Raw genomic sequence first — 144,179 nt, 5'->3', positions numbered from 1 at the left:
TGTATTGAGGAAATAGCATAATACAATACCGGAACCAGAAACAAATCTTAAATGTGCGTGTGTTAGAATACATGTTTTAAAAGAAATAGTGTGAGTTCAAATTAATGATCTTGTTTATATACAGAATAGGCTCTTAGAATCTGAACAGTAAAGCAAGAAGGGACCTTGGTGATCACCTTCACCAACCACTTCATTTTACAGATGAGGAAACTAATTTCTACAATTTCGATTCCCTGCTGCTAGTCCCTACTAAGTTGCAACATTATCTTCACACTATTATTCACAAAAAATGATACCATATTATTTACTTAAGCGATATAAAATGTATTACTGAATTTGTATTCCTGCCACCACCACCAGCGCCCAATTCAGAAATTCGGATCCTAAAAGCTCCACCTACAAACTACCCAACATAGTGCCAAGTTCATTGCTTGGAAGAACTTCTGAGAGCCAGAAATGGGTTAAGGTAAGGAGTGATGCTAGTGATATAAAATTGGAGCCTCCCCCCTCCCCCAGCATTCCTTTGTTGCCTCCCCAAAAGTGCAAATGTGCTTGCCACTATTTAATCTAGAGAAACAGCTGATAACAAGCTCTTTGTTATTGCTTGGAGGGTTCAGAGACCTCCAAAATACATAATACCTAGGTTGTCTCAGTATTTAAATTGTGGGTATTTTTCACACCTGGTTTCATCTGCCAGCTCTGCTGTGTTGAGATCAGGCTCTGAAGTTCAGAGAACTTTCCAACTACACTGGCTACTTTTAGACAGCTTCCTCCCCCTGCCTTCTGCCATATTGCTTGTTTCAGTAAAAGTGTTGATTCAAAGTTTCCTATGAGCTGCTGGCTGTGTTTGGGGTTTCTCTTCTTCTCTTTTCTCTTCTCTTCTCTTCTCTTCCTTTTTTTTTTTCTTTGCACATCTAGATCCTTCCTGTTTTAAAAGTCCCAGACCACATCTTGATCACACCTCCATCACTTATGGATACAGACTTTCTGTAAGCTCAGGGTTTGTTGTTGTTTTTTAAATTTTTATCTCACTTAATTTCACATGATCATAACTTGTTACTTAACTGCTTCTTGAGAATATTCTGCTTAAATTAGGTTTATAAGCTTCTAATGGACAAAAACCTATAAGTCTTTTATATTTCCTGAGTGTCTACCAGTATCCTAAGGACATTTTTGCTCTCAATAAGTAAATTCTGATGCTAAACCATGCATTTTGTTTATAGTGCTTAGCTAAAGTCTGTCTATATAGTGATATGTTCGTATATCAATATTCCAACATTTCAGAATGGTATAAAAATGAATATTGGTGATCATTTTGATTACAAAGTTTCTTATTATTTTTAGTAATTTTTCTATGTACAGAGTTAAAGCTACAAATTTACAGTGTTTGACAACCACTCAAAAAGAGCTGCCCTAAAAATACATGAAAAGAAACTTTTTCTTTTTAAAAAAAAAAATCCACAAACATTTCATGAATGAAGTAAGAATGATTTTCTTTCTTCTTAAAGCTTTTTTAATGTTTATTTATAGATTTTGAAAGACAGAGAGAGAGCACAAGCAGGGGAGGGGCAGAGAGAGAGGTGAGAGAGAGAATCCCAAGCAGACTCTGTGCCATGAGCAGAGCCCAACATGGGGCTTGACCCCACAAACCATGAGATGGTGACCGCCAAAATCAAGAGTTGGACGCTTAACCAACTGAGCCACCAGGCACCCCAGAACCATTTTCTTAATTATTCCAATGAGCCTGAAGAGAGGCACTAAAGCGCAATGTCATTAACTGGGGTTTTGAATTTAGATGGACAATGGGCATGATGGCAGCTCACTCATTTATCAGTTGTGTGACGTTGTGAATTTTACCTGGCTCTATCTGAGTCCTTATGTGTAAAATAGGAAGAATAAGATTCACCTAATCGGCTTTAAGAAACTTAAATAAAATGAGAAATGTAAATTACTTATCTGTTGAGCCAAAACAGATCGGTAGTAGTTTGTAACACCTGGTGGTTTGTAACAGCACTACCTCAATGACGTCTGCATTGAAAACACACTTTCACTGATGATCTCTTACATATATTGATGTGCATGGGGAAAGAGAACTTGTGGAGAGAAAGGTTGGTTTAGTGCCTCCACTGGAGGTGAGAGGAGGGAAAGGGTGGTGAAGTCAGCCTGGTGTCTATTTATTACAGTAGTAGTCTCTGTATATGGTTGCTAACCATTCTTCCCCTTCTGAATGCATATGACACTCATCATGTTGAAGAAGGGGGGTGTCTTTTCCCCATCTTTTGAAACCGGGCTGATCTTGTGACCTTCTCTGACCAAGACTGAGGTAGAAGATATATTCTGGGACTTCTAAGTTGAACCTTGAGAGGTATGTCAGCTTCTGCACTCTCCTTGAAAACCTCTGTCTTGGAGACCAGCCACCATGTTGTGTAAATAACTGTTTACACAATCTCTTAGAGTAAATAAGTAGAGGCCCCTCGGTATGAGGCCTGGAGAATAAAAAGGCCATCTTCAGCGTTCCACTCTCATCGGAACGGATTCACATAAGCCGTCCCAGCCAACATCATATGGAACAACAACAAAAAACCCTGTCCATTAAAGCATCTGTCCTGCCTTAATTCCTGACCCACAGAATCTTAAGAAATGATAGTTAAGTCGTTAAGTTTATACATGATTTGTTTCATGACAACTGGTACTCACAAAAACTATCCACATTTAGGAATTACATCCAAACTCTATGGAAGAGGGATATTTCCCCAATCTATTCAGAACTAAGAATTCATTTGGGCCAGTGAGGCCTCGAGGGCATGCAGCATGTGGTACAACACGCGATATAAAGCCTTGAAGACCGTAGGGCAATGTGCCCTAAAAGTAGCAGCAGCAAATCTAGATGCAAGGGTAGCAGTGGTCTCTCCAGGGTGACCTTCCAGACACCAGCTCCAACAATGGAGAGCTGAGCACTCATAAGCCTCTTCCTTGGAAGCTGCCGTAAACAGTGGAGAGGAGTCCAGGGGCAGAGAGGTCTTGTGGGCTGGCCAACCAGCAGTTCTTTTGAATATGAGCTTACAATGAGTAGACTTACAAAAGTCAAAAGCCAAGTTCCAAGGAAGGGGTTCTCCTTGGTTCAGTTAGAATAGATCCTCCCTCACCTTTAGACCAACACACTTGGGGGCAGGGAGTGGCTGGTGACTGTACTGTGTGAATGTGGCTACTGGAAGCTAGGCTACAGTCCTGTGTGGACAGCAAGAGTGGAGGGAGGACACAGCTCAGCTAATGCTAGTTCCATTGTTTGTTTCCATCTGTTAGAGTTTATTTTCTGCACTGCAATTATTTACAATTGATTAACTTGCCTCTTACTGAAGACTCTTATTAGGCCTCCCTCTACACCTTCAGAATACGGAAAGCCCTCGGTAGGAGACACTCAGTAAGTATTAGTCGTCTTTCTCCTGTACCTATTGGCACATTCTATACCTGTTACTGCTCTCGTTCCTAGACACATGGATATGTAATATGGGTTATTAATGATAATAAGTAAGGTGGGTTTGGCACTTGACCATTTTTAAAAGTACTTTGACATAGTTATAGAATTTATCTCTACACGGTGATGGAGATGTTATGATTTTAACTGCTCAGCAGAAAAGGAAGACTCAAAGAGATTATATATCTTGTGTGTGGGTTTTCTAAGGGTCAGAGGGAGCCAGATAAAGTGTAACAGTCTGGTCCAATGTTACAGGGATACCAGCTAAGGTATGATCCAATATAGAATCACACGTATAGGGAAACTGACTTGAAACTGAGATGTTACTAAGGTGAGGAAGGAGGTGAATAGGTAGTAGATTCGGTGATTCTGAGAAATGGGTCACGTGCACCATGCTGGCTTCTTTGAGCGGATACAGGATTTTGTCATTAGCAGGGCTGCCTGTTTAAATGGGTCCCAGAGCTGTAAAGGCAGAAAAGGCAAAAATGTATGGCAGCTTGAAGAAGTCTGACAGTGTGGAAGGGGCTGGCATGGGAGCTTGAGACTCAGGAGGCCTTCATACCCACGGAAGTCCTCCAAATCCTTGTGACCTGTCAACTTGCTACAGCCACAGATGAGCTTGGCCTCAGAATCCCAGACCGCCCCCTTGTTAACTGGGAAACCTTGGGCCACTTTCTTAACCCCTCCAATGCCCAGCTACTTTTGTTGTAAAATGGGATCATGCTATGTGTCTCATGTGGGGAAGAGTGAATAAGGACATTTCAAGCACTGATCCTAATGCCTGGTGGGAAAAGGTCTTCCTACACTGTAGCTCGCCTGATCCCTCCAATGGGAGCGGGAAAAGGCTTTTGATTCCCCTTAATCCTGTTGCATTATTAATAACGGAAAACTTTAAAGTAGAAAATGGATTTTCCCCCTCAAATTTACACACAGCCCTGAAGATTCCGGGCCTCTTAGAGCAGTGACTCCTACAATGAAGCTATTGCAGCAAGACATTGCACACACCACAGCTTAACTTACAAAGTTGCTAACCTTATTTCAGCCACAGTTTCTTTATCTTTAAAATGGGTATGAGAGGGGCGCCTGGGTGGCTCAGTCGGTTAAGCATCTGACTTCAGCTCAGGTCATGATCTCACGGTCCGTGAGTTCGAGCCCCGCGTCGGGCTCTGGGCTGATGGCTCAGAGCCTGGAGCCTGTTTCGGATTCCGTGTCTCCCTTTCTCTCTGCCCTCCCCTGCTCATGCTCTGTCTCTCTCTATCTCAAAAATAAATAAAAACATTAAAACAATTTTTTAAAAATGGGTATGAGAATAACAGCTCTTTCCTGGATTTGTAAGGATTCGGTGTGCACTTAGCATAGCACTCATCACAGCATAAATGCTCAGTGATTGTTGGCTAGTGTTATGATTATTTTGCCTCAGTTTACCGACCTGCAGATTGGGCATAATACTGTCTACTTTGAAAAATTAAAACGGAGATTGTTTACACAGATATATGTAGATTAAGAACTGGCACGTAGTGAGCACCACACAGCAAATGCTGCTTCATTCCTGCTCCTTATAAATCATTGCTAGTTAATTTCGATGCCCAAACAAATGCTAATGTTCATAACTACTTGGTATTCATATCCAATGGAAGACATTCCTAATATCTAGAAATTAGGAGACGTGGATCTCTGGCTATTGGGAGAGATATGGGTGCAGATGATTTAAGAAAAGGTAAGGGGATTTAATATGCAAGGTTGTATTCTCAGCTGCAAAAATAAGGTTAAAATCACTAACAGCCAGTAAATATGAAGTGGGATTTAAGGTGACACTGATACACAGCTGCCGTAGACTGTGGTCATATGGAGCAGCCAGACGTGTGTGAGTGCACACCAACAAAGCCAACTCACACCACGTTTTCCACACCCCAAAGAAGATGGTGGAGATTCTGTCTTAATCCCTGACATCTTTGGGAACAAAGGAATTGTTAAATGTCGTTCACTATCTAATACTTCACTGTACGTAAGCTAAGCTGTACAATAAATCTGGTGTGAGTTCGAAGATTGATGAAAATAATATTCCAAGTTAGCTTAAGGTGCCTTCGATTGGTTTTTCCAGCAAATCGGTAACGTAGGAACTATATGAGAGAATAACGGAAATCAATCAGAAGACATACTTCCTGGTTCTCTCCAGGAGTTAGATGGTCAGCCTTGAGGTCGGGGCACTGAGTTCCCTTCAGTCAGCTAGAGCACAGGTTTATCAATATTCAAGGGTCTTGCTTTATCATATATGCTTCATCTCACTGTGACAAATTGCACACGACTGTGTTCCTATCATACCACCTATATGGCAAAGAGACTGGGCCGTGCATGGTCTGCCAAAATGTGTCACCATCCACTTTGTAGCACAATAGCGTATATTAGACTTTGATCATCAGCTTGTAATCATTTTTGAATAGTTATTCACCTTTATAGAAAGAATTGCAGAATAAGCATCGCTCTTGTTGCGGAGCTTCTATGCAGAAAGTACCGAGAGGTAAAATATTGGCATTTAAAATTAAAGGAATAAAAGATGTATAAGCTGTTTAATGTATAGATAAAAGAAGAATTCAGAGGGTTTTTTTTTAAAATAAGGAATTCATTTTCTAAGAAACAGCTTCAATTAAAAATATCTGACAAATAAAAAAGAGAATTTTAAAGCATTTTGACAAAAGATTTAATAATTTAACGTTTTTCTTCTTTTCCTTTGAAAGAATGTAAAAATGTAAATTTCATTTACTTAGATGTGATGATGTAGCCCCATAGAATTGTTTTCAAAATGAGTAAGTCTCCTGAAGTTATTTTATCGAAAGACTAGAGACTTTAAATATAACAAAGAAAAATAAAATCTAAAGAATTGTGGAATGAAGTCAGGTGTGTGACTGACAGATAACTGTGTAAGAAGATATCTTAATGCTAATGAAGAAGAATTCAGAAAAAAAAGAATACTTCTATAAGCCGAGAAATTGTATAATTTTTGTGGAAATTTAGAGAAATACTAAAAATGTCAAGCTTTAACCAAGAGGCAAAGATTTAGACAAACTGAAAACAATTCAAAGACATTTTTAAGGGGCGCCTGGGTGGCTCAGTTAGTTAAGTGTCCGACTTCGGCTCAGGCTGTGATCTCTCGGCTCTTGAGTTTGAGCCCCACATGGGACTCTGTGCTGACAGTTCAGAGCCTGGAGCCTGCTTCAGATTCGGTGTCTCCCTTTCTCTCTCTGCCCCTCCCCTGCTTGCACTCTGTCTCTCTGTCTCTCTGTCTGTCTCGCTCAAAAATAAATAAACATTTTAAAAAGACATTTTAAAAAAACATGACTAATTTGAAAGAAACATCTTCCGTGACGCTGACATCTTGATAGACGGTAAAGTTGTTCAAATGTGGTTATACATTCCATTCGAGCCATTCTAACTCCACAGGTAAACGGATCAGGTTCACGTTGGTATCATCTATGATGGAAGGGAAGTTTGCAGTCACTATGCACCAGTGTGTAACATACCACATGCTCTCATCTGTACTTGGAAAGAGGGAATGAGAAGAGGAAAAACTTTGGCTCTTTCTTTTCCTGTTGCCAGGACTTCTCTTGCTGTCTCTGATTGTGTCTTACACAGAGGAAGTGCTCCAGTCGATCAGAAAAGAGGATGGAGTAACATGTGAGTACTTGAAATGGCTATGAATAAACATCTACCAGCATATTTGTCATGTACCTTGATCTGTTAAGATCAAGGGATTTCCAAGAGACAGTTCTGGTTTCCCAGCGCTGCTTAATTATAGTACAGGTGCTTTCCTCAGCCGCGAGAATGAGTGTGAATAATGATAATAATAACAAGAAGAAGAACAATAATAACAATCACAATAAGCAATAGCTAATAACCAAAAATTTGTTTCATAAACGGATATTTACTTCTCAACCCTTGCATCAAGAGTCTGAGTTTCTACTGTAATCTCATTTACTGTGGTCAAAAATTATCCCAAACTAATGAAACATAAATTATATCAAATGATTATTTATTGGGAAACCCTTGCAAATTTAGGACAAAACCACTTTATCATTAGGTTTATGCATATAAATACATACAAATACATATAAATACATATAAATTACATATAAATTAAATACATATAAATGCATATAAATACATATGCATATACATAAATTTACATATATATGCTTACATATATATGTAGAAGTTTATATGTATAAAACAGAATATATATGTTTATATATTTTTTCTCTTCTGATTTTATCATTCTTGTTCATTCCGTACATGTAGAATAACTCTTCGAAATTGAACAAGTGGTACCTTAGTTGTATAGACAAAATCCTATTCCTAGATTGACCTCAAAATAGCCATGACAATTGCACCAAGTTTCTTGGACATTCTCAGCTCAGAGGATATCCTATTCATACATGAAAGACCCCAAATCAGTTCAGTCAGCAGTGGCTCCTACCAAAAAAGGAATACAAATTCAAAAGTGGTATACCACATGGTCTTTAAATACTATTTCCCTACAAATCAAAACCACACTGAGATATTACCTCACGCCAGTCAGAGTGGCCAAAATGAACACATCAGGAGACTATAGATGCTGGCAAGGATGTGGAGAAACGGGAACCATCTTGCACTGTTGGTGGGAATGCAAACTGGTGCAGCCGCTCTGGAAAACAGTGTGGAGGTTCCTGAAAAAATTAAAAATAGATCTACCCTATGACCCAGCAATAGCACTGCTAGGAATTTACCCAAGGGATACAGGAGTGCTGATGCATAGGGGCACTGGCACCCCAATGTTTATAGCAGCACTCTCAACAATAGCCAAATTATGGAAAGAGCCTAAATGTCCATCAACTGACGAATGGATAAAGAAATTGTGGTTTATATACACAAAGGAATACTACATGGCAATGAGAAAGAATGAAATATGGCCTTTTGTAACAACGTGGATGGAACCGGAGAGTGTTACGCTAAGTGAAGTAAGTCATACAGAGAAAGACAGATACCATATGTTTTCACTCTTTTGTGGATCCTGAGAAACATAACAGAAGACCATGGGGGAGGGGAAGGAAAAAAAAGTTAGAAAGGGAGGGAGCCAAACCATAAAAGACTCTTAAAAACTGAGAATAAACTGAGGGTTGATGGGGGGTGGGAGGGAGGGGAAAGTGGGTGATGGGCATTGAGGGCACCTGTTGGGATGAGCACTGGGTGTTGTATGGAAACCAATTTGACAATAAATTTCGTATTAAAAAAATACTATTTCCCATAAAAATGTTGAAAGATTCTAGGAGAAATTGCTGATTCCAGGTTTCGGAAAGGAAAGATACAAGGTGCATCTGGAATATTTTGTTATGTCAGAAAGGGAGGAAGATATCATGCTACTGGGGACATGTCAAAGAGAGAGGGAAACCTCTCTCTCTACAATTTGATAATTGTAATATCAAATAAAATAATGACTGCAGTGGGTTAAAATATGTCAAGTATTTTAAAAGTCCAAGTCTGTAGTTAACTAAAACAATTTTTTTTTTAAATTTTTTTTTCAACGTTTTTTATTTATTTTTGGGACAGAGAGAGACAGAGCATGAACGGGGAAGGGGCAGAGAGAGAGGGAGACACAGAATCGGAAACAGGCTCCAGGCTCCGAGCCATCAGCCCAGAGCCCGACGCGGGGCTCAAACTCACGGACCGCGAGATCGTGACCTGGCTGAAGTCGGACGCTTAACCGACTGCGCCACCCAGGCGCCCCTAACTAAAACAATTTTTAACTTTATTTATTTATTATTATTACTTTATAAATTAAAAAAATGTTTTAAATCCTTATTGATCACCACTAGAGGTTGCTAGGGTACCAACTCCTTATTCTAAAAAATATTTCAACAAAAGAAGTTGGAGTTGGAGGAAGAACCGAGTGTTTATACCAACTCTCCTGCATAAACTATGTTTTATGATAAACAAACAGCTGATGAAAGAAAATTCTTCTATACTGAAGAATTCTAGTTCATAAAAAACAGAACGAATGATAGATCAGACCCTTGTCATTTTGCAACTTCCAGTTGAAATAATGTATGAAGTCAATAATAATCAATGACTGCTTGACTGCTACCCTTATTTGAAAGTCTAATAAGGAGACTTGAAATGGGCAGACAAGGCTGACAATATCCAGCCCAATTTTAACAGTACTATAAGTGGGACAGCCATGCATTATGTGTTGTCCTGATATGATGTAAAGGAAATACACAGCACCTTTTTTTTTTTTTTGAATTTTTTTAAAGAGAGAGCGCAAGTTGGGGAGAGGAGCAGAGAGAGAGAGAGAGAGAGATAGAGAGCGAGTCTTAAGCAGGTTCCATGCTGGGCATGGAATTCCACCACCCTGGGATCATGACCTGAGCAGAAATCAAGAGTCTGATGGCCAACCTACTGAGACACCCAGGTGCCCCAACACGGCACCATTTATGAAGCTTTCTTGCCGAAAATCTAACCTAAATCTCATCTACCCCCTAAATCTAAAACCAGTTAACACAAAAATTCCAGGCTAGAGGAACATGGCACAGAGGTTCATGACGATGCCATCAGCAAATTCCCAATGTGGGTAACTACATAAGACAAAGACCTGATACTGTGACGAATCGATAGCATGAAGAAATGGAGACAGGAAGAACAGGACGAGTTAAGAACCTTCTATCACAATGCCAAACAAATACAAACTTTGCGTGCATCCCAATTTGAACAAAATAAAGTCACTTACAAAAAAAAGCATCTTTGAGAAAATTGAACACGAGCTGAGCATTAAATAATTTTTTTAAAATGTTGTTGATTTTGTTAGATGTGACAATGGTGCTGAGTTATAGATTTTTTAAAACCTCTTTAGATTTTAGCAGTGAAGTGTTTATGAATAAAATGGGGGATCTGGATTAAACTACCTTTTCGTTGACTGTTTTCCACCACCAAGTCATCAGTACTTTCTCTTCTGGAGCAATTTTCTAGCTACTAAAGAGATTTATTGGAAGAAGAAGCAGCACAGATAAGTAAAAGGACAGGGGTTTTAAAATTTTTGCCTAAATCTTCGATGTCACTCTGTTACTCCCTGCTCAGCGAGGCTTATAATTACAAGCTGACCTATTTTTCTGGACTGTCCTTGTAAAGGAAACCATTCATTTCCCGCAGTAGAGAGTGTCACTGCCTTCTGAGTAACATTTTCACCAGGTGCTGGATGACCTAATTGGGAGAAATCACAGGGAATTTGGACCTGAGGGCTGGTCTCTCCTGCACACTGTCCCTATCAAGGGCAGAAAGTGAGAATAAGGAAATGGAGCGAAAGAGAAACACCATGTTTAAAATAGAGGCCAGGAATCTGAATAAGCTCCCTCCATAACCAAATCCACATAATCCCCCATAATCAAAATGAAACAACCATCTGAATTAAGGTAAAAAAATAAGGAGGTATTTTCTCCTCTTTGGTTCTATACTTAGTGGTGAAATGGAGATGTCATAATTATCTGGTAAATTGGTTCTCTCTATTCCAGCAAATTGAACCATTCAGGGATAGGATGGCTTCTGAATTATCTGGACTGCTTACCCATACTAATCATGAATATTTATGAAATCTGAGCCTCACTTTGTGCTCTGTAAACACAGCCTGAATTATTCAGATTGTTTGTCTATACTGTAATAAATGGAAAATTCTCCTTGTACCTTATTTTTAGTATTTAAAAATGGGCACTATAATGTTTTGGGTATAAGGACAAAATAAGACAAAGACATTTCCCTCTCCTGATGATAGCACCCCATCGGCCACGTTTGTATCTGTGAGACGATTTGCTTATGTTAAACATATAGTTTGCGTTTGATAGTTCAACAGTGTTTAACCTATGGTTATGCTTCGAATTAGTTAAGCCTTTAAAACATTTCAGGGATTGTGTAATTCAGTCAGAGAGCCTGGCAGGAGATTAATTGGAAACATATGTGACACAGTGGCATCGTAAGCCTTTGCCGCGCAAGGGGCAGGGATTTGTTCTGTGCTGTTCCAACGCGGCAGGGCAGTGGTCAGCTCCTGTAATGCAGCTAACACAGTGCCAAAGGCAGGAACCCCAGAGATATGCTTCAAATGAACACTTAAAAAATGGGGCGTAGCGACACATTATTTTATAATTAAACCAGCAGGAAGATAAAACTAAGTGACCTTTGTTATTTTCTTCCAGATCGTATGTATGTTTGTGTAAGTGTGTATATGTGTGAATTTGCCTCATATACACAACTTATATATACACTATATTTATATACATATATATTTGTTGGTTTGTTTTCTTCAGCTAGTACCTGCAAGATGGCTTTAGCACACCAGTAAGGAAAAACCTGTTTTATTCTGTATGTTTTGTACCCTTCTGCGGGCGGTTGAATGGCGGTCCATCTGGTGTGAATCGTTTTATTTCAGGTTTTATCGTGCAGGGAGATGAACTGTTTTGATGATATACGTAGACAGCATGCCTGCTTCTTCAGTTGCTGATGGACTATATTGCATTGTAAGTCTAAGCTAGGAGTAGAGCAAGTGGACTCTTTGGGTTCTTAACAGTAACAATACTACTCTGGGACTTGAGTTTTAAACACAAAGAGAGTAGAGCTGGGTCTGTTCAAAGGAGATGGCATATTCAATTCAAAAGTTATGTGCTCCAGACCTTTTGCTACCCTGTCTTTTGTGGTGTTTAGTGAGGGGATCTGTGTTATAAAATAATTATTTATAGGGGCGCCTGGTGGCTCAGGCGGTTAAGCGTAGGACTTCGGCTCAGGTCATGATCTCACGGTTTGTGAGTTCGAGCCCCGCTTCCGGCTCTGTGCTGACAGCTTGGAGCCTGGAGCCTGCTTGGGATTCTGTGTCTCCCGCTCTCTCTGCCCCTCCCCTGCTCACGCTCTCTTTCTGCCTCAAAAATAAATAAAACGTCAAAAAAAATTAAAATAACTATTTATATTATTTATACAAAATGGGGCTTATGGGCAGAAAAACTTCTTTCATGTAATTTGGCCCACAACTTCTACAGATGGCTATCACCGTGCGGCATATCTCTGTTAGTCCTAGATGACCTAGGCTGGAAATGGGGAACCCTAACTGGCTATGCCAGTCACCTGATGGCAGAACTGGGAGACAGCATCTGGGGCAGATCTAACTCTACCCCCTCCCTGTAAACTCCAATAAATGACATGACTATCACAGTAATGAATGAGAATCTCCTTCAGAAAAAAGAAAAATGCCTTGCAAATGTAGGGAAAAAATGCACCCATGTTCATTTTTAAATCATTTATTTATTTTTGTTTGTTTACTTATTTATTTCACCCAGGTTATTTTGAGTTGGAAATAAATTGTCTAAGGTATCCATCCCCTCCCCCCAAAGCATGAAAATGTTCAATAGAGTAAAAAAACACAGGATAATATTCTCTCTTCTTCTTGGTTTAGTCCTCAGCTGAAGTGGTACCTTTATTGGAATGCCTAGTTCTGATGGCATGTGCACCATCAAATCCGGAACAAGGGGAATTCAACAGAGGTACAATTCGGGGTTTGGTCTGCATTTGTTGAAGGAACTGCTATGCCCGGCTGCCTTGGGAGAAAGCTCATTACATTTGTCAGGAGCACATTCCCTGCACTGAGGGTGAGGCAAACTCCCTCAGCCAGAGCTGCCAAAAAATACCAGAGACCCAGTGGTGTATTTCTTACAGTTCTGGAGGCTGCCCGTGTGAGATTGGCGTGCCAGCTGGGTCAGGTTCTGTTGAGAGCTGCTCTATGGTTTACAGATGGTTTCTTTCTCTGTGTTCTCCTATGGTGGAGAAAGAGCAAACTCTGGTTTCCTCCTCTTCTTCTAGAGACACGAATCCAACATGAGACCCTCACTCTCACGACCTAATTTAAACCTAAGTACTTCTCAAAGACCATCACACCTCATAGACCATCACACTGGGGCAAGAGCTTCAACATAAGAATTTGAAGAGCACACAAATATTCAGTCCATCACACTCATCTGAACAGCCCGGCTGAAGAAAGCCGTAGGACAAGGTATGTGGGAAGGTCTTGAAGCTTCCACACCCTCTCCAATGATGGCTCTCTGACCAAAATCTCCATATGTTCACCAACCCGGCAACTCTCTAAACTCCATCCTTTTGGGTTTTTGTGGAGACTTCAGTTATAGGCATGATTGAGAATATCATTGGTCACTGGCAAGTGATTCAACTTCCAGGTTCTCTCCCCTCTCCGGAGGTCAGGGGGTGGGACTGAAAGTCACTGTCTCCAAGCAATCTGCCCTGAAGGCTCCCAGAGTCACTTGTTAACATAACAGAGAAATTCGAGGACTTTTAGAAGCTCTGTGCAAGAAATAAGGACAAAGACCAAATATATATTTCTGTTTTTAAGTTTTTTTAGTGACTATTTATTTTTGAGGTGGGTAGGGGCAGTAAAAGGGAGACAGAGGATCTAAAGCAGGCTCTTCCCAGAGGCTGAGGTGGGGCTCAAACTCCAAAACTCAGGCGGTTAAGCGTAGGACTTTGGCTCAGGTCATGATATCATGACCTGAGCTGAAATCAAGAGTTGGCCACTTAACCAACTGAGCCACCCAGGTGCTCCAATATTTCTTATTGTAAATCACAACATCACAGTGGGGGAGAGATGGCTGGGGTGCAAGTCCTGAGGCACAGCAGGACATTCTGTGTTTTTTTTAATTTATTTATTTTTGAGACAGAGAGAGACAGAGCATGAGCCGGGAAGGGGCAGAGAGAACGGGAGGCACAGAATCCGAAGCAGGCTCCAGGCTCTGAGCTGTCAGCACAGAGCCCGACGCGGGGCTCAAACCCACGAACTATGAGATCATGACCTGAGCCGAAGTCAGAGGCTTAACTGACTGGGCCACCCAGGCACCCCCAGGGCATTGTCTTAAGCCCTGGGCCCACATGGCTCTCCATGAAACCGTGCAGGACATCAGTTTTGTAAGAGGCCGGTTTCTTCCTCTTTGGAAGTACAATCTGAGGAGATCAGTTTTAGAAAAGTTCACTTATACCTCTCCCAAACTTGTTCATGATTTATGAGATTTTTAAATTTATTCCTAGACTCAAGTTGTTTATATTTGAAGAATTGTACATGCAAATTATTAAATGTGATAACCATGTACATTCCTCCCCCCCCCCCATATTGTTCTTGTCAGGTTTCAGTGTGAGGACCTTGATATAAGTTGTAGTTTTAACCCCACCCCTTACTGGAAGTTTCATTTAGCAGCAGTCAACCACCCTCCAGAAGCAGATGATCCTCCTTCTGATGTATCATCAGGTCAACAATAGCCTAACGCTACGATGTCACAGTGCCTGTCCCATTCACTTCCCTTCATCCTTTCATCATCTCACGTCGTCATCATCACAGGAAGAAGGATCAGCCAGTACAAGATACTTTGAGAGTACATGGTTATAGTTCTATTTTATTAATTGTTACTGTTGTTAATTTCTTACTGTGCCTAACTTAATAAATTAAACTTTATCATAAGTATGTATGTGTAGAAAAAAGACATAGTATGGCCTGATTGGCCTACATCCAAAAAGAATTCCCAGTTAGATAACAAAAAATAAACATATTTTTGATATATTTAAAAAAAATCACAACGACAGTCTGTTGCACACTTTTCTATTGCCAAAGCAATTTTGACTATCTTCCTCAATACGGAAATCAGTCTATAACCTTGTTTTTGTGTTAAAAACGATTATATTTATTATAGGGATATTATGAAATACGATTTATTTATTATATGGATAAATATATAGATATCTATATCTAATCCATATCTATCTATATCTATATCTATATCTATCTATATATTGGCAAAAAGTCTTTAGTTTCAAGTGTAGGGGAAACAGAATGGCTAATCTTTATGATGAAACTTCAAACTCATAATTCACTTCTCACTTCAGATAGGTAGAAGCTACATTTATTTTATCATATGGTATGTTGTAACTACCCCCATCCCCCTTTTTAAATCAGATACAATTTCTTATAGACTGTTTAAATGTGTAGATATTTCAACTTGTAACCTTAAGATATAAGGTCATTTTAAATCAACTTAAATGATTTCTTAAAGTTATTTTAAACCAAATCTTTAAAATCTGAACTTAAAAATCACGACAAAATAAAACTCTTAACATATTACCTATTCCACTAGTTTTAAAATCATGGAGTGACTTATCCGAAGAACGAGGGTTTCTTATTTAAAATGTAGCCTTAAAAATAGCAAGCCGTTTTTATCGTTCTCTTTAAAGGCAGCTTTATCAAAGACACGTCCTATTCTCCAGTTCTTTGTGGTGGGCGGAAGCCAGAAATATATTTGAAAATAAATAATTGGATCAGGCAGGCATTGATTACATAGGTCACCAATCGGGGTGTAAATTAAATAGGAAGCATATAGAAAACGTCACCACATCTTAAATAACCCTTCGGAGAAGTCTTTTGGATTTGAGCTCTTGGACTGGCCTAGGGTGGAGTAGGAGGAACCCCCGTGGCGCATGCTCAGGGACAGACATTCTTGTAGAAGAGATCTCCTTGGGACTCAGTGTATGTAGACGCAGGCAAAGACCTCCTCATCATTACAGACCTTCCACTCTCTGCATGGACTTCCTGCGGAGACCACGAACACACTTCTGACAAATTCCCAACAGTTTATTTGTCAGATATTTTATTCAAATTGCTTCCTTCTCCTTGCAGAGTACGCAAAAGAACAGCAATATCCCGTCCCCTCTGTACCTCCTAACTGCTGTTTCAAGGGATAACGAGCAAATTTAGATCTTCATTACAATGTTAGTTTGTACAGCAGACCCTATTTATTTTCTCCACCTTGCTATTGTAATCACCAGAACAAGAAGACTGACTCTGGATGAAAGTATTTATTTGGGGCTGGTGTTGCAAAAATATTCATATGTTGAAATGGTAGGAAATACCTCGCACTGTTCAGGAGGGAGAGGACTGAAAAGCTCATTATGTCTCAGCCACACAGAGCATCTGTGATTATCCATGCTCGGATGGCATCTGAAAGAAGGCTAACTTTAATTATATTTTTTCTCCTTCAATGTTTTCCAACAAGCAACAATTATCTCAAATATTTTCCTCTCTTTTTGGAGCTGGAATTTCAGTTTCAAATATCCCCTTCCTCTGACCTCAGTATAAATCTTACTGATACAGTATGTAGTAAATATTTAAGATACAACCTAACAGAAATCATAAGGTAAGAGGAAGTCAGGAGAAAACAGGACCTGAAATACTTGTGGTTTAATTTTAATCTCATCAAGAAATGTTGGTTCTGAGGATCTAATGTATAGCATGGTTACCATAGTTAATAACACAGTATTGTATACTTGAAAGTTGCTAGGAGTAGACCTTAAGCATTCTTACCACACAGACACACACACACACACACACACACACACACACACACACACACAAAGAGTTAACTATGTGAAGTAATAGATGTATCCATTACCTTGATCTTGCTAATCATTCCATCATGTAAATGTGTATCAAATCACCATGTTGTACGCTTTAAATGTTTGTTTATGTATTTATGTATGTATGTATGTATGTATGTATTTATTTATTTATTTATCTAGAGAATCCCAAGCAGGCTCCACACTGTCAGTGCACAGTCCGAAGCAGGGCTCGAACTCAGGTAAGATCATTCCCTGAGCCAAAACCAACAGTCAGCCGCTCAATCCACTGAGCTACCCAGGCTCCCCATACTTTAGATATATAAAATTATATTTGTCAATTAGCAGTGACTCTAAATTTCTAAGGGAATATACTTTTGATCCAAGGCAGAAAAATGACTCCTAAAGACGTTCATAACCTAATTCCCCAAACCTGTGAAAATGTTATCTTATATGGCAAAAAAGACTTTGCAGATGTGATTCAGTTTTTTGACCTTGAGTTGGTGAGATTATCCTGGAATATCCACATGGGCTTTACTTTTTCAGGAGGACCTTTTCTGGTTAAGTCATAGAGAGACAAGACAATAGGAGAAGGGTCCGAGAGGTGTGATGTGAGTATTGCTGGCTTTGAAGATGGTGGCAGGGGGCTAACAGCCAAGGAAGGCAGCGATCTGTAGAAACCAGGAACAGCCCTCAGTTTAAAACCAGCAAGAACATGGGGACCTCAATCCTATAAGCACTAGGAACTGAATCCTGCCAACAACCTGAATGAGCAGTAAATGGATTCTTTCGCAGAACCTCCAGAAAGGAGCTCAGCCCTGCTGACACCTTATTTATTTATTTCAATGTTTATTTATTACTGAGAGACAGACACAGAGTGTGAGCAGGGGAGGGACAAGGAGAGGGGGAGATACAGAATTTGAAGCAGGCTCCAGGATCTGAGCTGTCAGGACAGAGTGCGACATGGGGCTCGAACCCACAAACCGCCAGATCATGACCTGAGATGGAGTCTGATGCTCAACCAACTGAGCCATCCAGGCACCCCAAAGACTTGGCACCTTGATTTTAGTCCAATGGGACCTGTATGGACCTCTGACCTATGGAACTGTAAGATAAATCGTTTGTGTCATTTTAGACCAAGTTTGCTCATTTGCTACAGTTACAAATGAGTACAAAAGTTTATGCCCAGAGTGTCAGTCAGTGTGAAGTAAAGTGTTTTCAAGTATATACAGAATTAAGATATTTACTTCCTAATTACTGTTTCTGAAATATTCACTCGATAGATACTTCAGAAAAAAAAATACAAAAAGACAAATCACAAGATTTGAAAACCAGTTGGTGGAATCAACTCAGCAGATATAAAAAATAAAATCCCAGGATGACATCTGTGTATCAAGCTTGGAAAGCCTTTATCAGTCCACATGAAAATATTGGCAATGATTTCCAAGAAAATGTTAAGGCAAATAGGGTGCATTTCTTACAAGAAACAATGAAGAACAATGGAAAGATTCTAGCAGAAGTGTGAAGAAATTATATGGTTTTTCCCCCACACACAAAAATATGAGAGGTGATTAGAAACTACAAGAAGGAAACACTCCATAGGAGATGCCATAGTCTATATTAGAAGTGAATTCAAATGTGGCACCATGTTGAGCAATTTATAGTGTGTAAGAAAATCCACTTACCTGTCTTGATGGCGTCCTTTACTTTAGAAAGTGCGAGGGATGCTGATGGTGAATTGTAGAGAGATCCTTCCCACCACTTGGCTTTCAAGTGAATGCCATTTAATATAATCTTGATAATATAAATATCTATAATTGGCTTTCAGCTTTCAGAATCACCTATAGACCAGGTAGACTTAATTGTGACCCCAGAAGAGCATTTAAACGTTATCCATCTTGACAATATAAAGCAAATATATACCTGACAAAACTAAGACGTAAGAATGTAGGTGGGGAAAGAAGAGGGAGGAAGGGGGGTGGTTGGTGATGTCCCTCATCCTACATATTGGGCAGGGTATGATCAATAAATATGAATGAATGCATAAATGTAATAGAATATGGCAAGAGAGAAATAAAGACAGAAATGAAGTTATATCTGCAAAATGGGGCCAAAATAGGGGAAAGTGAACAGCAATTTTTTGTTGTTGACAACTTCAGCATCGTTTAATTTATTATTATTAGTTATTATGTATTATTATTTTGTTTTGTGTGTATACCACCTGCCCATGTTTTAAACCCGTTTCATCACTGAGGACTCGGCTTAAGGTCATCTCCTGCGTGAAGCCTCTCTTACCTGCCAGAGAAAATATCCTCACTTCTCTACTCCCTTTGCACTGATGCTATTTTAATCGGGTTTACCACCTTCTGAAACTTGTTTACGTAAATCTTCCCTATAAACTCTAAGTTACCGGAAGGTGCTTTTTTTTTTTTTTTACTCCAATATTTAGCCCATACCCTGGCACATAAGAGTCCTCCTTCCTTCCTTTCCTCTCTTCTTCCTTTTTCTTTCTTCCTTTCCTTCTGTCTCTCTTTTTCTTTCAAATAAATAAATATCATTGAATGAATAGATGCTACCCGAAGCCCCGATGTTTCTATCATCTGCACGACTGGATTCCCTGAAACATATCCAATAGGTGACATAGTAAATTCAGGGATAGTTTTGAAAAAAATTCGGGTATTGCTTTATATTTAGTAGTTTTATATTTCATCTTAAAATCTTCACCTGAGAAGGTGCTTTCCTCAAGTCAGGTCACCTGACTCATATTTTCTTTCCACATTTCAGAGTCTCATTCACAGGCAGATCTACACACCTCATTTTCAAATGACCCTAAATATCCATAACTAAAACCGTTGTGTTTTATATTGACTAAAAAGCCATCTTAACAAAGCAAACCCAGTTACGGTCCTAGAACACTTACTGGGAGTATGTTGACCTGAAAGAAGGTTATTTGGATTTGAACTTGCCCTTAACTACATTTCGTTTGTGCCTCAGTGTACAAACAGTAAATTATAAAATGGCTGAAAAAATTGGGAGTTCACCCAACACACTGGAACATACTAGGTGCTTTCTACTTTCTGGAAAGTTAATCGACAAAGTCTTTAAGCAAAGTATCAAATCTAATCGCAATGAGTCACCACACGCACCATGATGCTCTCAGGTACCTTTGCTGTATGTCGAACACAAGATAACAGTCGAGAGAAGTATTTCCTTTCTAGGTCCAACAGATCAAGAGTTCTCGAGACCACATGGGGGACTGGTAACCCAATAGAAGTTGTACTTCTGAGGTTTCCATCTGACCAATTATCATTCAGAGACTAAAATATAATCCCTCAGAGAAGACGCCGACATGACATCGCGTGATGTGCCGCTTCTCATGAAGATCGTCTCTGAATAGAAGAGGTGCCAGGGTATAATCTGCCTCTTGGCATCTGGCTGAGACTTTTTGCTTATTGGATTTTTCTTTTACGCCATCTGATATTGGAGGCAAACTGTCTATTTGACTGGAAATAACTCTTTTTTGGAGAACATCATTGACTTAATGGAGACACACTTGAAGTGTTCTACAGCACAGCTGAAATTTCACTTACCTTTTAGCTTCAGGCCATTGGTGTAAGTCCAAGTTGACAATTTCAGCCTGTTAAGTCCCTGGTGGACAGCCGCCCGCAACATAAACCCATTGTACATAATCTTGTGATTTTGGCAGTCCGTGCATTTGGAGGGGCCTGAAAAGGATACTAACACAGAATACATTACTCTGAACAAAAGGCACATGGGTGAATGGGAAGGATGTAAAACTCCTAAGAGAAGAACAAAAAAACCACAATAGATCCGGTCTCTCTTTCTCACATTTACAATACTTTCCTTTCAAGATTGACATCTTTTCGATTAGAAGAAAGAAGAAAACTACTTTCATTCCAGTTTTGCACCACACATATTTACCAAAAAATGGTTGTGAGAGAATGACTACAAAGAGCCTACATATCGAGTCTGTTCTTTATTGTAAGTCCACTGATGGAAAATTCTGTATACATAAAAAAAAGTATGCTTTTTATATTAATAAAATGTATCAACAAAATATCAAAAACTCACATAAAACCATATAAGCAAACTAAATTACAGATAGGAATTATAAATTTAACTACAAATGCAATTGTAAAATCAACAAAATGCTTAAAGTAGAACAGTAAGTTTCTTTTGAATAAATTTATCACAGATTTATGAATAAATACGTCCTACAGTTTTCACAATTAAAGAGACTAATAAATGTTCAATTTTGAAAACTAGAAATCTCATTAAAATATAGAACTGAGAATTATTTTTATTCTTTAGCAAAATATGGCTTTTAAAAAATTTTAATGTTTATTTATTTTTGAGAGAGAGAGAGAGAGAGAGAGAGAGAGAGAGACAGCATGAGTAGGGAAGGGACAGAGAGAGAAAGGGAGACACAGAATCCGAAGCAGGCTCCAGGCTCTGAGCTGTCAGTACAGAACCCACAATGGGGCTTGAATTCACAAACCATGAGATCATGACCTGAGATGAAGTCGGACGCTTAACCGACTGAGCCACCCAGGTGTCCCTCTTTAGCAAAATATTTAATGGAGAGCCTACTAACATTTTTGATAAATTTGATATATTTGTTATTTTAAAAATCTAGAAATCTCATTAAAGTAGAAAATGAAATTAATGATTTTTATTCTTTAGCAAAATATTTAATAGAGAGCAAACCAACATCCCATCTCAATAATTATTAAGTCTAGGTCAGTCCTTTCATACAGGACACTTACTGGCTTTGATGACAAGAAATAGCTATTACTAATTGTCAGAGAAATTGCTCACACATAACTTCATTTCACACCCTGCACTGAGATTTGACGGAGAAATAAAATGAAAACAATAGTGAGTGAACCAACCTGCCTCCAAGCACAAGCTCTCTGACATGTGAGTTGAAACAAATCACTGAGTTCCAACTGAGTCTCACTCTCTTTATCAATAATCTGCAAGTTTCATACAATGTAATGAAAATGAAAAGAGCTGGAGTAGGCTCCCTATCCTACAAATTGTAGAAGAGTCCACTGGGGCTCATGCTCTCCTGCATCCAGTAGGAATATACTCTTTCCTAGATGTTTTCTCCTTCCTTCTTCTGCTTTCCTCTCAGATTATTCTCTGTCACTCTGCTCCAGGCATACAGCTTTACTTGCAGAATAATCTAACAGGAGAACCCAAGAATGGAAGACCATGCTCTCTTATCACCGTGCAGATCTAGGAGCCTAAGAAACAACTACAATCTCTTCAATATTGTAGACCTAATTCCCTTTATATCAATATTTTTCCAACCATTTCTCATTCTCCTTGATAGAGGAGATAAAACAAGAAATAGGACAAGCTAATAATGAATTTACTGCTCTTGTTTTCAGGATATGCCTTTTCCAGGGTCACTATTATGAAGTATACGATCTTCTCCTTTAAGCCTGGTTCGTCATTCTCCATTTGGCAAGGGGTCCTCGCCTTCCAACCGTCTATCCCCTATGAATAATATATCCTTTATTTTAGTTTCTTCAAAACCTGAAGAGATTGGTACCAAGAAGAGATCTCAAAGCATGTTTTTGAAAGTAATACTGAATAATGAACATTTCATATGGATTCTTTGAATCAATGAATGCTTGACACTCAATGCAGCTTGCCTTTAGGAAGCAAAATAATAATTTTTTCTTTGTGGCTTATAACTAGTAACTGAGAAAACACTAACTGAAGACATTTACATAAACTGTCTCTATGACTCAGTACACTACAAGGTTTAACTAAATACATACATAGACCGGGAAAAATGATCAACCTAACTAATTTAGCCTTAAGCCCTAAAGGCGCTAAAGTTTCTTTACTAAGAGAGAAAGGTACTGTGATGGTCATTGTGGCATGTCATCTTGGCTAGGCTATCTATCGGTAACCAACCGTTCAGTCAAATCTTAATCCCAGCGTTATGCTGAAAGTGTATGTAAATGTGATTAGCATCTGCAATGGAAGTTGACTTCGGATGAAGAGATTATCTTTAAAAATCTAGGCAGGACTGATCCAATCAGTGGGAAGGCCTTAAAAACAGAACTGAGATTTTAGCTCCTGCCTGAGAGTTTCCAGTCTGCCCTTCCAGATAGCCTAATCTATGGATTTCAGCCTTGCCTACTCACAACTCTGGAAGCCAATTCTTTGCAATAAATCTCTTTACACATATATCCAAACTGGTTTTGTTTGTCTTGTGGAAACTTCATGGGTACAGATGCTTTGTCTATTGATTTTGACAGATTTTGTTATATCAGAATATCAATCACTAATTTCTCAGAGTCTTTCCATTTTTAAATGAAATCTTTGCTTTTTCCTTTCCTTCTTCTCATCCCATGGAGGAAGCTTCTTAATGAATCTTCCAGTTAATAGAACACTTAGAAGTCTTTTACAAAAACCGTTTGCTGGCCTGTGGATGTGTTCCTATGTGTAAATATATTCCCTCTTTCTCTTCCTTGTTGAATAGAAGAGAGTAATGATAACCTTAATAGTTCCTATCCACACAATTTTTACTAAAGAATTAAGTAACTTAAATATTTTCAGAAGGCATCACATTTGATGAGTAAGCTCCTGTTATAGTATTCTCTTAATTTTTACAGCCTCTTGTGCAACTGCTATGAAGAAGCTTTGATTTTTATCATTTACTCATATTTGTTGTATCTTCGGTAGATTTCGGAGAACTTACTTTTTATGGCCGAGTTATTACCCTAGCGTTATGTTGACACTGCTGAATGGGCATTTAAGTGATGGTTGTGGTTTTAGGCATTTTCAGGAGAGGAATTCTTAATGCCTCTCAATCTGACTATAAAACCCCAAGAGGAGCTAAGTATCAAGGTGAGCCAGGCTCAGAAACCCCCTTTCCTAGGAGACAGCTCTTTCTTCTATAGAATTCAGAGATTTTCTTTTAAAATCACACTTAGGTACAACTACCAGACATGAGTAAGCATTCAAACCAGTAACAATAACAAACACATCAAAACGTGGTTTAATTTATTTTAATTCATCACTACATAGAGCCTGAAGACTTATTTACTCCATTGTTACCTTCACTGATGAGAAGTTATGATTATTTACACTACTGTTTTGCTTATTTTCCTTTGCTTTCTAAATATGTTTTGTTTTTCTATAGGAGGTCATTCAATATTTATTAAGTATGTTAAAATTTGAAGCAACTCATCACTTTATAAATTCTGGTGGGAGAATATTGTCAAACTTATTGAACATTACAATGATTTATCATATTTGATAAGTGCCTGAAAACGATACAATCTAGTAATCCAATTGTTGAAATGGTGAACACCATGGAGAACAACCCATTAAGCACAAATTGGACAGATTGTACTTTCCAATCCCTGCTTGGACAGGGGTTATTTGAATTTATGCAACTTTCATATTTATCTCTCTAAAAGAGAAATTCCAGTGTACCACTTTCTTGTTTAAGACTTTATTGTTATTTTCTGCAGAAATACCCAAATTTTATTCTGAGGAATATTCCACATCAGACTGGATGACACCAAGGATGTTAGGCCAAACTAAGGGTTTTGAGATTTAAAATGATGAGAAAAAGAAAAGAAAAGAAAAAGCATTGAGCATGGTCAGATGGATTTTTAATAGCAGATCTCCTCAGGGTCTTTAACATGTAAATCTCCAGGATGGGGCTTGGGTTAGCAGGTTTCTTCCAACTATTTAACACAGATTTTTATTCCTAACAGAGTTTGGTGCACAGAGGAGCATTTCGAGAGATGCTGGTCTGTAGGAATCAAATCCATAGTTTCTTATCGGCATTCAAAATCTGTTACTTTTGCTTCAAAATTAACTGCAGTTACTTCCTTATGGATTCACTATGGGAGCAGATTGGCCAACTCATGGCTCCTCAAACTCAGCTCATGGACTGCCAAATCCTGGTCTTTGAAAAGGTTTATCCATAGCATACAAGGCTTCTTTTTTCTCTACTTACCAAATTCTAACCAGCTTTCAAAACCAACCGCCTTCTTACTTCCTCCAGTGATTGTGATATTTATGACTTTTAGATTTCAGTCATATCTTGCTTTCTTTATTTTTTAACTTGAGTGTGTGTGACCATTTTTCTGGTAAGATGGCATATTCTTTTATGTGAAAGAACACATGCTTTAGACTTTCTTTGATGTGCTACCTAAATTTGATGCACCATTTTGTGAATATAGCCATCATTTAGTTTGTTCATAAATGACTAGATGATTATTTGGGTATCTTCAATACTCCTCACAGCTAGGAAGACATAAACCCATTCTTTAGAGATGTGAGATATATCTGAGAGTCCCAGACATGTTCTTAGTTTGAATAAAAACTTTAGATTTCCTTTCTACTCAAAAGGTATCTGACTTTCCTCACTACATTGTTTAGACTATTTTCTATTTGTGAGAGAATTGAAAATAGGGTAACAAAGGTGAGTTTGAAGACACCGAGGAAGAAATAAGTGTAAAACCATAAATTTCAACATGAAAGAAAAGAAAAACATATTTATCCTTTCATATACAATCATTCACACTGGTTTTCAAATGGTTTTCATTCCTCTTTACTCTCATAAAATATTCCTCCAAAATAGGAAATCTATCAGTACAATGGAATTGACATGGACTTCGGAAGCATTTGTTAATTCTTTCCATATGATTGAAAGTAGCAACTGAAGTAATAGAACAAAATCCATCTTGGCTAAAAGATCACATGGCAAGTAAATTTGTAAAAATAAATAACAATATAGATTGGTGTAAAAGGAAACATTGAACTAATGTCAATTAATGAGCTCAATGTTATAAAAACATCTCCTTATCTAACTCAGTGACCTCTGGCAAGCATGAAGTCCATTGAAGGCCATTGAAGGGTCCTTTATGAGCCCCCCAATTTTTTTTTTCTGGTGCTAAAACTCTATGATTTAATACTTAAAAGGATTTCTTGCTTCTATTTAGCACAGGGTACACTCATTTACATGTTCAAAAATGATTATGTTGTCATTAAAAGACAAGAAAATAATCTTTTCAGTCTGATTATAGCATGTGGCCTCTAGTGGATAAAATGGGCACATGGTATGGCAAATCACTCTTTTTACCACCCCCCCCCCCCACCATACTTACGTGTGGTGACCCAGTGGTAGGCTTTTGCACATCTGGCCAAATAGATGCAGAAAAGGAGAACGGCGTTATATTTCACAAAATATCCGCATGAATTTGAGGAGTTTGAGTATCACTAGCTACGTTCCTAGCTCCATTTATAAAGTAATCCTAATTAGTGCGGTTTTGAATTTCACCATTCTTAAGCATTTTATATTGATACAAATGAATCGTGGCTTTTTTTTTAATTTTAAAATAAAACTTTCATATATGTTTTTTAAAAATCAGCCTGTAGTGTGATCTTAAAGATCAAGGCAAAACCCCACACTCCCCCCTAGTGATCAAAGTTTGATGACCTCCAAATAACAGAAAACACAATAAGTGGACTTTAGATCACAAGAACAAAAAAATGCCCAGAAGCTACACAAGTCACTGCTGGTGTTCTTTACTTAGGATCCTTTTTATGATAGAAGAAAAAAGCACAGGCTGTCAAGAGGCAGCAACTTCCAATTCCTTGGTCTGAAGCCTCAGTCTGAGTAACCAAACAAATAGGTTATATTTATACTCATGAGAAAAGGTATAAAACCACAGAGGGTGGGGCAAGCCTCAAGGAATAAGATTTGAAGAAGAAAATAAAACAACAGGTCACAAGCAGAAATTCAAACTTGAAATTAATAATCATGCAGCTCGCACAATTCAGCTATACTAAAGAACTTCCAGTCCATGCTAAAGAATTTCTTTAACAATTGCTTCAATGGTACAGACAGGATATTTTTATATGTAATATGACTGATGAAGAGGTGAAGAGACGCCCTTTGTTTTCATCCCTGAAGGAATTATTATGTCACTTCCAAAATAACATGATCACTACGGATCAAGACAGAATTCACTGAGGTCCTTCGTGCATTCACAAATATATTTAAATCTTCTGCAAAGTTTTTTAAAAATTCGTTAATTTATGATCCACTATTCAGAATTATTGATTTCTTAATACTTTTGGACTTCAATGTATCTCTGTCTGACATCAGTAATGCAAACAGTGGAATCCTTATTTTACTGAAGAAAGCAATGTTTTGAAAAGCACTTCATTTTTTTCAACATTTTTCCAAGTCTATTTATTTTGAAGGAGAGAGAGAAAGGGAGAGAGAAAGAGAAAAGGCAGAGAGTGGGGGAGAGAGAGAATCCCAAGCAGGCTCTGTGCTATCAGCACAGATCCTGACTCGAGACTCCATCTCACGAACATGAGATCATGACCTCAGCCGAGATCAAGAGTCAGACGGTTAACTGACTGAGCCACCCAGGCACCCCTGGAAAGCACCTTAAACTTCCTATCAGCAAACACATGAACTACGTCATCATAATTCTTTTATGAAAGTATGTGTGTCTGACAAAATCTTCTCCCTACGTGTCTTAAATGTGGTTTCAGTTACAGGCTTCTTGCCACTGCCATCATCACCAAGGGTATAAAGACTGAAAGATTTCAGGGGCGGCTGGGTGGCTCTGTCGGCTGAGCGTCAGACTTCGGCTCAGGTCATGGTCTCACCGCTTGGCTTGTGGGTTCAAGCCCCGTGTGGGGCTCTGTGCTGATAGCCCGGAGTCTGCTTCCTATTCTGTGTCTCCCTCTCTCTCTGCTCCTCCCCCACTCACACTCTGTCTCTCTCTCAAAAATAAATAGACATTAGAAAAAAATTTTTTAAAGATTGAAAGATTTCAGAATGTTTAAGCCTCCTCCCTGAAACATGGAGGGGTCATCTACAACCCAAACATGGTTTTCCCACTCTGGCCCATCTTACACCATTCTGACCTTGTCCTGTCCCTCAAGGGCAGCTCATATGACGTCATGTTCCAATTCATAAGCATTCCTCATTGTATACGGAATAAATTACAAAAGCTTATTATGGCAGTTGACATATTCCTCCCTCAACTCTTCTTTTTTTTAAAAAAAAAATTTTTTTTTTCAACGTTTATTTATTTTTGGGACAGAGAGAGACAGAGCATGAACAGGGGAGGGGCAGAGAGAGAGGGAGACAAGATTGGAAACAGGCTCCAGGCTCTGAGCCATCAGCCCAGAGCCCGACGCGGGGCTCAAACTCACGGACCGTGAGATCGTGACCTGGCTGAAGTCGGACGCTTAACCGACTGCGCCACCCAGGCGCCCCATCCCTCAACTCTTCTCACACACCCTAAAAGCAAGAAAATCTGCTCATTATTTTCCAATTCGTCTGTACTCTCTCTATACTCTTTCTTAGACTCTTTATCTGCAATGCTGAACTTCTGAATTCTTGCTCATCTGTTAAAGCTTATACGTCACCTTTTCCAGGAAGCTCTTCCTTGCCTCCTCCACCACCACCCTTTTTGCCCCCCCCCCCCACCTCATCTTCCCGCTTTGCTTTCTCATCATGTTGTGTTTGTACTTCCCCAAGAGCACTTTCCACAGCTGGCTTGTGCATGAGCTACCTGGTGGCTGGCGAATGTCTTACGGAGAAGGTTCCATGTTCTGCTCATTTCAGGATTCCTCAGAGAGCTGGCACGTATTTTAGTCACTGAGAACTCCAACACATGTTTATCACATGTAACTAAATGGAAAAATTAAAAAAAAAATTTTAACGCTTCTTTATGGTTGAGAGACAGAGAGAGACAGAGCACCCGGGAAGAGGCAGAGAGGGAGGGAGACACAGAATCCAAACAGGCTCCAGGCTCTGAGCTGTCAGCACAGAGCCGGATGCGTGGGTTGAACCCACAGACCGTGAGATTGTGACCTGAGCTGAAGTCAGACACTTAACCGACTGAGCCACCCAGGCGCCCCTAAGTGGAAAATTTTAAAACAGTAGCATTAACTTGATGTACAAAAACCCCAAAACCACACAAAACTCTGTTTTAGGCTCCAGTAATCGAATAGAAAGAAAAACAAATAAATAAACCACATATTCATCCCACTTTAGAAAAAAACATATTTAAAGGAGAAATGAATCCTTCCAGTGAAAGAAACAACATGATTGCAAATTATTAGTGTCTCATGTTTCCCTATTTTCAAAACTAAAAAAGGAGGTAGAAAAGGAGCTCAGATAAGAATCTAGCCTAATCCTGCTTCGGAAGCAGTTTAAGAGTTTTCAGGATAAGACTCTATATAAATCTGACATTATTATTGTTATTTTATCCCCTTATGAACTTCCTTGTGCTCACATTGAAATATTCAAGATGCTAATGGCGTGCCACTAAAATGAAAAAGTATCTGGGGACCAACTTCTCATTCTGTGCTTCTCTCACAGAAAACTCCTCTCTTCTCACTGAAATATGGGTACCTTGAGTGTGGAGGTATAATATCAGCTAACACTTACAACTTGGCAACAGGATTATAATGTGAGGTGATGTGCAACCAGAAGTGAGAGCTGCACACATTTTCCGCCTCTGCTCTAAAGTGTTATTTACAAAAGTCTCATGGGAATAATGAGACTTACGTGCATAACCCCCCCCCCAATACAAATTAATAATTAGTGCTGAATTGTGAAAATAGCACCCATCAATAAGCACATACAGAAACCAAACTGCTTATAAAGGTGAAGGGATAATTCTTCTTTTCAAATAAATCCTTTGCTTGCATTCAGACAAATGGGAATTGCTTTATTTATATATATTATATTCATGGCTGATAATTTTCTCTCTGACTCCTGGAATCAGGTGCATGTGGAAATTTGGAAAATAAAAATTTATATATATATCTTTATACTCATTTTAAATCAGCATATTTTATTGATGGCAAATTTTTCTTTGCTTGGTTTTTATTTAAGATGCTAGTTATCATTTAATGTAAAGAAACAAATGTTATTTTAATGTCTATAGCAAGTTTAAGGTAAATTTCTAAGTATTCCTTTCCTCCAGTAAATATTCATTGAAATTGCTGATTGAATCCCATATTTTTTAAACATGTGGAGATTTTTGATTAAAACAATTGAATCCCATTGAAAATATGAATTCGTCATAAATAACTTTACTTTTTACCTCTATCACCTGGAGGAGAAAACCCTATGCCCTGTATAAAACCATGGGGCTCATCCAGTAAAGATGTTATAAATGTACACAGTTTTTCCAAAGGAGCATTGCGTTTGAATATGCTAGTGTTGTTCGTGTTCTCGTTAGTGCTGTTATTTACTCCACAATAACTGTACTTTACATTTATGTGGTACTTCGTGATTTTTAAAAATTCATACACAATCTTTCATGTTTTCTTTACAAGTTCACTTTCAAATAGATAGCACAAAAAATTGTCTTACAGGTAAGGAAAGCAAGATTACAAGAGGCGTGAGACTTGCTCAAGTTTGGTTCGAGAGTAGCGGAAGTGGGATTCCCATTCAGTCCTCTAATTTGTCATTTTGGTCTTTACTCAGACTTGCCTCCTTCTCCATGCATGGAGACACCGAAAACCTCTCTTTCTAATGGGGAGGGTCCCAACAACAGTACATTATTCTTTCAGGAGTAGATTTCTCAGGGTCTTCTTCCCAGAGTGAATATTTTCTCACTTCTTCCCAGAGTGAATATTTATGCCAACAGCATATTATGACTAAATAAGTGTGGTTTAGACCCTGTAGCCTGCTAAGAATCAGGACTGCTTTCGTGGACATGAGACTGGTGTGGTGCACAATGTCCTGCCCTTGTTCTAATGCCCTGTTGTTACAGTTTTGATTCTTGGTAGTGTTTGAACAGCCGCACTTGCATTTCACTCCTGGACTCCCGAAATAATGTAGCCTGTCCTGCCGAGAAGCAGTCATCCGTTTTCCTGAAACCAAAAGTAAAATGAAACTGAACACAATCAAATGACCTAAAACTATGTCACGTTACTCTTCTGATTAATCTGCCAAATGATTTTGGTAGACTGCTTGTATGAAGAGTGTCAGTTGTGGCTTTCCTGTGACAAAAGTCCACTGAAGAGCAGCTAAAGTCAAAAGCCAGTTAGTAGGCAACTGGCATTGCTCATGTCAAGATGGTGGATGTGGAACTGTATCGAAACCCTCCTAGAGATTAAGAGAAAACTTATTGTCAGCCAAATGACCTTAAAATTTATGGATTATTCTATGTTTATTTTCTATCACCAAATCAGTAGTCAGAATAAAAGAAGAGTTATAAATATTATATAGGTTTGACATCTAGTTCGAGGAACACAGGAAAACCAGAGGAGCAAGAGTTTTGTTTCCTCTCACTTCATAATGGAGGTCTTAAATGTCCTTGGCTCTTCATGGCCAAGTTAAGACCATCAGGAAAATTGGACATCACCATAACCTTATAAACCTATGATATGATCTTAATTTTGATGTTTTTGTGATACTACTTTTTATGTATCTTCTACCTTTTAGGAAAGGATTATTTGTTTTAGGTCGATTTTTAATGCTATACAATGTTATTTGTTGTGTCCTTTGAATATCATATTTTGATTCAGGTAAAAAAAATTGGCTGTTATCATGTCTGGACAACTCAAAATAGAAAATTATATTTCTGTAAAATGATGGATTCTTCCTGTATCGTTTCTATTTATCCAATCATAGTTTTAATTCATGAGCTCTTTTTCTCTTCATCTGTGGCTTCACAATTATCTCCAGATGCATGTAAAATTTTAAATGACATTTGTTTTCTATAGAGGCCTTATTTAATGACTTTCAGGTCTTTGAATTACATGCCCCTTCCCTTCTGCCTGGATCACCTTTCACTGTCCTGAGCCATGACCCCTCATCTTATCCCCACTCACTTCCAAATTTTCCTCAGATGTAGGCTCCACTCTAGACATCATCACCCCCAAAAGACCATCCTTGACATCAAAGACCAGTTTAGGTGTCCCCAAGCATTCTGAGCTTTCTCTTATCATTACGTTTATCACACTACATCGAATTGTTTAATTATCTCCCTTACTACTTACACTCATTCACCTCTGCATTTTTAAAAGCCAACAATGTTACCTTGTTTAATGGTAAGTACATTTCAGAACACATTTGTTGAATAGATGAGTGAACAATGAGGTAATGAGTAAATAAATCTTTCACATATTTCCCAAGGAGCTAGTCCATTGCTTAACAGGTGATGCCATCTAATCAGGAAAAAAAAAATCAGCTCTAGTCCTCATACAACTGGTTTTGACCCAATTCTCAACTCAGTTACTAATTTATCCAAAATACATTAATTAAGCACTTATTATGTACTGGGCATGTTGTTAAATGGTGAATTAATGAGACTGATCATTACTCTAGGACACTTAGATTAAATTGCATAACTCTTTCTAAGTACTTTACAGATCATGACCCAGCCACTTGGTGAGTAGACCAAGATAAATGATTGAGAAGTTTTTATTCTTTTACCTTTGGTTAGGTTATGTAGTTCAATATCATGTCTATCCACCCAAGTCACTTTTTATTTCACAAACCACTGAGAAGAATGTACCACACTTTCAGCACCTTGACTTTAACTCTCCAGACAAATACACTGAAATTTCCTACCCAGAAAATGTTACCATAAGAAACACCGGCTTTGCCGTAAAGATAGGGTAAAAAAAAAATGAAAAGTTCCTTACTTAGGACAAATAAATAAAATTAGAACTTTTCTTAAAGTGCAGCTTTAAGAACTTCTAAGTAGTATTAATTAAAACTTTGTTAGGGGCTTTCCTAGATATCAAGAAATTTCATTACTAGTCGAGTCATTTCTCAGAGATTGGAAAAGCAAATAGAATCAAGTCAGAGCCTTGGAATGTGGGCAACCCGTTCCGTAAAGGCAGTCACAGTACCATACAGTCGCCACTTTGGTCTGTAAATTCCTATTCCAATGTTTGTGTCCATGCTCATTCTGCTCCTTAGGTGGCTGGTTTTCCTAAATTCTGCATTGTGAACTGAACAAAACAAATTATTTTATTATTTATCTTAATTTATTTGTTTATTATTTATTTTATTTTTATATTCTTAGCATTTTCCTTGGAATGGCTGGGCAACCTATGTGGTAGACAGAGAGTAAGTAGCTAAGGAGCCTCCACACAAAGTAGCAAGTTAAGTTTTTATTCACTTCCTTACAGTCAATTATTATGATGTAGCTACTCTATTAACGATGCATAAAAATCTTATGCCTCAGACGTGGAAAAAACATGTATTCATCTACTAACAATAACTGGAGTGTGTTATAGTCACAAAATAATGGGATTTGTAATAAAAAAACATAAATGTAATTTTGAGTTTCACTCCATTAGGTAGTACTTTTGGTTGTAATGAATGAATGTGAAAAATAAACTCTAAAGCCCTATAGAGAATTTGCTTATTACTGTGGACCAGCGCCGTTACGGTTCTCACCTTCCATGAATACTTTAGCCAATACTCAATTTGTCAATAGCCTTCCAGATTTACTTTTCATCTTGCTTAATTTATCTATTATTTATTAATAGGAGCCTGTTGTCGATAATGCCACTCATTTTGTCTGAAAGAAATCCTATGGAGCATTTTCTGTGAAAAAGTAACCGAAGTAATAACAGAAATGTATTTACTCCTAGGTAGAATCATAGAGGTATTCAAGAGCATCAGCAACTTGCTACCCCAAATTTAGACCAATAAATGAAGAATACCAAATTAAAATGAGTCGAAAAAGAATATTGGAAGGAAGAATACAATTACCCAAATTTGGAAGCTGATAAGACACCATTACTCCTTGCAAATATGTCAAGATATCTTTAACAATTAAAATCTCAGTTTGTTTGAACATTTCACCCCAATCTAGCACATCCAACAGGGAAACCCATCCTGAGGGAATGCTCCCACTTGGCGCCCATGTCAGGGGAAGAGCGCCACCTGCTGCCTCTTTGTCAAAGTCCTCTCTACACTGCGTGAGCTTTCCTTTGGGGGATGTGCTGACCAATTGTGTGATTGCCTAAGTACCTTTCTTTTCTATTTTAGTTCCATCATCTGATGAGTTCTGCGAACACAGTATAGCTCCAACGAACGAGTCATAGTCACAAGTAAACAGCCAATACGAATTTAATAAAATCAGATCAGTTAACACGTTTAAGCTTTACAACATAATAACGTTGAAAAAAATTGTTTTTGTTGAATGCTTTTTTTCTCTCTGGAGTTGTAGCTTTGTCGTCCTATATCTCCAACGGACATGACTTTATTTCTCTATGTCATTTGCATTACTTCATCGTGTGATTTTCTTCTTCTTCCCATCACAGTAGAAGCGGCTCTTCCTTGAGCTGTCTTCATCTTTAGATGTTGGGAACAAAGGTTTTACATTTGGAGGATTGGAGTCTAGTGAATCTTAAAACGATACTTTCTCACTAAATCAATAGAAGACATTGTAAAGTGAACTCACATCACCTCCTCTGCTTCTGCTTTTTCCACTTGGAGCCGAACACAGAAAATATCCTGCCTGACAGCCCGAAGGAGATTCTCTCTCTTTCGGAAGAGTTGCAGATGAAGAGAGAGGTTAATTGGATATTAGCAGATACCTCACAATGATGTTTCTACTTGAATTTGGGCCTCCAAAGGGTATAGAGGGAAGGATCCAAGTGTCGATTTCTTTTTGTGAAGGACTGATGCTTGGGATAGAAAACATAGCCTGTCAGAGGTATCTCCCAACGCATAACGCTTTAAAAACAAAATTACCCAGAAAAGTTCAGTGGTGCCTGAGCTCTAGTTAGGGCAATTTTATGTCAGTGTCACCGTGATTGGAAAATGGGGAAAAACGAGCGCAGAGAAAATATAAAGTTTAGCTTTAATTTACACCCCAAGGATTATATTCTTTAAGAATGTTGATACTTCTGATTGAAAGTGAAAATTAACCATTACCAACCAACATGTGAACGGATTCACAGAAAGCCTTTTTGATGAGCCCTGCTCAAGTCCTGACTTCAGAATCGACTCCTGTTTTGCCTCTTGATTTGGGGGACAAAAACCTGAAAATATGAAATTTGGTGACACCGTTCCCATTATGCTGCTAAGAGTTACACAAAATATCTTTGTTTAGGGACCTAATAAAATTGGTCATATAAAGAGGAAATGAGATTTTTAATGCAAAATGAAGCTGACAGTGCTCTTCTATTACCAGGGTCTTATTAGGGAAAAATTCTCTGACATCTGTTTATCCCCTGCAGCCAACCTTGTATTCAGAATACAGTAATTGATTCACAGCATCCACTGGGGATCTAACTGGCTCACTTTTCCACACCGCACTACACAGGTATCTCTGCAGCTAATTCTGAATGTACATCTACATCGTTATCTCCTGGTGAACTGTGACCCTAAACACTTTGGAGGCCCAGATGAAAGTGCTTCCTCCACCCTCCAGTGCTAGGGTGTAGCGGATTCTGCAGCATGGCAATTCACACAGGACATCCAATCAGAACCATCCCCTTTGAAGCCCTTCTCAGCTGGGAGACCATGAATGATTCATAGCTTCTCTACACAGACTAAAGAGGAAGAGCAAAGCTAGTGTGTATTATTCAGGACTGCATCCTCAATAAGTCTCCATGTTCAGCAAATTGCTACAATGTTTTTTTGCTTAGTCTTTACTTCCATACAACGTCTCTTTTGTGTACAAGTTTTAACAAAGAAAGGTCGGGTGTTTAAGCAAACTTGTTGATTGGGTTATTTCCTTCCCCTTTAATGAATGTTAGTTGTAGTCACAGACCAAATGGGAAGAAAAGTGCCTGGCAGGGACCCGGTTTCTAAGGAGGATCCCAAGATCCCAACTTCACGATTAACTCAGAAACGGAATTTGGTGCCAGTTGCCCACTTTTTTTCGCGATTAGGGTCAAAATATTAATTTCGCAGTGTGCCCATGTGCAAAAGCGAGCTTCATAATGCCACGTGTAAAACTAAATGAAATATTTTACTCATTGAAAAATACTTCCTGCCAGCCAGGACTGCTGTGCTGTCTCACATGCCTAATGCGAGCCCTCTCTTTCAGCAGCCATACCGAGCGATCATCATGATAGCGATTACTAAGCATCTTCTCCGTCCCAGGATTCTGCAGACACAATAACTGGATATTACCCCCCAAAGAAACATCAGTTCTGGAAGCTTCATTATTAAGCAAGCAGGATTTTCCTTGTGTCATCATTCACAGAGGGTTTATTTTCCAAGCTGAAATATAAGCACCAGGAGAAAACCGCAGAAATTATACCTGAAAGGGATAATGTCACTCAACATCCTGGAGGTTTTGTTCTAGAAATGCCAGTTTCCTTTCACTTGTGACCCAATCTATGGATGTGATGTTAGTACTCATAATTATAGCCTTGGTATTTCCAAGCATCTTTTAGCAACCCTGAGTTTTAGGATTTTTAAAAACATCTTTAATGTTGTAGCTTTAACATATGTAAGAAAGTTTCTAGAAGTAATCGACGCCCAGGGTTTCTAACAATCAGTTTAGCCACAGAGTACTGTTTGGTAGTTGGAAGTACTTTACCTTAGCCTGATAATTTGAAGAAAGCACAAAAAAGGATTAAAATGAACAAAGTTCCCAAAATATATAGAAAAAAAGTTATTATTAGATGAGAAGTTGTGTTTGTTAAAACATCCAAATTGCTCATATTCAGCATCACAATATGCTTTCTTGAAAAATACTGCCTTAAAAATAAATACATGAGGGTTTCAGCCACCTTAGATCACCTAGCAGTTTTTTTTCCTTTGGCCCAGGTTCCCATGTGGGCTACCTGATTTGCTCATTGCTGGAGCTGATTGACAGGTATGGTGACAAAAATGCAAATGATATGCAAATGAACACATTAAGGCAGTTCTTTGTAAATAGAATTGCTGCTTATGTACATATGGTACTTTTCAACAAGGAGCTTCTACTTTTCTAAATGCAAAACACTCAATTTCCACAAACTATAAAATGCTCAGGTTTGGTGCCTTCTATTTTGAAAGCAAAATGCAAGGTAACTAGATAACTGGATATGAATGATGGGAACACCTTCAATATTTAGATTTCTTTATCCACAATTATATACACTTAAAATGCCCTCATTTTTCTTATATCCTTGTATTGTGTGTATATGTCTGGGTGTGGGTATGTGTGCACGTGTGTTTGTGTGTATGTGTGTGTGTTATACTTATGACACTGTCTTAAGATACAGTTATAAATGTGTTAGAGGAACTTATATCTCTGTATATTGCATATAGAATCACTTGATTTTGGTTACGATTTTGGGGGGTTCTAAAATTTCCATTTGATTCTTCTTTGTATTTTCTGTTCCTTACTAGGAGTCTATTTTTCTATTGGTTTCAAGAGTGTTCATCATTGCTTGAAGCAACATTTTTATAATAGCTGCTTTAAGGTCCTTGTCAAATCATTTTAACATCTGTGTCCTCTCAGTGTGGGTGTGTGTTGATTGCTTTTTCTTGAGAGCTGAGATGTTTGCACAATTTGGGATCACGCACTGGATGCTTTGAATATCATTTTACGAGATGCTGAGTCTTGTTTAGTACTATGGGTGGTGTTGATGGTTTTGTTTGACCTGCTGAGGTTCAAGCTGTAAGGTCCCACCTACCTGCTGTGGGCTGCCTGCCAGTTCAGTTTTCATGGCCTTTATAGTGCTGTTTGGTTCTGACCTGTGTATGTATCACCTAGTCTAAAATATGGGGCTGGTCTATCATTTCAGATCTCAAAGTCATCAGTGTGAAGGATATGATCAGTTCCACACATATGAGCTCAGAGCTGAGCTGATAAATACACAAATTACTTCATAGAATCACTTTCCCGAATTATTCTCTCTCCATGATCCCAATTTTTTCCAACACTCATCATTTTGGTCTTCTGGCTGGAAAGGTAGGGCTTTACCCACCCCACTCTGCTGTGCACTTCTGCAACCGTGTCTACATCTGGTGCCAAGGGACAGGAAGAAAAAGCAAAACCAGGAGAGGTGGATCATACCCCATAAGTCCACCGAGTGTAGAGAAAGCCTCCTTTCCCTCAGTTTGCCTCCTGCAGGCTCCTGTTACCAGTCACTGCCATTCTCATTACAGGATTGTTTGGGGGCAGGGGCATGGGGGGAATGGAGAAAAGACAGAAAACAAATAAACAGAATATTCTCATCTTCTCTCCACATTTCATGAGTTTCCGTTCCTGCTCTTTGAGTCAGAACTGAGAGCTTCTCCTGGAGCTCCTTCTGGCTGCATGCCAGTGCCCACTTCCACGTTGGTTAAAAAATTCTGGAAGACTATTTTTTTAATGGTAAACTCAGGCTGGTTCAGTGTTACTTTAATTCTGGCATTCTTCCCTAACCTACCTGCTACTGCCTAGCTTCAGGATTCTTAAATAGATGCTCCATGTTTTCCAGATTTTATGCCCATGTTCAGTGTAAGTGACAGGATGGAGTATGCTTACTCCATCTAACCTGGAACAGAACTTTCCAGAATTGTTTTAAGTGTGAGAACACTCTTGGTATCAATCATGAGAAAAGAAATTGGATTTTCTTATCTGGAAATCAGAATTGAGAAGAAAGTGATAATTCATGTTGAAATGTGGGAATATGCTGTTTTGGGTATTGCCCATATAGGTGACCAGAAGTCCAGGAAGAAGCTGCAAGGTGGTTATGTGAGGGGCTGACGCCTTCACATGGAATCAGGCATGGTGCTGGGAAGGGTGTCTCCAAGTTTAGACCCACTCGAAAGACAGCTGATGGAAGGAGCCCAGGGTTCAAGCTGGCTTTGGGTGGAAGATTAAGTTGAAGGAAATGAAAGAGGTAACATACATGTTACAAACCTGACCTTTATCTTTTTTTTCTTATTGCTTGCCTTTTAAGCATTAATGGGATCTTCTGGAAGTGCCATTGCAACTTCTCTGTTGGGAAAGGAAGCAAGGAAAGAAGTACTTAATTCACCATTCATTCCACAAGTCTTTGTGAAGGACTTGAGAAGTGTCAGCGTTGTTATAGGCACAGGGATAGATCGGCAAAAAACAAACCTTTTGATTTCATGGAGTTTATGTTCTTAAGGTATTCTAGTTTTAGTTCTTATTTTCCGGGGCTTGCCGAAAAGTATGAAAAACAGAAATGATCATGTGATGACCCTGAAATGTGAGGCAGCCATTAAGAGGCTAAGCAGATACCAAGGAGAATGTGGGCCTCAGGTAGACAGAAGAGACCTTATGGTAGCCCCCAGAGCCTACCTCACCCTGCAGAGAAGCGTTTCCTCTGTGTACTAAACCTTAGAAGCTCGGGATTCTAATTTCAAAAGAAAAAGGATAGTCTCATTTTCCCTGAAAACTTATTATGTTCACTGGTCATTGCAAATTCTTGATAATGATTACTTTATTTCTAAAATTACATTTTCCCAATCTGCCTAAAATTTCTTTTACAAATGCCCCGACTCCTTAACTACCTGGTTCGAGAATGGGCCAGTCCTGGGACCAGAGATATAAGTAAAATATGTGTCCATAACTCAAAGACAGTGCAATCTGATGGGAGAGATTGAGAGAAATAGATTATTTCAATACAAAAGAAGTTCTAAAATCATAGGTTTTATGGTACACCGAGTGCGTTAAGGAAGAACCTTTAACCAGACTAAGCTGATCCTTGCAAAAATGGTCAAAGAAAGATGGCGAAAACACTTATTTCAGGCAGTACTACAACATTTAAAAAAAAAATCAAAGAAGATTAAGAAGAAACAGCCTGAGACAGTATTTTATACAAGAACATGAATTTCTATGGAGAGGAATCCAGCTTTGAATCCCAAATTCTTCGTTTATTGGCTATGTGAACATAAACAAAAGAGGTGTCTGCTTCAAACCTCAGTGTCTGCATCCGTAAGATGGGAAAACAAAGAGCGTGTATGTTGAGGACAGTGAGGCGAAGATGAGAAGTGTTAGCACAGTGACGAGCATCAAGCACGTGCAAGAAGGTTTTTCCCTCTCTTTCCCTCCTCTCCTACTTCATGTTTTGAAACTAACATTTGCTATTGTGATTATTGTCATGATGAAAGGGTCTGGTATGAGAGGGGAAGGGGTGAGACACACGGATGGAAAAACCAGTGGGGTTAGGTCATGAAAGACCTTGTTTATTTCCTAAGGAACAGAAAATTCATCCTGCGGTCGATGGGGAGAAATTGAAACCTTTGGCACGGAAGTAAACATATTCCCACCTACATTTTCTATGGTGGATTTACAACGTAAAGGGGCAGAGGGTGAAAGCTTGAAGTAGGGACGAAACAACAGAAAGTAACTGGGATCACTCAGTAATGACAACAGCCTCCAATAAGATAGTGGGAGAGAAATAGAAAAGAGGCCCAGAGTTAAGAAATACTTATAAGTAAGGGTTGATGGGAGGTGGGGGGAGACGGGAAAAATGGGTGATGGGCATTGAGGAGGGCACCTGCTGGGATGAGCACTGGGTGTTGTATGGAAACCAATCTGACAATGAATTATATTTAATATATAAAAAAAGAAATACTTATAAGTAAAATTGCAGTAATTTGTGAAAGGATGCTGGGAAGGCGAAGGAGAGGAGAGAAGTTTCTGTTTTATCTGAGTGGATGAGTGATAACGTTATTTTTTCCCAGCTTTATTGAGGTATAACTAACAAATAAGCTTGTATGTATCTTTTAAGTGCACAACATGAGGATTAGATACATGTAAACTTCGGAAATTTTCGCCACAGCCAAGTTAATTAGCACATCCATCACCTCACATAGTTACCTTGTGGATGTGTGTATATGTGTGTGCACATGTGTGTGTGTGTGTGTGTGTGTGTGGTGACAATACTTCAAATCTACTCCTAGCAAATTACAGGTGTATAATGCAGTATTATTAACTCTAATCACTATGCTGTGCATTAGGTCCCCAGAACTTACTCCTCTTATAACTGACAGTATGTACCCTTTGACCAATGTCTCCCCATCTCCCCCAACCTCCAGCCGTGGCAACTACCACTCTCCTCTCTGCTTCCATGAGTTCATTCGCCTTTTTGGTTTTTCCTTTTTTAAAAAATTTTTCATATGAGTGATATTAGCTATAGTTTTTGTCTTTTTCTGTCTGACTTATTTCACTTACGCTAAGTGAATAATAGTATTACTAACTGAGACACGGAATATCGAGGAAGAAAACTTTTGTAAAAGGTCATGAGATCAGGAAAAACCCCATGAGTTCAGCGGGAGCACATACCGCAAGCATTTGCTGTCTGACTACTGGGGAGCTCGCGGTAGAGGTGAGGCCTAGTAGCACGCACCCAATAGACAGAAAGATGGTGAAAATTTCCCCACAAGTGGCTGAGGGAGAACAGTAGAGTGGTAAGAGGGATGGGCCCAGGAGCGAAGCCCTTGAACAATAGTTTTTCAGGAGCAGAAACAAAGCATACATTCAAGCAGGAGAGAAATCCCAACGTACAGACAGACATAAATGGGAGATAAAAAGGGAAGTGAAGAAGTAGAGAGATGAATTTTTAAATTTTTATTCTCAAAATGAATAGCTGTCACATAGACAAAATCAGGAGAATATCAGCTTTTGGAGGTTATTTACTGTCAAGCGTTAAACAGAACAAACATGAAACAAAGCGTTATCCTCCTGAAGTTATTCGCAAAGATAGAAGTGAATCTGTATGCTTTTTATTTGAGGACACTGGTTTAAACAGGATATTATTGATTCATATGCTAATTTATTGGATTGTAAATTTACCAAGTGCAAAGGCTATTAATCTGATTCTTTTGGTAATTTTAATAGTGCCCAGTACATTGCCTTGCACAAAATTAAGTGTTAAGAAATGAACTTTGAATCAAATTGCTGCGCTGACTTAGTGGTACTCCAAATTACCAGTCCACGGAGAGGTAAGAGGCTTCCTAGGTAAATCAACATGCAGCTTCTTTCATCCAGAAAATGCTGCTATGAAACAACTTCAGCTGAGCTAAATAATGGTCTTAATGTCAGTGCTGATTAAATTCCAAGCCAAGGGACTTAACCCTTCTTGGGTTAATAGCAAATAATTCAGAGATCTGTTATTCTTAGCAGTACTTCTCTAGGTCACTAGTATCTAACATGGAAAACTAGCATCACTTGAGGGGGTCACAAGATAGTGGGTCACTGAGGCATAAAAAGAGAACAATCATCTTTTTGTATTTATATATTCATCTAAAAATAATTAAGAGGGGCGCCTGGGCGGCTCAGTCTGACTTCAGCTCAAGTCAGTATCTCACGGTTCATGAGTTTGAGCCTACCATTGGGCTCACTGCTCTCGGCACAGAGCCCACTTCATATCCTCTGTCTCCCCCTCTTCTCTTTGCCACTCCCCTGCTAGCTCGCTCTCTCTCAAAAATGAATAAACATTTATTAAAAAAATGGAGGAACCTCATCAATATGTTACCAATCAGTTGAGTACAAGTGTATAATTTATGAATGAATATACATTTGGGGACTGTCTCACTTTTTATTATTTTATTGTATTAATAATCACGATACATTGAGCAGCTTATTACAATGGATGGATGTAGGGATAGAAGGATCAGAGACCTGATCCTACCCTAAATGGATTTACCAACTAGTTAGGTAGAAAAGAGACAACTAAATGAACTGCAAAATATGATACAAACAAAACAGATCTTTAAGGAGAAGCTCAAGACAAAAGCGAAATAATTGTGACAACAAAATACTTGTCATGTTAACGTTACAGACAATTTGATACTGTTGCTGTTCAGAGGACAGAGCAGTCACTCCATATGGGGATGGATAGAGAATAGGATTTTCATTTGACTGAAAGGACAGTCAGGATTTAGACAGGTGGAGAGGGCAGCATTGCAAGAGCAGGGCACCTGGGAGATCAAACACTTACATGCAGAGAAGTTGTGTGAAACAGAAAGTAAGTCATTGGGTTGAGTTGAAGTTTTTGACGTAACACAGAAATGGGAGACGAAGGCTCACTAGAAACAGAATCCAATGTGAAGTCTTAAACTTTCAGGTGAGCACTATAGACCTTTTGAAGATTTCTGATTAGATAAATTATGTGATAAATGGGATACTTTGGAGTGTTGGGGGAAAATTTGGACTTACAGCTAAAATGCAATATATATGGATAAATCTATAAAATAAAATATATATTTGTCAGGCCCTTAACCAATGACCAAGCACTGAACCCCAAGCCCATCATCATAAACACCATTCAATATTCAATAGTGAAGGATGCTGGGGATAGACAGGGTTAAAAGGATGGGAAGAAATTGGGATGGCAGATCAGAGGAGGCCAGCAAAAAGAATTTTTGGAAGTTATTGTGATGAAGGTAAAGACCTGATATCTGTAAGTGGCAATGGACATACAAAGGGAAAAATGGATTTGAGAGGCAGGTCAATGGTAGCACAGTCACTTGAATGGTGCCTGGGCCCTACAAGAGTGTCTGGTGCAGGATAGAGTGTCAACGTAAAATTGCTGAATGAATGAATGTGAAGCAAGGGTAAAGGAGAACTGGAGAATGATGGCACCATTACCGATTGTGTTAGCAGTATAGCCTAGCAGAAATATAATACTATCACAATCATTAATTGAATTGGAACATAGTAGGGGAAAGGCTCAAACCAGATTTGTGGAAAGATGGGTCTAAAACAACTGATTATATATTCTTAGGATAGAATTGTTCAAGATTTTAAGCAACTTGTCATATTAACCAAAGGACAATGATGGCAATGAGAATTAGTAATTTTACTAGAGCCGTTATGATATTTACTTTTCTAATTTGATGGAAATAGTGACAGTAATTTAGAGTGGTGCACCTGCAAGAAAATGGCATTTCAATTGGTGGGAAAGAAACAGAAAGCAGAAGAAGATTTTTCTCCTTTACAATGTTACTTCATGTCTCTTGCAAACTAAGAAGAAAGAGCAAAGATTGTGTCTGCGTGGCTATATGACATCGGTTCTCCATCCACCCAGGAAAATTTAAGAGCATATATTTATAGTTTGAAATAAAGTAAGAAATGAGAACCTACAAAATATTTCGGAGCCACTAAGCAGTATTACATTGATGCACCAGGTTTTTTATTAGAACCCAAAACTGTATTATGGGGAGAACATTATACTGCATACAAATATCTATACTAAAATCATAAGCTTATTAAAAATCTCTTGGATTCCATACAGTCTTCCATACGTGGCAAGACTTAAAGTATGTAGTGGTGATAATCTTCTGACATGTGTCTAGATCATAAAACTAATTTTCATAACACAACCAGATTGGGGCAATAAATAAGACTAATGATATTATTATCATTTAATCTTAAAAATGATTATAAATTTACAAAGAAGTTTTGATGCTTTATTTTTCTAAGCAGATTCTCATAGAAACTGAATTGTTCCTTACTCTTACTTTAGTCAGTTTGGATTCATTCAGATACAAATTTCTCTAAGACTGGCCCGGAGTACTTCTTTGTAAACCCTATCTTTGGACCCTTCCCCAGACACAGGGAGTTTGATGCCTAGAAAGGAAACTAAGACTTGGCATTGCAATCCATGCCTACAGTGGTTCTAGTGCACACAGAAGTTTGAGAATCAGAAAAGTAGCAAGTCTTCTGTTTGCAGAGATAAGTGAGTTACCTCCTATAATATACCTGCTCTTCTCTCCGTACCCTAGCTGCCACTCATAACGGTTGTGAAAATAATTAGCCTGGCATGTGTTAACTATTCAATGTTTATTTTTAAATGGTAGATGGGAAATGATTGCAAATCATTTCAGTAAAACATACACTGTGGGGTGCCTGGCTGGCTCAGTGGGTTGAGCGTTTGACTTTTTATTTCAGTTCAGGTCACGATTTCATGGTTCATGAGATCGAGCCCAGCATCAGGCTCTGTGCTGACAGTGCAGTCTGCTTGGGATTCTCTCTCCCTCTCTCTCTGCCCCTTCTCCATCTCTTTCTCTGTCTCAAAATAAATAAACTTTAAAAAAATTTTAAATTTCAATTGGTGGGAAAGACATTGTGAAACATGCTTAAATATATGAGCTATAACATTGTTCAATATAAAGCTATATTCATCATCAATAATGTTTCCTTTCTCTTTGACACAGAAAACAAAGACAAATCGTCACATTTAGGAGTTCTTTCGGATAACAATGAGGAACACGGTGGAAGATGTACTCAGTGGCTTGACCTCTCCCCCCAAAAAAGAGTATAACCTCATAAGTGACCATCAGAATTGTTGACTGCTTTGTCCTGTTTGGTGTTAAAAGAGCAACTTAGTAGAAATGACAAAGTGCCTCTAAAAAAGCAAAGGGAAATCCATAATTTAATAGCATTTGGATGCATGTGTATTATGACAATGACCAACTGCTTCCTTTTTCAAACCCTTTTCACAGTATTCTCACTTCTGTCCCAGTTTCATAGATGAGACAAAAACTACATCTCATTTCTCCTTTTCAACAGGGTCTTCTGACCTGGCAATGACTTGGTGAAGAAACCAATAACATATTGAGTTTTCTGTAAATTATTTGAAATGCATATTTCACTGTCTATTGAATAAAAACTATCTATCTCATAAATCAGGAGTTTGATTATGGCTACGCTCTATGTCTCATTAAGTGACACATTTTTAGAGAGTCATTTTGGCATTCATGTTTTAAAATTTTATGATTTTAGCGGCGCCTGGGTGGCGCAGTCAGTTAAGCGTCCGACTTCAGCCAGGTCACGATCTCGCGGTCCAGGAGTTCGAGCCCCGCGTCGGGCTCTGGGTTGATGGCTCGGAGCCTGGAGCCTGTTTCCGATTCTGTGTCTCCCTCTCTCTCTGCCCCTCCCCTGTTCATGCTCTGTCTCTCTCTGTCCCAAAAATAAATAAACGTTGAAAAAAATTATAAAATGTTATGATTTTATAACTAGGTAGTGTTTATGTGATAAAAAAGGATTTAAGTAATAAAGTGTTTTAAGTAACATTTGAAATAAAAGAAAATATTAAATATTAATGTGCTTTATGAAACAATACTCATTCCATTCATCAAGGTTACAGAATTTGAAGAAAACCATTGAAATTTCAAAGAACGCAAAGAGAAAACAGTTAGAAATAACTCATCCATTTGGAAAGCTATTATTTAAGGTCCTAAATACACGTCCTCTCAAAATGATGGTTTTGATCAAATCAAGCTAATCATCAGGGCCCTGACCTTGACAGAGGTCTACACTTTGTCCTTCATGCAAACCACTCCCCATCCATATCTTCAAAGCCTTCTGCCCTTGATATACCAGGTAGGATGCACACACTTTTAAGCCCTTTCAAGAAAATATGCAGGAACAAGATTCTGTGCACCAGAACGATTCCTGGAGACCTGGGAAATTGTATTTTAGTCCAAATATTGTATAATTTCCAGCATGTTATTTATCCATGTACAAGTTCCAAGAAGAATTTTCAAACTCATTTTTACATGCCACATGCTGAAAGTATATCTATTTACTGTACTAAATGTTGAAAGATGATTGTTCATTTCAAAATTAAGAAGCAATGTACATTGACTTACAAGTAATGTGTGTTTCATTCCTCTCATCCCTCATTACAGATCATAATGAAAAAGAAAGTTTCTTAAATGATATTACATTTATTTGTTATTAGAATCACTGATACGTAAGCCAATTCCTCCACCATTTTATGAGGCATATTCAGAAATTGGAATTTTACTTGTCATCATAGGCTATTTGCTGTTTTGTAATGGATAGTGGCTAATTAAACTTGCGATGACCTTGTTGTTCTAGTTGCAAATACAATAGTGTCTTGAGTCATTTACTCAGATGTCAGTGATGGATGGAAGTGCTTCTCAATAATTAGGTGGTAAACAATGTTAACTGAGCAGTAATTCACACTAGCATTGCTAAGGTATTTTATAGTAACATGGCAAATGACTCATCACTGCCATCTTTGTAAAATGATGCTAGCCCCCCAGATACATCACTTTTTTCATTGGTACAAGAGATACTAGAAGATTAGCATATCTCAAATAAGCCAAAGAAAATGTCCGTCCATTACATTTGTTCTTTCACAGAAGAGGATTTCTCTTATAAGCTCTTCTGATTTACAGTACAAATTGGCAACTTTTCCAGAGTGGCAGGACAGATGGCAAACGTTTTTATTATACTGGCTCGATTGTCATAGTTGACATGAGGGACACAACAAGAACACAGTGAAGAGAATTCTAATGGCCCAGACGGGCATTCAGAAAAATAATAAATTAAATAAAGTAAATTTGCTGTTTAGAACAAATATTTGCCCTTTTTATCATATTGAGTTATTTTTCCCTTGAATAATCACATATCCTTTGGTATCCTGGCCTAATTTCTTAAAAGTCCTTAAAGTTTTGAAAGACACAGATCTTTTTCCTACTATTTCATAGGTTAAGACATCGTGGTATAGCGTGGTTAAATGGCGAACTGTGATAATGTTAAACAATTGGTGTGGAGAAAACAATCCCAGCCTTTAGATTTCAAGTTCAAAGGTACTGTTCATGAGAGCATGTGATGCATTTCAAATTGTGGCTACAATAATAAAATTATGCTTACATCCTGAAGCTCATTCTGAAATCTGATTTTCATAAAGTATAGAATAAATGAACTGCTACAATGTGCATGCCAGCAGTCCTGTGCTAGAAATGGAATACTCTAGGAAGATCACCAATCCCTTCATTTTCAGATGAAGAAACTGAAAGGCAATACCTTATTGCTTGTGTGAGGACACGCAGGTAGTCAATGGCAGAATTTGGAACCATGTGGAGGGAAATGAGATTCAAATGGCTCAGGGGCCATGGAGGCAAGTGTGTGAGTGACCTGGGTGTAAGATCACACATGTATGGTGGCCACCTACAGGAATTCATACTTTGAGTCAATATTGTAAAACATAGCCCACCTGCTTAAAATGTTTAGCTAGAGCTTAGGTTTTCTGATTTCCTGTCTATGATAATATCCACCTTTTTATCATGCCACGTGATACAGCCTTTAAAAGATTTTTATCAACTACTTTACTATTCCCTAAGTAATGCAGGAATAACGTGCTACTGTCTTTCTCACTACAGACATATTTTTGGAGCCACACAATGGATGCCCCCAAAGTAAATTTGGGAGAAACTAAAGAAATGTCTATCGGAGGGATGAGGCATTCCGGATTTTGCCAAGAGAGTTTTACCCCTATCCTCTTATTTTTTATTCTAAATAGGCAAGTTGATCAAACTCTGTCACTTTTACTTCAAACATATGTCTCAAAATTCCTCACCCTCATTTTCTCTCAAAAATTGCCCCTCCACATGACTGCCATGGTTCAGATTCCATCATTTCTCACCTTGACTGTTACATTAATTTCCTAACTGGCTTCTCTATGAATTTAGAAACTTCTTCTTTTAATTGTTAGCATCTAGCAGAGTGCCTGGCACATAGTAAGTACTCAACAAAATGTTGGTTAAATAGAATTCAGGCCTACCCAGATCTTAAAATGGAAAAGAGAATGTCTATTTCTACACTAAGATCTCAGGATCCTGAAGCCTGATTCTCATACAGTGAGAGACTGACTCACTGCCCTGGTGAAGCAACAAAAGAAATGCTTGTTTCACTATTAGTTTTGACTGAGACTAATATCTAGGGACTTTGCTTCAAGAGATTTTAAAATATACACTTCTCTATGAAAAAATTATTAAATTCATGGGGGAAAAATCTTGTTAATTGCAATGAAAACTGTAATTTAAAATTGATTTTATCCAGATGCATGCTGTTTTAGCATAGATATAAATGTCAAGGCTGTACGACTTCCTTGTTTGAGTCTCCTGTTTATTTGGGGTCAAAAGTCTCCAGAGGCATAAGGGAAGATTATCTCGTATTACTCTTTCTATTTGCAGATTCTTAGTTTTAGTATTTAAGTGCTCCTTTTTTCATGCATACAATTAAGTTCACTTAGTAGCTTTAGGATTAATTGAGATGGAAAGAGTAACTCTAACAGATTGTTCTGTTAGAGAATAAGAGGGAACAAAAGGGTACTATTTTAAAATCAAATGCTGTTAATGTTGTTAGGACATTTGTCCTTGTACCCAAGAAAGAAGTTAGAAAATTACTTATGCAATAGAGATCACATCGTTTCTAAAAATTCCTCAGATCTTTGCTGGAAACAATTTAACACATTGATAAGATCTATATATTTTTCAGTTTACTTTTCTTATATATTTGAAGAAAAAATTAAAAAACGAGTAAAATTAGCTAAGAGATGAATACTCACTTGACATTTTAGGATTCTTTTCATAAATATTTTGGAATATGACAACATGGTTTCAAGATTTCTAGAAGGAACTAAGGGCCACTCAACTTTGAATTTCTGGAGTTATTATAGTACCTAATCTGTTCTTGGGATTTACAAATACATTTCAGGAATAAAGGAACAGATGAATGTAGAAATTACATCAACAGCCAGGGATACTGCACTGAAATTTGGAGCAGGCTTAATGACACAGTAAGTGATAAGCATGCCCCTCCCACCTTCTGGCTATGGAACTAGATTATACAATGATGGCTGTGGCGAGATATTTTGTTTATGGTAAAATATGAACCCATGAAAGCTTACATTTCCCTCTCCCTTCACTTCCCAGTTTAAGATGATGTAAAAAGACAGTGAACCCATACATACTTCTCTGAACCTAGTGATGCCTTCTTCCATGTGGCTGCTATGACCACTGACTTCAGACCCACATTCAAGAGCAACAAAGGATACCTTGGGGACCTGAGTCCGCTCACACCTTCATGTATCCTTGGTCATGAATATGCCCTTGGCACTGCTTGTTTGCTAATTAAATAATAACAAATGTTAGCCAAATCCTGTCTGAATTGTCATTCCTGCCCATTCTCAAATCTGGACCAAACTTTATGAGGTGGGCAAACTCGTACATCAAGAAGTTAGAAAGGATAAATATTAACCTGTACAAAACATAACTTGAATCTAACTAAATTGAAAATTTTACCAAAATTCCAATTGGGACACATTATAAAAATATTTCTCACTTGAATCAAATTAGCTACCAGGAGATGGTTGTGGCTCAGAACGTATTTCATGTATTTGCTTCAAGGAAATTTTATTCTTAAATTCTGCAAGTTCTCTTCTCTTAGTTTCCTTATTGCTCTGCAACTCGTGGTCATACTGACCGCATGGTTGATGGAGTGTAGACTTATTTTCTAAACTGGCATAGAAATTTTTTCCCTTAATGTCCTCTGATTCAACTGAGATAAAACCAAATCCACGTTTACCTTTCTTGGTGGAGTGTAACATATAGAGAAAAGTGCAAAAGTCAGAGTCACCCTAGTGAGTACCAATCAGGTCAAGAAACAGATTACCAATACCTTGAAATCCCTACTAGGGCCCCTCATACTTCGGGCACCAACATCTGTTTCCTCTTTCTTCTCCAAAATTAATCTGATCCTGAGAACCATAGATTACTTTTGCATATGTAAATTTGTATAAATGGAATTATGCAATATATATATACCCTTTAGTGTCTGACTTCTCTGGCTCAGCTTTATGTTTGTGAGATTCATTCAACTGGTTGCATGTAACTATAGACTGTTCTCCCTCCACTTTCATTGTTGCATAATATTTTATACACTTGCCACCATTTTTCTAATCTACTGTACACGTGTAGGAATGAAATTCCTGGGTCATAGGGGGATGTGGCTATATAATTATATATACATATCCATTTTTTCAAAATGATTGTACCAACATTCATATATGGACAATTGACTCTATCCACATCATTACCAACACTAGAAATTGTGAGTTGTTTTCATTTTAGCTATTCTAGTGGGTGTGTAGATATAGAATTATCTTTAATGGGTTTACTGTCCACTGAGATAATTGCCTTTGTGAGATTACTGTTCAAGTTTCTTGCCCTTATCTCTACTGGGTTCTCTTCCTTTTTCCTATTGATCTGTAAGTATTCTTTATATATTTTGGATATAAAGTCCTCATCATTTATACAATAATGATAATTTATGAAATTATCCATATACAATAACATATATGGATACATTATTTGTATATTTTAGCCACATGGCTTGCCTTTTCATGATAAATAGAAGCTGATAAATTTAATATAGTCTATTTTATAAATATTTTTCTTTATGAATTTGTCTGTCACATTTAGATCTATCATCTACCTAGGATTCTGTATGGTATGCAATAAAGGCCAAATTTTATTTTTTTTCTACATGGATATCCAACTGACTCAACACTTAAAAAGTCCACCTTTCCTCACTATTCTGTAAAGAAAACTTTTAAAAAAAAGTGTATTTATTTTTGAGAGAGAGAGAGAGAGAGAAAACACAAGTGGGGGGGGGGGGCAGAGAAAGAGGAAGACAGAGAATCCTAAGCAGACTCCTTGCTAGCTGTCATTGCAGATCCTGATGTGGGACTTGATCTCACAATTGTGTTATTATGACCTCACAACTGTGAGATCATGACCTATGCCAAAAGCAAGAGTTGGACACTTAACCGACTGAGCCACCTAGGTGCCCAAGAAATTTATTTTATTTAGAGAGAGAGAGAGAGAGCAAGAGAACATGGATGGGGGAGGGGAAGAGAGAGAGGGAAAGAGAGAGTCTTAAGCAGACTTCACAGAGTGTGGATCCTGATGTGGGGCTTGATCTCACAACCATGAGATCATGACCTGAGCTGAAATCCAAAGTCAGATGCTTAACCAACTGAGCCACCCAGGAGCCCCAGAAAACATATTTTTAAATAAATCAAGTGTCCATATATTCATGAACCCTGAAGAATTTCTCCTCTAAATGCTAAGACTGGGATGGAAAGTTTCATTTCCTTTCTAATCAGTTGATTGTAAACATCTGGGACACTGTACTAGGAAAGACTTTGAGGTCACATTAGGACTCAGAAAGAGTACCATGATTGATTAACAGTGCCCACCATTGCCTCAGGAAAAATGATCAAATAGCATCTTTCCATATATCCTTGGACTAAACAATAAGAAAATAAATAAAATAACATGAAAGAAAAAGAATAAATTATATTTCATAAGCTATATTATCTTTTTAAAAAAATTTTTTTTAACATTTATTTATTTTTGAGACAGAGAGAGACAGAGCATGAACGGGGGAGGGTCAGACAGAGGGAGACACAGAATCTGAAACAGGCTCCAGGCTCTGAGCTGTCAGCACAGAGGCTGACGCGGGGCTCGAACTCACAAACTGCGAGATCATGACCTGAGCCGAAGTCGGCCGCTTAACCGACTGAGCCACCCAGGCGCCCCAGCTATATTATCTTTTAAAAAGTTATTTATTTATTGTGAGAGAGAGAAAAAAAAGAGTGTAAGTAGGGGAGAGGCAGAGAGAGAGGGAGAGAGGGAATCCCAAGAAGGTGAGCACAGAGACCAATGCAGGGCTCAAACCCATGAATTGTGAGATCATGACCTGAGCCAAAATCAAGAGTCAGATGCTCAACTGATTGAGCCACCCAGGTGCCCCAGCTATATTATCTTGAATTTTATTCCTTCCTAATTCCCAACTTCCTCATTGTGCTATAGGTCATCTTTGAAAATAAGAAAGAATTCTAAAAAGCCTCAAGACTATCATACTTCTATCTCCAAGAACATGAAACCCAGTAAGAGAGTAAATTTCTTCTCTCACCCACCTAAAATCAACCTTGCATTCTGTCGGTGGGCAGCCTCCAAGACAGCCTGATATTATCCCTGTCTCCTGGATTTTTGCTTCTGAGATTAGGATATAAAAAAAACTAGCTTTGTCTTAAGTGCTCTCTTTCTGTCTTGATTCACTAGCTCAAGGGGAGAAGCCAGCTGCCTTTCTGGAGGCAGTACTAAGGAGAGGTCCATATAAGTGAGTTGAGGACCTTTCAAAGTTTGCCAACAGGTGACAGCAGAAGCAGATTCTCCTTCAGTTGAACCTCAGAATGACTACAGCCCCAGCCAATAATAACCTCCTGAGAACCCTGAGCCCAAACCATCCATTCTTTAAGCTGCTCCTGGGTGCCACCCAAATGAGGAGATGATAATTGCCATTTTAAGCTACAAGTTTATAAAGCAGCTTAAGTGTGCTGGGAGGTGATTTATTATGCAGAATAGAGAGCTATCACACCTTCTTAGCTCTGGTTTATGTTTGGTGCACTTGTCTGTAAAAATTACTACCTTCAGAAATCTGGAATATAACACAGACTCGCCAACATCAGTAAGAGACACGCATCATAGAATACATGTTAGGGTCTGTTTTATTTACGTGTTTTATTTCTGCCTCCCTGGTTGTACATTTCTTTCCACCACCTTGATTGTCCTCAGCCTTGCTCTTCATCTGTCTGCTTGTTACTCATCCTTCAGATCCTCCTTTAAGTGCTGCCTCCTACCTAAAAACTCATCCTATCAAACCAACACTACCTACTTGCCTCTAAAATCCTATCATCCATGTTCTGCACTGTACTGGTCAGCAGTAAAAATGCCTTGTATGATCTTGTAAGCATCTCCCATTTTTGTCTTATCTTCATAACTAGGCTATCAGCCCTTGAAAAGCTATTTGAGGTTATAAAAGTTTTTTTAAACGTTTATTTAGTTTTGAGAGAGAGAGAGAGAGGCAGAGTGCGAGTGGGGGAGGGGCATAGAGAGAAGGAGACACTGAATAGGAAGCAGGCTTCAGGCTCTGAGCTGTTAGCACAGAGCCAAATGCGGGGCTCGAACCCAAGAACCGTGAGATCGTGACCTGAGCCGATGTTGGATGCTTAACCGACTGAGTCACCCAGGTGCCCTTAAGCATTTAAAACATCTTTGTTAGTTGATTATCTTATTCAATAACAGTATCGAGCTTTCCTAAATTTTGCTTTCCTAGTGAAGTTTTTAGAAAGTTCCACTTTGCTTCACCATCCTCTTATCCTGTTCTGTCTGGGAAGCAGCATTAATATGTGAATATTATGGAATCCTAGTAATGTTTGATTAATCAAAGAAACAATTTAAAAAATACCTTTGGTGATGTAAGCATAAAAACCAAGAAAATCAGAAATACTTCAGTATTACTCTCTAAAGAAAAAGGCATATCTGTGTGAGTGTGTGTGTGTGTGTGTGTGTGTATGTGTGTAATGTGTCCACTTGGGTGAGCTCAAGTTGGAGATAGGGTGGGGGGAGAGATACAAGCTAGGCTTCACTAAATATGATGCTCCAATTACAAATAGAAGTAAAGATAGTCATTTAGACATAATTTACCAATAGGACAGCTACAGTGAAAACTTTAGTTTAATGATTTATAAAATGCTATTTTTCTTGCTAATTTCCCATGGGTCATATGGGTATTTTAGTCAAGGTTGAAGCAAGTAATGGACATTTCAGTACAGTATGTGTTTTTCCTTGCCTCCTGACTTTGTATTACACTTATAAGGGCCAATTTTGCCCATTTATGCATATGCATAACTCCCTCTTTTATGAGGAACATTCGGTTCTATAAGAGTTCTACTACTATCTATACAAATTTCCAATTAGAATATTTCTTAATTATTAGAAATATATTACATACCAAAGGATTACTGGCCCACCTTACCTGGAACACATCTAAAGATACAGATTATAAGTATCATTTGGGGAATGAATTAAGGGGAAATATAACAAGAAGTGTTCTGCAGGGGTCAGTTCCCAGTCCAGTGCTATTTAACATTTTTCCAATGACCAGGATGATGGACTATCAACTATGCTTGTTAAGTCTGCCGATGACATCAGGTAGAAGAAATAGCTGATATCTGGGAGAATAGAACTAAAATTAAAAATGACCATAATAAATGTGTGAACAGAGTCAACATGGAAAGAACGAGATTAAATGTGTGTGCATTCCGTTGCATAGGTAATGATGGATATGGCATGTGCAGAGAAGCTAACAAAAGACAAAGGAAATGCAAACCAACAAGGAAACACCTTTTAAAAATAAGGTCAGAGGAAATAAATCAAAGAGAATGGGATTTCAATTTGAAGGTCATCTGTCTTAAACAAGAGGGAGGTGCAAAGTAACAACTACAACAACAGCAATAACAACTGAAAGTTCTTAGGAATAGACATGAAATGTTTATGTAAGAAGCTGTCTGCGGCCATATTGCTAAACCAAAATAGCTACTTAGCACAAAGATGTCCTTTTCTAATGTCCTCTCATTTTAAAAGGTAAACTATCTACCTAAGATGCTAATGCTTTAAGTGAAAAAAAAAATAGCAAAGTGAGAGCATTTACGCAAATTGGAAGAAGGTGTACGTAAGTTTTTACTCATTTAAGTCATCAGATGTAAAAATCTGACCTCAAAAAACACTCCTCAAATGTGCCCTCATCCAGGAATGCATGTCTCACCAACAGGATTGCACAATTTGGGGGTACAAAAATTGGATCTTTTAAGTGTGAAAAAATCATTCAATGTAGAACTCATATTTTTCAGATACATATTGGTTTGAAATAGCAAAATTTTCCAATTAAATTAGGTCAGTCTTTAAAATAGCACCTGTACCATCACACAGCCTACAAGTCACCAAGCAAATAGCAATAGTATTTCCTTTGTACATCTCAGTGGTTCCTTTGTCTTAGACTTTTGGGAACAAGAGGGTAAGGGTTTGCGTATTCACCTGTGCTATAAAGGTTACTTTAATTGTGCCAACACTTCTCAAGTTGTGGTCCAAGCATTCTTTGGGGCTAATCAGGACCCCTGGAGGTTATTTGTGTTCTTCTCTCATAAGTGCATAGGGAAGTTTTCCAAGCATGTATTATTGCAACAGACTAAATGCAAAAGCAGATATGAAAACCAAGCTACCCTTCTATGAAGCCAGATGTTAAGGTTGGCCAAAAAAAAAAAAATTCACTGTGAAAAACAGTATGGAGGTTCCTCAGAAAATTAAAATTAGAATTTCCATATGATCCAGTTAATTCCACTGCTGGGTATTTACCGAAAGAATACAAAAGCAATAATTCAAAAAGACACATGCACCTTATATTTATTGCAGAATTATTTACAATACCCCAATTATGGAAATAGTCCAAGTGCCCATCTACAGACAGATACAGAAGATGTGGTATATATATACACAGTCACTATCTGTGAATGTGAATGTGAATAACCTTCCCCTTCATATTACTCAGCCACACAAAGAATGAAATCTTGCCATTTGCAACATCATGGATGGAGCTAGACAGTATAATGCTAAGTGAAATAAGTCAGCCAGAGAAAGAGAAACACCATTTGATTTCACTCATATGTGGAATTTAAGAAACAACACAAACAAACAAAGGAGAAAAAGAGAGACAAATCAAAAAACAAACTCTTTTTTTAAAATTTGTTTTAATGTTTATTTATTTTTGAGAGAGAGAGAGAGAGAGAGAGAGAGAGAGAGAGAGAGAGACAGAACACAAGCAGGGGAAGAGCAGAGAGATTGGGAGACACAGAATCCAAACAGGCTCCAGGCTCTGAGCTGTCAGCACAGAGCTGGACACGGGACTCAAACTCATGAGCCATGAGATCATGACCTGAACCAAAGTCATATGCTTAACCAACTGAGTCAACCACGTACCCCAAAACACAGACTCTTAACTGTAAAAAACAAACTTTTTGGTTGAGGGTAAGTGAGTGGGGATATGGGTGAAACAAGCGATGGGAACTAAGAGCCAGAAAAAAGAAAAGATTAGCAAAAATGTAAAATATTACTACTTCTCCCTTTGATTTTTTTTTTATAAAATACAATTTTTTAATTTTTTTTTAATTTTTGAGAGAGAGCATGTACAAGCAGAAGAGAGGGGCACAGATAGAGAGAGAGAGAAAGAGAGAGAGAGAAAGAGAGAGAGAGAGAGAGAGAGAGAGAATCTTAAGCAGGCTCCATGCTCAACACAGAGCCTGTTGCAGGGCTTGATCCTACGACCCTGGGATCATGACCTGAGCCGAAATCAAGAGTCAGATGCTCAACCGACTGAGCCACCCAGGTGGCCCTGTAAAATATAATTTCTTAAGTAAAAGTTATGTAAACATGTAACGGGGTCATTGTTTTTATTTTGATGTTAATTAACTCTTTTAAATTTCTCAGCTGTAATTTCTAATAAAGTAAATACCATGGGATACAACCCACATGAACAACAGCTCTTCAGAGCCTTCAATAATCTTGAGTTGCGAAGAGGGGATCTGCAGGTAAAAAAGTGTGAGAACCACTGAATTATCCTAATGGCTTCTGGTTTGTTCGGAACCTCCAATTTCATGTAACTAGCGAATCCTGTCTTCTGGGTTGCCAGGTAGAGAGGAGGGTTGGTATAGATCAATAGATTTCAACCTTGACTGTATGGTGAAGTCACCTGAAGAGCTTTACAATAAATACTGATGCCTGAATTCTTTTTAAGATTTTATTTATTATTTATATCATATCATATCATATCATATCATATCATGGATATTGGGTTTCTGCTTAGACATTAAGATTTTAAAACCTTTCCATGTGGCATGACAAGCAGACAAGGTTGAGTATGCATGGGCTAGACCTTCCTTCCGGTATGCTAATCTGATGGAGGTTTTAGACTTCCACAATACAATGGTAATGACTCCCCCAAATGAGACAGACACAAGCCTCACTGTTTCCAATGTCATCGTCCCTGGGTAACACCTATGATGTCCTAGGCTGATACGTGGTTTTTTTTTTTTTTTTCTGCTCCTAACATTGCTTGTGAATTTTAAGTAGTTACTGATTGTGCACATTCTTTCTCATGGTTCATAGTACAGATATAATAATCATTAAACTGGCTTGATGATAGTACGGTTAAATATTTAGCTTTGATTTTTCAGCACAAAAGCATAAGGAATAATTCGGTGTCATGTAAAAATGTAAATGACATAATTTTCCTTTGTTATATCAAACCTAAGAAATCAGGTTAAAATTACTTTCCTGAAACAGCATGTTATTTTAATTATAAATCAAATAAACAGAGGGGTTTCACTTCCCCTCTGACATTTGGTAATTAAGGGCTCCCCCATGGAGTGACCAATCCCATAAAGCCATAGGATGACAACTTTGAATTTTGTGGGGAAAATAGAGAATTTAGGTTTGGGTTTTATACCTGCCCCCACTTATTTTGCCCTCTGCCCTTTTTACTTTTATTTTATTTTATTTTATTTTAAAAAACTTGTAAGTATATTTATTTTGGGACAGAGACAGAGCAAACATGAAAGGGTGCAAGTGGGGCAGAGGCAGAGAGAGAGGGAGAGACAATCCCAAACAGGCTCCACACTGTCAAGATGGAGCCTAACATGGGGCTCCAACCCATAAACCATGAGACCATGACCTGAACCAAAATCAATAGTCAGGCACTTAATTGACTGAGCCACCCAGGGGCCCCTGCCCTCTTTTTTTTTTTTTTTTTTTTTAAGTACACATTTAATCTACTCTAACACTGCATGAGTTTCGTTTTTTTGTTTTTGTTTTTTTTTAACATTTATTCATTTTTGAGAGACAGAGATGGAGTGCAAGCGGGGGAGGGGCAGAGAGCTAGGAGGACACAGAATCTGAAGCAGGCTCTCTGCTCTGCACTGACAGCACAGAGCCCCATGCAGGGATCGAACTCACCAACCGTGAGATCATGACCTGAGCTGAAGTCGGGCGCTTAACGACTGAGTCACACAGGTGCCGCTGCCTTTTTAAATATAAACTACCCATATTGAATTTAGTCACTATCTGCGAATTTCTTAACTTCCCCTTCACACTGACTCTATATTAGTCAAATAGTACATATGTTGTCATTAATTTGTACAAATTTCAGTATCTCTAGTGCTAAATAAGATAAATCATGTTTTTAAAAATCAGAACAAAATTGGGATTTTAAAAATGATCATATGTCTTTATCAGGATGGTAATTGGTTTTGATACGTATCAAAACAAATTTTTACCGGGGCGCCTGGGTGGTGCAGTCGGTTAAGCGTCTGACTTCAGCCAGGTCACGATCTCACGGTCCGTGGGTTCGAGCCCCGCGTGGGGCTCTGGGCTGATGGCTCAGAGCCTGGAGCCTGTTTCTGAATCTGTGTCTCCCTCTCTCTCTGCCCCTCCCCCGTTCATGCTCTGTCTCTCTCTGTCCCAAAAATAAATAAACGTTGAAAAAAAAAAACAACAAATTTTTACCAAAAATTCTGTGTTTTTGAAATTTACTATTTGGACCATTAACGCAAATTTATGGTGGTACTGCTTAAATGTCACGAATATATGCGCATTGTGGTGTGGTGTTTTCTGAAGAGGTGTGGACCTCTTTTTAGAGAGTACAGATCAAAAGATATTATTCTACAAACTGCCTTTCATTTGCAATTGAAAAGAAAAAAGTATTCGATTGTTTTAACTTCTCTATTTATGCTCAGGTTTCCAGATTCTCTGGATTATGGAATGATTCCTAATGACTTTTGTCGTCCTTCAAAATCCAGTTTACTACAAAAGAGGCATCTTTTACAAAAAGATTGTTAATAAAATATTAAATTGCCTACTAAAATATTTTAAATGATTTTTCTATATGCAAGCTTGTTTATGATGGAAATAAAAGAAAACTTTCCCATAATGCAGCAAATTAACCCTTCTAAAGTATTAATGCATAATAGGCTGAAGAGAAATATGTTTATCATACACATGTACTTATAAATATATATTTTATTAGATGTAATCTTTGCATAATTTACATTTTATATCAATTTCTAAGAAATTAGTGAGGAAAGCAAAGATTCTACTTTATGATTAAAATGTGATATTATTTTAAAATGTTTAGGACACTATTTTCTTTCCCTTTTTTCTTCTTGATTACTGTTTTCTTTTTTATTATGTTATAAAAGATTTTGTGTTTCATAAAACAAAATAAGCCCTTTCATTTTTCCTTATGCTAATTTAACTTACTGTTCATTAACTATAGCCTAATTTTTCTGTCCTTTAGTAAATAAGCATGAAATATTAATTATCAACAAGTGAATGTTCTAAATTGTATTGTGCACGATTATGTAATAGCTACATGGAAAAACTTTATCTCACAGTAATATTTCTTGGTGTTGATCTGAAGTCCTCATTAACATATAATTCTCAGGCAAGATGAATAAATATAATTATACAAAGACAATCATCATGAGTACTCTAGCAATCAATACCCAAGCAAAAGATATTTATTAAATAAAAAGTTTATTGTTTTCTAGTGAGAGTGTGGATTCAATTTTTATTGTTACTCTCTATTATTTACTCTTCTCCCGAGAATTTTTTTTCATTTATTTGTGTGCTTTATATTGTGCAATGTTTTAAACATAAACGAGTAATGTCAACCTTATTTCTTCACTATTTACTAGCTGTATTTACAAATCCATTTTGGGGGTTTCCCTTAATTTTGTGTTATTTCTGTTTTCATATCACCAACTGTGTTTTTCCTTTTTTATTTTTTAAGTGGGAAAGAATACGTTATATTCCTCGTGGTTGCTTTTTCCTTACAGAATTCCCCTGGCTCGCCACTGACAGATCTTGATATCCAAGAGGGAGTCAGCTTGCAGGATTAAAGGGAAGAACCTCAATTAGACACTCTCTGATTTCTTCAGATGTTTTTTCTAATCTTTTAATATGGGATTATAGGCAGCTAGAACCTATGCTGCTGTTATAAAAATAGTGAAGACGCTTTGTTCTAAATCATAAGCACTCGACATTTAAAAAATGTCTATTTTTCTTAATTTGAATTAATTCTGGTCTAGATGAGGATAATGAACTTTGGTCAGCTCTTTGCGGTTCTGAGTACAAAATAGCTTGATGAGCACTGTGAAGCACACACACTCTCCTCAGAATCTGCTGGAAAACTCCCTCAGAGACTGATTAGCTCACGCTTGTCACAAATAGGGGAGATAATTATGGGGCTTAACAGTCTATGTGGTGGATCTTTTGAGAGGCAATGGGTAGATCTAAGACTGTCTTTGGATCAACCCTAATTCTTATTATTGCACATATCTTGTGAGGGTTCTTTTTCCTTTTTTTCTTTTCTTCTTTCTTTTCTTTTTTTCTTTCTTTTTGTTTCTTTCTTTTTTTTTTCTTTTTTCTTTTTTTTTTTGCACATCCCTGGAGACTAAACATTGTCTCTTTCCAGAGGATGACATCACATTTCTTTTCCAGAAGATAAAATTGTCCAAATTAGATTATCTTTAATTAGTCTAATCTTATGAGCCATTCCATAAAGTTTATTGCGCCCGCACTGGCACCATGTTACAAGATTCTTATTGAATGAACTAATCTTTCGCCATGGAAATGATGCTTATAAACAATGTTGCTGATTCCTTTATTACAATAAAGATTTCCTTCTCTGAAGCTTCAGGTTTCAATAGCAGTTTTATGGTTCTCGGTAATATCAGATGACTTTGTTTTAATGACAATGTTGACTTAATCCAAATTTCACTTGTTAGCAAGTTATTCTACTGCAAAGCGCCATCATAGTGACAAAAGGCAAATGAAGTTTCAGAAAATTTTACTTTCAGGAAAAGTTATTTGGGACAGTGTTATGCCCTCTTTTAACGTAAGAACCATCCCCTTTAAAATAGCACCAGTTCTGGGGCGCCTGGGTGGCTCAGTCGGTTAAGCTTCCGACTTCGGCTCAGGTCACGATCTCGCGGTCCGTGAGTTCGAGCCCCGCGTCAGGCTCTGGGCTGATGGCTCAGAGCCTGGAGCCTGTTTCTGATTCTGTGTCTCCCTCTCTCTCTGCCCCTCCCCCGTTCATGCTCTGTCTCTGTCTGTCTCAAAAATAAATAAATGTTAAAATAGCACCAGTTCTTTGGTAAAAGAACACCTTGGAGGAGGGGCATCTAATTACACACCCCAGGAAAAGATCCCACTCATTAAAAGTTAGGTTCTAGACTGAAAGACAAAACAAACTACCATAACTAGAAATTGTGTCCTGTTTGTCTCAGTTGCCACCTGCTTAAAACTTGATCAAAGATGGTTCACAAATATGTGCTTATTTTTTAAAAAGCCATGGATTAAAATGAATTATAACCTCCAAATTAAAATTATTGACAAGATGATCCTAATCAGATGAAAGCCAAATCAGAAGAAAATATCACTGATTTAAATTTTCTACTCTTTCTAAGCCTTTTAAAATTCTCCTCATCAAGCTGCTTACTCTTAAAAATTTCAGTTGGTTTGTGACCTGGGTGATGTCCCGTAACTTTGTGGGTTCCTGTTTTATGATCTTTGTAGTTAGAGGGCTGCAAAAAGAAAAAATGATTTGAAAATCTCAAAATCACTCTGATTCCATGATATGAAGTGCTGTTGTTCTCTGGGGACTCCCTTCTTTCCATAAACATTGCCCAATTGTTGAGAGTTCAAGGAATTGCTTTTGTTTCTTGAGTGACTACAGTACCTTTAGTTGCGTAACTTCTAATGGAACTATTTTAACACCAGATCTAGTTCCTTAGACCCATTTCTTTTAAATAATAAGCTTACTCAAGAAAGAGAACTCCCTCCTTAAACGAAACAGGTGACTGTCTCTCCTGTATGAATAACTTCAAAATGAAATCCGATAATAACTCTTTCCCTTTACCTCTAACACATAGAGGAGAATGATGATCCTTATATACTTTACTCCATTACAGTGCAAACAGAGGGAAGAACATCTCGTTGCATCAGAATAAGTGCATCTGTGTCACAGTATTTTCTATGGAATAAAAAAATGAGAAAAATGTCTGTTTTCCTTAATTTGAATTAATTCTGGTCTATACGGGCATAATGAACTTTGGTCGGCTCTATTTTTTCTTTGTCACTTCCCCAGAATGAAAGCAAACATTTCAAATGGAAAGTTAACTTTGGGTGGTTTCTATGCATACATTTGCTCACTAAAACCAAATGTAAAAAAATGAGGTGATGATAACTGGTCATTTTGAGTGTTTTTTTCAAAGTAAAAGACTATCCCATTAGAGAACTTTAATCCTTAGTAAAATGATGAGGTCACATTGTTTCTTTGGGCACAAAAGGCATCTCTTCACCTTCTCATTTCTTCATATTTTGTCTTTATTTCTCTCTCTCTTTCTATTCCCTCTCTAATACTTGAATTTAAAAGGAAGAGGTCACTGCTGGTTTCTGTCTGACTTGGTTTGCATAAGTAGAGAAGACCAGCATTAGGCCTTTTCCACAGAGCAATTGAGACTCAGTCAATCAGACTCAGTTCATTGATTTTTGGATCTGAGCTGCAATGGCGCCTGTTACCGTGAGCTACCCTGGTGGAGCTGACCAAGGCCTCTAATCCTCTTAAACAGCAGTCAAGAAATTGAGATAAAAGCCGGCAATTCAACTTGTTCAAATAACAGATTTGACAAATTAGGAGGGTTCAACCCTATGATGAAAAAAATTCAATCTTGGTGGCTATATGCTGTAGTGCAACCACACAGATGAGACGCAAGTCGGGTCCTTAAGAGAAGTTGTTAGACATACTAATAAGAGGAGTAATTCCCTTTATTTTGTAAATGTAATGAAACGAAAATTATAATATCAATGCAATGTCAACATAGCAGAACGAAAGTCCTCAGAATTCCGAAAGCCAAAAATTAGATTTTGCACAATGATCATTTCTGTGCCTTTTTGTATGAGGGAAAAAAATGACACGAAAGATAAAAGTAAGGTTTAAAGAAATATTAGTTTTGCATAAATGTGCTTTTGGCCTAATGGCGTGTTTAATTTAACTCTGGCAATAAATTAAATGAGAACCTGAGCAGTTTTAGTATCTACACAATAAATATAAATTGTAGAAATATTTATTCTGAGTGAACCATTCAAATAGATAACTTATTTGGTAATTTCATTGAATTTGCTAAAATTACTGTTCTAATCAGTCAAAAAAAGTTGAGGTTCTTGTTTGACTATTTACAGACAATGGATTTCAAATGACAATTATATTCTACACTTGACATTATCGTAGATATATTCTGAAATAGCTTTTACATTATCTGACATTGTGTTCACAGTAACAGAGGATGCCCCACATGCAGGAAGGAAAAAAAACAAACTAAATTTTAATTCTACCTAATATTTCATTTCATTACTTAAGGAAAGAGAACTAAAGCAATGTATCCATCCCACGATAGGCAAAAGCCCTTATTTTTATAAATTTCATAGTTATTTGATTGCATGAAGGTTAATTATTTCAAATACCTTTTGTTTTCCTTTGTTTCTACTGTATATTGTTTTTCTATCTTTGTATACTCAAAACTTAGAGTAATGCCCAGAGCATAATAAACTTTTAAAACATTTTTTTAACATTTATTTATTTTGAGAGACAGAGACAGAGACAGAGCACGAGCAGGGGAGGTGCAGAGGAAGAGGGAGACACAGAATCGGAAGCAGGCTCCAGGCTCTGAGCTGTCAGCACAGAGCCCGACCTGGCCTCAAACTCGTGAACCATGAGATTGTGACCTGAGCTAAAGTCAGTTGCTCAACTGACTGAGCCACCCAGATGCCCCAATGCCCAGAACACAATAAATTGTTTGATAATTGCTTTTCCTTTCCTTGATGAATGAATGAATGAATGAATGAATGAATGAATGAAATAGATGAATGAATGAAATCAAATGTTTTTATCTACATGAATTTTAGGAAAGAAATAGTTGTGTGGGGTATTTCATGATTCCTATTTGGCACTCATAATGCCCTCCTTTTCTTGGCACAGGTGAGAACATATTTACACATTTAAACATGTTTCCACAGGGGCGCCTGGGTGGCGCAGTCGGTTAAGCGTCCGACTTCAGCCAGGTCACGATCTCGCGGTCCGTGAGTTCGAGCTCCGCGTCGGGCTCTGGGCTGATGGCTCACAGCCTGGAGCCTGTTTCCGATTCTGTGTCTCCCTGTCTCTCTGCCCCTCCCCCGTTCATGCTCTGTCTCTCTCTGTCCCAAAAATAAATAAACGTTGAAAATAATTTTTTGAAAAAAAAAAAACAACATGTTTCCACATATTTAAATATCAAACTATTCTTCAATGACTTGGAAATTAACATTTGGCCAAACCTATGGATCACCATTCTGTGTGGAGTCACTGCTACTGTAAACTCCTTGTGACCAGGAAGTCAATCCAATTTGCCTCTATATTTCCAGTACCTTACATTTGGTAGGAACACAGTAAACAGTAATTAAATGAATGGATGTGTAAATGAGTAAATGATTGTGTGATTAACTGAACACCCCAAATATTAGTTGTATCCATTACACAATTACATTGAAAAACTGGCTAATTGGTCCAAATCTGCTGGCTGGGGAACAAGGGCAGTTGAGGGCAGTCAATGCTTACTCAATTTAATTTTCCATACATGTATTGAGCAGGTATTGGACATGTATCCAAGTCTGCAGAATTCTATTGTTGATCTTAGGGGAAGATACATAGATATGAGGAGTTTATGTATGATAAAGGAACCAAATGAATACAAAAATGTACTGAAGAATATATTAAAAAGACTTTCCTAAATAAGTCACCAGATATATTATAAAAGAGAAAGATAAGACAGTATGTATAACTAGATTTTTGGGTAGATGCATGTCTATCTGAAGTGATTTGAGATACAAAGCTGGCCCCCAACACTCTACATTTATACTATTGCTAGTTGATTATTTATCTGATAACTAATCTCTTCTCACAGACCTATTTTTCAATACAAATACCTTAAGAAGAGGTAACATGGCAACCCTCCAATACTTGGGTGCTTTCATTCCTTTATTAGAACTATATTCTCCAGGGAGGCGGCTTCGGGACTTGGAGTACAGGAAAGAAAAAAGTTCACTAATAAGAGAAAAAAATAAATTTGACACAAGCAATGTGGGCTTGCCATGAGTAACTCACTTAATTTCCAGATGTTTGGCCCTAGGTGATAGCAGAAAAGGATAATCTTATCATTAGGAGCACAACATGCTCTCAGTATATTTCACAGCTTTTCCGGTGTTGGAATATCCCTGCCCTGGGCCACTGAAGGACTGTCACAAATGAAAATAAGATTAATGTATGTTTGATGCCCATTATGTATTCACTTACTTAACAAAGTTGCTTAAACAGTCCAAACTGTTATTGTCTTTTCTGCTATGGGATAAAAATAATTAAAAGCTCAAATAATTACGTGTCCTTTGCGTTTGTTAACCTAAAATAGAGAAACAAAATTTGCTGAATCTGGTATTTTCACCACCTATTGAAGACAATTCCAATAAAGAGTCATCAAATATTTCTCAAGAACACTTTTCAGGCAAAAGATGCCAATATGCTGATCAAGTCAATGCAAATAAGAATACTACACCTGATCATATCTCTTAGGGAAATATATATTTATACAATTTAATGAAAATGGAATAATTTGGCCAGAATAGAATTCTAGTGATGTAGCTCATTTCTTGACACCATCAACGAAGTTGCTCGAGTCAAAAGTCATTGAATTATAAAATGATAAATAAAGCTTGATGTAGAAACTAGCCCTAGATTATTTGAAAAAATTAGTGTGTGACAAGAAGAACAAAAACACTTAAATTAACCAAAGTAGTATGAAACTACCAAGGTCACTAAACAACAGCAAGCTTTCACTATTTAGCATAAAAAATATGAACTACTACCCTGTGTGTGGCTTTAAGACATACACATTTTTAGTTAGTCATAAAAATTGTGGTGTCTCTACTGTTAATTTTCTTGCATCTTAGCTATCTTCTCTCACCTTAGTGAGAAGTCAGACCATTTTTTGAACACCTAATAGATGCCAGCTCTTTGCATCCTCACAAGAATCATGTAAGGGAAGGTATTGGCCACATTTTACAACATGTAAAAAGCAGAGGCAGGAATTGAATGCAGATCTGAAGCCAAAGCTCTTTATATATTTTAAGTTACCCAATGTCCTCTTTGTCTCAATTAAAATATACATATTTTACTTCATATGGAACATAAACATTGTACATTTAGGATCTAGAACCAATAAGGAGAGTAGGATGCCCTTCTTTCTTGCAAGTTATGGCACTTGAAAGCTAAATGACAAATATGGGACAACCCAGCTAGGCAGTTCCCGCATGCGCCACAAATGTATATTGAGTGTCTGCTTGTGGACCACGGACTATTGGAGACACTGGGCATACAGCAATGAGTGTAAACAGACCAAAATCTGTCTTTATAACATATGAATTCTATTAGGGAAGACAATAAACAAAGTGAGTAAATACATATTACATTTCAAATTGGAAAAATGAAGCAGGTGAAGTAGTTGAGGCTGAGATTTTTAACAGGGTGGCTAAGTCAGAGAAGGCTTCTCAGAGGAAGTGACTTTAAAAACAAACCTGAATGAGAGAACAAATTGTATGGGTAGCTGGTCAAAGAGTATTCCAGAAAAAAAAAAAAAAAAAGAACAGCAAGAACAAAGTCCCTGAGGCAGGAGTAAACTTGCTGCATTTATGGAACAATAAGAACACGAATGAAGCCAGAAGCATGTGATTTCACTCCCTCACAAGAATAATAGGAGATGAGTTCAGAAAGGTAATGTAAAGCCATGTCATGTAGGACCCTGCAGAAGAGAGAGCACACTTTGAGTAAAATAGGAAGGGGTGGAAATGTATTGAACATGGGAGGGGAATAATCTGACTTGAATCTGATGTGAGGTCTCTGATGGTGTTGGGAGTAGAGTGAAGGGCACAGAAGCAGTAGCAGGGAGACCGATTGGGAGACTATTGCAAAAAGCCGGTGGGATATGATGGTGGCTCAAGCCATGGTGGTGGTAGTGGAAATGATGAGCCATGGTTGAATCCCGGGTATGTGTTGAAGTTAAATGGAACAGAATTTGCTAAAGAGCTGGATGTGGCATATGAAGAGAAGAGATGATAGAAGAATGATGAATCTGTGGAGTTATACCTGATTGACTAGAAAGATGTGAGTGCTGTTGGTTGAAATAGGGAAGATAAATTTACATTTGGACACACCTGTACTCACACCTCTTCACTAGATACACATGCCAAATGGGCAACAAGAGCAAGGTACAACAGGACCTATCTTACCACAGCATAACAAAGGCTTTGTTTCCATTGATAATGTTTTTTTTTTCTTTCCTTTTTTTTTTTTTTCTGATAACAATAGAACAGTAGGTCTGATTCTTTTTTTTTTTTTTTTTTCAGGTTACAGATCTCTTTACAAGTTTGGGGAAAATTGTTGACTATTTCACCAGAAATTTACAGACATTTACCTTTTACTGCCTGGGCAGAGAGAAGGGTTGAGAATTTATAGCTTCCATAAAGACACCCCTAATCTCCTATTTAAAAAGCCCTGAATATTGGGGCACCTGGGTGGCTCAGTTGGTTCAGTGTCTGACTTTGGCTCAGGTCATGATCTCATGGTTCATGGGTTCAAGCCCTGCGATGGGCTCTGTGCTGACAGCTCAGAGCCTGGAGCCTGCTTTGAATTCTGTCTCCCTCTCTCTCTGTCCCTCCCCCACTTATTCTCGCTCTCTCTCTCTCTCAAATAGTCATTAAGAAAAATTAAAAAAAAAAAGAATCCCTTAATATTGATCTGATACTCCTGCTTGGTAAGAAAAATGTTCACAACCTGGTCTGTATTTTACTTACCACCAGAGGACCCTTCATGAGAGACTTTGGCTTATTATTGAGAGCCTTTGGCTCAATATCCCTGACCATAGTATGACTTTTTTTGTCTTCCTACAAATGAATTCCTTAAAAGCAGCAAAACCTCACTGTTTATTAGCATAGTTTATTTGAGAATAAACTTCTATTACTAGTCTTTACTACTTGATTAATTATTTCCTATTCAATTCCTCCCAAATTGTTAGAATCTGTAACACTCTTAAGCCTTAATTTGTTTTCCAGGAGGACAAAGAGACAATATAGAGTTTGAGGATTGATGACAAATATTATTTCTGCTACTAAAATGTACTCCACCTTTATCCTTCTATTTTGATTTATTTAACCCAATGACTAAGAATTATTAAGTATACTATCACCTGTGTGGTAACTGGGTGTACAAGATGAAATGAAAAGAGAATATGATCTACTTGAAGAGATAAAAGATAGACACCCAAAATGTTCAATATGAGTTCCCTTGTTTGCCTAAATGGTGATAGAGTTCTTGAAAATAATGGCTAATATAAGAATTCTAGTGTGGCAAGTAAACTCCCCCATATCTTCACCCTCCCTGTTTTCACAAAACTGTTCATTTCTAAGAACAGCATTCCATCCACCAGTCTCAAGTGGAGGCTCTTAATTTCCTGAATTTGGATTAAGATGTAGTTTTGGTGTTCAATCTACTCTCTTGTACCATTATTTTTTAGCATTGCTAAGGCACCATGTGCTCCTAGCATAGCACTTTCTCCACAATTTGAAACATTACATTTGCAAAACCAAACAAACAAATAACAAAACAAAAATCCTAAGCCTTTTGTAATTCCAAAAAGCTTACATACAAAAGCGAAAACGTAGTAGTTCTGCCCACCATTGACACAAGTTGATGCTGGTTGATTTTATTGTCTTCAAAATTCTAAATAAACAGACTTACATACAAGTAAACTATTCTTAGGGAGGGGGCCTCTAAGTATTAACTGTCTTTTTGTTTTACTGTTTCCACCATCTGAAGACAAGCTCCCATAGGGTGTGGTTGGTGGCCATTTTGTTCCTAGTTACACAGCCTCAGAGCTGAAAAAGCAGGGCTCAGCACATATTATGGTATTACCCTATTAAAGTGATTTTTACAGTTGCCTGCCTACTTATTCTGGTCTTGAAAAAAATCTAAGCTACAGCCCCTATTACTCTAGTGGTCATATTTTGTACCACATCATCCCACTTCCTTCTCTCCCTTGCTAGCAATTCTATCTCTTGGGAAAACATTCCTTCCCATTCTCATTTGTTTTGTGGGGAAAGGAGAAGGTTGAGTTGCCACTCAATTTCAGGGCTGAGTTCTAACTGGCTTAAGCAAATAATTATTTTCCCCCCAATACTTCCACCCCCTACCCTATGATTGGTTTAAAATGCATAAACCTTCCCAAAGCCTATGAGTTACAAGCGGTTTCCGAGAGACAGAAGTTATTTCCTCCTTGGGATCTGCTAGAAGCTCTTATTCTCTTCTACAGAACTGGCTAGTGGAAGGATATGAGCTCTGTTAACTGCAGCACCCATTGTGATCACATAGAGGAAAGTCTGAATTTGCCAAAAGACAGCCATCTGGAGAATGAGAATAAAGCCAACTATGAATAAACTGAACAAGCTCTTCTCCCACAGAGCTTAACTATCCACGTGGAATTTGTAGTATGCTATAAAGTATCTGAACTGATATATTTTTGTACTAAGTCAGTTTTACTTGAGTTTCCTGTCACTTCTAGCATATGGTCCTAACTAATACAGTATCTTCTCAATAATCTTCTTCTTGCTCTCCTGAGATGACTTGAAAAAGTCTCTCTTTTTTTGTAACTAAAAGATCCTTGACTAAAATACAGTGGTTAAGAGGAAGGAAAGAATATTCTCAGCTTGGATAGCAGGGAGGAAGAGGCTTGATGTTAGATTCTAGAGAGCTGTTAAGAATAGTAACCACCTATTAAAAATCACCTGCATGCTAGCATCTTGTATTTCTCATCTCTACTCCTTATCTCATTGCTGAAAAGCATTACTAAACCCATTTTGCAGTTGAGGAAACTAAAGTTGCAAGACATTGCATGACTCAAAATGATAGAACTATTAAGTGACATAGATGGGATTAAAAACAGGGTAACTCTAAGGACCAAATCATAAGTACATAATACTGACTCTAGAGTGAATTTGATACACATTGTTTCTTAGTGTCATTGTCATTGGCATTTAGATTATTGCCGTTTGGCATTTGGGATAATTCTTCACCATGCAGGATGCTCCCATGCATTGCAAGACATTTCGCATCCCTGGACTCCTTATTATATGTTAATAGAGGCCGCTAATCATGTGTAAGAACTAAAAATGTCCCCACATCCTTCCAGATAACTCCCTAATTGGCAGGACTACATCCAGTTGAGCAATACTGGTAGTAGATGAGGACAAGGGAACACATTTCAGATGCGACTGAAGTTTAAATTAAAGGAAAAAGAATGAGCATGGCAGGTTCAGCAGATTTGAATATCTTGGCCTAGGTCAAATAGTACTTCATTGATATAATGAAATTCTTAAAAGGCAATACTGGAAAGGTACAAAGACTGGTACAAGGTCATGTAAGGCTTTCATTGCCACACTTTGTAGACTTTCTTTTATAGATGTCAAAAAGCCATGAAATATAGCATGAGATGAGTAACATTGGATTTTAGAGTCTGTAGAGAGCAAAATGGAGTCTCTCATGTCAAGCAGGGTCCTGTGTCAAGCAACAACGTAAGCAGTTAGAAGTACTGTAACTACAAAATCTCCCTGGGACCAGCATCAGCTAGCACCCAAACCTGGTAACGTGCAGAACCAGAGGCAGTCTGAAGGGGCCCAGGTGATTAAACCCCTTTAAAAAGGGGAGGATTTTTTTGCAGCAAACTGTCAGACTCTTCAGACGAGACCTCTCTATGTGTGTTCACTTAAAAAAGGCAATCTGGGGGCGCCTGGGTGGCTCAGTCGGTTAAGCGTCCGACTTCGACTCAGGTCACGATCTCATGATCTGTGAGTTTGAGCCCCGCGTGGGGCTCTGGGCTGATGGCTCAGAGCCTGGAGCCTGCTTCTAATTCTGTGTCTCCCTCTCTCTCTGCCCCTCCCCCGTTCATGCTCTGTCTCTCTCTGTCTCAAAAATTAAAAAAAAAAAAAAGGCAATCTGCCTGATTGATGTAGGAACAGAACTGAGAACCTTCACTGCTTTGACATAACAAGCAGTAAGAGCTGACCCAGACTGGACTGAGGCTTCATCTCAACTACACGCCCACAGACTGCCTTCACGTTTGGATCCTTAACTTCCTACACCCTTCTGTTATCTTGTTTGTTGTGTGGCTCGTCTTATGTCCTGCTCTGTGTGCTGTGTAAGAAGCCAAATGGGATCACATGGTGCGATGTCATTGAGTTTGGAGTCCTGAACCTGCTTTACAACTGCGATTCACTTTGTTTTATGACTGACACTGTGGAAAGACACAGCTCGTGTGCACGCCTTCGTAGCGCGCTCATGACAGAGTCATACAGCGTTTGGTCCAGTTCCAATTCCTTCACATCCACCCATCCGTTATTTAATTAATTCATTCAATCAACATTTTTGCTAACCTACTGTGTGCCAGGCACCTTGCTAGGTGGGGGACACAATGAATGCCAAGCACAGCTCCTGTTGTCATGGAGCTTATAGACTACCATACACGCCACATGGAGTTTATGGTCTACTACATATATTAAAGAGTCTTTCTGAGTTGCAGTTTTCTTATATTAAAGACCAGAGCTGTTATACTTTTTGTGAGGTTTGGTGATATGCATGCAAAGTGTCAATTAATTGTGGCCCTATGGAGAAGAGATACGTTGAAAGGATTTTTAAAAATTCTGTTCACAATTGCTCTGACTGCCGATATGCAGTAATATTGTCATGCAAAATGAGCTAAGGATGTAAAAACGTTATTACCTTTTCTTTTCCTCTTTGGGGTGGGGGAGCATGGATAAATGGGCATCACCAGGTGTGTATATTAATTGGCAAGTTTAGTGCCTGCTTGTTATGTATTTACTCCTCTCCAAATCCAACTACTGTCAGGAGGAAAAAAAAGCCTGCAGAAAATAAGACTACTCCTAAAAACCAATTAGTGATTCCTTAAGAGCGTTTGGCAATCTCCTCAATATCTTCGTCTCACAACTTATTTCTATGACTATTTCACATGTTAGAATGAGGATTCATTGTGAGAAGGACTGTATGTTTTTTATCACAATACTTGGCATACAGTAGGTGTTTAATAAATGTTTCACTAATAAGGAAATTAATCAAATTATCCTTGTAGCTTTTAGCCAAGTACTACAACTCCTTGAACAGCCGTGTGGGCAAATGTGGGTACTTAACTGTAGCTTTTTTTCAAGAGTAAAATATAGCAATTGACTCAGACAAAGGCACTGGCTGTTATTAAACCCATCCTGTCCTCTACTTTGGCATTACTTTCCTCCTTTGCTTGGAGACAAAATCCATGAAACACAACTGTAGTCCATATATTAGTGTTAAATATTAGTGTATTAATAATTAGTACATTAATAAATAGCGTAAATATTAGTGTTAAACATTTAAAAAATTGGTGTCTAAATAGTTCTCAGCCTGAGAGAATTGAACCTTCCTAGAAGGAACGATTTTCCAAAGCAAAAAATAATTTCAGAAAATACACTTATTTTTCTCAGCGGTTATGCCTGTGTTTCTAATTTGGCTTCTTCCTCTTCTTGTTCCCTAATTTGACTGCCAGGAAAGACCCCAGGACAGTCATGGGTTTAGTGTGAGCATGTGACCCAGCTCTGCCAATCATAAAACCTCCTATGTGGCCTCCCCAGGCATGAGGAAAGCCAATTGGTGGTGGGAGAACTAACTCCATGCTGCTGGGCGGGGTAAAGGAGCCTAGAGAGGCAGAGAAGGATGATAGCATTGCAGTCTGGTTGGGGCTTCCTGTTTCCATGCCTGCCATTCTGGCATGTTGAGTCTAAAAGCTCCTATATTCTATGTTTTCCCTAATTTAATATTATTTGTGGCCATGACACTCCACACTCAAGACATTCTTCTGTGCTGACTGGTACAGCCATCCTTGTAAAATTAACTTTTCTGTGTCTCCCACTCATTTTTCTTAATCAAAAAAAAAAATGGGATGAATAAAGTGTAGTGGAATTTGATCACTAGTGTTAATTAGGATGCATCAGAAACAACTGGAGAATTAATTAATTAATTAATTTTGAGAGCGAGAGTGGGGGAGGGGCAGAGAGATGGAGAGAGAGAATCCCAAGCAGACTCCACACTGTTAGGGTGGAGCCAGACAGGGGCTTGACATCATAAACCATGAGATCATGACCTGGCCTGAAATCAAGAGTCGGCCTTCTTAACCCACTGAGCCACCCAGGTGCCTCTGGAGAATTAATTTAAACACAGATTGCCAGGCCCTACCTGTAGTTTCCGATTCAATGGGGGTAGGCCCTGAAAATTTGAAAATTTGCACTTCTAATAAGTTCTGAGATAGTACTGGCCCAGGCTCCACACTTTGAGAATCACTGAGTTGTATATACTAAAGCCTGTATGACTTTAAACAATACAGAATAGATCATTTCAGATAATTTCCAAACGTATTTGTACTTCTTGGCTGGTTAAAGAACAGGAAAGCTCTGCGTTGAATTGGGAGCCTGGTTGGTTAGCAGCACCCATAAACTGGTATCTAACACAGCTCCTGTGATGACTGGTCCCGGAAAAGAAGCTGCCACTCTCCAACAGCTCAGGATTTCTCCAGTAATAAGTCAGACATAAGGTTAAGCCAGATGGAACCAACCAGTCGTAGAAAAAAAAAAAAAATAAATTTCCATTAAATCCGGTTTCTCTCTCTGGACAAGATCGGAGATGTAACACACCTATAATGGGTGCCTGGTTTGAAAAGTCTTTCGGAGAAAGACTTGTTTTAAATGAAAATGTTTTGAGGTTCTGACATTTCAATTGGTTTAAAATTATTTGAGATAAACATTCTTGTACCTTAGATGTAAGTAGTTCGTTTGGAAGTTATGTTCCCTCATCTAGTATGGGTTTAAAGAACAATAAGGAGCTTGATCATATAGAATTTCTCCCTATTTCAATGCATATACATATTGAAACACTTCTCCCAGATAAAGCATAAGGTAATATTTATACTAAGTTCTACGAAATATCCTACTTATGCTAGGAATTAGAATGAGAAACTAAATCATGCAAATGCAACAAATAGGTTGATTCAAAACAGTATCACGAGTCTTGAGGGGGGATCTGAGTACTTAAGATATGCCCTGAAGAGCACAGAAAGTCCTGGAGGAAGTCTGGAGAGCCCCACTGCTGAAATTTGGACTTACTCCTTGTACTTCTTGCATCAGAAGTAAAGTGGCTGGCCTCACAGACAAGTCACAGCTCTACCAAATTACCAACAAGGTCCATTACAAGCCATGAAGGTTTATGTATGTTGATTCATACCTTATATGATGTTCCAATGCAAATCTCTAGACGTAAGAACCAACCTGAAAATTTACTGCATTTACCCAGAGGCTCAAGCAAGTAGAACTGTCTACAAATCAAATGGATAGGCAAATTATGAGATGAAAATTCAGTAGTTCCATGGATTTGAGAAATATTTCGCACTAGTTTTTAAATGTTACAGATTCAATAAGAATGAAACAAGTTAGTCCAAAGGGAAATTTAATTCTTCGTTGATGATTTTACTTATGAATCTTATTCTTGAAGTGGTATTCTAGCCACAAATTTGTATATTTGAAGCAATAGCTGAGGGAAATTTACAGAAGTTTAACATAACAGAAATTTGAACATAATATTACTTGTTTTTAGAGCAAAGTTATTTTCTTATGTATGTTTTTTAATGATATTTTCCCAGAAGGAAAACAAAAAAAGGAAATTAGCTACTTTGGGAACACCCTAGTACATTATTTGAGTCCAGAAAGAAACCTCGGCTAAACTACCTACTACAAAATCACTCTAAACCTAAATCTACATACTCCAGATTCAATTTTCTCACTTGGAAAAGGAAAGTAATTGGCCTAGAAAAATCTTAAAGGCCTTTATAGCTCTAAGAAGTTATGAATTAGTAATTACTCCATCTTAAAGATATATATTCAACACTGTGACATAAACTGTGCATAAAAATGCTTTTTCAGCTGTCCCTCTTTATCACTCCTGGGCATCATTCCTTGAATCCCAACTTTTACAATGAAGAAGACCGAGTTGTGGGGTTCTCCTCATTGTGAACTTAAACAAAAGCACGCATGGGGTACAACATTCAAATATATGTTATCTGTCAGTACTCATTTATTCCTGATGGCTCTGGTTTGCCATATCTACAACTTACTGGGCATGTAGTAGTCTCTAAACTAAAATAAGTTCATTTTTGGAAATATGTACAAATATATATATATAATATAAAATTAAAATATATTTAAAATATTAAACTTATAAACATATATGTTATATATAAACTTATATTTATAAATATAAAATATATTTATGTATTTATAACCTTTTTATATTTTAGATCTTTAAAATGTGAATATCTAATATACAAAAAGTTTATGATATAAAATATTACAAAGGTCAAACGTTTATTTATATAATAAAACAATAACGAGGGAGCTGTAATTAAACAAAACAAAACAAAACAAAACATGCAACTTGAGATTTCAATGAAATGCAATATAATAAATACCAGAATAAATGTACGACTAAATCAAATCCCTTGTTTCATCAGAAAGTGTGTGGAACTACAGAGATGGGGACCAGTTGGTTCCTGGGCTGGATTGCTTTCGTGTGATTACGTCAGTTGGTATCCAAGTGGTAAGAGCCCGTAAGGTCATTAACACTAAATCTTGGCCAGAGATGACAACATAATCCAAGATGCCACATTTCCCAGCCCCGGGGCCTTCAAGGGAGATGGGAGAATGAGCAAACACAACCAAGCAAATATTTCTCCATAGGAACGTAGGTAAGCATGCGTGTATATGCACGCACAGATAAGTGATGGCTCTCAGCGAGGGGACTGCGAGCCTGAGCACGCAGTGGCGGAACACCAAGCTCATATTTCCAAAACAAAGGCGCACTGGGTTCCAGCGGGAGGCCTGACAGAGAAGCAGCACTGCTTTGGAAACTGCCCGAGCACCTCTTTTCCCCTGGATATAAGCACCTGCAAGGAATGAAAGGAATGAAAGCACAAAACCAAGACAGAGACCCCAGAATATTCTCTGTCTGGAGTCTAAGGGCTTTTCAGCTTCTTCCTCAAGAGAAGAATTTTATAATTACTTGTGAATATTGGGCTTTGAAAATGATTGTCCCCATGCTCAGCTAGGAGTGTAATTGCTGTTCATCTCGTCTTTAACTGCGTCTTTATCTATTCAAGAGAACGGAAATTCTCTTAATAGTTAAAGGAAACTTTAAAGGAATATCTAGCCAAAACCTCTTCAGGTTACAGGTGAGGAAATTGGCATCAAGAAAGGTAGCAAAACTTTTTTTTTAAGATCGTAAGGCTCTTTAGGTGCAGGGATAGGACCAAGATCCTCACTAGGTTCCTTCCACTAGCCCAGTGCTCTTTTTCTACACCACTTTATGAAGATACGCTATCATAGAGAGTCTTCATTAAAATTTTAAAGCTGCTTCCTGTCAATATTACATGCTATACTGCTAGTTTTTTTTTTTTAAAGAACTGATACCCCTCCTTCTTGAGTTCTTACACTGTATATGTCAAACTTATAAAATCACATGGTATATAAAATTTAAGAGACCTAACGAGGGGATCTTAGCCGGGTCACCCTTGAGAGCGCACTGATTCCTTTGAAATCTACTTACCAGAAGTGATGAAAAGTGGCTTAAATTTGGCCTGGGCAGAAGGCAGGTGCACAGAGAACTTTTGCAGCTTTGGGTATAGACCTCAGATTGATTGTTCAATCAGGAACATGGTTACAACATTGTCCTCACAAAGGTATATAAAATATTTATTCCGTGTTATGTTCTTTCTTAAAGTTACAATAAAAAGAGGTCTCTAACACAATGCCCAGAGCTCACAGGTGACAATGGCTGAGGAAGAAGCAGGACTCCATGTAAAAATGAAACTGAAACTCAGAGTAGGCATTGCAGGTTTGCATATCGAATCAGAGCGACACTATAAGGAAATATGTAGCCCAAGGTTATGAGACATCAGTGATTCATTTATCAAGAAAAGGAGAAAAAAATAGAAATATCTCATTGAATATTATCGGTCTCAAATTTTGCCAATAGATTTATGACTTTATGTTAGTAAGGAGGGTAATAACAATGTCACTTATGATGCTATATTTTATATGTGTAAGTATGCCTATAGTTAATAGAATTCATCAGGCAGTAGGTTTGGGCACTATTTAAAACATGGGTCAGAGGGGCATTAATTCTATTCAAAACGTCCATCTGTTGCTGCCCAACGTGCACAGAGGGTTGCATAGCAACCCGACGTAATGCATGGATCCGGTTGGCCTCCCTCTGTTGCTTTTGTTTGCCCTCTGAGAGAGTTGCCCTTGATGGAGAAACAGTAGGTGTTCTTTTATTTATATATTTATTTATTTTTTTGGCTGGAGCTTGGCCTGGTGAGTGGGGGCTCATTATAGCCTGCTGAGCTAGATAGCATTGTGAGGCGATATCTGACATATGAATGTAATTTATCTTCCTGGCATGATTCTTAGTCCCAAATTGATTCCCAAATTCCTAGGACTGTGGAAGTATAGCAATTAAAAAGAAAATACCAGGACCTTTTACTTTTATACCCAGGAAAAACACTCAGCAGAGCAGGCAGAGAGAAAATTCCAGAAGTTTGATTCAATTCTGTGGCACTTACTCGGCTTTCTGAACTTACGGCTGTTTCAGCTCCACTTCCCGGGCAATTTGTTAAATGAGGATTCCTCAGGAAATCACGTTCTTAAAGGCCTCTTTGCAGCATGTATCATTTCTAAATACTTACATTCTCTTGACTCTTATTACATTTTTTTAGCTGCTCAGTAAAATTTGTAATGAATTTCAGTACCTGTAATTGTACGTAAAGTAAGCAGCTATCCAGCTTACTTTATTCCCAGTGTCGGTTCCTGTCTGTTCCCTAGGCATCATGGGTACGACTGCGGGCCACTGACAACAGTTGTAACAAATCACTGCAATTCAAAACCATCAATTAAGGGGCGCCTGGGTGGCGCAGTCGGTTAAGCGTCCGACTTCAGCCAGGTCACGATCTCGCAGGTCCGTGAGTTCGAGCCCCGCGTCGGGCTCTGGGCTGATGGCTCAGAGCCTGGAGCCTGTTTCCGATTCTGTGTCTCCCTCTCTCTCTGCCCCTCCCCCGTTCATGCTCTGTCTCTCTCTGTCCCAAAAATAAATAAACGTTGAAAAAAAAAAAAAATTAAAAAAAAAAAAAAAAACCATCAATTAAGTGCTCTTGAGAAACGAAAACACCGTATTTTGAGAGAAATTGTTATATCGCACCAATAGGAGTATATAATCGTGACACCAGAATATTTTCTGTTAATTGGTTGTTATAACTCGATGTAGCTGTTTATATTTTATTCACAACACGGTTTCAGAAACGTCTTCCCTTTACATCTGATGAATCTATGTATTTCAACTTCAAGCAATTTTAACTATTTTTCAGGTAATGATATTTAAGCTAATTTTTAATAAAGACCTGATTGACAGGTGGACCCTTGAGAACACTTCCGAAATATGTTTCAGATAATGTGAATAATACTCTACCTTCACTGTCATTAAACTCAAGCTTCTGAATGTTAAAGTTTTTAGTCATATAGTATCCGTTCTAGGTTTTGTTTTCTTTCCACTTTTATTTTTCTTCTAACATTTTTTCCTTGAAGTAGATGTGAGAAATGAGATATTTCCACACTTGTAATGTCATAGAAGTTACAAAGGCCCTGAGCAGCCCTGGACCGCAGACTCGGAACTGGCTCATAATCACAGGTGAGATTAATATAATTTATTGTAAAGTGCCCATATAATGTATTCCTTAACATGAGTCCCTTTTTTAAACTTTTTAAAAAAGTTTTTGTGTATTTATTTTGGAGGGGGAGGGGCAGAGAGAGAGGGAGAGAGAGAATCTCAAGCAGGCAACTCTGTCAAAACACAGCCTGACGCAGGGCTCAAACCCATGGACTGTGAGATCATGACGTGAGCTGAAGTTGGACCCTTCAAGACTGAGCCACCCAGGGCCTCCCGTGAGTCTGTTTAGAGAAAGAAAGAGGGGCTAACCAGATGGAATACCAGGACAATTGACATAAACAAAATAAAGGCATTTCTGGGAACCAGGACATGAGGCCATCCCAGATGTAGAAGACAAACCAAGGATAGATTTGTACAACTCAGTGGCAAGAAATGTCCAATGCAGATGTAGAAACTTGAGGAAAATAAAATTTAATAGGCTCTGTCGAGGGTTTCCATTAGGCACCTAGGTTCAAATGGCTGATTGTCATTAGCTAGCTTTGTCATCTTGGTCAAGTCATTTAATCTCTCTGAGATTCATTTCTCCATCTGCAAAATGTGATCACTGTACTCATCTCTAAGTTGTGAAAATTAAATGAAACATCTAATTTAAGAGCCCTAGTATGGGGCTTGGTCATGGTAACTACACAATAAATAATAGAGTTTTTTCCACATGATTTTCTTAACTCTAAACACAAGAAACAGGAGGTATCCAGGTTCAAGGATGTGAGCAGGAGTGAAGTCTTGAGTGTTTTTACTAAGATGGACCCTCTTCTTGCCCTTCAAGTATCTTTAATAGAACTTTGGGACATGTGACGTCTTTATTCCGGTGAAAGTTGGTCTTACAGGCAGCACTTAGTTACTCAGATAGCAATATAACAATGTGAATAAGACAACACACACACACACACACAAACACACACATACACACACACACACACACACACAAAGAAATTCAGAAAAGCATCTTCTTTTTAACTCAAGGGGTAGTACTGAAATTCCTTTAACTCTTCCACTCATATTACTCACTTTCAAGGTGGAAATACTAATATATATCCCACTAAGTTTATTGTGAGGATTATATAAAATAATGCAGACTGTGCACAATTAATAGACTGTGACATACATGTTATAGGGTGAAAACTATATTTATGATCAACTTAAGATTCAACTAAAGGCATTGACTGATGTATGGGCAAATGCATTTCCTTGTCTACAGGACATATTTTAGCTTTATTAATTGCTAAGAACAGATGAATTAATTTAGCACAAACCTAGGTTGTTTTGTGTAATGATGTGCAGAAGATCCAAGCAGGAAATCTGATCAACATCATTCAAACTGCAGAAAATGAAATAGTGCACAGAGTATAGGAGGATACTGCTTGATTAGTATATAATGTGCAGGTTTGCATGTAATTTGTCTTTTTTTTCTTGCTGCTTTTAATGTTTTCATCACTAGTCTTCAGCAATTTGACTATCATATGTCTTTGTTTCTTCTGCTTGGGACTGGTTCAACTTCTTGGATTTTTGGGTTTGTAGTTTCTATCAAACTCAGGATTTCTGGGTTTGTAGTTTCCATAAAACTCAGCCAAAGACACAAGGATGCTCCTATGAGGATTTCTGGAGTGTGTCTCTCTCTCCCTCTCTCATATTCTGTCTACAAATTCTAGCTGCATGAACCTCCTGAAAAAGCCACTCAACCCCTCACCTAATTAAGATTACCAAGTCTTTATTCCTGTTCTCTGGTCTTGAACTGTCTTTAGGCAGTAAACTGAGCAATTCTTGTACTCATTTGGCTGATATGTCCTGGTAGGAACCAAGAAACAGATTTAGGAGTATATATGCAGAATTTTGTATTGGAATAATGATTTATAAAGATGGGCAGGAGAGAATTTATTGGCATAGGCGTTTACCTGTGACTCGGGATTTGGTGTTCTGAAAAGAACACCCCTAACCTTTTCTGGGTTGTCTACTAGGATAACTCCTTGAAGTTTGAACATCATATGCTTTATTAGAAATGAGGTAAAGATAACAAGTAAAGAATAAGGCATATAAGGCTCAAAGGATAGAAGACTTAAAGAGGTGGAAATGGTAAAGTGAATTTACTGTGTAAGGACTGAAAATCTACCACCTGGTAAGTTTACTGAGCACTACAGGACTTACCCTTAACTAAGACCAAAGTGTGCTGGTGAGGGTAGGTAGATGGCAGCTTCTCAAAAGAAGTACCATGACTGCTGTCTTCTCTAGACTCAGATCAACCGTGGGAGATAAATTCTAGTACTGATGGGAATAATGGGATTCTGGCATTGCAGAAGCCATGCGGTAGCACTTAAAAGTCAGAGGCAAGGTAGATGCATTTCTGAATTGAACAGTAAGGCTGGGAAGACCTTGAGGTTACTTTCAACCACAAGAATCTATGACAGAGCTAAATAGTTATTTAGAATCTAGGGGCAAAATAAAGAGAAGCTTCCCAGGGTTGTGCTCAACTTATATAATTTTAGAAAAGTAATAGGAGGCTAAGAGAATTCAGACACCAAAAACCATGGAGCATTGTTCATTTTCCAAGTCTAAGTACATTTCCAGACTTAGTGGCCATGGATTTGTAGGGAAAACCTTGATCCTTTACGTAAGTACCTTGCAACACCACTGCAGGTATATACATTAAATATTCTTCTAATCCCTCCCCAAAGTGACCTAGGATGATTTATCAGAGTAGCTCTGCAATACAGAATGGGAAATACATTAATTTTTCCTCAACATCTATAGGATATGAGATGATGCCATGAAGTGTCATTGTGATCTTCTAGGTAGAGCAAGGGCTTGTAGAAGAAGAGGATAAATTGTAAATAAAGTTTTGATTTACATAAAGAATGGGTACCGAGGGCCCTCAAACCCACCCTTTGGTGATTTCATAATCCCTAAATATATAATTTTGAAATACAAACCTAGAACTTGACAAAATGGTCCTGAGCAATGGAGGAGGGGCCAGTTTGATAGGAAAAGGGCAAGAAGAAGGTATAGAATTCCCACTCCCTAGTCAAAGTAGATAAATAGAAGAAATACTGAATGCGGGGAGAAAATACAGAGCTGCACTTCCTTGAAAGACTTAAAAGACTCCAGAGTAGGGGTCTCCATTATATTCTCATTCAACTCATCCATCTAGCCACAGCAAAACAACCTGAAACAACAACAACAACATGGGTGGGTGATGGTAGGCTATCATAAATTTAAAAGTACAGCGGCATCAACATAGCCGAACACACTTGGTTTGTAGATGCTGATCTGGCAAATGCATTCTTCTTGAACACCACCAATAGGGAGATTCCAAAATAGTTCATTTTTACACGGCAAGGGCAGCAGCACATATTTACTCTCCTGACCCTGATCTGTGTTAAATCCTAGCTTTCTGTCAAAATATAGTCTTCAGAGACATTGATTGTCTTGTTAAAGATCCAGTGTATTCATGGCTTAATGTTATTTGACACCTGTGAGTGGAAAGTGATAAGGATATTAAGGTACTAATGTGACACACGTAAGTCAGAAGTTAGAGATAAAGTTGACAAAAATTCAGGACTATGTCACACTGATGAGATTTTCAGTGGTTCAGTGGTCTGAGACATGCCAGGGCATCATCTCTAAAATCAACTCTCTGCTAAGAAGTAGCATAACACTTGAACTCTTTGGATTTTGGAGGTAGCATATACCACATTTGTTAATGCTGATCCAGCCTATTAAAGAGGTGACCTAGAAGGTAGCCATGTCATGTTTTTTCAGTAAGTTCAGACTATTATGTGAGTTTCCACACCACTCACACGGTAGGACCCTGCAGATTTGGTAGGGGTAGAGATGATTGTGGTGGGTAGGGATGCTGTGTGGCGTCTCTGGTAAGCCCCAAGAGGCAGAGTTACATGCAAACAAGGTTAGGACTTCTGACTCGGAGGAATTATACAGCAGAGCACCTACCTGATTGTGGGACATCAAGCAAGTGGAAGGACTTAACCCACAATGGGGTGAACTTTTGATCAATAAAAATTGAAAACGGCAGATAAATCCTTCTACCCTTCTTTTCCTGAACGGGTTGTCTTTCGCAGGTGTTCACGTGGTTTCTCAGAAGACAATTCTGTGAGCGTGAGTGATTAGTTGCACTGGACAGCTTAGAAACCTCCTCAGTTCAGTCTTGCCTCTGTCCTCTGCTACTTCCTTTCACCCTCTTTCCTGCTTTCCTGTGATATTTTCTAATAAATTAGTAACACATGAGCTTTGCCTCAGGCTCTGCTTTCTTGGAAAACAAAGATAAAACGTCTCTCCTGATTAAGACTCTTCAGTGGTTAAACTCATCATTTTAACGCTACCTTTCCAATCACTTCTTTCAACACCCCTTGCCTTTCACTTTATGCTCTCATGATATCAAATTGCTTTTGCTTTCCCACAGAAAGCATGCTGTTTCACACCTTTAAACCTTGGTTTATATTCTTTACTCAGTCAGGAATTCCATCTTTTGTTCCCATTTAATAATCTTATAGCAGTCAACCTAAGGTCAACTCCTTCCATGTTTTTCTCTTACTGGTAAAAGCTATAAGATGCAACAGTCTGTCACCTGTCTTAGAGGGGATTGTCTAGCATGCCTTGGACCACTGATGCACTAGAAACTTCACCAGTGTAGCAGCATCCTGAATCTTCACGACATTTCTCTCCAACGGTCCGCTATGCATGTGACATATCGGAGCCCCTAGGATAAACTGGACAGCCATTAGGAGATGATGTGAGGGAGAGATCATCTATGAGAAAATGTAAAGGATATTTTGAGGCTTTTGGTTAAGTATCTTGACTCTACACTATTGATTAAAGTAAGAGCGTTCCACAGTGTTCCCAGGTTAGGCAGGAAGTCAAAGAACTCACTTGAGAGAAAGTAAGATTCAAGAATACATACTCACTTTGGGAAGAAGAAGGGAGAAAGCCAGCAGGTGCAGATTTCTGGCCCAGATTTTGAGAACTTAGAAAACTTTACTGAACAGAGGACTCAAGGTCATGATTTACAAACCAAATGAAAGCTGCTGATTATAGCTCAAGCTGTTTACATTTGGCTAAAAGAGTCATCACATTTTGAATAAAATTCACCTTCTACTTGGGGTGGAATAAATTGATTTTTCCTTAGGTCAAATATTTGAGTACTTTGCCTTTACTATGTGCTGTGCTAGATACTGAGAGTACAAAGATGCAGTCTTTGCCCACAGGGAGCTTGCTATCTAATGTGGGGCATAGAACTGTCCCACTGATAGCGGCTGGCTAACATGCTAAGTGCTGTGACACAGTTGCCTGGGGTTCTGTGGGAGTCGGGGTACAAAGTTTGGTCCAGTGTGAACTTGCAGAGGAGACCCCACTATGACCTTACTCTCTAACACAGAGCAAGACAAAAATATTACCAATAGTGATAAAAACTATATCAAAAAGAATCAATAACAAGTAACAAATACTGGGTATGTTTGTGATGGCAGAGTATTCAGCTGCAAAGAGCTGATGGCAGATTTTGATGAAAAGTGGGCTCATTTAATATCATTTTCTCTCTAATGACATTTGTTCTCTTTCCTGCTCCTTTCTAACACATTAAAAGTTCTGAGTATAATAAGGTATCCTCTATTCTGCTCTGTGTTCATATATTTGTCTAATTTTGTTCCTAATGGTGTTTAAATAGTCCATTCCAATTCTGTGGTTTTAAGAGGGAGCCTCTTTCACCGGTAATTTATAAGTAAACCAACACTTGTTTTCAGGTTCAGCATTTGAGATTCTGAAGCTGCTCTTCATAAACTCATTCTCTCCCCTCCAGAAAGCATCTACATCCTCTCTCATTGCTAATTCTGTTCATTTAAAGTCTTACCTATGGCTTCTCCTGTGCAGTCGTATGTTGTATGCAGTGGGGAGAGATTCCTCCCATGTAGATTCTTGCCCCTTTTAATCCTTTTCTTCCGGGAGTAAGCTCACACTGTTAGCACTATAGACTTCTTCGAATTTTGTTTGATACTGAATAGGATTGTTTGCTTCACTGTTTTGGAGGCTCACACATCTAAAATTGAACAGTTCAGATAGTCGGAGAACTGTATATGAGCTAGAGTACATTTGAACGGAAGGAGTATATGTCGGCCGAATGCAGGTAGCAATAAGCACATGTGTTCTCAAGACAGATGAGCAAATTTGCCTCCTTACTTCCTGCTGAACGCAGAGCCTCTTTTGTCTCGGGTAGTCTTCCAACAAACAAAGAAGCCACTTGGCCACATATAGCTCACGTTTTATTTATTTAGATCCCCCCTGTAGTGTTTTCAGGCCAAGCTGCCCTACAAGAAGGAATCATGTCTACTGATTAGCAAGGCCAGACTGTTGCTTGGGAAGTTTCCTTGTGACCCCTGCAACAGATTAATTGTTTGCCATAAGGAAGTCTCTTAACCTTGTGGTATTTCCCTTTATACTCTCCAAGTGGAGGATAATAATGCTGGGAAAGAAAAATGACTTGATAACCACAAATGAGAAGCATCCCTTCAAGGTCTTTGTACATATAGGCTTCCTGTTAAAATAAGAATACGATTTTGTCCCATTTAAAACAATTCAGGAGAGTTCTAGAACACTCCTCTCTGAATAATAAAAACAATCTTTCAAGGTGTTGCCATTTTACCCGTGTGTTTTATTTCCTCTGGTGAGAAATCTGTGATAGAAAGTATTTTAACTGTTCTCACTATTTTCAAAGCATTTAAAAAACGAATATAATTTTACCCATGGCAGGAGGTTGATACACACATGACACATGACACATGACATTTTGTAAGTAGGAAAATAAATATGAAGTTCATAGCAGAAATATGAATAATGAATACAATCTTAAAATGGTAGCATTTGGGATTTGGTCCATGACCATGACTTACAGGAAATACTCACTGGGAATGAGTGCCCAAAACGAGACAGGAAAGAACCAAAGGAAGGAAGCTAACCAAGCTGTTGGTATGGTGTTTCAAAATGCTGGTTGCAATGCCTTTGGAGAGAAGACATAAGGAACGATATGGTTTACAAATGAAAAGCTTATACCGTGTGTCTGGGGCAGAGACAGGAGCTGTACAAGGCAACAGTTAGACGTCGGAAGAAGAGCTGCCATAGTAACGAGTGCTAACCTCTAAAAAAACTCACATAGTGATAAAGTTTCCCGGGTGACCACCGCACTTGTCAGTCGCGTTTCTTTTATTTACAGTTTTTGGAAGCCAAGTTTTAGGGTTGAAATCCATCTAACTGCAAAGCTTTAGAAAACTCTCATTTGCTGGAAGAGTTCTTTTATTTAAAATTAATTTTTAAAACTGCAACACCTTTATGCCACCTTTTGACAAAAGTGTTACGAAAGACTGCACACTGTCATCTTGGAGCAAATTGCTGGTCAGATGAAATAAACTTTTGTCCACCCACATGACCTGTTCTTCTTCAGGCTTTTGTTTATATTCCTTACGCTTAAGTGCATCAATCCCAGTATAAATAGGTTTATATTTTGTCTTTATCCAGGGATTTTCTTCACTGTTTACACTATAATGTGCCTGTGAGGTGAAGCCTTAACATTATCATTCTTATTCCCACATTGGCTCCTGAAAATGTTTTCAAACTCGTCACCATGTGTGAATTAGTGACGGTAAAATCTTGCAAAATCAGCAAATGTTAACAATAACACACAAATGGGATGAAAAATTGTTAGTAGGGATAAACTTACACTATTACATGATTACAAGTGGATATGACATAATGAAAGCGGTTCTCGCGGCACGAATGCAAAGTTTAAGAATATAAGAATTATTAATATGATATACACGAAGCTTGAGGACATCACGCTGGGTAAAATAAGCCAGTCACAAAGAGATAAGTGCTATGTGATTCCACTTACATGAGGTGGCTCAACCAGTCAAAGTCAGGAAGTAGAATGATAGTTGCCAGGAGCTGTGGGGAAGGGTGTAGTGGGATGTTATCATTCAGTAGGAACAGAGTTTCCGTTTTTCAAGACAAAAAAGAGTTCTGGAGATGGATGGTAGTGATGGTCCCCCAACAATGTGACTACCTTTTTAAATGACTAAGGCGTTAGATTTTGTTATGTGTATCTTATAACAATGCAACAATTTTTGAAGAGTTATGACTAATATAAGCTTTCTGTGAAAGCTCTACTGGAACAAAATGGCCTCACACCCTGTTCTGTGGAGGCCACATACAGGACACTCCCTAGCCCACCTGGCCTGACGAGTTGGTCCGTAAGCCACACTCAGAGCTTTACTCCTAAGAAGGAGCCTTGTGTTGCCAACCTGTTCCCTGTTCCTTCGATGCAGGTCAGGAACTCAGATGTCAACGGGGCAGAAGATTTTTGAAGAGGCAGAAAAACGAGTAAAGAGCTCTAGCTTCTCTGTGAAGTGCCTTTTTTTCCCTTTTGAGAATGGCTTTGGGATGGACTCTGCCCTCTTGGAAGCTGGTATGGAGTTCCCAGTTGAGACTTTCTCTTGCTTGAAAAATAGAGAGAGAAAAGGAACGGAACTGGCGGTCAGGCTGACTTTCTTCAATTCTGGGCTGGAAGACAGAGAGGCAATAAAAGGCATTAGGATTCACTTGGGCCGAGATATAGCTCACTACGTACGTAGATAGAGATTCGGGGCCAAAGCCCTGGTTAGTGATGAAGAGTAATCCTCTGTACGTTTCTCCCACAGACAAATAACTTGATGGATGGGGATTTATATGACTAATTCTGGACATATGTAAACTAACATCTTCCAAATAACCTTGTTTGCTTATGTGTTCGTGAAGATTTTGATGATCCATGGATGACTTTGGTTATCATTCAAGAATCTGTCAGAACGTAAGGAAAAAAAGCACAAGTTTAAAGGTCTCTTACTCTTTAGTTTGATGCATATGAATGTATTTAAAAAACTAAACCCTTAAAAAGAATAATGGACCTCCAAAACTTCAACATTAATTTGTGCTTCGTGGTATTCTTACCTCTTCAATAAAAAAAGTGATACCTAACTATAGCATTAGCACAATATAAAGCCCTTTGTATTAAATATAAATCAGAGAGAAAACATGCACCTTAAGCTATTTTAGGTTGGCATTAGTTATAAAATTTAAAAAAATCTTTTTAATGTTTATTTTTGAGAGAGAGAGAGAGACGAAGTGTGAGCAGGGGAGGGACAGGGAGAGAGGGAGAACAAAATCTGAAGCAGGCTTCAGGCTGTGAGCTGTCAGCACAGAGCCTGATGCGGGGCTCAAACCCATGAACTGTGAGATTATGACCTGAGCCGAAGTCGGACGCTCAACCAACTGAGCCACTCAGGTGCTCCTAGTTATAAAACTTTTAAAAATGCATAATGAAGATTGAGAAAACTTAAATCATTGAAGAATGTATTTACAACCAAACTAAAATTTTTCAAGAAAACTTTAAATTTTCCTTAAAATAAAATGAAACATTCCTCTCTCCCTTTGACCTAGCCATATTAAAGCCATTTCAGTCAGCCAGCAGCACTGATCGAGCATCCACTGGTGCAGAACTCTTCATACATTCTTTGTTTCAATCAAAATAAAATATATAGCTCTTGCCTTAAAAGGCCTTTCTTTCTAGTAAGTCTCCATTTAGTTTTTTTCAACACAGAAGCATTGAAACATATTCACAACCTGCGGAGGCTGCACCAAGGTTTATGCAATCAATAGATAGAAAAATGTAAAGAATGGGGTGGCAGGGGAGAGCCCAGAATGGAGTTAGGAAATGCTAGTTTTGATCTCGTCAAAGTATCACATCCATTAACTTTCCCTGCTCCACAACCTGTAACAGTCAGATCTCCGTGGATGACCAGAGTCCGTGACAGCTATGCACACAAAGAGCCAGCAACGACAGCACAATCACAGATGTTTTCATGAGGGTGTTTGTTGTTTCTGTCCTTGGGAAGCCAAGAAGGAACTCCTTGGATGGCATCTGCGGCCGGAGGACAGGAACCAGAGGATGTCCCAGTCTGGGAGAGGGTAAGCACTGTGCATCTCTGATGACTTCCCACTTAACTGATTGCCACCTCTTAGGAAATTTAACACAGAGACCTGAGCTTGTAAGGTGACCAAGTACAATAACATCCATCTTCATTATATGGATCATCCGAATGAATACAATCCATTTCATAAGAAATGAAAATTATGAAGGCAAAGATAACACTTCAGGGAGAGGTCCAGGAAACCTCATGTAAGTAACACAAGTTCCACCAGGAAATAAAAGTACTGACAGAAGAGAGAACTAATTTAAAAAGGATAGATGAATTTTTTTTATAAGTTGAAGAACAAGCTCCCTTAGCCTCGGGAAGACTGAAAACGAAAGTTATGCATGTAGGACAAAGATTTTAGGCAAAACTTCTAAACTCTAAAGACAAAGAGAAAATCTTTTTCTTTTTTTTTTTTTTTTTTTTTTACCATCTTAACCATTTGTAAGTAGACAACTCAACAACATTAGTACATTAAGTACATTCGTGTTGTTGTGCGGCCATCCCCACTGCCATCTCCAGAACTGTTTGCATCTTCCAAAATGGAGACTCTACTTGTTAAACACTAACTCCCATTGCCTCCTCCCCGCAGCCCTGGCAACCACTATTCTACTCTCTGTCTCCTTGAATTTGACTGCTCTAAGCTCCTCATATAAGAGGGATCACACAGTATCTGTCCCTTTATGACTGACTTATTTCACTTGGCATAATGGACAAAGAGATGATCTCAACACTTACAAGCACAGCAAGTTAACTGCAGTGGAAAAAAAACCCAACAGACACTGAACTTCTTATCAGTAATAGTAGGTAACATCTCAGATTAGAGAGGTAAATTACTGTAGACAGTCATATCAAAGCATACTGTAAATCCACTTTAAATAAATATGGGATTGATATAAAAATAGACAAACATCTGAGGAAGAGTCTAGCAACTCTAGGAATAAACCTATGTACAGAAGAAAACTTAATGCAAGACAAAGTAAAAGTTTATTTTATTGAGAAAATTGTGGATTATTTAAATTCTGATGGCACAACTATCTGCTGATCTTAAATAATATAAAGTGGTACCGTTATCTTATACTCTATGCAAAACTACATTCCATGTGAATGAGAGAACTAAATTTTTAAAAATCTGGACAAAATATTTGACATACAGCTGACAGACAAAATAATTAGTATGTATAATATACAAAGAGATTTAGTTTCCTCACAAGTTGGAAATAAAGTATATGTCTATCAGTAAGGGAAGTGAAAATGTATATGGCTCGTGTTTCAAGGATTATTCCAAAGTCATTAAACCTGAATTAGAGCTATATCAATTGACTCAGAGGGATTTTTACTAGCCATTAGCCAGAAAAAAACACCAACAAGAATAAAAACCAATAAAAAGAGCTTATACCAACATGCTTATGGAAATTTTAAAAGTTTGATGACATCTTTTATTGGAAAGCATGCAGGAAAAGGTATGCATTCATCCACTCATGTTTGAAATTTCAAGTGTTACATCTTTTGTTGAATGTATCTGGATTGAATTGAATTAAACTAATTAGAATTCAGTGAATCTAAAATGATCAAATGTAAGTTTCCATTCTTTCTACCTCAAACCATATTTTACAAATGAAATAATTGAACAGAAGTGAATAACCACAAGTTACACGCAGAAAGTTTATGAAGAGGGATAAACTTTCTAGGTTACCCAGGTTACCTTATTTTTTTAAAAAAAAGGGGACCACATTTTCTTTAATACAACTTTCTTTCACAAAAACAGATAACACCAATATAGTTTTCTAGGAATATGTTGCATAATTAATATCATCACCTTAAAGCACCTTAGATACTGGCATCTTGTAAGTAATGCTTCTGCTTGCGCATTACAGATACATCGTGTCCATCAAATACTATGTGCTTATTTTTAAATTTGCTTTTATTTGAGTGTTTAGTCATCATAACAAGTTTATACTGCAGTAATAAAGTAACCAGGGACCCTCAATGGCTTGTCAAAACTGAGGTTTATTTTTTGCTCATGCTATATGTTCAAGGGTCTGCCCTAAATGTCACTCAGGGATCCTGGTCGTAGGGAGCACCACCATTTTTATTTCCCTCAACTGGAACACACGGCCCTAAGAAAATGACCATAAAGGAACTTTGGCAGGGGAGAAGAATTTTGGGGTTTGCCTCACTGGCAATTAATTTTGGGGGCTTGTCTTCTGACAACTTACTAGATATATAACTAGTCACATGGTGCCACCTGACTAGGACAGGATGAAGAACAACTTCCCATGTGCCTCAGAACCAGGTAGAATAGAATTGGATGAGCCCTTGAATTCTCTGCTGAGGTTTGTTTTGAAGATTTGGGATTTTGTTTATGTTTTGTTTCGTCAAAGTAGAAGCCTAATTCATAGGTGGTGGTCTTGGAGGAGGATGCTACAGTATATATAAAGAATAAATTTAATTAATAAAATTTTTATAAAGGAAATTTAGCTACCTGTTAAGGTGGTTGAGAAAAAGGGCAACTAATAAAGGTAAAGGAAGCAGGGGAAGCTATCAAAGTCATGCAGTATAATTTGACATTTAAAAATGGTAGAGTGGAGAAGGAAAGAGCTGAAGAGTCTTTGTTTTTTTTTTTTTTTTTTTTTTTTTTTTTTTTTTTTAAATTATTTTTAATGTTTATTTATTTTTGAGACAGAGAGAGACAGAGCATGAATGGGGGAGGGTCAGAGAGAGAGGGAGACACAGAATCTGAAGCAGGCTCCAGGCTCTGAGCTGTCAGCACAGAGCCCGACGTGGGGCTCGAACTCACGGACCGCGAGATCATGACCTGAGCCGAAGTCGGACGCTCAACCGACTGAGCCACCCAGGCGCCCCAAGAGTCTTTGAATGCTTAGTCTGATGTTAAGTAACTGTGGCTTCTGTTGGGCCCCCATGTTTAGGGGAAACCCCAAGTACAGTACTATAGCTTGTCATATCATGTTTTAAGATTTAGCTTAGAGTCAGACGGCTACAGCCCTGAATTCTGAAGAAGATATTAGTTGGCTCTTACTTGAAGTATTGAGATCTTCCCAACGTTCTTTTTCTCTAAAAATGCCAGTTATGAGAGTTTGACAAGAGAGTTCACATCCTTGAATTGAAATTCCTTGAATTAACTTTAATAAATTTCATATTTTCATTTTTCAAATTGAGATATCTTGAAAATTTTGTTTCATACCCTGTTATGCATCCAATATGCATAATAATCAAGATTTATCCAGTAAACTATGTCTGTAAATAGCAAAAGCCAAGAGCAGATTTCCAAGGAACTCTAGAACAACAGTAGATATCACACCATGGACTGTAAGGTTAGATAGCACAATGTAATCTGTGGAAGGTGAAATGAAATGAGATCACTTATGTCAAGTTTTAAAATAGAGCTGGGAGGCTGCTAAGGAGATGAGCCTTATGTTCTCACCATTGGAACCATGAGCTTTTTTTTGAACTGGGCCAAGCTGCAAATATTCCAGACTCAGTCTCCAAACCTGCAACTTGTTACAGTTAGAGACTTTATAAAATGACAACCTTAGCCACCAATTATATTCCGTCGAGATTAGCTTTTTGCTGCCAACACCAATCAAAAGTTCTTTGTAAGCCGTGTATATAAGTATTCCTTTTTTTTGCTTTGAGTTCCTGATGTTTGCTCCCTGGTGGGACTCAAATCTCTGTATGTCTGGAGCACCTGGGTGGCTCAGTTGGTCAAGCATCTGATTTTGGCTTAGGTCATGATTTTGCAGTTCCTGGGTTCAAGCCCCTCACAGGGCTCTGTGCTGACAGCTTAGAGCCTGGAGTCTGCTTCAGATTCTGTGTCTCCATCTCTCTCTGCCCCTGCCCCATTTGTACTCTCTCTTTCTGTCTCTCAAAAATGAATAAATGATGGGGCACCTGGGTGGCTCAGTCGGTTAAGCATCTGACTCTTGGTTTTGGCTCAGGTCATGATCTCACGGTTCGTGAGTTCAAGCCCTGCATTGGTCTTTGCACTAGCAGTGTGGAGCCTGCTTGGGATTCTCCCTCCCCCTCTCTCTGCCCCTCCCCTACTTGCTCTCCTTGTCCCCCTCTCTCAAAATAAATAAATAAAAACTTTTTAAAAAATCTTAAAACGTGAATAGATGTTAAATTTTTTTAAATCTGTATACCCCAAATTATAAGTCTTTGATCCCAGATAAATGCTTTTGCTTAATTATTGCCTCCTGACAATTTTAGGTTGACAAATCCAAAACTTTAAAATACATACACACCTTGTCATCCATTACTAATGTATTTTCCTTATAATGTGTGTCATATTCAACTTCTGTAATTCTTTCAAACTGTCTTCATTATATTATCACTTGTATCACAAAAAAATTTATTAAACACCTCCATGAAAATGCCATTCCATGGATACTCTAGAAAATGAAAGAGTTTATTAACCTAACTTGATTCTGAATAACCCAAATCCCCGTTACTACTACTTTTATGTGTTGCCTATGCAGAGTGCTACTGTCCTTATCTACATGGGACTTAAAGAAGTCAGACTTTTTTCCACAAGGTTTGAGATTCGTGATAAGTTTTAATACCGTATCACTCATTTCTTCCACTGAAATGAGAATGTGTAGTTTCCACTAACAATGACGCTGTTTCCATTTTTTTATCTTTCATCTTCACCCACTTTTAGCCACAAATTGTGAAATTCCATGAGGTTAAACCTCCTTGAGGTAGAGTGTTACTTTCTTTCTATAAGCAACGTTTGTTGCTTATATCATAATGATCAATTCCTAAATAACATTGTATCAGCTCTCAAAGATACCTATGTCCTTACATTTACCTCTTCGCATTAACACCCCACATTCATGTCATTTGTTATTCATGTCTGTGCATTGGTACATAGACTTGTAAAGAATGCATGCATGTGAATATACTGGTCCTAATCTGGATGCCTAACTTCCACCAAAGCAGAGACTGGCACAAAAGTTTGTAAAATAGCTTATTTTATAATATGTTTCCAGGAAACAGGACTCAGTGACAGGAAGGTAAACAGAGAATTTTGGAAACTGATAAAAAAAAATTGTTAAGCAAGCTGTTCTTGCAGACAACAGTTTTGTGATATGAGAAACAGCCACCTAAGGAAAAAATGGGAGAAACACTTGTCCATTGACTTCCAATGCCCAGTGGGTTTGGCTTGACCCATAGCATAATACTTCTTCCCACTTTTAGGATGCTCAGGTATTGGGATCCTTCTGACAATCCAGGCAGTAGCACCTGTGAGACCCTGGAACAGAAGTGAAATCTTTGGTGAGGCACTGACAGATAGAAATGGGGTGAAGCATTCCTGGATCTCTCCCACATTCATGGAAGAATCAAATTTGAGATACAAAGGATGTGAGATAATGCGTAAAAAGCATCTTCTATTTAAATAATATATAAAATAGGGGCACCTGGGTGACTCAGTCAGTTAAGCATCCACCTCTTGATTTTGGTCCAGGTCATTAGCTCATGATCATGGGATTGAACCCTGTGTTGGGCTTCGAGCTGAGTGTTGAGCTTGTTTGGGATTCTCTCTCTCCCTCTATCTCTGCCTGTCCCTTGCTGTGCTCTCTCTCTCAAGATAGATAGATAGATGATAAATGGAGAGATAGATAGATGATAGATAGATAGATAGATAAAATAGATTGAGGGTAAATATGGCAGAGTAGGAGGACCCTAAGCTCACCTTGTCCCACAAATACAATTGGATAACAAACACATTAGTGTAAATGGCCCTGAAAAGTCCCAATGACTAGCAGAAGAGATTCTCCACAGCTGAGTGTAGAGAAGAGGCCACATAGAAGAAGATAGAAAGGGTGAAGACACAATCAGGAGCCAAACTGACCCATGGGACTATCCATAGGAGGAAGAAATACCATGGGCATGGAGAGGGAAGAGGAGAAGACCCATACTGGGCTCCTAGCCACTGGGGATCTGTACTGGGAAGACAAATCTCCTTACCATTTGACTTTGAAAACCAGAGGAGCCTAATTTTGAGAGTTCTTGCAGTCAGCAGGGGTTAACACCTGGAACTTTAAAAATCAGTGGGCTTAGCTCTGCGAGAGCCCGAGGGCAGTAGGAAACTGAGTCCCTTGCTCTAAAGAAACAGCACAGTAATAGCCCTGCAGAGACACAGCATAGAAGCAGCAGTATACCCAGGGGTATAGTAGAGGGAGATTTGTTTACTAACCTCAGAGCATGTGCTGGAGGAGCAGGGATCTTTGGGAGACTTCTCCAACGACAAAAGAGCTAGCAAGTGCCATTCCCCTTTCCTGCTCCCCAACCTAGATACACAGACACCTGCAGGAGCCAAGGCAGCAAGAATACTCTGCACCTAGCTTGCTAAGATTATACCTTGCCCCCTCACACTTCTGTGGATCCACTCATTTCTAATTTGGCTCGGGCAGGAATTTTCCCAAGTGGCTGCAGATCCCCTCCTGCATTGGACCAGCATGGGTCTTGCTGGCACTGTGCTCTGCCCCCACACTCTCCTGTGGACTTGCTCTCAGCAAGAGTCCATCCAAAGCAGTGTCACAAGTGTGGTTATGTGCAAGCAGCCCTGACAGGGGCCAGCACCACTCCAAAGTGACTTTTGCCTTGGGGAGACAGGAAGATAACCACACATACCACTCTGACTGCAGCTCCAGCAGTGGGCTGGGGCAAACATCGGGTCTGACTGCAGGCCCCACCCACCAACAAAAACTCCTCAGGGGACAACACAGGGAGAGCACCCTGCAGTTCAGTGTACTGCAAATTCCTGGGCTGATTCAACTCAAGCTGAAGGCAGCCTAGACTAACCCACTAAAATCACAGGAACCAAGCCTTGTCTACAGTAGGCAGAGAGAGCTATTGAAGAAGATGGGACTGGAGGCAAAAGTGGCTCAGCCACAATAGTAAGGTGCATGCAACACACATAGGAAACACCTCTGAAGCACCAGGTTAGAGTCAACAGGAGACATTGCACATTAGGACACTATGGGACCTCTTCTTTATAAAAGCATTAGTTTCAAGAGCAGAAGACATAGCTGACTTTCCTAACACATAGACACAGACACAGACACAGAGGTAGTCAAAATGAGGTGACAGAGGAATGTGTCCCAAATGAAAGGAAAGGACAAAATCACAGCAAGAGATCTGAAACACAGATAATTAATATGCCTGATAGGTACTTTAAATTAATGGTTATAAAGATACTCACTGGATTTGAGAAGAGTTGAGGACCTTTGTGAGACCCTCAACAAAAAGATAGAAAACATTAAAAAGAACCAATCAGAGATGAAGAACTCAATAACTGAAGTTAAAATTACACTAGAGGGAAAAATAGTAACCTAGAGGAAGCAGAAGAATGGATCAGTTAACTGGAAGACAGAGCAATGGAAAGCAATCAAGCTGAATAAAAGAGAAAAAATAAATAAAAAGAGATTAAGAAAACTCAATGATGTCATTGAAAATAAAAGTATTTGCATTACAGGGATCCCAGAATGAGAAGAGAGAGAAAAGGGGGGAGACATGTATTTGAAGAAATAATATCTGAAAACTTTCTGAATCTGGAGAAGGAAACAGAAAATCCAGATCCAGAAGCCCCTAACAAAATCAACCAAGGGGTCCACATCAATTACATAGTAATCAAAATAGCAAAAGTAGTAATAAAGAGAGAATTTTAAAAGAAGTAAAGAAAACATTTACCAGAAAGGAAACTGAATAAGAGTGTCTGTATTTATCAGCAGAAACTTTGTAGGCCAGAAGGGGGTGGCATGATATATTTGAAGTGCTGAAAGAAAAAAAATCTGCAGTCAATAATAGTCTATCTAGCAAGGCTATCATTCAGAATAGAAGGAAAGATAAAGAGTTTCCCAGACAAACAAAAGTTAAAGGAATGCCAGCCCTACAAGAAATGCTAAAGGGGACGCTGGGAAAGGAAAAACCATAAGTAGGAGTAGAAAAAATAAAAAGCACAAAAGCAGTAAAATTAAGTATATTTACAAAAATCAGTCAAGGGATTCACAAAATAAAAGAATGAGAAGTATGACATCATATATCTAACACATGGTGGGAGAGGGTACGGCTTATAGAATGGGTTCAAACTATACCAACCATCAACTTAATATAGACTGCTATAGGCATGAAATGTCATATATAAACTTAATGGTAACCACAACTCAAAAACCAGTAATAGTTCTGCAAAAAATAAAGAAAAAGAATCCAAGTATATCACCAAAGAAAGCCTGCAAACTGTGAAAGACAGCAAGAGAAGATAAGATCAGAGAAGTACAAAAAATGACTCTAAAGTAACAAAATGGCAATAAATATACCCATCAATAATTACCTTGAAGGTAAATGGACTAAATGCTGCAATCAAAAGACATAGAGTGAGGGGGGTGCCTAGGTGGCTCAGTCAGTTGAGCATCTGGCTTTTGATTTTGGCTCAGGTCATGATCTCACTGTTCATGGAATCCAGCCCTGCCTTATGCTTCACATGGACAGCACAGAAGCTTCTTGTGATTCTTTCTCCCTCTCTCTTTCCCCTCCTCTCTCTCTCTCTCTCTCTTAAAATAAATAAGTAAGCTTAAAAAAAAGAGAGACGTAGAATGACAGACTGGATAAAAAAGCAAAACCCATTTATATGCTGCCACAAGAAACTCATTTCAGACCTAAAGAGACATGAAGATTGAAAGTGTAGGAATAGAAAAACATCTATCATGCAAATGGAAATGAAAAGAAAACTGAGGTAGCAATACTCATATTGAACAAAATAGATTTTACTTTTTCTTATTATTTTTTAATTTTAGAGAAAAAGAGAGCCCAAGTGGTAGAGCGGGGCAGTGGGAGAAAGGAGAGGAGAAGAGAGGAGAGAGAGAGAGAGAGAAAGAGAATCTTAAACAGCCTCCATGTTCAGCATGGAGCCCAACATGGGGCTCAATCCCACAACTTTGGGATCATGACCTGAGGTGAAATTAAGAGTCAGATACTTAACTGACTGAGCCACCCAGTTCCTCCCAAAATATACTTGAAAACAAAAAACTGTAACAAGAGACAAAAAAAGGACACTATACAATCATAAAGGAAACAATCCAATAGGAAGATATAAGAGTTGTAAATATTTATGCATCCAATATGGGAGCATCCAAATACATTAACAGTTAATAACAAACATAAAGAAAGCAATTGATAGTAATACAATAATAGTAGGTGACTTTAACACCTACTTTCATCAATGACTAGATTATTCAAACATAAAATCAACAAGGAAACAGTAGCTTTGAATGACACATTGGACCAGATGGATCTAAGAGACATTCAGAACATTCCATCCTAAAACAGTGGAGTACACATTCTTTTCAAGTGCACATGGAACATTCTGCAGAATAGATCACATATTAAGCTACAAAACAAGCCTCAACAAATTCAAAAAGATTGAAGTCATACCATACATCTTTTCTGACCACACCTCTCTGAAACTAGAACTCAACCACAAGAAAAAACCTAGAAAGAATACAAATCCATGGAGGTTAAATAACATGCCACTAAACAACAAATGGATCAACCAAGAAGTCAAAGACAAATGAAAAAAGATTCATGGAGACAAATGAAAATGAAAACATCCAAAATGTTTGGGATGCAGCAAAAGCTGTTCTAAGAGAGAATACAGGAATACAGGAATATAGCAATACAGGCCTACATCAAGAAGCAAGAAAAATCTCAAACAATCTAATATTACACCTAGAGGAAGTAGAAAAGGAAGAACAAACAAAACCCAAAACCATTAGAAGGAAGGAAATAATACAGATTAGAGTAGAAATAAGAAAAAATAGAAATTAGAAAAAAAATAGAACAGTAAGATGAGGGGCGCCTGGGTGGCGCAGTCGGTTAAGCGTCCGACTTCAGCCAGGTCATGATCTCGCGGTCCGGGAGTTTGAGCCCCGCGTCGGGCTCTGGGCTGATGGCTCAGAGCCTGGAGCCTGTTTCCGATTCTGTGTCTCCCTCTCTCTCTGCCCCTCCCCCGTTCATGCTCTGTCTCTCTCTGTCCCAAAAATAAATAAACGTTGAAAAAAAAAAATTAAAAAAAAAAAAAAAAAAAAAAAGAACAGTAAGATGAAACCAGGACTTGATCCATTGAAAGATCAACAAAACTGATAAACCTTTAACCAAATTCATCAATAAATTAAAAAAAATTTTTTAAAAAAGGAGAGAGATATTGGGGTCAGACTCAAACAAAAATCAGAAATGAGGGAGAAGAAATAACAACACAAATATGAAAAATTACATGCCATCAAATTGGACAACCTAGAAGAAATGGATAAATACCTAAAAATGTGTAACCTCTCAAAATTGAATCAGGAAGAAATAGAACATCTGAACAGACTGATTGCCAGCAATGAAATTGAATCAGTAAAAAAACAAGACCTTCCAACAAATAAAAGCCTGAGACAAGACCTTCCAACAAATAAAAGCTTCATAGGTGAATTCTACCTTCTTAAAGAATTCTATTTAAAGAAGAGTTAATACCTATTCTTCTCATACTATCCCAAAAAGTAGAAAAGGAAGGAAAGCTTTCAAATTCATTCTATAAGGTCAGCATTAACTTGATATCAAAACCAGATAAAGACACAACCAAAAAAAGGCCATAGTTCAATATCTCTGATGAACATAGATGTAAAAATCCTATACAAAATGAGCAAACCAAATCCAACAGCACATCAAAAACTCATTCACTACAATCAAGTGCACTATTTCCAGAATGCAAGTGTGGTTCAGTATTTGCAAATCAATTAATGTGATACATCATATCAATGAGAGAAAAGATAAAACCCAATCATTTCAATAGATGCAGAAAAAGTACTCATTTGACAAAGTACGACATCCATTCATGATAAAAACTCTCAACAAATAGTTTTAGAGAAACATACCTCAACATAATAAAGGCTATGAACAACCCACAGCTAATATCATCCTCAATGGTAAAAAAAAAAAACTGAGAGCTTTTGCCTAAGATCATGAACAGGAGAAGGATGTCCACTTTGCCACTTTTATTCAACATAATATTGGAATTCTTAGCCACAGCAATCAGATAAGAAAAAGAAATAAAAGGCATCCAAACTGGTAAGGAAGGAGTAAAACTTTACTGTTGCAGATGACATGATACTATATGGGAAAAGTCATAAAGATTCCACCAAAAAACTATTAGAACTGACAAATGAATTCAGTAAGGTCACAGGATACAAAATCACTATACAGAAATCTGTTGCATTGCTAGACACCAATAATGAAGTAGCAGAAACAGAATTTAAGAAAACAGCCTCATTTACAATTGCACCAAAAAATCATACAATACCTAGAAATAAACTTAACCAAGGAGGTGAAAGACCTGTACTCTAAAAACTATAAAACATTGATGAAAGAAATTGAAGATGACACAAACAAATGGAAAAATATCCTATGCTCATGGATTGGAAGAACAAATATTGTTACAATGTCCATACTACCCAAAGCAATCTACAGATTTAATGCAATCCCTATTAAAATACCAACAGAATTTTTCACAGAATTGAACAAATAATCCTCAAATTTGTGTGGAACCACAAAAGACTTTGAATAACCAAAGCAATCTTGAAAAAGAACAAAACTAGAGGTATGACAATCTGAGATTTCAAGATATACTACAAAGCTGTAATGATCAAAACAGTATCATAATTGTACAAAAGTAGACATACAGATCGAGAGATAGAGATAGAGATAGAGAGCCCAGAAATAAACCCACAATTATATGGTCAATTAATTTTCGACAAAGGAGGCAAAAATATGCAACAAGAAAAAGTCTCCTCAACAAATAATGTTGGGAAAATTGGACAGCTACATATAAGAGAATGAAAGTGTACCACTTTCTTTTACCATACACAAAAATGAACTAAAAATGGATTAAGGATCTAAATGTGACACCAGAAACTATCAAAATTCCAGAAGAGAGCAAGGGCAGTGATTTCTCTGTCATTAGCCATAGTAAAATTTTTGTAGATACATTTCTTTGGGCAAGGAAAAAAAAAGAAAAAGAAACTATTGGGACTACACTAAAACAAAAACCTTCTGTACAGCAAAGGAAACAATCAACAAAATAAAAGATAACCTACTGAATGAGAGAAGATATTTGTAAATGACATATCTGATAAAGGGTTAGTATTCAAAATATATAAATAACTGATACAACTCAACACCAAGAAACCACAAATAATCCAATTAAGAAATGGGCAGAAGACATGAAAGCATTTCTCTAAAGCAGACATACAAATGGCCAATAGACACGTGAAAAAGATGTTCAAAAATACTAATCATCAGGGAAATGCAAATCAAAACTGCAATGAGAGATTACCTTACCCCTTTTAGAATAACTAAAATTAAAAAAACACAAGAAACAACAAGTGTCAGTGAGGATATGAAGGAAAAGGAACCCTTATGCACTATTGGCAGGAATGCAAACTGTTACAGCCACAGTGGAAAACAATATGGAGATTCCTCAAAAGGTGAAAAAGAATTACCAAATGATTTAGTAATTCTACTACTGGTTATTTACCCAAAGAACATGAAAACCCTAATTTCAAAAGCTATACGCACCCCTATGTTTATCGAAGCATTATTTACAATAGCCAAATTATGAAAGCAGTCCAAGTGTCCATCAATAGATGAATGGATAGAGAAGATATCCACGGGTATATGTATACAATGGAATATTACTCAGCCATAAAAAAGAATGAAATCTTTCCATTTGCAGCAACATGGATGGATCTATAGGGTATAATGCTAAGTGAATAAGTCAGTCAGAGAAAGACAAATACCATAGGATTTTATACATATGTGGAATTTAAGAACTAATGGACAAAGAAAAAAAAATTTGAACCAAAAAACAGACTCGTAAGTCTAAAGAACAAACTGATGGTTACTGGTGGGGGAGCAGTGTGTGTGTGAAATAGGTGACTGGGATTAAAGGTACACTTATTGTGATGAGCGGGGAGTAATATATAGAATTGTTAAATCACTGTATTGTAAGCCTGACACTAATATAACACTGTATGTTAATTACACTGGAATTAAAAATTTAAAATATATATAAAATAGAAAACTACATTAATTATTCCCTTTCATTTAAAATATATATGTAAATTATTTAACACCTCCCTCACAATGGTTATGGTTTCATCTGGTCATTTGTCTCTTTTTTCACTTATATCATAGTAATCCCTTTATGCTTTCATGTACCATAAATCAAGAATAATGGATTACAGTCATTGGTTTATATATTTGTCTAACTTACTTAGTATTTATATACCAAAAAGTGTGAAAGGTATGAGACTTTACCCTACTTGCAAACTAGCCAGTTAGATGGCCATGTTTTCTTGGATGCTGATAGAAGACTTGATAATCCTGGGTCAGAGTTACAGAATAGTTTATTATTCAAAAAAATAGCAGTAGCTTGAGTATCAACATTTTTGCCACAAATATGTCACAAAATTCTAAGAAACATGGGCTCTCAGTTTGAAATTGTAAAATAGACCACTCTGAGCTACAGCTAGAAAAGAAATTACAGAAATAGACTCAGACTGATCACTCATTTGAATAGATTCAAATATGGAGTCGGTATTTGAAACTGAGTACAAAATATGAAATAAGTATACTTAATGGATTCAAAGAAATAAAAGTCTCAATCCAAAGAGTTAGAAAGTGCAATAAATCCCAAGAAAGAAAAATTGAGAAAATCTTACACCTTGGTATATTATAGTGAAAATACAGTATATGTAAGTCAAAGAAAAGATGAAACTAAGCAGAGAAGAGGCAGGTTGCCTTCAAAGTGCTGGTGATATGCTGAAAAAGTTGGATGTCTCTCAGTAACAATGGAAAGGGGAGACATTAGAGTGATATGGGCTAAGGGAAATTTACCATTGATCTAAAATCATAGGCCAGGCAAAATATCTTTTCAGAATGAGGATAAAAAAAATATACTTCAAGAAAAAAAATGGACCAAGTGTTTCACTAATACAACCTCCTTAAAAGAAATCCAACAGAACATAACAATCCAACAGAACAACAACAAAAAAAAGTGATCACAGATAGAGGCTTTCGACGGTTAGCAGAAATGATGTGAAAACAATATAATAAAGATACCAGTAAATATTTATAAAAAGCTTAATAATGTCTTAGGGAGAGAGGATACCAATAGAGCTAATTAACATACCCAACAAAAGTATATTGCCAGTTGGGGATGATTGAAGTTGTTCGAGCAGGATAAAAATATAGATTAATTTTAGGCTTAGACTAAACCCAAAACAAGTAGAAGGAAGAAATTATAGTAATAAAACAGAAGTTAATGAAATAGAAACAAATATGTCATAAAAAGGAAGATCAGTAAAGCCAAATGTTAGTTGTTTGAAAAGAATAATAAAATTAACAAATCTATGGGAAGACCAAACTAGAGAAAACAAAGGAGGCATAATAAATATTATCAACAACAAAAAATTGGCATAAGTACATATATTATAAAAAGTAGGGATATTATAGAAACCTAATGTAATTAACTTTAAAAACAAATTGACAAACACCTATAAAATTTGCCAAAACTGATTCAATAAGCAACATAAATCCTGTGTAATTATTTAACGATTAAATCAATTATATTATTAGGTAATTCTCTCCACACAAAGAACATACAAGGCCCAGATGATTATCATGGTGAATTGTAACAAACATTCAAGCAACAAATGATCCTAGTCTTATATAAACTATTCTATTGTACAGAAAACAAGGGGTTTCTATCCAACAAGGGGTTTCTACCCAATTCATCTATTAGCAAAGACCCAAAAACCTAAACCCAAATATTAACAAATTGAATCGTGCAATATAGTAAGATAGTAAGTACACAATGTTAAAATTAGGTTCATTTCAGGAATGCAAGATTAGGAAATAATTAATATAATCCACTATAATTAACATATTCAGAAAGAATAATTATCACTTTGATAGATACAGAACAGTACATTAAAAGTCAACATTCAGTTTAGCAAACTAAGAATAGCTTAGCAACTGATATATAACAACAACAAAAAAATCTCTATAGCAAACCTTATATTTAATTGTGAAACACAGGAAATACTTCCAAGATTAGGAAAAATCAGTGTGCCCATTTTCATCATTTCTATTCAACATTATTAATTTTTTTTAAACATTTATTTATTTTTGAGAGACAGAGAGAGACAGAGTAGGAACAGGGGAGGGACAGAGAGAGGGAGACACAGAATCTGAAACAGGCTCCAGGCTCTGAACTGTCAGCACAGAGCTCGATGTGGGGCTTGAACTCACAAACCATGAGATCATGAACTGAGCTGAAGTCAGACGCTTAACTGACTGAGCCACCCAGGTGCCCCATCTATCCAACATTATAAGTCAGACATCCTAACCAGAGCAGAAAAAAAGGCAAGGAAGTCAAAATATGTAAGATTTGGAAAGGAAAAGACAAAACTATTCTTATTGGAAAATGATATGACTATAAACACAGAAAAAAATAATCTACAAATAAGTTACTAGAATTAGAAGGAGGTTTAGTAATTTTTCTTCTTAAAAACATATACAAAAATCAGTTGCATTCCTATATACCAGTAATAAATATTTTAAAATATAATTTAATAAAGCTATAATTTACAATGGCATTAAAAACTTTAAAGTACCTCATGATAAATCTATCAAAAGATGCACAAGATCTTTATCGAGTAAATGGAAAAGCTTTTAGAAAGACATTATAAAATATCTAAATAAAGAGATGCACTATATTCATGAATTGGAAGACTCAAAATAAAAAAGATGTCAATTATTCGTCAATTGATATATAGAGTCAATGAAATTGTAATAAAAATCTCAACAGGTATTTTTTATGCAACCTGCTAAGTCTACTTTACAGTGTATTTGAAAGAGAAAAATGCCAAGAACTCTAAGACATTCACAAGGTAGAAAAAATAGGGGCGCCTGGGTGGCGCAGTCGGTTAAGCGTCCGACTTCAGCCAGGTCACGATCTCGCGGTCCATGAATTCGAGCCCCGCGTCGGACTCTGGGCTGATGGCTCGGAGCCTGGAGCCTGTTTCCGATTCTGTGTCTCCCTCTCTCTCTGCCCCTCCCCCGTTCATGCTCTGTCTCTCTCTGTCCCAAAAATAAAATAAAAACGTTGAAAAAAAAAATTTAAAAAAAAATAAAAAAAATAAATGAAGGCTCTTGTTTTACTAGATATCAAGGCTTCTTATAAAGTCATAACAATTAGGTCAGAACGATATTGGTGGAGTTACTTAAGCTGACCAATAGAATAGAATAGAATAGAGCGCCTAAAAAGGCCCACAGGTGCTTTTTAAAAACCTATGCAAAGGAACTAGTTCATGTGTGACAGAGGGGAAGTAAGGATTAGAAAGAAAAGGATACAGTTTTCAAAACACTAGACTGGGATGTTGGATAGTGTTATGGAAAGAAAACAAAATAAAAATTACTTCCGATTGGACTGACTTAAATGGTTTTATCAAACTTATAGAACTGTTGAGAAAATATAGTTCAGTATTTGTATAGATTCTGGGTAAGAAATTAACCCTTACTTAGGACAAAGGAATACAAACAATAAAAGGAAAAATGGATAAATTCCATTACATTAAAAGTTAGAACTTTTTTTTAACCAAAGTCACCATAAAGAAAGCAGAAAGATCAGCTACAGACTGAGAGAAATTTATTGCACTCATAAATAAGATAGCATTTTGGTTAAAATACATAAAGAGCTCCTACAAATCAACATGAAAATGGCAAACAGCTCACTTTAAAATGGGCAGAGTTTTAAACAATTCACAAAAAAATCCCAGTAGCTTGTTAACATATGAAAAGATGCATTCACTAGCAATCAGGAAAATGAAAACTCTAACCACAGCAAAAGGACATTTCACACTCACCATACTGGCAAAAAATGTGATGTTTTAAAGTTTCAAATGTCGCAGGCACCTTGTCCCTTGCCAAGAGAGTACATCTATCTGAGCAGGCTAATCGCCTAGCAAACAAACCCAACAATAATCTAGTGGTTTAGGAACTATAGGCATATATTTCTCATTTACATAGAAACTAGAATAAATATCCAAATTATTAGGTGGCAGGGACATGAGCAGACATGGACAAAAATGTTGTATGTGGATAAAATTACGATATTACATGTCACAGTGAGAAATAACCTAAATGTCCACCAAATTTAAATGGATAAATAAATCGTAGTAAAGCCTTACAATGGAATATTAGACAATAGTGAAAATTCACATATCCTCGCTGTTGTCAACAATGTGGATGAATCTCAGGAAGACACATTTACACATGAAAACCCAAGCAAAAGCATCAATTTTATAAAGTGATCAATAATTTAAAAATATATGGTTCAGAGATACAAATATATTTGCAAAAACCATTAAGAGATACACAAAGTTCATAACAGTGACTAATTTTGAGGAGGGAAAGAATAGATGGGACAAGGAGGAAAGCTAAGAAGTGCTGTTATTTTCCCTAAACAGGGTGCTGGGTATGTGGACGTATATTCTGCCATTATTCTTTAATCTTTATATCGTACGTAGATTTTGTAAGTGCTCTTTTGCAACTAATCAATACTTATAAAAACAGTATTTAATAGAAAAGAACAGGTATTCAAAACCATGTTTAGTAAGAAAACACACAAATGAAGTGTCTGCATTTATGAATCTATGGAATTGGGGCATTTCTGACGGTCTTCAAGTGAACATTTTATAGCCTCACGGGCACCTCTGGTCTGAAGGCTAATAACTGCTGTTAATTTAGCCATCCTGTTTTAATTTAGTGCAATTACTCTTACACAAGTTAACAGCAGAGTTACCTTGCTATTGGAACTGTGTCCTTGTTGATCATGGACCTGATTTTGATGTAAATCATACCCTTATTGCGTGAGCCAACAGGGCGTGTTTCATTTCTCTTTCATGTTGTTTTACGTTACTGGCAACCAGGTTTCTCTCTAGGAAATTGTTTTTACATTTTTACTAAACATTTTCCCTGTTTCCCCTCATTTTAAGAATTATATTGGCAAAACTCTAATTACTATCTCCAGTACCAGAATTTTAGGAAACATAATGAATTTAAATTTTAATATATTTTGATGTCTTTGTACTTTAACTGTAAAATTTAATATGATGTCTTGTATTTAACGGCATGTTACTATATTATTTCTGCCACGAAATGGCATCATTCTTTCCATACAGTCTCTCATTTATCATGGTGAAATACTTTCCCTCCAATTAATTATTAATACAATTTTAGCATGAAGAGATCCTGTTTTATATCACATGATTTTGTAATAACTGCATTCTCATGAAAATAATCTTCTCAGAAATCTGAAAATATTTTAGTGCATATTAAATTATGTAGCCTTTCTAATTGCAGACAGTTTAGAAAATATGATATTAAAGAAAATTATAAATTAGTAGCAAACATTTTCTGGAATAGAGAAAAGTCCCTCCTCTTTAATTTCTCTTACTCTTAGTTTAGATATCTAAAAGAGCAAATATTTGAGTAGTTAACTTAAATTCTTTACTTACATAAAGAAAAAGGAAGAGAGAGTTCTGCCAGTATTTTCTGGGTTATTTGCTTCTATGAGACCTCCTTAAACTGCTACCTTAGGATGTCCCTAAGAGGACATTATGTTATATATGGTGGGGGGGGGGGGGGCACAAGAAGGAGAGATGTGAGAGAAGACAGATGGATAAGTAGATAGATAGATAGATAGATAGATAGATAGATAGATAGATGATAGATAGATGCAGATAGAAATAGATTTCTCTATTTTTTCACTTTCTTATTTTGATATTAGGATACTGTCAGCATGTCAAGGAATCTAATAGCCGAGGACTTATTTGGTTATAGGAAGTTCCACGTGCCAACTCTCACCCCAAAATGGCAGGCACATAGCATTGGGCTGCAAGAGGATGAAAGTCATTGTAATGTTGAGCAACAAAAGAGACCCAGTCAGCTCCGTGTCAATACCCCATTAACATCCAGAGACAGCCTTGGGGGAACTGTAAAGTTCCTTTGATCAAACATCCCAGTATGGCCAAACCAGACTAATCCTGAAAATATCTATTCATGTCTCTTAATTGCAAAGTCAAATGAATTTTCTCAGGGCATTCCTTAATTGTACATGCCTAGAACTGCCAGACGACCAAGGTTAGCCCCTAAAAACCCTGGCAGCCCACAGTTCCTCAAATGGGTATAGAATGTGACAGGACTGATGCCAAGGAGGAAAAGTTAGGGTCTGTCCCTCACTGCCTATGGTCCCCATGTGGAACACTGTTCTTGAGCTAAGCTTTGACCAGTGTTTTATATTTAGAGGAAAGTTTCTGTGCAGAGTTTTACCACGCTCTGACATTTTCTCCACAGAATACTCCCCACATTCCAATTCCCCTGCTCTCCCAGATTGCTGTGAGTCTTTACCATTATCTCAGGAAAGTATTGTGGGGGCTCTCTTTCTAGGCTGGGATGGCTCTAGAGAACCTTAGAGCCAACCTTAGTGACCTGCGACATTTTCTGAGGGAGGTGATGCTCTGAAATGATCTAGGAGCCAACACTAACACTAATGCATCTCCTAAGGATTGTTTTTTCTCTGACACTGGTCTGGAAGAGAGAGATCCCTGTATCCACTGTGAGTGAGCATTCTTTTGGAGCAACTTGAGAAAAATACAAAGAAAACGTGGACTTGCCTACCGAAAAGCATCTTCTTGCTTTTTAGGTAATCTATTTCTCCTACGTGTCAGCTTTATTTAACAAGGAAATAAGATGATCCTCTCATTCCTCAACTTGTCTCTCCCTCTCCAAATACAGAATCCCAGTCACGCACACGCCTGGATAAAGGGGAGGCAATTTCAGTAGGCATGTGGAGAGAACAAGCGGCTGGCGACGTTAAACAGGGCCTGAATCCCTGAATCTTTCTCCGTTCGGGGCTATGGTGTGCACTGGCTTCTAACTCTTCCAAAGTTCATTTCCACCCTCTCCAGCGCCTCAGGGTATAGGACATATTTTCAGCAAAGGGATATTTGCATGATTCTTTGGACATGTGTCATTGTCCTCATGCGTATTGAAAATAATTAAAATGCCTCAGAAAGGTCTGGCCCAAGGCACTAACTCTCTGCTTATCACATTCACCTGCCTATAGGAGACCAGCTCAGGCTCCTCCGACTGGCCATAGAGAAAGGCTGAGCTGTTATAAATGATTTTAATAAATGCAAACTACAACCAGGCGTTTTAGGTCTTCTAGGGCTGGCCCTTTAAGTTGATTATCTATTTACAAGTTGTTTTGTAAACTGCATGTATGAATTTTATGGAGGTAATGATATTATATGTACCCAACTCTCATTCATCAGTGAGATGTCACATGACCCAGTAGTTAATTTTTATGGCTAGAGGTTTTAAGTAGTTAGAAACTGAAAAATAAAATGAAATTCAGCCATCATTTGGCCAACCTGACATTGAGTGGCAATATTTCAGTACAGTCGCTAGATATATATCAATCTCTTCTCCTTTGTAGATGGATTGGTAAAGGTCATTCACATTTACTTACCGACTGCACAGTGTCCCCTATGGTTTTGTGATACTCTTTTATATGAACTGGAAGCTCTATTTATGACTTTCCCTAATTGCACATTCAACTCTGTTCACATTTTTTCTTGCACATATGCCATTAAATTTACGGGCGTTCTTGTTCAAGTGCTCACATTATTTCTTCTAGACTTAAAAAAATTGGTTGATTTTTATTACAATTGGTTTTCCTGTGGAGAGATCTGTCCTTAAAAAAATCTTAAAAAGTAATGTGCAGGGGCGCCTGGGTGGCGCAGTCGGTTAAGCGTCCGACTTCAGCCAGGTCACGATCTCGCGGTCGGTGAGTTCGAGCCCCGCGTCAGGCTCTGGGCTGATGGCTCAGAGCCTGGAGCCTGTTTCCGATTCTGTGTCTCCCTCTCTCTCTGCCCCTCCCCCGTTCATGCTCTGTCTCTCTCTGTCCCAAAAATAAATAAACGTTGAAAAAAAAAAAAAAAAGTAATGTGCAAGAACTTTTCCGTCCATGATCTGGTGGGACCTCAGGCAAAGAGTGTATATCCTCAATATGTTTTACTCTGTACAGGGCATACGGCACATTTTTCTATGCAATTGATAATACCTGGGACCCACACAAATCTCCCTAGCTTTAATTCAAGAGAAACATACCAATGGAGGATTTTTAGATGTTAGTATTTGATCATTTACTCACTTGAACTTAAAGCATGGGTCCAAAGATGTTAAAGAGTCTTAAATGGCTAACTTATCCTTACAGAGCTTTTGTTTCTTTATTTTTACTTCTATGGTTAAGAACATCACAAAGAAAATTTCTCATTGAAATGCATGTTATTGATAGTAGTAATAATGTAGAAAATATTAAAAACAGATTAAATTTGTGAGAAAAAGCAATTTTAAGCAATGCCTCTGTGTCCGTTCCCCACTCTTCATGCTTTGGGGTGTGCATCGAAGGGAAACACACATAAATCTTATTAGCATTAATTGTCTAGATACTAAATTCCTTGGCATTTCTCTGAATATTTAAGTCAGGTTGCAACAAAATCAAGTACTTGTTCACTCTGCAAAGGTGCACTGGCAAGATAAAATGGCAGTAACTTATTTTATCTGTAAGGTTTGAGGTTAAGCAATATTAATGGTTGGTTAATGGCTTAATGAGTGGGCTACAAACCATTTAAGCATGCAATGAACCTTAGCTTTTCAATGACTTTCCTAATGAAAGATCTATATGACTGCATGTCTTGTGTCACAATAGAGATAGTAGGGAAGGTACCTAATCAATTGTGATGGTAAATCAATTGATCTGTAACCCTGTTTTCATACAGTGAGAAAGATATGGAGAGAGCATTTTACTATAGCTTTATTTCTAGCTGAAGATCAATAAATAAAAGAGACAGCTCACTATTTGAAAATGTTCCCTTTTACTGTGCTTCGAAAGCCAAGGCAGGCAGATTAATGTCCTATTTCATAGATGTGTCGGTTTCCTTTGTCACCTCTCAAAGATTTAAAGTTCTTCCACATTAAATATATGATAGAGAATATCTGTGAGTCTAGACTTTATTGTCATGACCAAGGTTCCGATTAAAGATAAAGCTGTAGCATGAAAAATTGCTATCTAGTTTATAATATTCATAGATATCATTTTTAATTTTGCATCAAAGAAAGGGGTATATTATTCTCATTAGTTAATTTGTATTTTAGAAAAATATAGAACACAGTAAAACAATCATAACACTCGTGCTGTTAACATTTTATAAAATAATAGTATGAGATATCATTAAGAAAATGAAAAGGAAATATTTGCAAAACGCATATCTGATAAGGGATTTGTATTCAAAATTTGCAAAGAACTCTGAAAACTCAACAATAAAAAAACAACCCAATTTAAAAAGGAGAGAAAGATCTTCACAAGTGCTTCACCAGAAGGGATATATAAATAGCCACTAAGCACCTCCAAATACAGTCAACATCATTAGTCATTAGAGAAATAAAATTAAAACCTGAATGAGACACTATTACCCGCTTACTGGAAAGGCTAAAGTAAAAAAAAGTGGCAATACCAAGTGCGGACAAGGATGTGAGGCAATTAGAACACACACGTTGCTGGTACGAACTCATTGGTACATCTCCTTGGTAAATAGTTTGTCAGTTCTTTATAAAGTTAAACAAATTCCATGCAATCCAACAACTCCATCCCTTAACTATTCATCCAAGAGAAATGCATTTCTGTTTATGTTTAAATAAGAACCTATATAAAATGTTTATAAAGGCTTTATTCATAATTGCAAAAAAATAAAAAGTAGAGACAATCCAGCCTTAAACTGGTGAATGAATAAAGAAACTTGGGAAAAAAACCACGACATGGAATAAAATAACAAAGAGGCATAAACTACTGATATAGATATGATGTTGTATAAATCTCAAATATATTATGCTAAATCAAAGAAGCCAGTCTCAAGAGGCCACATAGTGTTTGGGTTCATTTCTATGGCATTCTTGAAAAGGCAAAACACAGGGGCAGTAAACAAATCAGTGGTTGGCAGAAGATGGGAGTTGGGGGACGGGTTATCTATCTACTAAGGGTCATGAAGGAAGTTTGGGGAAGATGGAAGTGTTCTATATTTAACTGTAATAGTACATGCAAAAATGTATGCATTTGTCAAAAGTAGAATTGTAGTGGGGCGCCTGGGTGGCGCAGTCGGTTAAGCGTCCGACTTCAGCCAGGTCACGATCTCGCGGTCCGTGAGTTCGAGCCCCGCGTCAGGCTCTGGGCTGATGGCTCAGAGCCTGGAGCCTGTTTCCAATTCTGTGTCTCCCTCTCTCTCTGCCCCTCCCCCGTTCATGCTCTGTCTCTCTCTGTCCCAAAAATAAATAAACGTTGAAAAAAAAAAATTAAAAAAAAAAAAGTAGAATTGTAGTAAATGTACTAAAAAGGGTACATTTTATTATATGTAAATTCCACGTTAATGAAATTGCAATAACACGGAATTAACATTAAAAGTTATAAGGAAGGGCGCCTGGGTGGCTCAGTTGGGTAAGCGTGGGACTCTTGATTTTAGCTCGGGTCATGATCTCACGGTCCTGAGGTCTAGCCCCGTGTCAGGCTCCACACTGAGCATGGAGCCTGGTTGGGATTCTCTCTCCCTCTGTCCCTCCCCCACTCATGAGCATACATACTCACTCTTTCTCTCACAAAATAAACAAACATTTAAAAAAGTTATAAAGAATTACCATCTTTCACTTTAAATGTATAAATTATTTGATCCTTTAACTATAGATAAAATGGTTTACCTCTGATTGGTCTAGGGCAGGGCTTGACAAACTATGGCCCATGGACCAAATCTGGCCCACCACGTATTTTGGTATATAAAGTTTTATTAGAACACAGGCAAACTTTGCTTACGGATGCTTTCATACTACCATGGCAGAGTTGTTGTGATAGAGATTGCATGATCCACTAAACCTTAGATATTTATTTTCTAGCCCTTAGCAGAAGAAAGTTGTTGCACTCTTGTCTAGGGCTAAACAGTACTTATTAAAACCCTTGATCCTCTAATAAAATTTAGTATTTTCTTAAAGATACCCACAATGTATTATTTTTTTAATATGAAATTTATTGTCAAATTGGTTTCCATACAACCCCCAGTGCTCATCCCAACAGGTACCCTCCTCAATGCCCATCACCCACTTTCCCCGCCCTCCCACCCCCCCATCAACCCTCAGTTTATTCTCAGTTTTTAAGAGTCTTTAATGGTTTGGCTCCCTCCCTCTCTAACTTTTTTTTTTCCTTCCTTCCCCCATGTTAAGTTTCTCAGGATCCACGTAAGAGTGAAAACATAGGGTATGTGTCTTTCTCTTTGTGACTTATTTCACTTAGCATCACACTCTCCAGTTCCATCCATGTTGCTACAAAAGGCCATATTTCATTCTTTCTCATTGCCAAATAGTATTCCATTGTGTATATAAACCACAATTTCTTTATCCATTCATCAGTTGATAGACATTTAGGCTCTTTCCATAATTGGCTATTGTTGAGAGTGCTGCTGTAAACATTGGGGTACAAATGTCCCTATACATCAGCACTGCTGAAAGATACCCACAGTTTAAGTCAATGCTTAGAAAGGAAATATCATGATTAATAAAATCAATCAAACTTTATAATAAATATTTATTAAGCATCAACTATCCATTAAGTAAATAAATGGGAAATAACCATTTTTGCCACCATGTAACTTAAAATTTAGTTGATAAAATTTGAGTATTTCGTAAAAAGTAGAAATTCTACTTAAAGATTAAATTTGAAGAGTTGTTATTTCATTGAATATTTTACACTTTTCCATTTTCATTTCCACTGATCTTTAGACTTTGGGTCATTAATGGATTCCTAGCCTAGCCTGGGTCATTAATGGATTCCATGCTGATCAACAAGTTCATCTTTACACTAATGACAGAAATTTAAAGCTTTTCATGCCTCTTCTCAATAAAGTTCAACATCTCTGTGTTTATCCTGGAATTATGTCTAAACTCCTTAGAATCCATGTATGACCCTTAGTGACCTAGTCTCAACTTGTTCCCCGATTTCCTGTCCTTATTTCTTACATGTCATGTTTCTGCTACTCTATTTACCCTTGTAGTTAGTTCCTTTTTTAGCTTTTCTGCTAATTGGGATTCCAATTACTCCTCAAAGCCAAGTTCATTTGCCAAATCCTCTGTAAAGTCTTGTCTGATTCCATATATGATATAATTGCTTCTTAAGTGTTTCTAAGTGCTTTGCTTATACTTGTAACTCTAGCCTTCACGTCATACTGTCTTACTAATTGTCCAATGTTTGTCTCTCTGTCTTGATTACATGTGCACTGATAGGAGGGACCACATTTTGTTATTTGGTGACCTTCTTCCACAACCCTTAAGCTTATATATTTCATGAAATAGGTATTTAATAAGTACTTTTTGATTTGAATTTGGTTTAATTCAAAATTTGGATAAGCTATTTTCATCAATTATTATTAATAATGATGAAAAATTCAAAATGTATTAACCATTTTATCTCATATTACCTGCGCCTCCAGCTATACAATATACCTAATTTTACATCCTCAATATCCATAGCAGCCAGATGCATGGAATTTAGTGCTTGTTTTTAAAATTCGTAGTCAAAACTCTTTACTCCCTTCAATCCTCTTAATATAACCTTCCAATCCAATTTTATGTTCATTCTACTTTCTTTAAATCTCGCCATTGTTTTTAAGTTCACATGGATTTACAGGGCAGACATTATGTATGGTTTCACTAGCGGCAAAAAGCAAAAAAAAACAAAACAAACAAAAACCTTTTAGAATCCAGGCACATCAGCCTTCCTATTTTTCTAGTGGTTTGTTTTTTCAGTCAAATATGCCTTGACCAACAAGATTGTTTCCATGTGTACAAATCTGTGGATTATGTCTAGAGCCACTATTTTTTATTGTCTACCTTTAGTCCCCACCCCCATGTGAAAAGTGTCATTGTTTCTCTTTTGCTGTTAAAATGCAGTACATTTTCTTTTTCATTAAAATAAAACATCCTTTCACTAATAGATACATTGTACTGTTCTTGATCATTCTATTCTCTGAAATGAAATGCTCAGCCTCACCCAGTGATTAAGTGGTGAAGTCTAGATTTGAACCCATGCAGCCACCATCCACCAGTACTCACCATGCATGTGGCTTCCAGACATTGGTATCTACATGGGACATTCCCTACTTCTCTCTTAGCATCAAGACTTCTGGCCCCAGAGTGGACAACACTAGACACGAAAGTCTTGTTCATTATGCTGATTAAAAAAGAATATATATATGTATATGCCACATATATATAATTATATGTAATTTAATATTAAGTATATATTATTATATATATTTCAATATATATTTAAAATATATATATCACATTTTTTAAAATTTTATAACGTTTATTCATTTTTGAGACAAAGAGAGACATAGCATGAGCAGGGGGAGGGGCAGAGAGAGAGGAAGACACAGAATCCAAAGCAGGCTCCAGGCCCTGAGCTGTTAGCACAGAACTTGATGAGGCCCCGAACCCATGAACTAGGAGATCGTGACCTGAACTGAAGTTGGACGCTTAACCAACTGAGCCACCCAGGCGCCCTTATACCATATCTTCTTTATCCATTCATCAGTCTATGGACATTTGGGCTCTTCCTATAATCTGGCTATTGTTGATAGTGTTGCCATAAATATCAGGGTTCATGTGCCCCTTCAAACCAATATTTTTGTGTCCTTTGAGTAAATACCTAGGAGTGCAATTGCTGGATCATAAGGTAGTTCTATTTTTAACTTTTTGTGGAACCTCCATACTATTTTCCAGAGTGACGGCACCAGTTTGCCTTCTCACCAAGAGTGTAAGAGGGTTTGCCTTTCTTTGCATCATCACCAACATTTGTTGTTTCTTGTGTGTGCTCTCCAAGATTCCTAAACCTTATGGTTTTTCTCTTTATTTTTTAACCAGTACCGTATCTCCTGTTCCCACCATTAGTCTTCCTAATCTCTCTCTTTTCCCCAGGATTTTTACTAGTTCTAGAATATTCTTATGCATCTGTGAATATGATATTCTTCTCATTTTCGTATACCAAAGGTAGCATGCTACCTGATCTGGACCTTGCTTTTTCACCTAACAATGTATTCCGTATCTCTGCCACTCTATGTACAAAGATACCCGGCTCTTCTTTTACAACTGCATAACATTCCAATTTTGAGATGCATCATGGTCTATATTGGCTTGTTTCCAGTATTTTGTTATTATAAGCAATATCACAGTGTAATATTATTATTGAGTCATTTGAGTTGCGCGATATATCTGCAGGCTAGATTCCCAGAAGCAGCATTTCTGGGTTCAAGAGTAAACGCATCTGTAAGTTTGAAACTATTGTCAAGTTTACCTCCTAAAGGTTGTACTGGTCTGCCCTTCCCAAACATGTCTAACAGTGTCTCCCTCCCCCACGGCCTCAGCAACAGACCATGTTAACAACTTTTTTTATTTTCTTCCAATCTGAGAGGTGAGAAAATACAGCTGGTTTCAGTTCACATATCTCTTATTATGAGTGGAGTTTGCCTTCTGCTTATATTTTAATTCCTGTCATATTTCTTTATCTATGAACTGTCTTTTTATCGCTTGCTCATTTTTTTTTCTGTAGGGTATTGGTCTATTTCATCTCAATTTCTAGTAGCTTTTTATATACCATGAAGATTAACCATTTTATTTAATATGAGCCATAGATAATTTTCCCTAATTTGGTATTTGGCATTTGACTTTGCTTATAAAGATATTTTGTTTTGTTTTATTTTATTTTAATTGAAGTTATGGTTGACATACAATATTATATTAGTTTCAGGTGTCCAACACTTCTGGGTACTTATCCAAAGAAAATAAAAATACAAACTCAGAAGGATATATGCAGCCTAATGTTTATTACCAAATTATTTACAGTGGCCAAGCTATGGAAGCCACCTAAGTGTCCATTGAGAGATGAATGGATAAAAAAAAATGTGATACATGTACACACACACACACACACACACACAACAGGATATTACTCAACCATAAAAAAAATGAAATCTTGGGGCGCCTGGGTGGCTCAGTTCATTAAGTGTCTGACTTTGGCACAGGTCATGATCTCACAGTTTGTGAGTTCCAGCCCCACGCTGGGCTCTGTGCTGACAGCCTGGAGCCTGCTTCAGATTCTGCATCTCCCTCTCTCTCTTCCCCTTCCCCATTCACAGTCTGTCTCTCTCTGTCTCTCAAAAATAAATAAACATTAAAAAAAATTTTCAAAAAGAATGAAATCTTACCATTTGTGATAACATGAATGGACCTAGAGGGTCTTATGCTAAATGATATAAACCATACATTGAAAGAAAAGTACTATGATTTCATTTATACGTGGAATCTAAAAAACGAAACAAATAAACAGACAGAAACCAACTCCTAAATTCAGAGAACAAAGTGGTAGTTGCCAGAGGGAAGGAAAGTGAGCAGCTGTACAAAAAAGGTAAAGGGGATTAAGAGATACAAATTTAAAAAATAGAATTTTTCTTTATTTATAAAATAAATAAATCAAGGGATAAAAAGTATAGCATTGAGACCAGAGTCAATAATATCGTAATAATTTCATATGGTAACTATGTTTATTGTGTCATGTATACAATTGTCGAATCACCATATTGTTTTATTTTTGTCATAGTGATATATTTCTTATTTTTACATAACAAAAGTTCCCAGTCTTCCTTTATGGCATCTGGAGTTTGGATCATAGAAAGCTTTTCTCCAATCCAGGTTTATAAAAAATGAAGCCATGCTTTTTTCTAGTACTTCAGTGTTTTCCCTTTTTAAATTAAAATTGTTATTGATATAATTTTGTATTTATTTTCTGGATGTATATAGTACAAAAGACTCAACTTCGTCTTTTTCCCAAATAGTTACCTATCTGCTCCAATGGCATTTATTAAAATGATCCAACTTTGCTCCACTGATCTGAGTGGGCACCTTTATTACAACCTAAAATCCCATGAGTGTTTCTATTTCTATGTTTTCTAGTCTATTTCATTTGTCTGTCTGTCTATTATACGTCCTAATTGCATTTTCATCACATGCCTCTTTTAATTAAAAGCAGAAATATCAACCAATGGGGGAATATGGCTTGCATTTCAAATGAACAAGTTTGACAATTATTTGTCACTCTGTCTCCAGCTCTTCCTAAAATTTAAATTACCACCTGGATCTCATTTTCTAGTTCTTGGTCTGCTGCATACATCATTATAGATCACATTGCAGCATAGAAACATTCTTTTGGAGCTTTAAGCTTTATATCACCTTTAGAGATCTTTGGGCCCGTATAGGGTTTCTCTAGAGCAAGCTAGTGCATAACCTCAACCTTCAGAAGTCAGATTGTGGATCTGTAGCCCCATGCTGACAGTGCAATAGAATCAACAATTTATTTCATGTCATCTTATGTGTACTAGAAGGCTGGAAACATAATCTCTCCTCAGACCACTGGAGATATGGAACAAATCACACAAAATACTATCAACACAATATAACACAACTAGCCGTACCTCTCACATTCCCAGCAAGCGCAGCCTGGTCGATGAATAGAAACCTCTAGGTAGAAGCAAGTCTACCAACGGCCTGAATGTGGGCTCAGGATGACTGAAAAATGCTTTAGCCGGTTTAATGACTAATGTGGCTGCTTGGAGGAGGTTCCTAGCATTGTTCCTCTGACTGATACACCGTTCAGATCACACCAGTTTTACCACACTGGTGCCTAGCGTCGCATTGTCAGTGTGATTTCAATAGAAAGTATTTAATACAAAAGACTTGTAAACAGTATTTGTAGCGAGTAGAGAAGTATTGAGGTGCTTGGATAGAGGAAATGTTATTTTTTTTCTATTCATGGCAATCATGTTTGTTTTCTTAAAATAGGCCTTTGGGAAGCTGCCGAATAATAATAATGCGAATCACCATTTGTGTACTTCCTGTCACATGTCAGGCCCAGCTTAATTCGCAAGGACTGACTGAATACTGACAAAATGGTTGTGCATTGTATAGAAGCTTTAAAAAAGGAGTATCGGTATTTCTTCATGTCGGTTTAAACTTCCTGGACTCATCAGTGAGAATACAAATCATCAAATTTGCGTTAAGCATGTTGCTCTAACGATCTTTGGTCTCTAAATATTTGGTATCTTAAGGAGTTTTCTGACTTCAAAACTATTAAGATTTTGGAAGAGCTTGTCTATGTTAAATCCAAACTCTAACATCCAAGTATTGTAATTTGGTTCAATTAAACAAGATCAGTTTTATGACTTTCGAACTCCCTTATTTGAAAGATCAAGTTCTATAACTATCTGAGCCCTGAAGATCTGTAAGACAGTGACTCATGTATTTGCAGGTGGCAGAAAAAAGAGTAAGAGATCATCTCCTTTCTCCGTTGGAAGTTTACAAACCGGTATCTTCTTTATAGTATGTTTCTTGCTTCTTACCTCTCCTGCGACGTGATGAGGCTATGGCTCTACCACAACAGCATAGTTAACTGTGTATGGTCAAAACCCAAAAAGCTGTGCTTCTCTTAAGTGTTGACTGCTAATAGTGTCAGACACAAAGTTAGATTGGTTCTCAGAAATGACATTGATCTTGGTTTAGCCCAAATCTAAGGAACGATTTATTTATAAATCTCTTTCTTTAGGACAACAAATATGGCCCAAGTTAAATACAAGGAAATTAGAATCTTAACCCCTGCAGCCCCGGTCCTATCATGAACAAAAGGTCACATGATTACCAACATAATTATCGTAATCTACAAATACACCTTCTGTAAAACATGGGTAGAATAGCCTTCAACATTTCAGAACTGTACATCTCAAGTTCTTTATGATGCCTGGAAGTGTCCAGAAGCAACTCTCTTAGGAAGGACTAACTTGAAAATAAGTAACTAGAATCTGATTCATAAATCATAGGCTATAGAGTAGTCACTACCTAATTTTTAAAAATGGTCAAAAAGCTTTATTTACAGCCAACATCAAAATGAAAGCTTACCTCTTTCCTCTGACATCAGGTGAAAATGCCACAGTCCCCATTTTGTAGATAAACAAGCTCAGAAAGTATAGGAAATATATACCTGGCATCTCATGGCAAGGTAGTGTGACAAGTTAGAATTTAAAGTAAATCATTGAGGAATGAGAAAAGGGGTGAAGGAACAATTGAGAAATAATAGAATTAAATATTAAATGGAAATTTGTCATCTCGACAAGCCAATAATGTAGGAAAATACTTCCAGAAGTATTTCCTAATATTTAAACATGGAGGGAAGTAAAGATTTCTCCACGCTGTGATTCTTCTTAAATGTAATCTTTCCTTATAGCTCTTACTAATATGACAGAAATGAAAATTTATATTTGAAACTTTTATTTCTTTTTGGGAGGGGACAGCATTCAGTGTCCAGGTGATTCTGCTAAAGAATAGAGACAATAGAAATTTCCTCACGTCTTACTATTAAGAATTATATTGCCTCAGTAGGCACATATGATTTATAAAACAGTAGAATATTAGAATTATTATATAATTCTATTCTATATATAATTCTATATATAATATATATATTCTATTCTATATATAATTCTATATATAATTATATTATATTATATATATATTCTATTCTATATTATTCTATATATAGACTTCTATATATAGAATTCTATATATAGAATAATATATAGAATAGAATATATATATAATATATATATATATATATAATAGAATAGAATATATATATAAATATATATATATTTATATATATAATATAATATATAATAATATTATATATATAATATATATAATATATATATAATATATATATAATATAATATAATATATATATTCTATTCTATATATAATTCTATATATAATATAATTATATTATATAATAATATAAAATAGTAGAATATTAGAATTATTTTTTAAATGTTTAGTTTTGAGAGAGAGAGTATGAGAGAGGGGGACAGAAGATCCAAAGCGGGCTCTATATTGACAGCAGCAGCCAGATGTGGGGTTTCAACTCAAGAACCGTGAGATCATGACCTGACCCAAAGTCCCATGCTCAACCGACTGGGTCACCCAGGTGCCCTGTGAACCACCATATTTTAAGTCCAGATATTTAATGCACATCTCATGGGTTTGGGTCAAATGGGAACTCTACTTGAGCAGACCAAGGATACTTCGGATTGTATTAGTGCCTTAAGCTCATTCTCAACTTCTCTGCTCCCCTACCTCACCAAGCTACTTGAAAAGAGACCTTTCCACCCCTTTTGTTAAAAAAAATCCTCAAATGGTACTTTGCCATAGAAGGGATACAAATAAATTTTAAAGCATCCTTTGACATTGTCCCTTTTCATCATTGCTCGGTTTATCCAATGAGTAAGTCACTGTTTCTTTGGGAAGAATCCTAAAGAAGTTCTAAAATCCAGGTATCCCTGCTCTGGCCATCTTATTTTGTTTCCTCTCTAGCTTTCTGCTATCATGAGTCATCCAATATCAACACACCAAATGATGCTGCAATTCTCTATTGGTCATACAAAATAATTGTTAGCTGGAAAGAAAGCTGGAATTAATGGAAATTTCTAAAGGGAGTCTCAGGACAAAATCCCTTTTAATTCCGTGTGCAACAAGAGAGATCTTTACATGCTGACAACCGCTTAGAGACAATACACTCAACATGGTCACCTGGGTGATATGAAAAGGCTACATTTATAATTATTATTATCTTTAGTACAACTAATGAGGCTACCTATATATGATTGAAAAATAACTTTCTGGTTTCTCAGCTGCCATCTCTGTGCTTGCTTGGACTGTGCCCGTGACAGTCACACAGATAGGAAGCTTATATTAGAACCAGAATCAAAGGCAGCAGGAGTGGGAATCAGCCTACATTAATGAACCATTGAAGTTTCTCTCCGGCACGGATGAACACTAAATCACTGGTTAGATCTCTGGTGATTTCCCACTTGAGAGATGTGAAGAAAATGGCACATTCAGATGAACAGCAAAGCCTTAGCAACTTGTCAAAATACTTTCTAACATACAGCCTTAAAAATTATTCTAAAAATTATCTTGATAGAGCTGTTGGAAATTTTCCCACCAAGTATTTGATCTGTCAGTGACCCTTGAATGAGCAAGTCACTGCATATGGAAGCATCCAGATCTATCTGATAGGTCTTCTCTGGCATTATCAACCACTTTGGTCACAATTAAGCAGGGTTCTTTTATGGCTCAACATAGAGATGAGAAGTAGGTGACATAAGATCAGAGGGCTTTTTTCAAATTGACTAGATGATTACATTGACTATTCTCTGCTTGTGAATACCTGTGCGCAGTCAAGCCAGCTATTACAGCATTTTAAAATAGAGACTGCTCAGCGTTGGGCTAATTTCTAATGCACATTAAGAGGCTGGTGGCAGATCTTCATGCTGACTACTCCGTCTTATAACTGGGATTTGCGTTATAGAAATACAATTTGAATTTTTGTCTTTTATAAAGGAGTTGTACCTTATTTTAATTTAAGTTGAAAATATAGATTGAGAACCTGTTGTGTATTTGTTTGACTACCTGCATTGCTGTTTGAAATTTAATTAGCATGCATTCTATGTGCTCTGCAGTATGGGTGTTTGAGAGTAGTGAAACTCTCACAGTCCTTAAATTTTTAAGTATATAGTTGTGGAGAGACAGAGAGAAAAGAAAGGAAAGAAAAATAAAATAGGGCAAGATGAAAAATATCATATCTGTTATTATTTTGCTAACATGTGATCTGGTTTCTGTATGTACTTTGTGTTTGCCTCTTCAGTTGCTGTTTCTGGATCACAGAAGGCTCATGTTTAGAAGAGTAACATTTCATTAACACTTGTATTAGATGATAACTTCCCTACCAGCTGTATAATTCCAATGTGGGGGTCATAATAAAGTTTCAGTATTTTTCTTCTTTTGTATCTGACAATTACACAATAAATTAAGCATAAATATTTCCAATATATCCAAAAGCAGAAAGTTTTTTATGCAACTAAGTGGTTTCTGTACTCAGCAAAGAAAACATTTTAGTGAGACGTAATATAATCAATGGGTCCAGGATGCTAGTTTAGGTTCTGTTCTAGTTAATTTCAGTTTAGAATCTGGATGGGATTATATATATATATATATATATATACATGTATATATGTATATATATACATATATATACATATATTTTTGTATATATATACATATATATGTGTATATATATATATACATATATACACACACACACACACACACACACACACACACACAAAGCCTTAGCAACAGGCTTTGCATTATTTTGTATTTTTATTTTGTAATACTTATTATTTGTATTTGTATTTTGTAATACTTTAGAAAGTATTTTGACAAGTTGCTAAGGCTTTGCTGTATATATATACATCTATATACACAAATATATTAATTATATATATATTAAAAACATATATAATATATATTTTAAAAACAACACACACATATATATATGTGTGTGTGTGTGTGTTCTTGTTGTTTTTGCCTCAACACAAGGCCTACTGGGTGAGGACAGCTCAGTAAGCATATGCAATAGCCAGTTATATAAGGAGATAAAGGGGTGATTCCAGAAAGTCCACTTTAAGCCTCTAGATAGAGAATGAAAAAATGCCTCCAGAAGTATGAATAGTCAACAGAAAAAAATTATGTAGCTCAATTTAACTGGTGAGGAGAGAAGCACTTAGGACTAGTTATAAGATTTCATTAAAGACATGAAATTTTTGCAGGTCTTTGAAGAACAAAGTCTTCTACTGTGGGAGAAGAATCAAAGTAATTCCAGAGGATAACGTGGTAAGAATTCAATTCCAGAGCTACACGACTGCCAGGTGCACCTTGGAAATAATAGTAGACCAACTTTATGTGGAGAAATAAAATTACAAAAGTGAGAGCAGACCTTTAGTGCCATGCTGAAGAGTTTAGACTTGGTATTGAAACTGGTGAGAAGATACAGGTTTTGATTTCATGATTAAACTACTATTTTAGAAGGTTAATTTAGAGACAAATGTGATAAGATTCATATGAAGATTAATTAGAGGCAGGATAACAAATTGGGAGATTTCTGCAATAGTCCAGTTGTGTAGCCAAAGGGCCTGAACTGAAGCGGGAGAATTGACAAAATAAGGGAAGAGAAGGATGTGAGAGGCAAAGTTAAAATTGGTAGGATCAGATTTTGCACCTAACTAGATTTGGGGAATGAGGTAGGGTAAAGAGTTAAAAGTAGCATGAAAGTTCTGAGTCTATCTGAGATAGAGACAATAGTGCTAAAATGAACTCAAACTGAGAATAAGAGTACCCGTATTACAGGCTGTCATGAGAAGAATCCTAAAAAACAACCAAAGGGTAAGGAGGTGATGAATTCAGGATGAGGAAATTTGAGTATGTGGTTACCCAAATAAAGATGGCCAAAGGCATCATTTTCAATGACCTCCATGGGTATAAACAGGAAAATCCACTTTTAAGAATAAAAGAGACAGAGGCCAACATAGAGTCAGTTGTGAACATACCGGAGACATGGTCCAAACGCCCAAGTCCATTTGATAGTGAGTGCGTTAAATAAGGAAGGCATCAAGGCTTCACACAAGGAGTAATAAACGGTATTTATTGAATGTGAATGCGACGTGCCCAGTGCTTTCACTCACACGTTTCATTTAACACGATCATCACGCGAGGCTGTAGGATCCTCCCTTTAGAGATAAGAAATATGGCATTCAAAGACTTTCAGTGAATTCACAAGACTTCTCAATTAACAAGCAGTGAAACTGTTTTTCAGATTCCAAGGCTGGTGTCTTTCAACCAGAACATCTGTAGCTTCCTCTTAACATAGTTGGGCAACTCAACTTGGGCGATGTAACCCTCTGAACCTTGGTTCCTACATCTACGAGGTAGAAACGATAACGTTTAACTTACATGATTGTTGTAAGATTAAAATAATGGGAAAAGTTGTGTAAATGGCATACTGGGACATACGAGTTATGATTAGATGTGATGATCAGCACACTGCTCTAAGCATGCACTTGTACAACTGTACTTGGAGAGGTAGAAACGACGGAAGTGTGGCTGACATTCTGTAATCATCTGACTTAAAGTTTGCAAGATTAACTTTTATTGGGCAAATACCTCTCAAATATTTCTTCCACTTGATTTATTCATGTGAAGGGGAACAGCAGAATTATTGTCTATCCTGGTGAGACAAAAGTTTTAAGAATCACTTAAAATTTGCTACGAAATTCTTTTGATCTCCAATCTTAAGACTCCTTGAATATACTATACTAATATAGGTCTTTCATAAAGACCCCAATCCCATACTGAACTGATAGCAATGCTCATTTTAAAGCCTTTAGAATGCTTAAAAACATGCTTGGACTTTCAGAATTATGGTTCCCATTTTATTCCATAACACTGTATTTGTCTTCAGTGAAAACCTGCCACATTCAATAGCCATATGTATATTAATGAAAGAAGAATCATGACAACTAATAGAATACAAGAGCCATGTCCGTGTATGGCCATCAGAGCAAATCAAAATAAAACCGCATAGAGATAATATGAATCCAGATCTGAAGCTACACGTTCTTAGCTAGTTTTATGTTAATGAAACAATTATTAGAACACACAAAACCCTTCCTTTTTAATTTGATAAATTGAGTGGTGATGTGAGTTAATTGAACCATTGGTGAGATCATAAGATGCAATTCATATGATTTATCAGAGGATGACACGGTTACAGGCATTGCTTCCACGGAAAATAATGGCTGTTATTACCACTTCCTGAGGTGAGCAGGTAAGCCATAAACCTAGGTTATTGTTACACAGGTCAGAAGGATGAGGGCTCCATTTTACCTTTCACCTAAGAGGATATTTTAAGGCTGTCTCTGGAAAGGCATATTTACTAATTCTGTACTTAGCTTCCCATTTTTCATAAACAATATCAATACAGAGTTGGGTTGGGCTATTTCATAATCTTAACCTATTTAGCCAAGTATTGAAGTGAAAAACTCCTAAGTCTTCAAGAGCTTTGAGTTCTAATGTTGGCCATTAAAGGGTCATCTCGGGTCTTCCATTTTAAAACATGTTATCTCGTGGAGATATTTCACAAGCTGTTGTTATTCTAGTAGAATAATCCTCTAGGGTTCTTCAGCAGCTTGAGAAGCAAGGCTCATGCTTTCATACACGATTCAGAGAAAATATTACATGCTACCCACCTTCCAGTAGGGGGGAAAGAAAGAAATGATCACAAATCTCATCAGATTACAAAAAAGCAAAGAAAAATAAAAGAAAGAAAGAAAGAAAGAAAGAAAGAAAGAAAGAATTAAAAATGACATTTACATTTTTATATTTCTTTATATCTTAAATGGCTTCAAAATAGCTATGCCTTAAATGACTTCAAATAAATCAGTGTCATTGGATAGCTGAGGTATATTTATTTGGATATGGGATTTATTTCTGATGCATAGATATACTGGTAAAAACACTTAACACATGTTTACACAATGAAAAATCAATACAAGATCAGGGAATAAGCTTGTGTTTATACTGAGGAAGCGATACCTTAAAATACGAATAACTCTCCATTTTTCAGTAATCTTATATTTATTTGTTGGGTTTTTTGTCTATTCAACTCCATTTATATACATTTTGACAAATTTTTGTATAGACACACACATATGGTCATTTAATTCTCCCACCACTTCTGATGTTGGCATGATCCATCCAATTTTAAAAGATGAAGTAAAATATGGGTGACCCTATTATTGATTGTACAGAACAAGGAACTTTTGGGGAGGGAGAGGGGAGCTCTTCTTAATGAATCTGCTCTGGGACCAGAAAATGCAGTTATCCCTGGTAAGAGGCTCATCAAAATTAAGAAATGTTAATTTCTTAACACAAGGTAACACAGCTGGAGAACGGCAGAGACAGGATTTGATTCCACACCTTCAGGATTTAATCTTTCCTACTACTATTTCCCAACAGAACTGGTGATTTTCTTGTCTACTAATTATGACACGATTGTAGGGAAGGAGTCAGGGATCCCAGCCCGGAAAATATCAGTGCTAATGTAAATGCCATGTCTTGTATATTTTTTGTGTGTCTAACTTGAAACACAGCAGGTCTCCAATAAACATTTGTAGATCTGAACCAAATCATATCGTTTGACACTTATTTCAGATGCATTCCTTTAGATGGCAAGGAGTTTGCTGTCTTTAAGAATCAATGATTAGAATAAAGATATATGTACAGGAGATATACACTCAGATCTGCCATGGCTTCATTGCCTATTAGTCTCAGTTTATAACAATCTGGATAGAAATTTTACCAAAAAAAAAAAAAAAAGATGACGGCTGTCAGAGGGTGAGTAGGCTCAGAAGGAAACTGAACCACATGTCTAGGAAGGTACAAAAGGGTAACTTCAGTTGCTTTCACCATTTCTCCAGATGGACGGTCCTTATGCTAATGTTCACCGTGTCTGTTTCTTTCATACTTTCACTGGTTGCATAGACAACTTCCTTGTAGAGGATCTTCTGGTCTAGGTGAAAATGTTAATTTCGTTAGGGGTGCCTGGGTGTCTCAGTCGTTTAAGCGGCCAACTTTAGCTCAGGTCTTGATCTCACCGTTCGTGGGTTCGAGCCCTGTATGGGTTCTGTGCTGACGGTTCAGAGCCTGGAGCCTGCTTTGGATTCTGTGTCTCCCTCTCTCTCTGCCCTTTCCCCATTCACACTCTTGTCTCTCTCTGTCAACAATAAATAAACATTAAAAAATTTGTTTTACTATTAATTTGGTTAACCACATTAAATTATGAAATAAATCATCTGCAAACTAGGAGCTACTAAAGGGAGTGGCTGATGAGGATATGGAAAGTATGAAGGAAACCAAAGTAGACATTGTAATCATGATACAGTACATAAAAACCCAGGTGGACACTACTAACCTCATCCTCTGGGCCTCCGATTTCCCACCTGTAAAATGGGTCAGTTAGTTTAGATAATACGGCATTAAAAAAAATAGTTCTAGGGGCACCTGGGTGGCTTAGTCGGTTGAGTGTGGGACTTCTGCTCGGGTCATGTTCTCACAGTTTGTGAGTCTGAGTCCCCCCACATCAACTTCGCTGCTGTCAGCATAGAGCCCGCTTTGGATCCTCTGTCCGCCTTTCTCGGCCCCATCCTGCTGGTGCTCTCTGAAAAGTAAACATTTTTTTCTAAAAATATGGTGGTTCACACCAAAGCAAACGGGTAGAAGATAGAGAAGATTATGCTACCTCACATTTCAGCACTAATTAGACAAACAGAGAAGGACACAAGGTGAATCATGGTATCCTGGACTGGATCCTGGAACAAAGAAAAGGGTATTAGTAGAAAAACAGTCAAATCGGACTAATGTTTTATAGCCTAATAAATACTATTTTACCAAAGTGAATATCTTAGTTTTGACAAGTATACCATGTTAACAAGTGTGGAAATTGGTGAAGGGTTGATGGAACCTCTTGTACTATCTTTGCAACTTTTCTCTAAATCTGAACTTATTCCAAAATAAAAAGGTAACAGAGAGAGAGCAGAAATGGTAGTTCTTGATTCCTTTTCAGCTGTTGGGTTGCTTTTACAGGAGAAACATAAAATCTAAAATGACATCAGCATTCAATAACATGCCCCGTCAACACACACAGAAATCATAATACCAACAATTTCCCCTACTGCCTAAGTGAAAGGCAGCTAAGTCTTACTAGGCTGGATTCACATAACCCCTCGTGCCAAAGTTTCATTTTCTACCTTAAGCTTTGAAGATACACAGTCCAACCCATCATTCCACGTTTGTCCGGAAAATATAAACTCTGTATTTTAGATTACAATTAATTAAAATAACTGAGAGCCCACAGTGTATACTAGCCATTATTCAGAACATGCATAAGTTTGCCTATTTACAACTTAGGGCAAATATAAGATTGACCCCATACACAGCCATTAAATAGAAATGTAATGTTTATTGTGTCTCAATTCAACTAAGAAAGGAATGAAAATTATTTTTCAATAAAGACATTTCTGGGGAAGATTGAAGTTGTCCCAAATTATTCTGTCATCCAGTTCTGCCTTATCATCACTAGCTACAGATCTTTCCAAGGTTCTTCAGTGCTCTATGCTTTAGTTCCTTCAATCAAAAAACAAAGCTGACAAGAGCATCTGGGTCCTAGGTTTGATGAAAATATTAAATTAGGTAATACAGACCCATTGCTGACGTAGTAAGCATTCAATAACTTTCTTTAAGTATTTCAACAACGCGTGGAATCCCCATGCTATCAATACTATTGGTAAAAGTCGAGTAATAGTTAGGAGTTAGTCTAAACCTCAGGCCTAAAGGACCTTGTGTGCATTCTAAATAGCATGAAACTGCTGATAAATAGAACTGGCTGCATGTAGCAAGCCAGGGTAAGTAGGTGGGTGCGAGATGAGCCGAAATTAGAGCTGAACAAAATTTAGTGTACATCTTGAATGCTGACTTCTTGCATATTTTTCATAAAGTTTGTTTCAATCTTGAGGTACTTGGTAAAGCTGACCGATGCTGATGACTCAATAAATAACTTGCCAGTGTAAACCTGGGAAGATAGCTAAAGGTTCCGTCCAAGTTCTGTCGATTAGACTGGGACGACTTGCTGCATCAGAGAACTGAGAGTTTGTAGACGATATACACTCTCAAAATAAGGGGCATTGCTAGTACTCTGCTTGGGAACTGAAAAAAAAGTAGATGCTTAGCCCCCTGGGTGGGTGGACTACGCCGTCTTGGAAGTCACCCCTTCCCAAGGTAGAGCCTTGAGGAACATCTGTTACCTGCAGTGACAGCCTCCCAGTGTTTAACACCACTGTCAGACAGTATGATGTCACTCTCCAAAGTGCCACTTCCCTGAGGAAGGTAAAAACAGCGGGGGCCGGATTAGCTCAGCCCTGGTAAGGTGGGTGAGCCCTATTGGAAAGGTGGAGACACCAGCTCTTAGGGCACGCTCTTCCCATCCTGTTTTTGTTCCTGGAGTTCAGCCTTTACATACTATCTGCTTAATCAATTCTGCCACCTAGTGGGCCCCTTCCATCATACTGCTTTTTATTTTGGGCTTTCCTGTCTGCTATCACTGAGGGGCAGGATTCATGGTCACAGCATGGGGCACCAGTTGGTAGTGGGTGGGAAAGTGGGGGAGGGAAACCATAACCCTCTCGAAAGACAAGTAATCTTTGGATGAGAAAAAGGAGAAACTCCTGGGGCCTTACCTCCAGAAAACCAAGCAGGTAGGAGTCGTGCTGAGCCGTGTGGCTTCAGATCAGCAGAAACTGCAGCAGGCGCAAAGACCACCTGTTAAGCAAAAATCCAAAAATCTTCAAAGACCTTCCAATGCCGAAAACCTGTGATGAAAATCCCCTTGGGTTTCGACCATCTTTGAAGGCAACCCCCTGTTAGTCCTACCCCCTCCTTTTGCTAAGAGCTGAGTGTGCCCCCATCTGGGCACCACGCTGATTTTTTTGAAGAAAAAGAAAGGTTATTTGTACTTCTACAGACATACAGGGAAAATATATGATTACCTCTAGCTCAACACCCTTTGCCTTCTCATGCGATTTACCTACCTTATGTCTGGAAATTCTGATATTAATGAATTTCCATATATTTTATATTCTCAAATTAAGACTGTGTACTCATAAAATGTCACATGTCATAATTGAGACTGCCATACGCTTTATATTGCTGTTGAAGAACAAGTATGGAGATATTTAGTATGTAATATTGAGTTAAAAAATAACTATTTCCATGACTATTGAAGCATTTCCTGAATACTGATTTAAAAAACAAACAATGGAAGGCTTGTCCAAGAATAAAAATAAAACTGTATTACAAACTAAAATATTAGGATTGTTTGCAGCGTTTCAAATAAAAATATAATTCAACGAGAAATTTTTACATTTGTGTTACCATTGACCTGAGAGCAGCTTGAAAGATTTCCCCAAGAATTAGTATGTTGAATGCTACAAGACAGAAACGTTCACAATATTTTTCTTGCTATAAGATAAATACCAGTTACTGGTGGAACATTTTATAAACTAAAGAAAAATACAAATTAGAGAATAATAATCCTTTGTATTCCCACTTTCTTGATTTAAATATTGTTGGCATACACAGATTTCATACCAACCTTTAGATTGTTCTATTGAGGCGGTTTTTATTTGTGTTTCTGTTGACTTTTCCTTATAGTGTTCATCATTTTCTTACTTAGCACATCATTTTTATTGTGAGCTCATCTTCAGTTGGTGTTTTATTATTGTTGCTATTGTTTTTGGTAGTTTGCTGTTTTTTTCTCATGGATGTCTTGTACAATCTATATCATAGAAAGGTCCCTATATTTGCTTTCATAGAATATCCCAGAGATTTTGTTAATCTAGGACAAGATATCCCATTAATTTCTGTACTTAGGAATCACACACAGCATGGATGTATAAATTTGGACTTCACACACTTGAGGTTTTTATTATAGGAAGTTTATTTATTCATCCAGAGATAGGCATTCTTGACTCTTCCCAGGATGTTCTTTAAGAAAGGTCAGCCCTTCCAGATTTCTGAATTTATCCTCTATCCCTCATGTAAGCTTGGTGCTCACTTTCTTATTCCCTCTTGGACCTATACCAGAACGTCAATATCACGAGGACCAGAGCCCCAGTTCATTTGCTCACACTCCCCCTGTAGTTACTGACTCTGCAAGTGGGAATTTTCTGGTCTTTTTTTCCAACTCATCTTTGTATTTTTACTAAAACACTGCTATGCTATTTTATACAGCATTTCGTGAGTTTTAGTAAAGGAAAAGTGGCTCATATTAGGCCAGTCTGCTATATCACTGGAACTCGGTTTTTTTTTGTTTGGTTGGTTTTTTTCCCTATCTATTGTTTCTCATACTTGAAATGGTACTCTTTGTCCTTACACCAAATTACTTCTTAAATTAGAGGAAAAATAAGTCTTGTCATTCAACCCCTTCAAAGCTTCCGGGGTTGGAAAGAATGTAAGTCCTGCTCCATCTGTCCATCTACTTAGACATACCCAGCACTGCCATCTGTTTCTAGCATGTTTCATATTATGGTGTTGGGCCATTGTTTTTTGATATTTATTAAGAACCACTGTGATGTAAATGTGGTTAAAAATAACAGATTTAATGTTTTTATGAAGCAAGGCATTCACCACACAATTATAGGGTATCACATTAAAATCCATAAAGTCCATGTTTTAGAGCTGGAAACTACCTCAGAACCTGCTTGTTGTAAGCAGCTCCTACAAATGAGAAAACCAAGACTCTGAGAGTTCAAGAACAATTTCCCAAGGTCTTTGAAATACCTCCATCAAAATGGCACTAAAGCACAGAGTCTACTGTTTAGAATCAACCCAACATTCTAATGTTAAAACAAGAATCCAGAGAGTCCCTCACTAAACTTATTAATAAACTTAAAGCAGTTATCTAGGGGTGTGGACAATTGTCTATGCCATTTATAACATTTTTGTGTTAACTCTCTAGTATTTTAGAGTTCCTCCATGTTGTGGTAGGTTCAAACAATTCCACAATTTATGCTTTGAAATTTCACTATAATTAATGGAATCGTTACCAAATGCCAATTGTTTTTATAAATTAATATTTATTTTTATTATATAATATTTATATATTTATTATATAATTATATAATTTATTATAATATAATAAATTATATATTTATTATATATAATATATATTATATATAATTATATATATTTATATGTATATAATATATAATTATATAATAAATTATATATATTTATTATATAATATATATAATATATATTATTATACAATAAAATTAATTTATTATTTATAAATTAATATTCTACTACATTATTAAAACTTCTAAATGCATGAATCATACACATTTTTCTTCTCTCATTCTTAGTTTGACTTTCACGTAATCTGTGCCTCTTTTCTGTTTTTATCTTCTGTTTGTTCCAATGTGAGGTTTGGGGGAACCTGGGATCCTATAAGATGGCGTGAATAGTACGACGAGTATACTCTGCTGAGATGGCCCCTTTCACCTCGATTGCCCTGCCTTGAGGAGATCAGAGGTCTCAGGGAGAGAGTTTTTTTGTTCACAAGGCTTTCAGGATCATATTTTATCTTTTCCTCAAGTGGCTCGATTCTTTTTTTTCCTGAGACTTTGGACATAATTTGTTTAAAACTTTCCACTGCTAACTTCTTCAAAAGTAATGGACAAGAGTAGTAACTTTATACACGTTTTCCTAATATGTCAGAGATACAAATGAAATGTTAGCAACAAGGTTTAAATAGATTGATTCTTAATTCCAAGTATCTGAAAAGAATGCATAAACAATGATTTTCCCCAGGGCCAATGCTAATGCAGGGCTAGAATGACAATCTAAAATTCATTTGGTATTTAGATGAGGGCAGATATTAGTTCCCCCAAACCCCACAAAATACACACACACACACACACACACACACACACCCGGCAGGCATTTTGAATTTACACTCATTCAAGAGGTGATATTCAGGCTGTAGTGTTTTGAGAAACTGGCACAAACATTAGATAACTAATATGTGAAAAGACACATTGATATTAAAATGCTACAGGAGGTCTGGCTCTTCAAGGTTTGGTTTTAGAATGTAGTATATACCAGATGTTTCCGAGAAAAGCATAAAATCTACATTATGTGCCTAATTGTACTGTATTACATCACAGGGACGGGGATTTTTTTTCTCTCTGACCACAGCTGGTGCTAACAATATGCCCTGAAGCAGGAAAGAATCAGGCACCCTGAAAATAGGGCAGCTCCTACAGTGTTGTTTCCAGGAAGGGTGGGGAAAAATTTTACCTTCAAACATCTCTATATATGTGAATGCTAACACTCACAATCTAACAATGTCTATGCATGTGGGCTAAAATACTGAACTAACCAAATGGGACCACTCCTGAACTGCAGAAGGAAGAACCCGGCAGATAAGTCTACACTATTGCATATCTGGGTTCTGAACAGACTGTATTTATAAGGAGATACCACTGGGGCTCCAAAAAGTCCCTGGCATTAATGAGGATCTTGCCTTGTTAAAATATGTCACGGAATTGAGCTGGTCCCAAAAGGCTACTTTTCTCTCATTATGTCAGGAGCTGGCCATACAAAGGAAGGAGCAAAGGAGTGAAAAGTGTTAAAATGTGGCAATCATGTTGTGCCCCTCAAAACTTACATCTACCGTTGCCCAATTAAAACAATAACAGGAGTCTTCCAGTCTTGCTACCTTCTACATGCTTACCTAGAAACGCAGCATTTCTATCTCACCAAAGAATACTACCGAGGCATGGTGTCCATTGCACCTTATAAAAAATAATTTTAGATACAAAAAAAACTTGGAGTTACTCTTGAAGTTAGTTGCATTTCATACGCCGGATTTAAGTTTTGTGTCTGATAACCCTGGCTCCGAAAAGGAATTGGGTTGTATTCAAAAGTTTTTTATATGCTAAATCATTATCATACGAAGTTGTACTTAGGCGAATGCCCAACTCCTAGAAACTCCGAATTTTTTTTTAATTTTTTTTTTCAACGTTTATTCATTTCTGGGACAGAGAGAGACAGAGCATGAACGGGGGAGGGGCAGAGAGAGAGGGAGACATAGAATCGGAAACAGGCTCCAGGCTCTGAGCCATCAGCCCAGAGCCCGACGCGGGGCTCGAACTCCCGGACCGCGAGATCGTGACCTGGCTGAAGTCGGACGCTTAACCGACTGCGCCACCCAGGCGCCCCGAAACTCCGAATTATTGATATCTACACATCTAATGGCAATTGGAGTAGGGGTTACTTTTTCATTTTGAAGTCAGAATGTCATAAAGAGATGAAATGACTATCCTTTTGATTTCTTTATTTTCAACAAAATAATTTTGCCCCCCAAATTTACCAAACTTTGCAATATTTACATCACCTAGTCATGGAGCTGGCATATGGTAGAAAGAAGTCCTGTTCATCATCTTAGAATATATCTTTTTCCTGTCATTGGCTTTATTATCTTAGTGCTCTTCCCTAGTTTTTTTTCCTCTTTCTCTCTGAGTTCTGTCACACTCTCTTCTATTAGAATCTCCATTTTGATCCTTCTTAAAAAAATGTTTAAAAACTTACTATCAGTGCAATGTGGATGTGTATGTAAACTGTTCTGTAAGCTGACATTTAATGGAAACAATAGTTTTGTGTCATACTGCCATCTAATGGTGTCCATGATGCTTGACCTTTTCCATAATTCATTGCACATCCTACTTAACAGAACAAGTTATTAATTAAAACATAATTTCCAGATTTTAAGAATTTTAAAAAATGTTTTATATAATGCAAAGAAGGAGCAAATTTAGAAACAGTCTTAATATCTCGCTTGCATATTTACACGGTCAATTCTTTATAGCCAATTTGTTATCAAGCAAAACACATAGGACATTTCCTTCTGTAGCTTGTTTTTGGATAATTTCTTTCTGAACTACACAGCCGGAAGCTTCCATTAATTGCCAGTCTACCTGTTACTTTTACTTTCTAGTTTTATTTTTTTTTAACCTGTCACCTACGATTCACAAGTAGCATACCAATGTATTTGTTCATTTGTGTATATGTCCTGAAGTTTTACATTTGTGTTGGCCGAGACTTGTAGACATTCTCTCTCAAAGACAAACCGGTATTTCCCTCAATGCTTCTATCCTGCCTAGATGAGGTAGTAATCTTTATGGAGGGACAAAGGAAGAGCACTCTAACCAACTCTAGTTCTAGTTCTGTAACTGCTACCAGTACTCTGTATTACCTTGGCTGCGGGATTTGATTCTGTAAACTTCAGTCATCTTACCTCTTAGGTGAAAGGGTGGAGTAGTCAATTTCTAGCGTGTCTTAGAGCTTCAAAGGCATGTCATTTTAATGGCATATCCAACTTACGTGCATGCAGGATCATATAGTTAATTCGACATCGTGAACCGATAATCTTTACAGCCAAAGCTCTGTTCCTCAAACTGTCTGATACAGCTAGAGGTAGGAGGCAGTGACGGTCAGGTAAATGAATCCTACCTAGCTCTTAAGAGCACTATCAGCCGCACGTTGCTAATCTGATCTATCACGTTATCTGAAAAAGAAGCAATGGTTAGATGATTTTGTAACCGAGAAGTGAGAGACTGCACACAGAATAATAATGAGCCGATTAGGATTCAAGTAATATTCAAGATTACATATTTCGTATATGTATGTGTATGTTAGGCTTATATAATATGCATGGGGAAACAAAGAAGCATGCTAATTATTCTCACATAATGTATCTTAGGTCTAGTAGAGCCTTACTGTAAGTCACCATCAATGCAAAATAGCAGGGAGAAGAAGAGAATAGTATGTAGTCAAAAACAATAACAAGTGAAAATCAGAATTACAGAAGCTCATTTAATCTGATGAAGATACATTGCTGCCTAATTCACAAAGAATAGCAGAACTTGGAACAACACTGACAAAATTCTCTTCAGTTTTACTCAAACTCCTAATTAAAAGGCTTCCGTTAAAAACAAAATAAACCTGAGAGTTCTATATCCATCTCACAGGGTCAAGATTTCAGAAGTCTTAAACGTGTAAAATTGTCTCTTGAAGCAATTAACATGGGTTCAATTTATTACTTTACTTACAAAGAAGGCAAAAAGGAGAATATGCGGCCATGAAGCTGTGAAATTTTTCACCAAGGAGAAGTCAGGAAATTTTGTTACCAAAACAAACAAACAAAAAAAGCCTAGTGACTGCAAAGATAGTAGAAAACAGCTAGGAAAGTGTGAGTTGAATATTAGAAACAAGTTTACATACTGTCATGCTTTTTCTCCTGTCATTTCTTTTCCTTCCTTCCTTCCTTCCTTCACCGCCTTCCCCCCGCCCCCCGCCATCTCCCTTCTTTTCTTTTTTCCTTTACCTTAGGGTAATTTTTCGATTATGTTAAGGAAGCCTTAAAGAAAATATAAAATTAAAAAAGAGCCATTCATTTGGTCTTCTCTGACAGGAGGTGTTTAAGAATCAGTGGGGAAAAAATAATCAATCATTCTACAATCATAAACTTTCAAGTATTTATAGTGAAATAAAAGTGTTTACTGCCTGGCTAGATATGTTTCCCAGAAACGGAGAGACCGACATCTGACTCAGAGGGCTAGGAGTGTTATCTGCTTTGCAAACACGTAAGTAATAAAATACTTGAGAAAGTTCTGACGGACAGAGGAGGACCAGAGGAAAGAGACAAGGCTAGAAATCATTAAGATTCGGGTTATTAGCCAGAGCCTATTCTGCAAATCCAAAGAAGAAAGAGTTCCAGAATGGTGAGATTAAAGTATCTCAGAACTTGGCACTCATTACAAGCACAATGTTGAGTTCTTTAGGCATTTGTATGTCCTATTGTGCTTTTCTGACCTAGATTAGTCTAGTTACTCAGAGCACAGCAGTAGAGGTTTGCAGTAACGTTGCCCCATGGCTTAATTTCCCAATTAAACTTAAACAAATTTCTCAAATGCTCATAAAACCCTTGGTGGCAGGATCAGTGCACCTGAATATTTAATTATTTGAATGTCAGTCTGAGACATAGATAATTGGCAGCTAATAGAAAATGCCTGAGTCCCGAAAACAAAGGATTCTTCTATGGTTGATCAGGGAATAAGTGAATACATTTACCAAAATAGAGACACTTTTTTGTTTTTGTTCTCCAAAAAAAAGGTGGAAAGATACTAGAGAACTGGAAAAATATAAAAAATAATAAATAAGAGAGAAGAAAAATGTCACCGAATTGTAATTATATTCTAGATGCTGAACTTTGGCTGCAGTTAAATGATAGAACTGATACTAAGGTCCTAAATGATTGTCTCTCAGAAAATACCCGGGTTATTTTGGCTGAAAATATTCTTCTCTTCTTTGGCTATAGTATTTCAACATAAGTAAATATAAAGCTAAGCAAAACAAATACATGTATCAGACAACATTTAGCAAAATGAAAGTAATCTAGTGACCCTCATAAATCAACTTAATTATATACCTAGTAAAATGGCTTGAGATTTGGCCGGAAAATGATAAGCCAGGGGTGGTGATAAAAGAGTCATCGAGCTCAGGAGAGGTCCCAGTGGGAAGCCCAGAGAATTAGTCTTGGGCTCAGTCTTACTTTACATCTTAATTACTGATTTCAAAGAAAGGCTAAACAGCACATTAACTAATTTGCAGATGGTACTAAAATGGCAAACACTGGGAATTGCAGATTAAAAATCCAAAGGGATTTTAGGAGGTTAGACATAGGAATCAGTGAAACCCAACCCTTTAAGTCATAATAACAATGTTGATGGTGGTGGTAAAACAAAAGCTCTGGTTAGATTCTTCTGTGGAGACATCACATAGAGAGACGTGAGGGAAAATATTTTTCAAGGTACTGCATCAGGAAACCTAATGGACAGAGAAGCAAGTTCGAAATACCCCAAACACTGAACCAGACACAGTGGAAAGGACGGGCACAGGTGATTCTGAAAATACTACAAGTGTATTTCCTAGATCAAAAACCAGTTTGGCTGACTCCTCCTCAGGAGGCTGAGAAGAACGATCAAGTCCATTGCTACCCTGTGTTCATTTCCTTCCTTCCACCTGACTCCTCGAGTAGCAACTTCTATTTCTTATCCTTCATATTATAGCCCTCTTGGAATCTAGAGATTCTTTAATTAAGGATTCTAAACTATGTGATGTCTCTGAGAAATCGACACTATGTGGCTGACATCTCTGTTTGCCTCCCCACCCCCTTTTTTTTTCAAACATCAATGGCAGCAGGCTGAGATGGAGTAGGCATAAAGCACAAAAAGAAAAGATCCACAGCATCTGAGAGAATAAGGTGCTTTCTGGGAAAAATTGCTATCCATGAACAAACACTTCAAAAATATGTCTGGAAGCCAGCAAGGACAGAAATGACTTTTGAAATGAAACGATGGGCAGAGTCAGCCTAGACTATGTTCCCAGGGAGTCAGGAACATCTGTCTAGTGGAACCTCCAAGGGACTCCGAGTTCAGAATTAGCCGATAACCAAGTGTAGGGAAGGGAAATGAAGCTGAAACCGGGTTGTTGATAGAGATCTTTCATGGGATCATTATGCCAGTCTGTGTGCCCATCCCACTACCCCACAACCAGCACAGAGCCCAGACAGTTGGCATTCTCTCCAGGCAAAGCATCACAAGGCTTCTCTCTAAAGAAACGGGACCAAAATGTAGGAGGAAAGTCAGATTTCAATAGGGATGTTACTTCCCCAACCACTGAAGGTCCTCTTCATTCTGGATTTTCCATTTCTCCTCAGATGAAACCTCTTAACTCTGCACTTATCAGAGCAATCTTTTTCAGGTGGCAAAAAAGAAAGACAACTATGGTCACTATCTCTTCCTTCTACAGCAGGAAAGGGTGAAACTGTATCGATATGCAGAGTTGGCTCAGGGACCCAATCATCCTTTTGGCCTGGATCAGCCCCACACGGAACTGCCAATTATAATTTCCTCACCAGGGGAAACTTCAGTTGAGAAATGCAATGGCAGGGGAAACTCACCCCATCTACCTTTTGCTTCCATATCAGCCCTGAATGGATAACCAAGTATCACCAGGCATATGAGGAATCCATACGCAAACCAGTAGCGGGGATGAGAATGACAACCAGAACACAGACCCCGGAGAAAATAAAGATATTCAGAAAGCCTCTAACATTTTTTTAGAGATCGGGACATACTAGGTGCATAAAATAAGAACAAGAAGAAAAACACGTTATAATGAATACGACCAACACAAGTTAAAAAGAAAGGCAATTAAAAACCTTGAAGAAAACAAACAAAAAACGCTGATCATGAAATTGATTGTCTAGATAAAAAGCAAACTAAATATGACATGAACTTAATAATTGATGAAGTATTTAAAAGGAGAATTGAGTTGACTTTAACTCTAAAAACATTTTCTTAAGGTGACCAAGAGATGAAGGCATCTGGCTGATGGAAGCATGCAACTTGGTGTGGCATGGAAAAGTGTGGGTGTGTGATCAGACCAGTGTGAAGTTTGCTTTTTGACTGAGGGCACCTGGGCGGCTCAGTCGGTTAAGCGTCCCGCTTTGGCTCGGCTCATGATCTCATGGTTCATGAATTTGAGCCCCGCATCAGGCTGTCTACTCCCAGCACAGAGCTTGCTTCGGATCCTCTGTTCTCCCTCTCTTTCTGCCTCTCCCCTACCATGCTCTCTCACTCTCTCTCTCTCAAAAATAAACATTAAAAAAACATTAAAAACAAAAAGATTAAAAAAAAGATTGGTTTTGACTCTCAAATCTTACCATCAACATATTGTGAAAAGGTGAGAGACTTAGTTGAGAATACTGGAGAGGTGGGAGATGTTAGTAATCTTGACAAGATCAAAGTAAAAATACAGCTGTAAGTCAGACTTTCAGAAGGAAGAAAACTTGTGGAGAGAAAGGCCAGAGAACTCACAGCTTCATCTCACGAAAGAGGACTCGAGAAGTATTGTCTGAAGTAGATGGGAAAAGAAAGAGAAATCAAGGACATTATTGAAAGTTATAAAGTTAGTTAAAAATAATAATAATAATAAAGTTACTAATGATATAAAAATATCAAATTGAAGAAAAAAGAGTAGCATGAGACAGATTCTCATATTTTTGTATTAAAAAGTCAAGATATTTTCATAATTTTGAAAGTCAAGAAATCAGCGTAGAAGCATATAATTTAGGGTTATAAAGGCAATTACCACCTCAAACTAAAAGAGACAGTTAAAAGAGCTTAACCCTGGGGCGCCTGGGTGGCTCAGTCGGTTAATCCGCCGACTTCGGCTCAGGTCATGATCTTGCGGTCGGTGAGTTCGAGCCCCACGTCGGGCTCTGTGCTGACCGCTCAGAGCCTGGAGCCTGTTTCAGATTCTGTGTCTCCCTCTCTCTGACCCTCCCCCGTTCATGCTCTGTCTCTCTCTATCTCAAAAATAAGTAAAACGTTAAAAAAATTTAAAAACAAACAAATAAATAAATAAATAAAAATAAAAAAAATAAATAAATAAAAGAGCTTAACCCTGAGGAGTAAAACCGTGTTTGATACATATTTGATATAACCCATATGCATACATTTCTCTAATAAAATAATATTCAAAATACTTTGTGGTTTCTCATTTGTTTTCAACTAAATAATATGGAGATCAAAAAACCAGAATAGAACAGCATAAAAACTGTTAACGGAGACCATTTTTTGAATAAGTAAATAGCTGGTTCAGACAAAAACTTTGAGAAATCATATGTGCAGACATCATAGACAGATGGCCGTAGCTAAAGTGACATGCACGTGTGCCTGTGCGTGGGTATTCATGATCCCTCCAGCTACCTCTCTGGGCATCTACCTATATTTCAGTGACAGCTCAGTATTCTACAAACATTAAGGATGTCTTGTTGCATAGAAGATAAACACAACTTCAGATCCTCGTAATTTGCTGGCCATTATCCTTATCTGCCTTATCACACCATGATCAATAACATGGAAGTTCTCTGTCCCTGCCAAACTCTCTCTTCTTAGAGATGTTGGGAGCCCTCGCATGTATTTGGGCCGCTCTACTCACTTGAAAAGCCCTGACCCACCCTGTCGATATAAATCTTACCTGTCCGTCAAGTTTATGCTCAAGCCCCACCTCATCCATGGAGCCTTGTTTGACTATCGTACCTTGTGGGATGGGAATCTGCAGTCTGATCTTATTCACCTCCTTTGCTAGTTTTTCTGCACCTTTCTTTCCTGATTTTCCCTCCTGCGTGTCCCCACTTCCTCTCCCCAATGAACACTTACTGATCACTTACTGTTTGAAGGTTAATTCGACAACTAGCCGTGTAAAGCCTCCTGTATTGCTATTGGCCTTCCCATAGTTCTCCAGTTGGTCTCCCTAGCTTGATAAAATCTCTGTGAGGATAAGGGACCATATTTCATACTACATTCCATACCTCACACTGCTTTCATCCCTCACTGTGCCTTCAACAAAGTAGACTCTTGATAACTATATTTTGGTTAAATGGGCAAGTGTATAACAACCTGCCTTTACAGCTTACTGAATAGAATTATGACATTCAGTTGAGTGTAGCTAGTCTTAAAGAACTGTGAAGTCTGGGGGCACCTGGGTGGTTCAGTCGGTTGAGCGTCCGATTTCGGCTCAGGTCACAATCTTGCGGTCTGTGAGTTCAAGCTCCGCGTCGGGCTCTGGGCTGATGGCTCAGAGCCTGGAGCCTGTTTCTGATTCTGTGTCTCCCTCTCTCTCTGCCCCTCCCTCGTTCATGCTCTGTCTCTCTCTGTCTCAAAAATAAATAAATGTTAAAAAAAAAAAAAGGATGCTTAAAAAAGGAATTGTGAAGTCTGGCTTATTAGACAGTGTAGAGTAGAAATAAAAACTGAGCGAATTTGGAGACTGAGTTGCTTCCTGGTTCCATCACTTCCTTGCCATCTTACCTGGGATCAGTTACTGCACCTACCTTTGCCACAGTTTGGTCATCTATAAAATGTGGCTACTAAAATAGCAAAACTGCTTCACTGGCCTGTTGCAAACACCGAGTGAGACATATGAAGTGTTCAAGATTGTGCCTAATATGCTGCAGGTGTTCTAAAAACATCAGCTACTTTATTATTTTCAGCACATAAGAGCCTCGAAATCTCAATTGCTTAACTCTTAACAGGCATTTCTCACGCAGAATCCACTGTGGGTCAATAGGAAGAATGGGCACGCAGGGGAATCTGTTCCATATGGGCACTCAAGCACTAGGCCGATGGACACTATCTGGGACGTCTGCAGTGACCGCAGCTGTGGGGGAGACATTGGGGGTCGTGGGCAGGTTCTTTTGTTTGAAGACCGGTAAGTGATGCACATCACTGCTGCCCAATTGCAAGAATGGCAAGGGGGTTAAAATGTGTGGTGTGGGCGGGGGGGGGGGTAGATTAAATGATTGGGGAACCTTCTGTTTCTGCCACAGATAACGATAGATCTATGGAGACAGAATGGCATTCGGCAGAGGCACAATCCGAAAGTTCAGGAGGTGAAAATGTTATTCTGGATCAGATGTCAGATATGAATTTTTGAAATTAGGCTGTTGAATTAAATGTATAATGTAAGATTCATTGTTGACCTGACTTCTCAGGAAATTAGGATCTCCAACAAATGTAATTATTACTTTTTGTGGTTTTAACTTATGTTTTGTTTTTTATTTCTTTTTCGTTGTTTTTAATGTGCTTTTATTTTTGAGAGAGC

The sequence above is a fragment of the Prionailurus viverrinus genome, chromosome A1 (genome assembly GCF_022837055.1).
Source record: "Prionailurus viverrinus isolate Anna chromosome A1, UM_Priviv_1.0, whole genome shotgun sequence".
Lineage (NCBI taxonomy): Eukaryota > Metazoa > Chordata > Mammalia > Carnivora > Felidae > Prionailurus > Prionailurus viverrinus.
This window is presented reverse-complemented; position numbering follows the sequence as displayed.